We start from the raw sequence: 144179 nt of genomic DNA on the forward strand, positions 1-144179 counted from the left end.
ATTATGTTAGACATTGGGAAAGTTTCCTCCACAGGTATAGTTGGAGGAAGATAAGAGTAATTGAACATCTTCCTAAGGATGTTATAAGTTTCTCCTTGGAAGAGTTAACATGCTAATCTATTTTGGTAAATCATACCCTCAATCAAAATGATTTGACTCTTGCTAAAAAAAAAAAAAAAGAGGTGGACAGGTTTGCATTTCAATTTTTTTTGTTGTTATTTTAAGTTTGTAAATTTGTGCACTCAGCTTTAGTTTAGAACAGGATCCCTTCTGAATGACTTCCGAGGAATCACCAGTCAGAATTTATTGTGCAAGAAGAATGGTTAAGGTGATGGGCTAAAGCTGTTTGGGATAAGAGAAATGTGAAGAAGCATCCTTATCTTGGCTTTCCAGAAGCTTACACTCCTGCTGAGGTGATCAGGCTGAAAAATAATGTAACGTAAGATAGGCTGTAATGTAGTCAAGCATGAGTTGCCGAGAAATGTCTCTGTGGCAGGAGGACATGTCAAGCTAGACTGATTGGGGAACACTGCAGAGAAGAAGTGGGATCTGACTGGTTGTGGGCTGGGGACAGAAGCACCTCTCCCATGAGAGGGCTCTGTGCAAAGCTGGGAGGGGATGAGGCGCCCGTGACGTGTGGGCAACCAGGTTCATTCTTGTGAAAATGTTCACACTTGGGGACCTGCTGGCTGGGTTGGGAGGAATTGGGAGAGGCTGTTTGGCAATCGGCCCAAAGCCACTGGGGGCTGTGAGGAGCAGGTTCCGTGGTCAAACGGGGTTGGGTGTTCTGAGGGGGATGTGAGGAGAATTTGGAACAGAGAGAGTGGGTAGTGGGTCCCCAGACTTGCCCGATCTAGTGCACCAGGAAGGAAGGGCACGCATGGAGGCGGGTGCGGGAGGTATGAGTCACTGCAGGTGAGGGGCAGAGCTGGGAGACAGAAGGATGGCAGAGCTGCAGGCTGATACGTCAGCAGATCTTGATGGAATGAAAACATCGACACTGTCTTGCTTGAGTCTGGGTACTCTGAGTGGAAGCAGTGACTAGAGAATTCACTTGGACCCGCTGTTCATGAGATGGTCTATACACCGCTGTGGAGAACACCAGGGTTCCCAAATACCCCCTAGGGTTGATGGAGAAGGGTCCCACAGGGCAGGGCTTGGAACCCTGTCTGGAAACCATGTGGGAGGTTTCACAGTTGAGGTGGACGTCCCACCGTCCAGCATCATTCCATCCTATTCTCTGTAATAGTCCTCTTCAAATCTGTCCCTTCTCAACACAGGTCCTGGGGACCAGGGACCAAATTCCATCCTTGCCCCAGGAGGCGGCCAACAACCAGGGACACAACCCACATAGTATTTCTGGGCAAGTAAGTGGTTCGGGAATGAGCACCGACCTCTGGTTTGGGATATTTTTTTGAGCCACTGGGGCAACAGTCCCCTTTCTTGGCTCTTTCCCACTAGGGTTGCAGCTGAGAGGGTCTAGCGATGGAGGAATCACAGGCATCTAGTCATCACAGGTGCCTGTGAAACAGGTCAAACGCAGCCAGGACAGTACAGGTGGCCTCTTAATAATTTAAAAACATTTTGGGATGAAGAGAGCATTGCACAAGTGTAGATAAGCTATGCACATCCCAGGGCTGACTAGCTGGCATTTGAAATGCCTCATTGGAAAGCCACACTTCACAGCGAGTTGTTTAAACCCTTTATAAAATTAATCAGTGACATGAGCAATGTGGGAGACAAATGGGCATCTACAGACTATGCTCTCCTCTCTCCCCTTCACATAAACTGAGTACAGAAATCCCACCAGCCTCCTGGTCTGGTCTTTGAAGCCAGCCCTCATGGCCTGGGCGCCTCAGGCCTTGTGTGCCCCTTTTCCAGAAAATGACATTGTGGGCTCCCCTCAGAGTGAATCTTTCAAGCAAAGTGCTTGTTGTAGAACCTGAAGACAGAGTGGGGGGCATGGGATAGGTTCTGCAGGGGAGGAAAGATAATTTCCCTCTACTCTTCTGAGTTCTTGGTTGAGATTCTGGTAATAAAAGATTAACAAGAGGAAGACAATCAGAAATGTATTAACAATGTATCTGCCACGTATACGTAGAGATATAGCCAAGGAATAATGAGTAACTCCCAGAGGTGGCTCAGAATTCAGGACTAGAGAACACCTTCCCTGGGAAGGTGGAGGCGGTGGGAGGACTCTTAGGGGAGAGTAAATGACTTCGAGGAAAGATAAACTGGCCCTTAGAAGAATAGCTGGGAAGCATAATGCTTTGTGACCACCTTTATCTGGGTGTTGTGGTCATTTTTGTCCTCTCTCCTATGACAGAAGTCCATCCTTCCTGGTTGATGCAACTCCCAGGGAAGGTTTTTATGGCCACTGAGTCCTTTTCTTTCTTTCTTTTCTTTTCTCCTTTCTTTCTCTTTCTTTCTTTCTTTCTTTCTTTCTTTCTTTCTTTCTTTTTCTTTCTTTTCTTTCTTTCTTTCTTCTTTCTTTCTTTTTTTTAACATTTTTTTAAAATTTGAAGTCAGTTGATTAAAATATTAATAATAAAATTAAGTATTACTGATTTCAAAGGTACAGGTCTGTGATTCATCAGTCTTCTCTAACACCCACTGCTCATTAAATCACATGCCCTCCTTACTGTCCATCACCCAGTTACCCCATCCCTCCACCTCTCTCCCCTCCAGGAACCCCTGTTTGTTTACTATGATTAAGAGTCTCTTATGCTTTGTCTCCCTCTCTGGTTTCGTCTTGTTTTTTTTTTTTCCCTCTTCTTCCACTATGATCCTCTGCTTTGTTTCTTAAATTCCACATGTCAGTGAGATCGAATGCTAATTGTCTTTCTCTGATTGGTTTATTTTGCTCAGCATAATATGGCCAGTGAGTCTTTTTGGAGAACTGGTCATCAGGCAGTTGAGGACAGTTCACAGAAAGCCTTTCCCTCCAACTGCTGCTCTTCAAGTGCCTACAGCTCAAAGCCGTCAATATACCAAAGTGGCCTATTTTGGGTGGCACGTGCTTAACTAGTCATATTTTGGGGAGGCATATTCTGCTACCCTTCAGTTCCATGATTTTCAAGTGCATGTGTGTGTGTGTGCTAAGCACATTTTCACGCATTTGTCAAGCTTTGTTACAAGATTTGCTTTCACGGTTACATACTCCCTGACAGTGATGGGGCATGCTCAGTCCCATTTACCTCTTGCAGCTGGTGGTGCTGGTATTTGGTATTACAACCCCACAAGTGTGACACCAAATTGCCCCCAGGGCTTAATTGACAGAAATGGAAGAAAACCAAGTTCTGATGAATTCACTGAGGCCTGAATTCAACTGTGGACCCTAGACTTTTCCAGTTAAGGAAGCAGGGTATTCCCTTTTTGTGTGGGCATTTGTCTTTTTTTTTAAAACATCTGTGGAAGATTCCTAACTGATGAGCTCTTCCTTGATGCTACATACCGGAAGGCTGGAACAAGGTGGGAAAACACAGTAGCACTCAGTCATTCCGGTAGAACCAGAAACAGGATACGTGGGCAAACTTGATCTGATTCATTCCACTTTATTCTGGATGTAAATTACAGGTAACACAACTCGTAAACATACTAGTGGACATTGAAAACTAAGGCCATTCTGTGAGTTATTTTTAAAACTTGTTTCGTACATAATCTTTTAAAAAATAAATTACCAAAACCAAGATTCTCTTCTGAAATAAAAGCTTAAGGTTGGTAGGAGACAACTTCTGGCCATCTCCAATCTGAAGTTCATTGCGTGACAAGACCGTGTTTGCTTGCTACAGCATAAATAATAGCTCTAAGGCAAAGGCTACCTCGGCATCAAGCTCTCCTCTCCAGATGTCCCCACAAAATAGTGTTTACCACAGTGACCAGTGTTTACAAACCATTTTCCTCCCAGTGAGTAGCAAAAAGAGACTTTTACCTAAGAAACACATTGTAGAATTCTTGGAACAAGAAAAGAAAGGGACCCATAACTAAGGCACTGAAAGCACGTTATTTATATAAAGAAATGTAAACAATTTAATACCAACAGGCTCCCTCCCATTAGAGTCTCTATTACAAAAGTGCACAGGGGCATCGCGGTCAGGCCGAGAGCCTGCAGCCCGGGTGCAATGGGCACATCACCCCTTCTGCAGAATTCGCAGAATTCTGGCCACCAAAGTCCAGCTCCCAGTGTGGTGCTGAGAAGTAACTAATGTCAAAGTGACACAAGCGGAAGCTGGTATTTCTCCCTAATGTGTGTGTTAGTAGTGTTACAAATAAGGAAGGGTTTTAATAGGAGTTTGAAATTACGGGCTGTTTAACGTTTTCTTCTGGTCTTTTACCACATTCGCCCACTGGTTTGTATAGTGACTCTGGCCGCTTATCAGAGCTTTCTGGTGGTAAAACCTGGGACCCCATCAGCGCCCTTCCTCGTAGTTTACTATTTTAAGTATAATGGTTCACGTCCCATACAAAGCACATTTGCTTTGTTTAAAACGTTTCAGAATGGTAAAGAGCGAACAGTTGGACAGACGGTACTGTAAACGTTTCACAACCCGCTTCTAAGCTGATCCTCAAAGGACCGAAAGAGCGTTCAGTGGGAAGAGAGTGGCTAGACTCAGAAGGACTGACAGCTGCTCTGAGTCCAGAGTGATGAGATGGGAAGGGGTGGAGGGCTCATTCCTGAGGCTGATCGTAACACTGAAAGTTAAATTAATTTTTACTTGACATTCTTAAACCAATTTACAAAGCTTTAAGTTCCAAATCATTCACTATTTCTTTAAATTCTTTCTCTTAAAAAAGCCAAACATGTAGGAACAAAGAATTACAACTTTATAAGAAGCCTTACTGCGAAAACACAAGACCCCGGAAAACAAAACAGAAAGAAGCAACTTCTTTCTCTTTGAAGTTATCATTTCTGATTCAGAGAGCAGGTACGATGTCTGCACTCCCCAGTTTGGGTGCGTATGAATTTTGGGTAGTAAAACAAAGTTTGCATTATCTTAAACATGTCTTTTATAATCCAAAGAAAACATTTTCTTAAAGAGGAAAGGAAAGAGCTTTCCTCTTGTACAGGTCTCACGCCATCCTCTAAAGGTTACACCACAAACAAGGAGCCGGGGAGCTGGAGGGCAGGCGGCTGGGTGGGCTACAGTACAAACACGTGTGGGGTAGAAGACGCAGCTCTTCTCTTGCCCAGGACAAATGCAAGGCTAATTGTAAAACTGTGTTTCCAAATATAATCAAGAGGAGGTCTAAGAGAAAACTAAATTAGAAACTTCTTTTATTAGGACCAAAAAAAAAAAAAAGGTTAAAAAAGAAAAACACCTTAAAAACCACGGGATTAAACAGTTGGGTCTGGAGCAGATGTGCACAGTAATTAGCGGCTCCAGGCAGGAAGGAAAAGGGCCTGGGGGGTGTGGTTAAATATAGGCCTGTGCGTGCGCACACACTCCTCGGTCCCCCTCCAGTAAAAGTGGTGTCAACGGTGTTCTGCAAGCAACTCGGCCCTTTTCCTCAGTAAGTTCGGCTAACAATGTGCTTACCTTTCATGGCAGTGCATGTTTCCATTGTTGGATTCAAGTCACTGCTGAGCAAAAATGGGCTGTAGTTACGGAGAAGGCGTTCATGCCAAAAGGGTACATAGAGCAGTAGCGTTTGAGGCCGGTGGGAGGCAGGAGGAAAGCGGGCAGGTCTGCGAGCAGCTCGAGATTTCTCACTGCCTCACGTTTTCTGCTGCTCTGACCAGCGTCCCTATCCTATGACAAAAACAGTCGGGCCAGCTCCAGCAGGGTGGAGACAAGGACCACGCATCCCTTCTGCCTCAGGAGGAGACTGGTGCTGTTGGTTTGCTGGAATTCCCGTGGACTCCAAGCACCAGGAATATTTAGGCAAACGACTGGTCAAAAGTGGATTTAAATTTTAGTACTCAAACAGACAGCCTGGGACTAAAAAATGAGAGCGAGAGCCCTCATTATCATTAAAAAGGGGTTCATTTTCCTGTTATCAAAAATCCGTCAGGGCTGCGAGGGAGGAACTGAGGCTGAGCCATGACCGCCCGGGCTGCACACGCTGTTGCTTTAACGCAGATGCCAGATACCCATGCACGTACAGAAAATACAGTATCCTTCCTTTTTGGGGCAGGTTTAAAGAACTATTTCAACAGACACAACTTCAAGAGTTTCTGACCGCAGTGACAGACCCTTCCATGCATTCCTTTAGAAAGGTAAGTGACTCGATGTCACGCAGAAAAAGCTACCCCTGCCGATGAGCGTCAAGGAAACCAGCTCGGAGCACGCAAGAGTAAGTAGAAGGGAACAACTGAACGGTCTTCGTTCCTATCTGTACAAATCCAAACTAAGGTTTCTAAGCGGAGAGCCTGTGGTTGCTCCCTGAGAAATGTCCAGGTCTTACTATCCATAGGAAGAAAGGGCACAGGCGGTCTTCTGATGTCTAGGTAAGTGCGAGGCTAAATGTCAAGGTTTTATGAATAATGAAGGGCTTCCCAGCAAAATGGTTGGTTGGTTGAAGGACGTGGGATTTCTGTTTTCTGGCCTTAGGAAAGGATGCAATGGTTTGACTGGCATAGAAATGAGCCAGGGGGACAGTGCTGGGGGAGGGAACCCAGAGGAAGGGCTCTCACCTCCAGTGTCAAGTGCCAGCCCTTGCTCTGAGCCCCGCATCTGCCTCTTGTCTCTGGAGTTTGTTACGAAATAGGATTGGGCCTGTAAGAAAATTTTGTGTGTCCCTTGTCTGCTAACAGCCTGGTGGCTGCTTTAGGGACACTCTGGCCCGAGTTATTTTATAGCGATCGCTCCCTGCTAGGCGTATTGAAATTACATTCAGAGAGTTTAAAAAAAAAAAAAAAGTGTGTAGCAATATTTTCCCACAAAACTGAGTGCAAAGTATCTTTAACAAATAAGGATGGTAGTAGAAATATTTGACATAGTCATGCAAAACCGCATCTCCGTGTACAAAGGCTCGACACATTTCCAAAATATCCCCTTGGCCATTAAAACTGTGAACCTTATGATCTCACTCCTGTTTCTTTACATTTAAATGTGGCTGTTTGTGAAAAAACCGGTAACATCCAAGTTCAACCATCTCCAGTCCGCCAAATATTCTCTCTAGCAGCACAAAGAGAACCATGGTGATTATAAAGTACCACCGAACAGGACTGTACAGATATATGAGGAGGCACATTGCAGGGCTGAACAGGGTCCAGTAAAGTATGGAGAGCAATTTGAGCACAAGGACCCTGAGCTCAGACTTGCAAGGTGGAATTACAGTCTGTCCCATAAACTGAAAATTCTTCTGCCCTTGATAGAAGGCACGAAGCCTCTCTTCCTTTTCCTCCCAGCGCCGGTGGCACCAGAGCTGCAGGTCCTCCCTGGACACGGGGAGGGCGTCTACCGGGTAGCGGTGCACATGGAAGTGAATCTCCTTGGGGAAGTCCCCAAGGACGAGATGCTTCTCTGTCTGAGGAATGTTGTGAGGGTACGCCACCGTGATGTCGTGGACTGCATCGAGGTTCTTACCTAGGTTTTGGAAAAGATAAAAAATACAGACTGAGTAATGATCAATGCAGGGCAGTAAGGCTGATTCAAACGACAAGGCAGAACCAAAACCAGGGAAAGAATCACGACAGAGTGAGCCACGGTAAACAAACAAGGGCTATATAGACTGGCGTTCCTAGATTTTTGGGTCAGATTTACCAGTCATTTTTAGTTTTTTTATTTGCTGCTAATCACCACAAAGACCTTCAGAAAGAAATTATCTTCACTCATGGAGACAGTAACCTGTAAACAGTAAACAGGTTTGAGATAGAAATAATTTTTTTCATTTAAATTCACTTTAATCAACATGGTTTCAGAAGTAGAATTTACATTTGTCAGTTGCATGCAATAGCTGGTACTCTTTCCACCAAGCGCCCTCCTTAATGCCCATCACTCACCTCCCCACCAGCAACCCTCAGTTTGCTTCCTAGAGTCAAGAGTCTCTTATGGTTTGCATCCCTCTCTGTTTCTATTTTTTCTTTCCCATTCTTAATTCCATATATTAGTGGAATCATATGATATTGGTCTTTCTCTGACTTATTTCACTTAGCATAATACCCTCTAGTTCCAGCCACGTTGTTGCAAATGGCAAGATTTCGTTCTTTTTGATGAGTAATATTTCATTGTATGTATACACCACCACATCTTCTTTATCCATTCGTCTGTCGATGGACATCTGGGCTCCTTCCATAGTTTGGCTGCTGTGGACACTGCTGCTATAAACACTGGAGTGTATATGCTTCTTCGAATCACCAGGCATCCTTTAGATAAGTCCCTAGTAGTGCATCTGCTGGGGCGTAGGGTAGTTCTATTTTTAACTTTCTGGGGAACCTCCATACTGTTTTCTAGAGTAGCTGTACCAGTTTGCATTCCCACCAAAAGCACAAGAGGGTTCCCCTTTCTCTGCATCCTCGCCAATGTCTGTTGTATTCTGAGTTAATTTTAGCCATTCTGACTGGTGTGAGGTGGCATCTCATTGTGGTTTTGATTTGTATTTCCCTGATGCTGAGTGATGTTGAACATTTTTTTTTTTTAATGAGTCTGGTGGTCATTTGTATGTCTTCTTTGGAGAAATGTGTGTTCATGCCTTCTATTTCTTGCTGGATTTTTTTTGGTTTTGGGTGTTGAGTTTGGTAAGTTCTTTAAAGATTTTGGATGCTAACCTTTTACCTGATAAGACATTTGCAAATATCTTCTTCCATTCTGTTGGTTATCTCTTAGTTTTGTCGACTATTTCCTTTGCTGTACAAAAGCTTTTTATCTTGATGAAGTCCCAATAGTTCATTTTTTTGTTTCCCTTGTCTTTAAAGATGTGTTTACTAAGAGGTTGCTGTGGCCGAAGTCACAGAGATTGTTGCCTGTGTTTTTCCCTAGGATTCTGATGGATTTCTGTCTCATATTTAGGTCTTTCACCCACTTTGGGTTTATTTTTGTGTGTGGTGTAAGGAAAGGGTCCAGTTTCATTTTTCTGCATGTGGCAGTCCAATTTTCCCAACACCATTTGTTGAAGAGATGGTCTTTTTTTCCATTGGACATTCTTTCCTGCTTTGTCAAAGATTAGTTGACCATAGAGTTGAGGGTCCATTTCTGGAGACTCTTCTCAGTCCCATTGATCTATCTATCTGTTTTTGTGCCAGTACCATGCTGTCCTGATGATTACAGTTTTGTCATAGAGCTTGAAGTCCAAAATTGTGACACCACCAGCTTTGGTTTTCTTTTTCAACGTTCCTTTGGCTTTTCTGGTTCCATGCACATTTTAGGACTATTTTTTCTTGCTCTATGAAAAATGTTGGTGGTATTTTTTTTTTAAAGATTTTATTTATTTGACAGAGAGAGATCACAAGTAAGACAGAGAGAGAGAGAGGAGGAAGCAGGCTCCCTGCCTAGCAGAGAGTCTGATGTGGGACTCGATCCCAGGACCCTGAGATCATGACCTGAGCTGAAGGCAGAGGCTTAACCCACTGAGCAACCCAAGCAGCCCTGTTGATGGTATTTTGATAGCGATTATATCGAATGTGTAGATTGCTCTGGGTAGCATAGACGCTTTCACAATATTTGTTTTTCCAATCCATGACCATGGAATTTTTTTTTTTTTTAAGATTTTATCCATTTGACAGAGATCACAAGCAGGCAGAGAGAGAGAGAGGAAGGGAAGCAGACTCCCCGCTGAGCAGAGAGCCCGATGCGGGGCTCGATCCCAGGACCCTGAGAGCATGACCTGAGCTGAAGGCAGAGGCTTTAACCCACTGAGCCACCCGGGCGCCCCAAGCATGGAATATTTTTCCATTTCTTTGTGTCTTCCTCAATTTCTTTCATGAGTGTTCTACCGTTTTCAGAGAACAGATCCTCTGCCTCTTTGGTTAGGTGGGTTGTGTTCCTTTTTTAATGTTCTTTAAGTCTTCTGTAAATGTCCACTGTCTGTCTCCTTTACTCTGTGATTTACTTCAGTCCAAGTTCCAATCTGGTTTCATAACTATCTTACAATATATTAAATATAATCAGCCCTTGGCAAGGACTGTAGTCTGAGAAATGAAAATACCTGTGTCAACAAGGCTAAGATTCAGAATTGAAGGGACAGTCTCATTGGGAAGCTGAGCATTGTATACGAGAGCGGAAGTGGATGAAAGATCCGTGAGGGACGGCTGTGGTGGAGGTGGATCTGAAGATCTTGAGGAAAGGAGAGGCTAGACCTCTTTGATTTCAGCAGGGAGTCCACTTTGTCTCACAGTGGAGGAAATGTCACTTCCTGTCACTTGTCATGCCTCTTTACCTCCTAGAACTGAGTGCTCGTTCCACTTACTTTTAAAACTCCCCTGCAAGCAACATTTTTGTTTCATGTTCTGCCCAGACCCCTCTCTGAAAGGACTGCTGGTCTCATCAGACTCACTGGTCCACAGCCTGGGATGAAGCCCTTCCTCAGGCAGCTCTCACCACCCTCCTCCTTGGTCACCCTACCTGTGCACAGCTCCCCCTCAGCAGCTGCTTGTGTGATCCAGCCTTCTTCCACAGGTGCTGCTCAGTGCTCACCAAATGCTATCAAAAAGGATAGAGCTAGGGCACCTGTGTGGCTCAGTGGGTTAAGCCTCTGCCTTCAGCTCAGGTCATGATCTCAGGGTCCTGGAATCGAGTCCTACATCAGGCTCTTGCTTGGCAGGAAGCCTGCTTCCTCCTCTCTCTCTCTGCCTGACTCTCTGCCTACTTGTGATCTCACTCTGTCGAATAAATGAATAGAATCTTTAAAAAAAAAAAAAAAAAAGGCTACAGCTATACTAGGAAGAAACTAAACTTTCACTTTCTACTTTCTTCTGGACAACCCATAAGGAAGGGTGTGTGTGCAAATGCATGTCTGTTGAGGATATAAATGGCAATGTTTGAGACCAGGTCCATATCACTTACAGAAATGTTCCTAAGTGAAAAATTCCAGAAACACTGCTGTGTGGAGCACGGAGGGCTGTGGAAGCAGAATGTCCAAATTCAAATTCTAGGTCCTGGGGCGCCTGGGTGGCTCAGTGGGTTAAAGCATCTGCCTTCGGCTTAGGTCATGATCCCCGGGTCTTGGATAGAGGCTCTCTGCTCAGCAGGGAGTCTGCTTCCTCCCCTCTCTCTCTCTGCCTGCCTCTCTGCCTACTTGTGATCTCTGTCTGTCAAATAAATAAATCTTAAAAAAAAAAAAGAAAAAAAAATCCTAGGTCCTGCCTCTTACTGACTGACTGGTCTCTGTCGCTTGCTTGGTTCCTGTATCTATAAACTACCTCACAGAGGTGTTGGGGCATTAAATGAGAAAATACACATAAAAACACGTAAAATAGGGTCTGAGACATAGTAAGTACTCAATAAATGTTGGCTGCTAACATAGCTTACTGAATCGTAACACCAGCATTGTTGGGTTCTAACCTGTCCCTCTGACTTTAGCTCCTGTGAGCCCGCCGGTGCCAGCACAGTGTGGGGACTGCACTCACATTCCCTCTCTATACTACCGTCCAGGGTATTATCAGCCTGAGCCCCGATGACGCCAATGAGGGACCTCATGCCTTCTACACAAGACAACTACTCAAATTGCTATTTCAATTGCCAAGAATATTCTCTTTGTCTCAAATATACAGCCTGTTTCCCTGAAATCTTTTCTCTCCACTCTCTTCAAAGTCTATCTCCAGAGTCAAGGAGACTGCATTCTAAGAAGAGCTTTCTTCAAGCATCCAGGCCCAGAGTGGTCTTGCCCCCTGGCATGTTCAGGACATAAGTTCTGTGTGCTTGTTTGGGTACTCCTCTGCCATCCTGTCCTCAATTACTGGAAGCTCATGGAAACCCAGTCTCCCAGGGCATCATAAGTACCAGAAGGGAAAGGACCATGTTTCTGCTTTAGATCTTTAGTACCTAGCACAATGCCCTGCGCTTAAAACAGGTTCCAGAAATGCTTGCTTGACCAAAATTTTTGCGGTCTGATATCCTCTCACATAAAAATACAGGAGGGAATTATAATGCCTTCTACATGAGGTTGTCATAACAACGCAGTGAATTAATATACATAAAGCCCTTTGCATAGTGCTGGGCAAAAAGAAAGTTCTTAATGTTAGCATGACTACAACTTCTATATACCATTAGTAAGACCTAACTACTGCATGGAAATTTTTTTTTTTAACTTGTGTGCTACAGATTCTTGGTTCTGAAAGAATTACAACAATCTTGGGTAATGGGGTGTCACCTTAAAAAAGGCAATATTCCAAAAGATTTCCAATAAATTGCTTTTTTGGAATTTAGAACTTTGGAATGACAGAACTCAGCATAACTAAAATACTACTTATATTACAAACAAGAGCAACAGTATAATGTGAGAAGCTAAAGGAAATGAAGTGAGAAAGGAAGAAGTGGGGAGGGGGAAGAAGAGACAGCTTGTTGCTCATCGCCCTGAGCTGTACTGGATCCTTAAGTATTAGAGGGACTAAGAAATGCATTCAGGCCAGAGCAAGAGAGGAGGAAAGGGACAAAATCCTGGTTTGCCCACAGCTTTTATGCCCTGAGGTATCGTGATACTTGTAAACTTTATATTAAGTTTCTTGTTTCCAGACAACCCAAAGCCACACAGAACTCTTTATTGCTAATAAAGGAGCTCACTTTTCACATCATCCTCTGAAGACCTCTTGGCCCCATGGCCTCTAGCCTAGAGGAGCCGTTCCTACCAGAAAGTCAGTTTGCTCTCAGAAGGGAAGAGGTAAAGGTGAGCAGGGCTTGCTTCGTTCCCAAGTGACAGTACTGAAATGGATACTCAGAAGTTGAAATGTGCCTTTATTTCATTAACTAGCTTGTTAGAGGGCTAAAATAATGTAATAACAGAATAAGAAAAGAGAAGTTCCTTCAAGGACACAGGAGTTACAGCCTTGACATCTTTCGGTATAAAAACAACATCCTTTTAAATATGCAAATTAAGATGGCTGCCATCATGAAAAGCCTTTTTTAAAAGATCTCCTTTTTACACAGTTGAGATTACAAATCTTGATGTTATCTAGCCACCTGTCATCTGCCTCTATGATGCTTAGAAAATGATCTGCTCCTGATTCTCTGTCTTCTGGAAAGTTTCAAACTTTATTATTATGTTAAACTACCACTTTGTTAGAACAACCACACTCATGTGGGCCCACAGAGATTTCTTTTCTTCCCTTGTTCTTCCAGGGGTCTCATTTGAAACATTTGTATGTTTCAAAGGAAAGAACTGGGTGAAGAAATCCTGGTTTGCCCACAGCTGCTAAAGAGCACACAACCAATTATATAGTTCAGTGTCAGAATAACCAAAAACTTTTTCTTTTTCACCCACAGTAGTCTTAAATTTCCATTTTCAACTCTATTTTCTTTCCCCATTCTACAATAAAATATACACGAAATGCACAAAAATATAATTTATTTTGGATTTCAACTTTAATACCTTAAAAAGTTAAAAATACACAAAGGCCTATTTTCTATTAGCCAGATCTAAATCCGTCAGTCTAACTACATACACTGGAGGGTTTTAAATAAAGTAGTTTGTCATCTAAGATGCATTTTTGTTAAAATGCTGAGGCTGCTGGATTTGTGCAGGGTTTTTCAGATTAAAAAAAAAAAATTACACCAAGATGATAAAAGTTGGATTTAGTAACTCAACAGTCACTCACTGTGTCACTTTAACACTGACCTATACTAGAACCTGGCTAATACTAAGCACGACAAATTGGCACTGGTCAGTACACTTTGAAGAATGGTTCAGAATGGACAAATACAGGTATTTTTTTTCCCTAAATATATCTAAAAGAAAGCCCTCTTTCTGCTTCAAAATAAAAGGGCATTCATGAACCACTTAAAATCAGCTGGTATTAGGACTCAGAACCATTTTCATAGGGAAAGAAACTGCTTCCTACTGAGAATATTATTCATCTGTCTTTGCGTATAAGTTGAGTACGTACTTAAGAAATGGAAAGTAGAGACCACTGCTGGTTCTGCCCCGCATCAGCTCTCTGACCTTAACATTTTCACCACAAGCCTCATCTGTATATGCAGACAATAACACTACCTACCCTCCCAGGATTTTGTGAGGATCAACTAGGGAAAGGGCTGTAAAATGCTCAGAGAAGTGCCTGGTGTATGGTGTGTGCTCTGATTCTTGCTATTAATCCTCCAGGCGGGGGATCCCCTATAGTGCCTGTAGGGAGTTGAGGTTTACGCCACTACTCTTGACCTTCCTTCTGTCTCTGGACTTCCTCTTTCTCTGGGGGAGACTGTCTGCTGTGGCACACCTTGTGGTGTATTCTCTGACTGCACTCACGCTTCTCCCATAGCACGGAAGCAAAGCATTGAGGAGACCGGCCTTGCCTCTAGGGGTAGGCCCTAATTCATGACTCGATACGCATTTCTCTCCACCCCTACCAATTCATCCTTAGACATTTTCAGCTAAGTGTAGATATTAATCCTTGGATGGCATTCAGAATTGGAAGGTGATGATCTGTGCTCTAGGGCTGTTGGTCTCCTGCCCCATCTTGCTTTTATTTTTTTTAAAAAGTCAGAATTAGTACTTCTGCTTTTTCTAAGAAGGAATCATCCTGCGCTTAAAACTCAACTTTTTGTTTGTGAACAGTCTAGCTTATCCACCCTGAATTTGGTTCTTACAGGTAATTTCAGGGACCTATATTTTCACATTCCTATCCTAAATCTGTTGAACTTTTGGTGTTTTGTATGAATGCAGATATCTTTTCAGTTCTGAAAATCTCTCTTCCGAGGGGCACCGATTCTCTGAGTCTTCAAAATAAGCTTCTAGATAAAATGAAAACATGTTCACATTTTCTGCAATTTGCAATATGGGTGTATTAATAGATCAAAGGCAAGATCAGAATAGTATATACTTGTTGAGGCCACATATACGTGTATGTATATACACACACATATATATAAAACATGTCTTGAAAAAGAGATCCATAAACTTTTAACAAATTGGACCATGTTATACATACTCTTTTATAACTTGTTTTTTTATGCATCTTTCCATAAATGCCATTAAAGATTTTCTAAAATGTCACTTTATGGATGCCTAATGTTTGCTTATATAGAACTCTTAAAAATTCCTTTGTTATTTAAGTTGTTTCCACACAAACAGCATTTAAATTGATCTATTTGTAACTAATGATGGTGATTTTTCTAGGATAAATTCCAATAAACTGAATTGCTGGATCTGAAGATATGAGCACCATAACAGACTTTTGACTACACAAAGGAAAGTGCCCCCTGGGCTGAAATTTAAACACAAAAAATGAATGACACGGCTTTCTTTTCAGACTTACTAATGCTTGGTGTTGTAATTTTTTGTATCGTTGCCAAAGCATACCATTTTTGTTTTAATCTGTAGGACTTTGATTAGCTAAATAAGCCTACTTAGAAGTATATATTGGTTAGATTGCCTACTCTGTTTTTGAAAATTCAGTTTTTTTCATCTTACGGTTGGTAAGAACTCTACCCTCTGCCATATGTTCTGTATCTTCTGCAGTGATTTTATCCGCTGGTCACTAGTGTTTCCCTGGCCACAGTGAACGGATTTTGTTGGTGCTGCTCTGAAAGGAAAGCAGCTTCCTTTCTTCTATCCAGTCCCCATATGCTGTTCTTCTCTTTTTAGTCAGTTTGCAAAGCTCCTTTATCATGAATTATTAATCCTTTATATTTTTTGTCGTAAATGTTCACAAATCCATGACCTATATTGCCTTTATTTATGGCATCTTGTCCAACACTTGCGTGCGTGTGTCTATGTGTCTATACAAGTTCATTTCTTTTGCTATTATAGCCTTTAGATGCCTATTTTTATCGCTCCCTGCCTCTAGATTATATTTTTTATTTTTCTGCAAGATGGAGAACATCTTCCTATTTAACTTCATAAGTTAATTTTCTTTGTGTAGATGTCAGTTTTTCTAGCATCCTTTATTACATGACTCCTTTTTTCTCCATAGTTCTGAAATACCAACTCGGTCATACATTAAATTCTCAAATACAGAAACATCCAGTTTCCCTTCTGCTCCACTTAACTGGTGTTGATTCCTGCTCCAAGGCCATACTGATGTCCTAAATGACTTACACCTGGTAAAGCAAATCTGCCTGTTTCCTTTTTCATACTATAGTTGACTCCTGCTGGCAACGATGTTTTCAAGACAAACTTAAGAGCATTAATTCAATTCTAAAATAACCACTCTCCAACTTATTCTGAAATTGCATTTGCATTATATTTACGTTACAACTTTGAAAGATCGGACACTGTTCTGTTGTCTTTTCCTCTAAGAAAAAAGTATGCTTTTCCATTTATTCAAACCTTATTTTATGTCTTTCAATAAGATTTCAGTTTTCTTCACACAGCTTCTGTGACTTCTTTTTAAAATTTATTCCTAAATAATTTAAGAATTTTTGCCATTATTGTGAATGGAACATTTATTCCTCCTCCTGCTTTTAAGCAATCACTGCTTTGGTAAAGAAAAATCTGTTTGCTGAATATTTGTATGTAGTCATCTAAACACACTTTCTTACTAAATTTGGTTGTTTCTTTTTTACTACATTCTCTTTGACTTTTTAGATTTTCTATCAGCAGCAAAAAAATTTTATATTTAACTTTCTCCTCTTTAAGATAGTCTTTTCTTAGTGCTTTCACTAGCATTTACTTTTACAAAAAAGGACAGTGGGTTTAGGTCTTGAATAGGAGAACCTTCCTGTTGAGTTTTTGTAAGACAGTAGTCTCTTTTATTAATTTCTATTAGGAATGGCTCATTAGGAATGGCTCAGTTTATCAAATATCTTTTCAGCATCTACGGATAAGGTCAAACAAAAATTTGTTAAAGCGAAAACTGGTCAAACATCTTTATGAGCCAAAGTCATAAATGTAAAAGGAAAAACAGAAATGCAAAGAGAATTTAAAAAAGTTAGAGTGTAGGCTTTTGTGCCTTTTATAATAGGTCACCAGTAATAATCAATTACATAAAAGAATTGAATAACTACTGATAAATGTGATTTTAAAAGGTTATATAGATCTATAAGTCTTTCAAAAATATGTCAGATGGGGTAGTATCCATGGAACACTGATAAATACTTGATTATTGGTGACAATATTTAGACATATTTTGTAAAAGTTGAGATATTATAATCCACATTCTCACATCAAAATCACATATATATATGTATCTCCCACTTTAGCAGAACACTTTTAGATAACCCTTGATGAAAGGTGAAATCAATAAGAAAATTATGAACTACTTTTAAAAGAATGAAAAATGGAATCAATGGGACAGAGTGAAGGCTATACTCAAATAATAAATGCTTCCTTATGAAAGAGGAAAAATGAAAAAGAAAAAGAAATTACTAATCTTGGAAATGGTGGGGGATGGGGAGAATCCAAAGGGAAATAGAAGGGAAAAAAATACAGATAAAAAGCAATAATTAATGGAACAAAACTAAGAAATGGTGAAAATAAATAAGTACAAAAGCTAGTTATTTGATGAGATCAATAAAATACTAAACTCTACGAATGTGACTAAGGGAGAAAGAGCATGTATATTTAAGATGACAGCAAGGGAAACAAATACAGAAGAGATTAAAAGAACGATGTGAATCAACACATGATAAAACTGCATAGATTTGCATACTGTAGACACACAAACTAGAGTATGCATGTGCAAATGTACTATGCTTGATAGTATAATACAGTGATAAAATTTTGTGTTCAATTAAAAAGATGATCAAATAGCATTATCAAGTAGACTTTCACCAGAAATGCAAACTATAACATCATTACTGTGTAAGCGGGACAAAGGGCACAGGTGCTAGTTTTATAGGCAGGCCAACCTAGCAGCTGGCCTCACGTGCCATGCCTCCTTAATCACAGGGATTTTAGTGCAGAGATTACAAAGCAAAAACAGCAAGGAACAAAACAAAACAATGTGCTATGAAGTAAAGTGACACGAATCCTAGTTACAAATTCATTCCAGAACCTATTAAGCATGACTGTCACTTATACTTGCGCATCCGTAGATTGTGTTATTGATGACATGAACTTATTTTGCCTAATCTCTGAAAAATCCATACTCTGTTCATTATTCTTCAAAAGAAAAACATGTGCTAAAATGATGAGAGAAGACATTCAAAATGCAATGGGAAAAACAAGAGCAATAACAAAATACAATTTGTCACTGCTGAACTCAACAAATTTGTTTAGATGTTCCAAAACTGCGGGACATGAATCAGTAACAGATTAAAAGATCCAAGGTGTCAGCACATGCACATCTACTAATTTGCTGGTCTTCGAATTAAATGAGATCAGAGATCACACATTATTAGTCTCTACACTCTGATACTAGGATTGAAGAGGACTGATAATGCACGTGGACGTTACTGTTTACTGAGTGCCTACTAAGTGCCAAGCATGTTTAATTCAACGAGTTCTCTTTTGAGCACATACTCTCTATACCAGACACAGCTGTAGGCTTTGGGGTTACAGTAGTGAAGGAAAAGAAGATCTCTGCCCTGGTAGAGCTTATCAGGATATAGTCACTTTACTATAATCTTTACAACCCTTGTGATATTATCCCTCTTTTGTAAAGAGCTGTGGAGACTGAGGCACAGAGAAGTTAAGTCACTTGCTGAAGATCACAGTTAATCAGCAATCAGTTGTGTTTAACTCAAAGACTTTCCGCTACCCTACTCTACCTTCTAAGGACTGCATATTAAAAACAGGAACTACAGAGTCAGCCTGACCTGGTTTTATACCTAGGCACAGCAACTTATTAACCAAATCCCTTAACCTCCGTGGGCCTCAGGTTCCTTAGCTTCAGTCTGGGAATAAGGCTTCCCTTGGAGAGTTAGTGGAAACAGGAGGAGATGTGTTGGTCAGAAGTTTATAAAGGGAGTCTACTGTACTCAGTAATGAAACCAATACTAAGCAAATGAAAGATCTTCAAGTTTTTATTCAAGTTTCTTTTAATATTGCACTACTTTCATCTTTTAAGCACACCCTACACATGTTCTGATTAAGAGTTTTATTATGGTTTTATTCAAAGTATAAAAGACTAGATCTTCTGTGAAATTGTTATGCACTCCTGATGGCCCTACTCACAAGCCAGGCCCTACCAGCCGCTCTGCAGCAGCTCTCGTAACTACAACAGAGTATCTAAGTGACAATCCTGTAAATCTTTAAAAATTATGCAAATGACAATACAGCTCATCTTGGGAGAAAAAAATAAAGATGCCTACAAAGCCAAGGACAGTGTTACTCCTCTCCATCTTTATTGTGTAGGTGACTTTGCCCAGAACAGAGTCTTCTCCACAATTTCATCCTTTTCTCCTCTGAGAGACAAAGTCTGGCTGAGGACAGAGTATTGTTAACGGGGTGAGGGCAAGCTGCTGTGTGCAAGAGCGAGACAAACTGTAGAAGGTGACGGTCTCTGGTTGCAGCAGAGTTCTGTCCTTTCCCCGCCCTGGGCTCTGCATCAGGAGCCACACGGGCCCGTCAGAAGTGGCTGCGAAACCACCTTAGGCTCGTGCCACTCTCCTCAGGTGATCCAAGAACGAAATTACCTCATTTTTAACCCCTTAGGAATCCGAATTCCCATTCAGTGAGCCTGACTTCAGTCTAAGGTTTAGGGATCTGAATAAAACAAGGATTACCGGATCAACCAGGAGTGATCCAACTGCAGCTGTACGCACACCATAGCAGGGGCTTATTAAACTGTAAAACCCCCCCGGGTGATGGAAGGCATTTCTGAGCACAGGGCTATGCCCGTGCCCACTTCATTCCACCACCTGCTCCTACTGTGTTTTCCCAAATTACCCGATTAAGTATTCCACTAAGGAATATATTTTAGGGCCCCGTGCTTTTTAGTACAAATAATCATAATGTGTTCTTTCTTGTCCTTGTAATTTAACAAGTCCTGTAAGCTAAAGTATAAAGGAGGGCGGTGGTGCTGTTGGTGAAGAAAACGGGTCTATATGGGGAACACTTGGGGTGTCTGGGTGGCTTAATTGATGAACCATCTGACTGGGTTTCAGCTCAGGTCATGAACACAGGGTTGTGAGATCGAGCCCTGTGTCGGGCTCTGTGCTGGGCGTGGAGCCTACTTACGATTCTCAATCTTTCTCTCTCTGCCTCTCCCTCCCCTCAAAAAAATATGAGATATACTCAAAATTTCAAAAGCTGAATTCTCAAACACAGGCCTTCTGTATGCCCAGTTCCTCACTTGTGCAAAGGGTGCCACTACTGGGATGTAGGGATTAGCTTACAGGACTGTATACCAAGAGGATAAAGAATCCGGCTGTGTGTAGCTCAACCAAAGAACAGAAGTCTCCGGTTCTTCCAAGATGGCAGAAGAACAGTAGGCTCTATTCTTACACAGTATATGGAGTATCTTCTGAAGTTTAAAAGAAAATAGCAAAAAGTAAATAGATTTTATGTAGTTCAGAAGGCTGTCTTTCAAAGAAGGCTGAAATACTGATAACACTGTCTACCATTTTGATACTTCTGGCCGAAAGAGGTGAATTTTTTTTTTTCCTTTTGGCACACGTTGTCTTCCTTTTTGTACTTTCTTTTTTAATTGTATGTGGATAAAGCTCAAAGACAGATGGTAACATTACACAGAACTGGACGCTAACCCAAGTACTCTATGCCTTTTTAAATGATCAGAATACTGCATCAGTGGCATTTACATCTGTAGACTTACATTCTTGGTCTTGAGTAACTGCAGCCTGCTGCGTGCTCTGCCAGGCAGAAAACTCATTTGCTTGCATCCTATGGAGTCTACTAGAATCAAGTACTGATTGGGAAAGGGAATATTCCATGTAACAATGTTCTTTCTCTGTATTTTATGCCTTAGATGAGAGAGATGAAAGATTCTTCTAAATATTCTCCAAATTTCAACCAGAACTTCCTTAGTCTTGACCAAATTCTCAAAACCATACTCTACTCTCCAAAGCATCAATGAGTACTGGGGGCAGGGAAGAGATATTAAGAAATCTTAAGATATTAAGCAGTGAATTTATTTGCTAGTAAGCTTTGTGGAGCTTCCTCTGAAAGCAGAGATCAGGGAAGATAATCAAGCCCAGTTGTTTAGTAAATAAATATCACATTTGAGCTGCAAAGGGGTGGAATCAGGACTGGGCACCAATAAGATAAATCCAGTATTTAAGCAGATGCTTTCTTTGGAAACAGTCATCAGAAGACAGGAAGTAGAGGGAAGGAGAAAATGGTTTCCACCTAAGGATCAATTCCTATGAATCAGCACAAAAACAGTCACTGGAACTATAACTGGACTTTCTGTTTAAATTCTGTTACAAACACTCATCACCAGGGAAATGCAAGTCAAAACTATAATGAGATTTTACCTCACACAGGTGGAAATGGCTAAAATCAAAAACAGAAGCAACAAGTACTAGCGAAGATGTAGAAAAAAAGGAACTCTCACGCTCTGACGGTGGGAACATAAATTGGTGCAGCCACTGTGGAAAACAGTATGAAGGCTCCTCAAAAAATCAAAAATATAAACACCGTATGATCCAGTAATTCCACTACTGGATATTTACCCAGAGAAAGTGAAAACACTAATTTAGAATGTAATATGCACCTCTGTTTATTGCAGTATTATATACAAGGGCCAAGATATGGGAGCAACCAAAGTGTCCATCAGTAGATGAATGAATAAAGATGTAGTGTATTTATATACACAAGGGAATATTATTCAGCCATAAAAATGAGATCTTGCCATTTATGATAACATGGATGGACCCGGAGTGTATTATGTTAAGTGAAATAAAGAAAAACATATGACTTCACTTTTATGTGGACTCTAAAAAAACAAAAACAAATGAATAAAGAAACAAACAAACAAAAAAGAAACATACCCATAAACACAGAACTATTGATTACCAGAGGGAACAGGAGTAGAGGATGGCAAAATGGGTGAAGGCAATTGGACGAAAGACTTCCAGGTATGAAATGAATCAAGTCATGGGAATAAAAGGTGCCACCCGGGGAATATCGTCAGTGGTACCATAAGAGAATTGTAGGGTGATGGGCTGTAGCTACATTTGTGAGCACAGCATAAGGCAGAGCTGTCAGATCACTGCTTGTACACCTGAAACTGACCTAACATTATGTGTCGACTATACTTCAATAAAAATAAAGTTTATAAGGAGAGTCAACATCTGGATAAACATCTACCAATTCTGAAATTTAAACTGGGAGAATAACAATATATGAGGGAAGCAAATAAATATATGTAGTGGGATGAACAGTGTCATCCTGAAAACTCAGATCCAGCAGAACTCCAAGCATAACCTCACTTAGAAATAGGGTCATGGCATCTTGGCAGACGTAATTAAGGACTGAGATGAGATCATACTGGATTCAGACAAGACTTAAGCCCAATGGGAATGCCCTTAGAGACAGAAAAGGAGATATGGAGAAGATTTTCATGCGAAGATGAGGAGGCAGAGATGGAATTATGTAACCACAGGCCAAGGAGCACCAGGCGGCACAAAGAAAGATTTCTCCTGCAGAGCTCTGGGTGAGGAGTGACCCTGCCAGTACTTGATTCTGGGTTTTAGGCTTCCAGAACTGTGAGACAATAAGTTTCAGGTTTATTTAAGCCATGGCGTTTGTGTGATTTTATTAATGGTGGCCTAGGAAACTAATATATAGTATACATTAAGAAATATCAAATGTCAAGGATTATTTTTTCTTTTAAAATTTTATTTTTATTTAAGTAATCTCTATAGCCAAAGACCCCCAGATCAAGAGTCACATGCTCCTCTGACTGAGCCAGGTGCCCTTGTTTTTTCTTTTCTTTTTGGGAAAGAAAAAACTTTTCTCTTTAGTTTCATTCAAGTTCTGAGTTAGGAAGTAGCATTTTGAGAACAAAAAGCAAGGTCACCTGTTAGAAACAGCTTCATGGAAAAGGAAGACTTTAGTTTGTCTGAATAGGTTGACTGCAGGCTCCAAATAGAGAACACAGAGTTAAAATTGTATGGCACTTCTCTTACAAACTGCAGAGATGCGTTCCTTAGTCAAGGAAGAGAGGCTATGGCAGTGGTTCTCTGCCTCTAGTGGTCTAAGAATCACGTGGGGAACTAGGTGAAAATGAAGAGTCCTAGGCTTCATTCCCAAAGATCATCATTTAGCGTGTATGGGTGAGATCAAGAAATCCACATTTTAACAGGCACCCCAGGAGAGTCTGATCTGATGGAGAGGCTTGGAGGACCACACTCAGGAAAACACAGGGTTATAGGGATGATTCTAAGCAGAGGAAGCCATGGGAATTGTGTTTAAGACCCGGGTTCTAGAATCAGGTAAGACGGTGGGCTCTTTGCCTAATTACACTGCTTGTTAAACATGTGGTCTTGGAAACATACCCTACCTCTGGGAGAATTATTTGAAGTTATCCTTAGTAAGTGATTAGTGAATGTTGTCTATTACAGTTATTTTTAAATTAAGGTGAAATAGTTTGCTCTAATTCACATTACACAGTGACTTACTTATAACAGTAACTGCCTTGTGTCCCTATAGAAGGAGATTTGATTAGGGTATTGAAAAGAGTTTATTCCTCCTTTGGGGTACTGAAGAAAGATCTTGCTGGTTGATTTTAGATAATTAGCGGACAGCGAGAGGGCACAAAATGACTGGGATTGGGCAGAAAAAAATTTTAAAGCAAAGGAAGAGAGGAAGAAAGCAAAGACCATCTCTGCCAATACTGCAACTTTGCCTGAAAACTCTAGTGGCTCCTAAGTTTACCAAAGAAAATCCTTTCTCAATGCATCTGACCCAATGAGGCTGGTGGGACTGAAGAGAAGGGCCTGCCTGACCTCTAATTCAGCCTGGTTTCTCAGTTAATCCCGATACCTTTACATATCAGGAAAAAAAAAAAAAAGGAATTTTTTAAAAGCTACTCACACATCTTTGGTTAGTAGGGAAATACAAACTAAAACCACAATAAAATACCACAGTGCATTTAATAGAATGGCCAGAATTAAAAAGGCTTTTTGGGTAAGGTTTTGGTGAGGGTGCCAAACAACGAGCTCTCCGGTACTACTGATGGGAATGGAGGAGAGTATGGCCACTTGGGAAGAGAGTCTGGCGGGGCCCTAACCATCACACTCCTTCTAACCAGGGAAACATAAGCCCACACAAATTTTTTTTTTTAAGATTTTTTTTTTAATTTGACAGAGAGACAGAGAGAGAGGGAGAGAGAGCATGTGCACAAGCAGGGAGAGCTGCGGAGAGAGGGAGAAGGAGAAGCAGGTTCCTTACTGAGCAGGAAGCCCAATGAAGGGCTCGATTCCAGGACCTCAGGATTGTGACCTGAGCCAAAGGCAGACACTTAAATGACTGTGCCACCCAGGTGCCCCTGCCCACACAAATTCTTATACACAAATGTTCATAGCAATTTTACACATAATATTCTAAAACTGGGGAAAAAACCCAAATGTCTGTCAGTCCATGAATGGGTAAACAGACTGTGGTATATTCCATACAGCCGAATACCACTCAGCCGTAAAAAGGGATAAATTGATAAATGCCAAGTGAAAGAAGCCAGACACAGGAGACTACATACTACTTAATTCCACTTATATAAAAATCTAGAAAAGGCAAAACCAGTGACAGAAATCAGATAAGCAGTTTCCAGCAACTAGGGTTCAGGGGAGATGTCTGACTGTAAAGGGGGGAGGGCATATGAAAGAATTTTGGGGGTATTGGAATGTTCTAAAATTTGACTATAATGTTAGTTATATGACTTTGCATTTATCTAATGCATCTAATTGTATGCTTAAAGTGTGCTTGCATTTTATAGCAAGTAAACTGTACCTCTAAAAGCTGTTATTTTTTAAAGCTTCTCAAATATGTGCCCTAAAAAATACTTAAAAGTGATAATGTCATAAATTTGTAATATCTGCTAAAGTCTAAATAGAGCTTTATTTAGGCTAGTTGGATTCTAACCAAAGTGTTAGAAAACAAAGTATTTAAAGTTTGAAACACATCCAAAATTTACTCTCATGCACTAACTTTTAATGGGTTTTTTTTTGGGGGGGGGTATTAGCATTTTGTTGGAAGCAGGACATTTTCCTATTCATTCAAATGAACATTAACATATCCATATGCTTTGCATTATTGTTTTGTACCACTTTTTCCTTTCCTGGCTAATACAAGATCTAATTTCTTAATGAAAAGATTACTTTAAGTGCAACCTGACATTTTAAAATTCCTGCCACCCTAGTTTCTTTCAGGTCCACAAATAATACCTAATGTGTTTTCTTGCTGCTATCCAGAAAGGAAAAAGACCAAATCAACATGCCTCTGAAAAAATCACAAATAATTCAATTAGGATTGACAAAGAAAAGAATAAAGATAAAACGAATGGAAGACAATGTGTCTTGAGAGCAATATTTTAGAAGCAGATATCTCTAATTCATTAGATTACCACAACAACAAGTTTACCAGATGAAACACACACACACACACACACACACACACACACACACCCATCCTTGTACCTTTCAATATTATAGTAACAGTATAGCATCTAATCTGCTTAATAGCTCAGATTTTGGAGGATATACTTCTGCTTTTAACACTATGACACAAACTTATAAAACACTTGGGAACTAGTTTAACATATCCCCTGTAACCTCCCCCCACCCCACATACTCCCTTCTCCACCATCCAAAACAACAGTCCCTTCAATCCCACAGCAACTCAATAGCAGTGTTCTCTCTTGGCTGTGCACATGGTGTGACACCTGTGTCAAAATGACCTTGCATAGCTTCGAGAACTCTCGCACACAGTGGCTATGAATAAGGCTGGGCCTGGGCGGGCTGTGAGGAAGGTTCCTACTCTGTAACTAGTGCCCTTCCCTCCTCCAAGACACAGGGAAGGTCTCTCTGTTCAGTCCTTTCCACAATGATCAATGACTGATTATATTTTGTTGTGAGTAGATTTCAAGTCTTAATCATTGAATTAGTCTTCAGACCTAGCCAGAAAGCAATCTGATTTTGTCCCCCTGATATTTAATTCACTACTATTTCACTGGTAAATATTCTCCATTGTATCACCCCAAAGCAAAAAATGAAACGGAACTGGGATGCTCTGTTTCTAAAGTTTTATCTCCTTTCACTTCACCCATTTCTGTAACCCCTCTGGCTGCAAAGGTTTTTAGTCTGCTGCCTCCTGCTTCACCCAGAAATTCACTTGAGCCTATTAGCTCCATGTTTCGGTGGGTTCATTTGGTGGGTTCATTTGATTTGATTTTTGGCTGGGAACAGAGACTAGTGGAAGTCTTTGGTAGATGACTGATTGGCCAGAACTGGGCCCCCAGTACTGCTTGGCAATCCTATGTGTTTCCATAGATCGCTCTTGTGTTCTGCCTGCCCAGATTTGAGTATTTAATGCCTTTGCTTTTCTCTCAAACTTCTATTACTTCCTCACCCTCTCTCATTCTCATCCTATTTCTCTGAAAACAAGTAAGAAACTTCCACAGGCTCTTACCACTCTATCTACCCACCTACTTGCACATAAACCCATGTACTTACTTTGCCTTCTTTTGTTTGTATGGATGATGACACTTGTGTTAAGGGCCAATCCCTTCCCCTATATGCTTGATCTTATCTTCTCTTGTCTACTCGATGATACTGTTCCAGCAAACTCCCCTCTCTTCTACATCAGTCATTCCTTCCTTACTTATTAGGAAACTCATAATTTCTCCCATCATTCACTCCATGCACATCTCCTCCCAGCTACCGCTCATTTCTCTGCTCGCCTACACAGCTAAGTTTCTTTTTGTCTATACTCACGGTCTTCAACCCTCCTCTCTCATTCCTCTCTTAAACCCAAGCCAGTTCAGCTTCTGCTCTCACCACTCCACCAAATCCGTTCTCATCAAGGTCATTGGTGGCCTTCATAGAACCAAATCTAAAGAGTTCCTCCCTCCTTGAAAGACCTCTTTACTTGGCTTCCTGCCCAAATTACTCTTGGCACCTTTCCAGCCTCCCTGGCCACTCTCTAGTCTCCTGTGCAGGCTGATCTCTAAATACATGAGTGCCTCAGGGCTTGGGTTTTACTTTTTTCTCCACACTCATTCCCTAGGTGACTTACAGCTTTAAATTCCATATGTGTATGATGCCTCCCGAATCTGTGTCTCTGGTCTGTCTCCCTCCCTTGCACTCACATCTTGGACTACTAACTTCACATCTCTTCTTGAGTATCTAATTAGTAGCTCAAATCTATTGGGGCCTAAACCGAACTGCTTCCTGGTCTTTCCCCCAAACTGGTGCCTCCCAAAGTCTTTGCCTCAAGGGCAAAGCTGTCCTTCCTCCAGTTGAGGCCAACAACCCTGCAGTCATCCTTGTTTCCTCCCTTAAGCTCCACACCCAATGCGTCAGAAAGTCCTGTTGGTTCTACCTTAGAGCATACCCAGGACCCGGCCAATTCCTATCACCTTACCAACTTTACCTCAAGCCACCACCTCCCTCACGCGGCTTACTGCAATTGGTTTCTAATTGGTTTCTGTTTGCCCACTCTCCCTCCTACAGACTTTTTCAACATAATGGTAGAAAACAGAGTAATCCTTTTATAATGTTAGTCCCTGCATTCTAACCCCCTTCGTCCCCTTGCCCCAAAGGCTGACCACCTCACCCAGAGAGAACATCTAAGTCCTTACCATGCTCCATGCTCCACAAAGCTGTACACTCCCTGGTCACCTGTTACTTTTCTTGCGCTCCTTCTCTATGACAATGTACCTGCCTCCCTCTGCTCCAGCCACACTGAGTTTTGTGTCCTTCTTTGAACACACCAGACACACTCCCATCTCAAGACCTATGCTGTTCTTGTACCTGAGATATTCTTCTGTTAAATTCACCTTTTCAGGGAGAACCACATACCCCACTGAAAATGGCAGTCTTTCAGGGCGCCCGGGTGGCTCAGTTGGTTAAGTGGCCAAATCTTGATTTTGGCTCAGGTCATGATCTCAGGGTTCTAGAATGGAGCCCTGCATTGGGCTCCATGCTCAGTAGGGAGTCTGCTTGAAATTTTCTCTCCCTCTCTGGCAGATTTCTGCTTCGAAGAGGCCTGAGACTAAAACCTTTGCTCACAAGTACAGGAGAGGGGCACTGAGGGGCCATGGCTGGAGAGTATTGTGACCTCCAGACCTCAGGCGAGCAGGCATACGGGAATCTGCTTCTGTTCTGCAAATGCCAGACATTATTAGGCCTCATACACTCTGTGTTCCAGCCATCCTCTACCTCTGTGCAACCACTATCTTATTGTTAAAGCACTGATGTTCCTGAGTTCATCATGAGTTATTGGGCAGATCTCATTATCATGAGATAATGAAAGGTTTCAAGTGATATATTGGGAAGTCAAGGTCATGAGTGTGGTAACAATAGGTCAAGGGAGAAAAGTGACCAACAGCAGGACTCGTACAAGATGCCACAAGGATAGGAACCTAGGGAGTCTATGCAGTGTGGACAGGTGCCGACTGCACATTTGAAGAGCTGAGGGAGTTTGATACACTCCTTCTCCCACCACCTTCAAACCCCCAGATAAATATTTTCTAGCTGATGGCATATTTGACCACGTTAAATACTGTTTTTAAACTGAAATTCTTACCCGAAATTTGGAATGCAGTGCTGAGTGCTTTCTGTATCATTTCTCTCTTTAACAAAAGACCCTTCGTTAAGCATGCTGGAACGCGGACTCTTCATTAAATGAGGTAGAAGCATTTGTTTCCTAGTCAATTCTCAAAATAGGTCTTGAAATAGAAGCACCAACCTCCTCAAGGCCATGTAATTCTCAACTATTATTCTTCTCTGTCCGTGAGAAACATGGGGTTCCCACGAGCTTGAGAACTCCAAGAGCCGGCAATTCCCTCGGTGCTGATGTTCTCCTGAACTAGTACTTGCTGCCTTACTTAGAGGGCGCTCTGTTTCCACTTTGACCGTTTCCGGGGGTGGGGTGGGGCGGTGTACTTTGCAAATGACCAGAGTATTTCAGCAGTTACTGTTTATCATTCCATTGGCTCACGTGGTCTGCTGAACGCTGCATCAACCGTCTCCCTCCGCTGACTCAGATGAGCGGACCCCTTTGGGCTGCTGCGCGGCTCGGAGCTGTTCAAACCATACCCAGACTCTGTGAAGATTCTTAGCGAGACTTGGTCTGAGACCCCGCAGCTTCTAGTCCTGACTCCAAAACACCTCCCATCATCCTTCTCCCTACAGATTTGGGTTCCTCCTTGCCACTATTTATAAATGGGGGAAAGCTCAGTGGGGCAGAGTGAGGGGAGGGGGAGGGGAGGAATCAGCCACTCTGTCAGGATACTGAGGGCTGAAGGGACAGGCTGGAAAGGGACCTCAGAAAGCTCAGGGTGTGGAATGTCTGTCTTTCCTCTCATGGCACTCCCTCTCCCCCTCCAATGACACTGGGTATACACACATTCTCTTTCATTCTCTGCTACCCCAGCCCAGGATTTCCAAAAACTGGAATGAAATTGTGATCAGAACAAATCATTTAGTTTGGGGGCACCTGGGTGGCTCAGTGGTTAAGCGTCTGCCTTTGGCTCAGGGAGTGATCCCTGGGTCCTGGGATAAAGTCCTACATCAGGCTCCCTGCTGAGCTGGGAGCCTGCTTTTCCCTCTCCCACTCGCCCTGCTTGTGTTCCCTCTCTCACTTTGTCTCTGTCAAAAAAAAAAATCACTTAGTTTGCCTCATAATGGACTTTCTTGATAACATCAAAAGAGACATTTTCAGGATTTTTTTTTTTTTTTGATGGCAATGAATTAGATTCTATGCTTTGGCTTCCTCTGATTAGTTCCTATATCTGTAATCCTATTCACATGCAGACAACAGTGCAGACTTTTTCCTGCTCACATACCAGGGAAGGAGGAAGAAGTAAAATAACACAAATAAAGGTAAGTTAGACAAAGGGATCAGAAAAAAAGGTTAAAAGTGTAAGAGTGAGTGGTGAGGTTTGACTTGAATAAAGTATGGGGGAATGTTGGAGGAAAATCGTTAAGAAGAAAAACCCCAAACAAAACTAAATTCAAAATTAATATCTATTAAATATCCTTCATTGAAAACTAGAGGAAAAGCTGAAGAAAGGTAAAAGGTGAGGAAGCAGTAAGAAGACCAAGTAGATAAAACAAGTTGCATTCAAGGCCATGTCCACCTTCATTAAGGGTATGTATCAATGGTCTGCCTGTTTCTAATTAGTTACCCTGAAGTTCTGGTAAAACAGAAAAGGTACATTTGATATGTTGAACCAGCTACTTGGCATGAAAATTGATTCCCAAACCTAAGTAACACAACAGTGTCCTAAGTCTAAACTCAATATTTTAATGCAAAATAGAATCAGTGTACTATTTTTAGTGGTCGCCCATTACCGCACTTGTGACACACAAAAATTTATTAGCAGGGACATCAGACCTAGGTGGACAGAACAAACCAAACAGCAAGGCCTTAAATACTTTGAAAGATCTGTGAACATCAAGATGATCTTAATATTCCTAATCCTCTCATGTTAAAAACAATTTCCACCAGACCCCGATACACAAGTGGATAAATCACATTAAATTAAATCAGTCTGTACTGGGGAAGCTATCTTAATTAGAAAGAGATTTAATGAAAAGCCTTAGCTTAGATGAATACTCTAATTATTACAGGCTAATATTTGCCCACAAAGAAGAATTTGTTTCAGGATTAGTCAGAGACCAGGAGAAGCCAGAGACACCAATTCAATAATGGAATGCCTAATTCAATGATAATGGAATCCTAATTATAATGTATTGTTTTCCCTTGCACATGATTTATTTACCACAACTGCTTTTCGCTTGGTTCATTAAGGAAAACTAAATAAAATGCAATTACTAAAAATAAAGGGGAAGAAAAAAGAATTGGTAAATTAAAACTTTTTTAATATGGAGAAACTGAGATGTAACAAAAAGTATAATGGTGGAAAAATCCTGCCACAGCAGATATGGCTATATTCAGTCAGTGCGTGTTGACAATGTATATTCGTGCTCTGTCCTTCGTCAGTCAGTCCCTGCCTGTATATGCTTATGGTTCTTTTAAGGAGACACACACCCGTCAAATCAAAAGTACTTATGTAAAGTCCAGTGGTTACAGATTCTATGCTAGCTACAACTATGATAGGCGCAAAAATGTGTAAGCTATCCTTGCCTTTTGCAAGTTTATAATCTAAATGGAATATGTCAAAGCACGTGAAAAGTTAAGTAACAACACAGGAAATAAAAGTTAATAAAAGGGGGTGAGAGGGTGGGTCAGTCAGTTAAGCGGCTGCCTTTGACCCAGGTCATGATCTTGGGGTCCTGGGATCCAGAACCACCTTGGGCTCCCTGCTTGGCAGGAGTCTCCCCCCCCCCCCACCTGCAAGCAAGCCACGTGCAAGCTCTCTCTCCCCCAAATAACATTTTTTATATTAAAAGTTGGGGCGCCTGGGTGGCTCAGTGGGTTAAAGCCTCTGCCTTCGGCTCAGGTCATGATCCCAGGGTCCTGGGATGGAGCCCCACATTGGGCTCTCTGCTCAGCAGGGAGCCTGCTTCCCCCTCTCTCTCTGCCTGCCTCTCTGCCTACCTGTGATCTCTGTCTGTCAAATAAATAAATAAAATCTTAAAAAAAAAAAGTTAATGTAAAATTTTAACAGGAGTGAAGTGAGGGTAACAGAAAAGGAGCACTGCGAATTCAGAGGACAAGATCACTGTGGGCTGAAATGCCTAAACAGTGAAAGCAAGGAGGTTATTCTGGTTTAATACACACATAAACTAGTTCCTTGAGAAGAAACAGGGCCTTTAATATGGAAAATACTTTCTAAAAGAATCAATTAGTTAGAAAAAAAAAAAACCACCAGATATCTCCTTAAAAAGGACAAAACTTATGCAACAGAATAGAGTTCAAAGCCACTCTGATGGATGTGTGGGATCTTACACGCCAAAGGTAACATCACAAAGCAATGGGGAAAAGACCCACTGCTTCATGCATGGTGCTGAAGAAAAACAGAACTGGGTCCTCACCACCAACAATGGAAGTTTCAAGATGGATGAAAACTAAATGTAAAAGGTAGTTCTGTAATGAACAGAACAGAGCCTGTTTTTATCAGAAATATAAAAGGCAGTTTTATAATTAATAGACTAGAGACTGTTTTTCTGATAAGTAGTGATGAAGGTTTTCTTAAACTTCAAGAGCATAACTTATAAGGTAAAAATTATGATTTTGATTACATTAAGAATTTCTGTCCAATGAATATGTAACTGGAGAACATATTTGCAGTGTCTTAACTGAACACGGGATTAATATCTAGAACATAAGAATTAGGTACAAATCAGTAAATCACTATGGTAATCTAAAAACAGGAGTTATAAACCTAGAAGAGGAAACCCAGAAACATAATAGGCACATGAAAATCCTCGGTAATCCAATAAAAGCAAATCAAACAACAGGATACCCGCTTTACACATATTCGACCGTCAAAAAAGAGAAAGCTGAGTAAAACCAAATGTCTGCAGGACTCAGAGCAGACCGGCACGCTCACAGAGCTGGCCAGAGGGAGTTCAGAGGGCAGGAACCCATTAAATTGGAGAGCAATCTGGAGCTAGCCGAATTAAAGTCTCAAAGTCCTAGGACTCAGCCAATTCCACTCCTAGGCATCTGTTCCTAAAGAAATCCCCACAGGGGCATCTAAGAGAGAGCCTTTGTAAGATACTGCAGTGCTCTTGTATGGTGAGAACCGGGGGCTTCCTGGGGGCACGTCTTTGGGATTCTCGGAAATGAGATGTGCAAAGGGCATGCCATGGAGGAGGCGGCCAAGGATTAGACACACACATAGTAACATGCATGTGTTTTAAAAGCAAAATGCTAAGTGAAAAAAATAAGAAACAGAATGAAATTTACAAGTAACCTTAAAAATGTAGGAACAAAGTTACAGGAACATTTAGAAGCAAAAGGTACAAATTAAATATACCAGGATGATTGCCTATGGAGTGAATGAAGAAGAAATGGGAGTAGGGTACAGGGATAAAGTGGAATAAATTACAACAAAAGAGAAGCTTTGCCCAAGACCAATATTATCCTCATAAACGGAGTATGAGTCATCTGAACCTGAGGTCTTCATTAAGTAATACAAATCTTAAACAGTTAACAAATACTAGAAAATACAAATCTGGCCCTTTAAAATAACACCACCCCCAAATCTTTAAACCAGCTACTCTATCCAATTAAATAATAGCAAAACATTTTTGAAGTAGAATTTAAAAGGTCAAGCCTCACTGCCATGGAATGCTCTAATTTTAATACACATCATGGGATGGGGAGGAGGGGATGGTTTGTCTTGGCTGGTAAAACCTGAACTGGAATACTACAAATTCTGAGAACAAGATTATTCAGATCTCTTTGGTTTTTATGTGTATCATTTTATTTTCTGGTTGTGGGTCAAATGAAACCTGTCAAAAAATTTTTTTTTACTTTAGGAACAGCTTTGCTGTGACTGCTCAGCTTCTCTTAATCCTCCTGTATAAATCTAAAACAGATCTTTACTTGAGCTATGTGAATCTGCAAAGGATTTATACTACAAGGTTCCATTATCTTGCTTTTCTTTTTTTTTTATTTTGAAGTAATTTCAAGCTTATAAAAGATATTGTGAAATACTAAAAAGACTTCCAGTGAACCTGACCTTATACACCTTCTATATGTTAACATCTTCTACAACCATAATACAATTAAGCAAAATTTTGAGACTTTACCATTAGGTAATCTAGAGGTCAAAATTTATTCAAGTTTTGCCCACTGTTCCACTATTGTTCTTCTGCCTGAGGATCCAATTCTGGAACCAATGTTGGTAGTTATTCTGTGGACTATGGCTCAGTTTGGTTTGTCTGATGTTTCCTTGCGACTAAATCGAAGGTATGCTTTTCAGCATGAATACTTCAGAAGTGATGATGTGCTCTTCTCAGTGGATCATGTCAGGATCTATTATCTTTTCAATAAAGCCGTTACAACTCAGGATAGGCAACATCCACCTCTTACACAACATCCACCTCTTACACACTGCCATGGTCTGTGTTAAGAATCACAACATTCAAAGACCTTGCTTCATTTCCCCACATCCTCTCATCTCTGGGATTTCATGATATTGTATATATTATATTGTCCTCTTTCTCTAAACCCCACAGCGCTTTCTTTATGAGGCCGTCTCTCACCGCCACTAAGCATTCTTCTAGTTTATACTAAGGGTTTATTCAAAACCAGAGGTCTCAGATCAGGCAATCTACTCCATAAGGTCAGGCTGAATGTCTTTCTCATCTTTGTATTCTCCACATTGCTTTGAACATACTCTTCATTCAAATACCTGTGAGAAAAACGGTTCCTCTGTATTACAAAGACTTTAAAACAAAAAACAAAAACCCTACTGAATGCCAAGTGGTATGCTGGGTACTTTCCCGTATTATTCAACAGTCATAATAACGCCATGAAGTGGGTCTTGAGACTCAGGTTACCCAAGTAATTTGTCCAAGGTTACAAAGCCAGTAAGGAACAAGATGATGGTTCTAACCTAGGTCAGTCTGATTCTAAAGCCCCGGGGTTGGGGTTAAGAGTCTGATATTGGGAGATAGCTGAGAATTTCTCATTGTCAGTTTGGTAAACAGAAGATGTGAGAGATTAAGTTAACTTTCAAAAAGGCTTAGAGTTGGCTGAATAAAAGAACTAAATTTAGGGGCGCCTGGATGGCTCAGTTGGTTAAGCATCTGCTTTCAGCTCAGGTCCTGATCCCAGGGTTGTAGGACTGAGTTCTGTGTTGGGCTCCCTGCTCAGAGGGGAATCTGCTTCTCCCTTTTCCTCTGCCCCCACCCCCACTCATGTTCTCGCTCGATGTCTCTCTCAAATAAACAAAAAACTTAAAAAATTACATCTAGAAGCTAGGTTTCCTGCCTCCCAGCTGTAATTAGAGCTTTCCATTGCATAAAAGGACCAGAGTGAAGGCCCCCAAATTGTATTTTGGTATTCTCAATAAGCACAGGTTTTAAAATCTGAAGGAATACAATTGGTCTTTACATTATCTTTTAAAAAGTCTCTTAAAATGTTAAGTTTGGCAGCAAAAGTCCTTGTCCTTTAAACAAACTTAAATATCTTAATTTTATTACATAGCAAATATAACTGAAATTCTTTCCATTTCTGAAACCTATTACAAACAAAACATCAATTAAGCAACATTTACCCACAGCAGAAAAAACACACTGTTCTAATTGAGAATGTGTCTAATGGAAAAGGACAGGGCTATGGTAATGCTTTCTTGCATGCAGTACTGAAATGGCCAAGTTTTCCATTACTCTTCTAGGTATGATTATGAATACCTAATTCAACTTAAAAGAATAATGGGCTCACATGTAAGTTTTTAAATGCTTCCTTCACGGACCTGTAATAAAGTGAGAAATGGTACGGTCTATCACATTCCTAGGGTGAACCAGAGTTAGCTTTTATTTCAGTGAATTTACTTTGCTTGGAGTAAATTTGTTACTTACTTTACTAAAAGGAGGTTTATTCATATTATCTTTTCCCTCCAGCCTGACAAAGAAAGCTACAAGTTTATAAGTGAGGAGGGTGACTATATAAATGAATATTCTCTTGTGGTTCATTTTCCCAGTCTACAGTTTTATCTTTATGGTGCTATTACCATCCATCTTTCTCATGAATATCCGTGACTCTTGGGCCAACATTTTCTTTTCTCTCTGCAGACCTAGCAACAGCACTACTTTCCTGTAGTTCTGTGACAGCTGGCTCAGCTAGTGTCACAGTATGACTTCAGGTCTCTCTGACCTGACTCACTCCAAGACCCTCCCAGATGTAGCCTCCACACCTTTCTATACCTTTCAGATGTGTAGGCACAAAACTGTTGCCCACCCTGTGAAAGTTAGGCAAACCAACTGGAGAGCAGAAGTACGGTCAGTAAGAGTCGCTCAGAAGCACTAGCTTGCACATTTAAAATGAAGGCTAAACTTGGGCTCTGGTATATCTGTCAGTCGAGAAAAACAGTTCAGTCATTGTAAGGCTATTTGCCTCATACAGTGCTGTGTAAGGCTATTTGCCTCATACAGTGCCTCTAAAAGCTCACCGTGTGTGTCGGGGGGTGGGGGAGTCCTGCCCTAAGTTGCAAGGCCAAAGTTCATTTCAAAGTCAAACTAAGCTGTCCCTGTTCTAGGGCGGGGAGGGGCTAAGAAAACATCATTCCTGATGCTATTAGTGTTTAGAATGGCTTAAGGGCGCCTGGGTGGCTCAGTGGGTTAAGCCTCTGCCTTCAGCTTGGGTTGTGATCTCAAGGTCCTGGGATTGAGTTCTGCATCGGGCTCTCTGCTCAGCGGGGAGCCTGCTTCCTCCTCCTCTCTCTCTCTCTGCCTGCCTCTCTGCCTACTTGTGATCTCTGTCAAATAAATAAATAAAATCTTAAAAAAAAAAAAAGTAGCCCTTCAATAGATGACTGGCTAAAGAAATGTGGCATATATACACAATGGAATATTCCTCAGCCATCAGAAGGGATGAATACCCACCATTTGCATTAACAACTGGAGGGGATTATGCTAGGTGAAATAAGTCAAGCAGAGAAAGACAATTATCGTATGGTTTCACTCATATGTGGAACATAAGGAATAGCGCAGAGGACCATAGGGGAAGGGAGCAAAAACTGACTGGAAGAAATCAGGGACGGAGACAAACCATGAGAGACTCTGGACTTGGAACCAAACTGAGGGTTGGAGAAGCAAGGGAGGTGAAGGGGTGGGGTGACCAGGTGATGGGTATTAAGGACACATGTGGTGATGAGCCTTGGTTGTTATATATAACTAATGAATCGTTGAACACTACATCAAAAATTACTGATGTACTACTATATGCTGGCTAACTGAACAAAATAAAAATAAATGCCAACTTGCCAAATGGCATATACATGTAAAAAAACTGAAAAAATCTTAAGGAAAAAAAAAAAGGTAGCCCTCCAATCAGCTCTCCACCACTATAAATACACCTAAGTGAGAATTAACACAGGAGACTTCCAAAATTGTCACAGAGCATAGGAATTCATCACTGGGTCATAAAGAAGCAGGAAACATTTAATCTCATAGTTTTTTTTTTTTTTTTTTAACTTACCAACTAGTCAGAAATTCCTCAAGAGTAATGTCTGCATATTTGAATGCCTTTAGATGTCAGATATCACTTAGTGCAATGTTATCTCATTACAGACATTCAATAAATATTTGTTGAATGAGTGGATAACTGTTATAATTGGCTTAAAATACTGTCTCAGTCTTAACTTCATTTTCACTGAAGTACAAAATGAAAGAAGTTAAATTATTTCTTAAAATAGTGGCTTTAAATTCATGACCTGGATGTCCCAGTCATCTGGGATAATCACTGATAATGACAGCAGATGGACCAAAAAACTGAGTATACTCACTTTTCTTACTGCATCTGAATTATAAACCCAGTTGTATTTGATCCTTAGTCATGTACCTGAGAAAAGAGTTGCATGAGCCACTCATCCAAGAAACACAGAGGGGAATGTCACTTGCTAAACTCCTATTTTATAAAGTAACTAGGGGAGATCTGTTTATAGCCAGTAAGTAGCCAACAGCTCTGGACTGATGACTGGGGTCACCCTTCATCCTACAATGCTTGAGGACAGTGTGATTTCAGGACCCTCCAAGAATTTGGGCCATTTTAAGTAAAACTTGAAGTAATTTGGAAACTCTTGATCAAAATAAATCCCTATCCTCCATGCCTAATGACAAGCACCATGTCTGCATGGTGGCCATGGTGGAAGTTGAGGACACCTGAGGGCTAACTATAATCTCACTGGGTCATTATTAATGGAACAGATGATCATAGGTATGGTTGGGCTAAGAAGGACTTAATTCCATTCAACTGGCCTTCAACAAGACACATTTTTGGCATTCATCAAAAAGAGAAGATGAACTAGTCTTTGGTGTTCTACATTAAATCTTTGTGGGCCACCTCCTAGAACACTCCTAGCTTGAGAGGCTATAAGAATGGTGGCACTGCTGACAGAAATGAAGATAGGACGAAAGTAAGGAGTTTGGCATTAGATATAGTTGAGGTGATAGCGACATATCTAAATAAAAATTATCCAATCCACTTACTGGAGACACAGGGAATTCAGACCCAGGAGACCGTTTAGCCAGAGGTGTAAATTTGGAAATAGTTAGCAGACAGATAATGGTGGCAGTCACAAGCATGGAGGTATATTCTATGGGAGATACTATAATGAGAGAAGAGCTGAAGCGGACATAACTTCAGGGGATGGTTTTTCCACTGGAGACCAGAAAAGGAAAACAAAAAAGCAAAAGAGGCCTAAAAGGATAAAACTGTTAGGAGGAAAATCAGCAAGATGTAAAGGTATTGGCAGGTAGGTGAAAGAAAGGTCCAACATACTCTGAAGGTCTAGGCTGTAACTGGTTTAGGGGCACTGATTGGGAGATCCTTAGTTTGTGTCAGAGCAGCAGTGGATTCTAGGTTTTCTTTCTTTTTCTTTCCTTAAGATTTTCTAAAAAATTTATTCATTCAAGAGAGCGAGAGCAAGTGCACAAATGAAGAGGGGAGAGGCAAAAAGAGAGGGAGAAGCAGACGGTTTGCTGAGCAGGGAGCCTGATGAGGGGCTCAATCCCAGGACCCCGGAATCACAACCTGACCTGAAGGCAGATACCCAGCTGACTGAGTCAGCCAGGTGCCCCTAGGTTATCTCCTTTGACTAATCTCCTTTGGTATGAAATCATTTAGAATTCAAGATTCTGACCAAATGTGAACATGGTATTTAAATTGGCACTTTCAAAACATAAAAAATAATTTAGAGAACTTCACATGACATAAAAGATTTTGTTCATTAATTTCAGAAACTATCTAGATTCATTCTCATCATTCACTAAAACCACTACTGTACTAAAACCACTACTGTACCTTTTCTCTCTAAAGGTGAAGCTTTGGGGCACCTGGCTGGCAGTCTGTAAACCAAGTGACTTCTGGTTTTGGCTCAGGTTGTGAACTTGGGTCAGGCTCTGTGCTCAGCGTGGAGTCTGTTTGGGACTCTCTCTCCCTCTCCCTCTGCTCCTACCCCACCCCAAATAAATAAATCTTTAAAAAAAGTAAAGGTGGAGCTTCAGAACTATCGGGGAAAAATGGATGTATATTTCACTCATAAAAGTAGGAATTATGTCACTGATAAAACAGCTTTCAGAATTATTTTAAAATAAATTTTGCTAGGCTGAAATGGTCTTAAACATCTAAATATTGTAGATATTTGAACACTTTTTAGAAGCCAAAGCAATTCCTAAGAATAGCAATACACTGAGAAATCTGGAGAAATAAATATACTAAAATGCGACATGTAAATTGGTCTACTTTAGAATAAATCTGCATATAGAGTCCTGCAGTGGTACATTTTACAAAGGGAATTAAAGCCATGAAATTAACATTTTAATGAAGCAGACAGACTACTGACGTCAAGACTACTCACTGATTGCAGCTTCCAGGTGGTCTAATGAGATGAAAATGAAGTTTATACCTTCCGCTAGTCTAGGCTAGAGCTGTTTGGAGATTATGATTGAATTTAAATTAGAAAATACTGCTGTGTGCAAACATGTTTAGGCTAGCAAGTAGTCTCTGCAAACCTTGGCACCACAAGTGCTTAATTTAAAATACTTAAGAACACACACATACACACACACACACACACACAGACATAACTTTTTCTAAGAACTGTCCTCAAACCCATGGGAAGTGACTATACTTTGGAAAACATTAAAACAGTTTTATCAGAATGATTCCTCTAAATTGTGTTATAGGGCTACAAAATCCAAGAATGAAAAGGAAGCTGAGCAGTCCTCTAATGCAACCTCCCACCTCTGTATGAACATTTCAAGCACAGAGACACCCCGAGGCAGGCTTTTTCACTGCAGGCAGCTCTAATTTGTAGAAATGCTCTCATTATGCGGGGAAATTTGAGGCTGAAACTGATGCCCCTGGGACTCCCACTCTTTAGTTTCGGTTTTGTCCTATGAAAAACAACAGTTGCGATACTGTTAGACTTCGTGCATAATAATCCTTTGAATATTTAAAGTGAGCCAGCCAATTCCACCTATTTGTGTAGCCTGTAGGTTAGTAAGAATGGTTTTCCCCATTTTTAAATGGCCGAAAAAAAAACAAAAACACTATATTTTATGGCACATGAAAGCTATATAAAATTCAAATTTCAGTGTCCATAAATAAAAGTTTTACTGAAACACACACCCAACTTCTTCATTTGCACTGCAATGAATTCATATTTACTATCTGGCCCTCTATGGAAAAGTCTGCCAAATCTTCTCTTAGTCTTCTCTAAGAAGTCATAGTTATAAAAAACATAGGAAAGATTTCCGGACTACTGGATATATTCCAGTCTGTCCTCATCCCCTCCAGGTTGCTGGGGCCTAGGAAGAAGGAGCTGAAGGGTCATGCTGTCACAGTGCTCTGTCTAGGCCAGGGCTGGTCATATAGCCCTGACTAGCCAGAGGGTGCTCAGACATCTATATGCTTCCATTTGCCCAAGAAGAGAGAAGACCGCCCTGATGAGTATTAGTTATGTCTGCTGTGGCTTCTAATCAACACAGGAAGCAATCACCTGCCTGATGCCTCTAATATGTAATGTCACTCTCCAAAGATAGGCATTTCCAACATTTTAAGCTTTTCTTCGTCAGGTTTACCTTCATATGGCTAAATGCCTACAATGGCATTTTTTCTTTCCGTCTTCCTGTTATCAACTTCTTACTAGGAAAATAGGAATTTTGCTATCATAGCATTTTCTCCCCATAACTCCCTCCATGGCCCCAATATAGTTAATCATCATTTTTGGTAAGGTTAGTATTTAGTCTTTATATAATGAGACAGAGATTCAGTGTAGTTGTTAGTGGCCATTACGTTTCTTTCTTGCACTACTAATCATTTTCCCTGGAGTTTAATAATGTCTTCATTTTTCTCTTTGCTTACTCTTCTAGAAACCTGCCACTAGTTTATTCCCAAACTCAGCTAGAAGCACAAATCTCTTCCCAGAACATTCATACACATCAGACTATCTAGCAGTTTCATCTTACTGGAGATGTTCTTCCTGGTACCTTCCATGTGGACCCTGCTCTGATCAGGAGAACAGCCCACAAGGCCTGTTGCACAGCCTTCATCCAGGAGAACCCCTTCCTATACTATTTGCCTGGTTTCCAGAACCCACTATCTTCATCTTTTTTCCTTTACTTGTTGGAACACCTCCTTCAGTAGCCCCCCAAAAAAGGTGCATGAGAGGTAAATTTTGAGATCTTGAATGTTCAAAAATGATCCTTCCGTTTTCACACTTGGTTGAGGATTTAGATATATCAGAATTCTTAGTTGGAAACCATTTTTCTTCAATAAAAAATTGAAGGACTTCCTCCACTTTTTCCACCAGTGTTGCTTTGGACAACATGATGCCATCCTGATTTCTCTCCTTTGGAAGCTTATAGGATCTTTGTTTTATTGCAAGTGTTCTGAAATTTAATACTATGATTATGTTTTGTGGTAGGTCTTTTTCTTTTCATTGTATTGTGTACTCACTGGGCTCTCTCCATCTAGACTGTCACGTTTAAAAAATTCGGGATCAATATTCAAATAATTTCTTTGATAATTTCCTGTGGCAAAGACTGCAACATTCAGGAAACAATTTTTGGAGTGATTAGTCTGTGCCAAGTACTATTTCTTACGCACTTTGTTTCTTCTGTATTTTGCATGATATATTAACGTTAAGCTTCTTAAATATATTTTATTTTATTGAGGCAGCAGAGTAAATGTTAGGTAAAGCTTTATTATCCTCATTTACCAATGAAATGTTAAGTAAATCACCAGAGTCACACGGCTAGGAAGATATGAAATTGCAATTTTCACCCAATTCTTTCCTTACTGAAATGCTCTCAATTATTATGTTTGACTGTCTCTGAAAGAAAGGAGGACAGTCTCTACTTCTAGAAACCTCATCTTTCTCTAAATTTTGTGATCAATCTAAAGACAAGAGATGGGAAACCAGGGCTGACCTTACTCTGAGTGAGTACGGCTGGAAGAGCACCACTCAAGTATCAACAGGTGTCAAAGTTCCCGAGTCGACGGCCATGATGCTTAAACTTTGCACCACTCTTATTTCAGAGCATTAAAATAAAAGAGCCCTCTGTTACTGAAAGCGTATAATAATACATAGGACCAAAAAGACAGGCTTTTAGAAGGAATAGGTGGTTAGATGAACTGGTCTGAAAAAACTTTTGAAGAGACAGAACTGATTCTTTTGGACAAGTCCAGAGGGCAGAACGAGCCACGGTACATGTGCCCAGGTAGAAGCCTCAGATGGCCGAAGGGATGACAGGATCTCCGTCAAGGATGTGGAGTGCAGAAACAGCAGGCGATGCCCTCTGAGTCAAATCTCAGCTCTTTATTTTACCAAAGGCTGGCTTTATGACGTAACTTCTCAAGGCTCTCCTTAACTGTCGGAGTTGAAATGTTTCAGACCTGGCTGCCTGCAGAAGGAGTGAACTCTAGACTCTTCTGAAGGGAATTTTCCAAGCTGCTGGTAAGGTCCAGTAAGATCTACGGTACCAGAAAGTGTCCAGGGTCTCCCAGGCTCAGCAGTCTGCTCTGCTGCACTATTAACACAGCTGCAAGGATGATCTCTCTAGAGCATACTTATCAGCCCATTACTTCCTGGCCAAAGCCCTACAGGTCATCCACTTATCTGTTTGATGAACTCTAACTACCACAGCCTAGCACGGGAAATCCTTTTGAGAAAGAAGCTGGGTGGATGACAACCAAGCAGTCCCCTTGACCTAAAGAGAGGCCTGACAGGTGCCTCCTGTCCCCATCACTTCTAGTCACCCTAACAGGCCACTGCTGGTGTAGGCCCAAATTTGTCTTGTTCTCAGCCTCATGCTATTGCTTTTTCCTGCATTTAAAAGAATTTATATAGTTAAATGATCACTTTAAACATCAACTGAATTGTACTATTTACGAAGCACTTACACGTAACATTTGTAACATGTTGTTGGTATGTCTCTGCCACTGCATTAAAAAAAAAAAAACCCAAATAACAAATGCTTCATTAAAATGTATTATATATATAAAATTTTATTTATATAAAATATTAAAATTCTGCATCGGCTAACTTTGGGATATGCTTGCACCACTGATCATGATTAATAGGTCTGTGCTAGACTAGTCCTATTCACGTGAATACTGAAACGTATTTGCTTGTGGGAATTAACTAGCCTACATGGGATTAAACCCACAATCTTGGTCTTATTGGTCTTTAGCCCAAAGAAATACTGAAGCAAAGCTGGTGTTCCTCTTTGCTTGTTTTACCACTTCAACAATTATCTTCACTCACAGAGCAATTAAGTGTTGAAAAGTCATCCAGAAACATTATAACAGCTCTTGGCACATAGTAAAAATATTTGAAAAGTGATAGCATACCATATTTAAACTCAGAATCCGAGAATTCAGGTTCTCTTCTGGAAAATTAGGCAGACCTATGTGAAACCTCTGGTATAACTATCACCTTGATGTAAATAAATGAGCCTTTCTAACCTATTATTTTTAAATGTACCTCTTAAGGTCAGCGAAAGCTCAAACTAGCTAGGTCCTTGTGGATGCTGATGAAGAATGAAATGGGGTAGATGGTATCAGAATGGCACTGCAAACAAGGGCAAATGTTCTGGGTGGGAAAGGACATAGTATGTTCAGGACACACTGAGAATCCAAGCTGAGCAGAGCAGGGAGATAGGGTGGCGGCATCTTTGTGGCTCAAGATAGTCCTGGTACATAATTACTCAATATATTCATGATTTGAAGGAATGGCTGAAGCTTGAGAGAAGAAACCTTCTGGGTTTATTATAAAAACCAGAAATAAGGTAGGCCTGAGAGAAAGAAAAGGAATGGGAAAGCTGACAAGAAGGGGAAAGGTCAGAGGGCTGTTATACACCAGTAATAAAGTATCACACAGAACAGTGTCTAGAAAGGAAGTAGGTAAAAGATCGAAGAAATTCTGGGATAACAAATGGGTGTATACTAGACAACACAAAGAAAACTGATTCTCTAAGTTTCAAAGAATAAAAGGAACATAGTAAACCTCTTATTTTTTAAAAAAGGCAATGAATAAAACTGAAGAAACAAAAAAGGACAAAAGATCAAAGGCAAACCAATAAAATCTATAGGCAGTCAATTCTGAAAACTAGCATAATCAAGATGACAGCCTTTAGGTTCATGATTTATGGAGGAAATATAGATTATTATAATGTTTTTTTTATGCTTGATTAAAATATTTGAGGATTATATAATAAGATTCCTATATAGTATAAACTTTGTAGGCAAATTTTAAAATATCCAGTAAAATTTGCTTCATTGCTTTTTTCTCCCAAGGGAAGCATTAATTATATACTGTTTCATTTTAATTAAAATAAAATTCCTGAGCCAAGAGTAGAAAGAAAAGGAGAGATCACAGTTTTATATACTGTGCTGAGAAGCAAGAGACCTTCCCACGTGATGGTTGATCCAGGAGAAATAATTGGCCACTTTGCTGGGAACTCTGGCGAATGTGTGCATTCACCCACACATACACACACAATCAAAGGAAATTAGTAAATAAGGCTAAATGAAACAGCAGTGCAGCCTGATCAAATCAAGGAAAAAAGTCAGTCAAAAAAAGGAATTCACAAAAGAGCACTGATCAGCGATTACACTCAACTAACCAAGTGTCTATAAGATTATCTAACGCATGTGACCAAGCAGAGGGAGGTGTTTGGGGCAGCGTCTTGATGGCGCCATACAGATGTTCACTGTAAACTTTTCTGGAATTGTGCATGTTCAAAATCCATCATAATAAAATGTTGGAGCAAAACCAACAAAGTGAATCTGCAGGACTATCTGAATACAGAGGGGAAAAAAGTATATTCTGGCAAGAACAAGATTATGAAAGTTTTGATTATTTTCCCTTAATGTTTATTAGAATAACACATATACATAGATTAAAATATCAAATAGTACAGTAAGGTTTATAATGAAAAGCATTAGGCCTCTTCTGTACTCCTGAATTCCAAGTCCTAAAGACACCAGTGTGAAACTATAAAAATTTCATCAAAATATAAAACCTGTATTACATTTCTTATGTAAGTTGTTTTGAAAATGAGTACGTGCGGTGAATAAAATGGAGAGTCACAGAATTATAAAAACTTTAGAATTAAAATTTTACACATTCTGATGAAACTCATGGGAAGTTGTCTTCTAAAAGGTCAGAGAAATGTCTTCAGCATATAACTGGAGGGAGTGAAAAAAAACAAAGAACCTACTATGGCAGGAGTTTCTTAGTGGGGCTTATTCCTTAGGCAAGAGAAAGAAGAAAACTAAGTTGATTAAGAAGCCATAGAATGACTTCAAAATTGAGACCTGAACATTTACATCATTGCCCAGCCTACTGATTAAAAGACCAGCCTGAGTGAAATACTACAGGAGAGGAATGGACTGGTATATTTCCTTGAAATTAGATTCAAGCAAAATTTCCCACTCTCTAACTAGATAGATGCCAGGATCAATCCCAGGTAAATATAAGGTCGATACACCATTTTGCCAGATTTTGAAAAAATTTTCACATGGACTCTGCAGACTTAATACTAAGATTTAAGTAGAATGCCCAATTCCTTATTAGCTAGTCAGGGTCACTCTTTTTAAAAAGTGAGGTTAAGTTCTAATTCATTTATTCTGCCAATAATTAAAATGAACAATTTACCAAGCACAGAAATATTTTCTTGAATGTGACTAATTCACTGAAATTTCAGTATAATATTCTCTTGATAGTTTTTAAGCTTTAGACTTACTGCATTTTGCCTTAAGTAATTTTAAACAACTGGAAATAGCAATGGATCTCTTGGCTATTATAGGAGCTGAAAGAGTTCAAGAAGATAGCAAAGTGGATGGGCAGGCAGAGAGACTAATCGCAGTTAAATAACATCAACAGAAGCCCAGGAGATCCAAAATAGATTCCAGCTTTATTGATTTTTTTCTTAGTCTAGTCCAACTCTGCCATATTAAAACACACATCATTTTAGTATTAAGTGTCAAATAACCATAATTTTCAAATAACAAATATAGCCGACCAGGAAAAATTTCCCAGAGACTTGAACATTACCTTAAAATATTTTGGACTGGTATATTTTTAGAATCATAGAAAGGGCAACATTAAAACAAAAATGAGCGTTAAGTAGTAAATGTAATTCTTTCTGCTTAAAGGAATCGTAGGGTTAGCTTATCATCTAGTTGCATCTCCCAAAAAGTGGACTTTCAAGTGTTGAGAATGATTTTTGAATAGTAACAGTTTAATGATATATATCTACTAAAATCCTTATAGATTGAGCATTCATTGGTGGTTAATTTCATTGTAAATACTGAATATTGATGGAATATACAGAATTAATGATCCAAATGTCAGAATATACGGATCTACTGGATTTGACTTTAAATTATGAAAGTCCTTCAACTAAGCATTTATTCTATAACCACTCAACACCAAGGATAAGAGTTCAAAATCTCTTTATTTTGGATTAGCTGGGAAGATAAGGAACTATTTTCTGGTTCAGACTTCTTCAAAAATGGCATTTTTTGTTGCTTCAAGTGTATTTTGTTAAAGGAAACTGCAAGTATCAGGCTGGCATATGATAGTTTCTATTGGATGTACTTAAACAAAGAGGCAACTCTTTTATTATCATTGTAATCAATGCAGTAACTGAATATAATCAAATGAGTACTATTAAAATGTCTGAAATGGATTAAACAATCATCCAGTAGTTTTATTCACACTGTTCTCTGCTTGGCAACCTCCTCCATCATACATGAAATAAGTGATTTATTTCAGACCTGTTCTATAAACAACATAATTCATTCTGAATTGAGAAAGTCACATTGATAGGGCTTCACCATATATGAATACAACTATTAAGCTAGGAAAGAAAAATGTTCTTATCAGTCAACTTCATTATTTAATATTCCTTTCTACGAATGGGTTTTGGTTCATTTTTTTGATGTTCCATCAAGGTGCATGGTGGAATATGGGAGAGGGATTGGAAGAGAGGAAGAAGAGTAGACCGTTTCCATTCATCCACATTTATGGAGTGCTTGACAGATGCTAAGCGTTGTGCTAGGAGCTGGGATCACGGAGATAAATGATAACTCTCATGATAACAGTCCAGTAAAAGAGATAGGCATGGAAATAAACAAATTACCATCCTACTGATGTAAGAACATATGAGCTACAGAGACATTCGAAGAAAGGAATGAGTAACTATGGTGGAGTGGGTATAGCAGGGAAATTTCTAAGAAGGGCAGCAGCCAAGCCCCATTTTCATGGTGTATAGGTATTAACCTCTAGACTACAGGGAGTATTTCAGGCCAAAAAAAGGTGAAATGGTATACAGTATTATTAGTTGCTCACATGTTTGTTTCCCTTAATAGCCTGTAGGCTTTAAGCTATTAGGGAAAACAAGTCTACATTTTACTATTATAGTTTCAGGGCCTGGTTATAGCAGGTGCTTAATGAAATTTTTGTAGGATTATTTCTTCTATCAGTTACCATAACATTCCAAGCAAAACACATGAATTATAAAACATTTGTTTTCAACATTTGTAGACAATGATAACCTAAATTTAAAAACTGAAGGAATATATTATTTAACTTCATGTGGTAAAAACAGTTCCACAAGGACTTCCATTTGTTGACCTTAGAGGATGCAACACAAATATTCTACTTCTTAACTTCAATGCTAAACTCAAAGCTCAGCAGCTGAAATCTGTACTTGAATGGGTAATTAGTAATAATTATGATGATGTATTTATGGAACACCAAGCATGGTCCAGGTACTGAGAAAAGCTTTTCACATAGATTATGACATTTATTCCTGATAATAAGCCCAAAAGGCAGGTATCCTTATTTTACAGATGTGATGGGGAAGTTTGGCCAATTAATTGATCATCACACTCTAGTTTGGAAAGTAACATGTTTTTCTCCTGTGGTTGTAATCAATACATTTCAGTTATACAAACTGTTTTTACAATGCCCTAAATTCTCAGTAGCATGCTTTCATGTGCTGATTGACAAATGCCAAGTAAACTGTGTATCAACTATCCAATTTTACCTCTAAGTTAAAGGACTGAAAAGGGGGCAAAATTTTAGCACATTAAACCTCTAACATCACAGCATGCTTTGATGTTACAAATCATACTGTGTATTCCACTGCTGAGGGCTAGACAAGTAATGGACGGCACTTTAATTAGCCTTGGGGAGGCATATCCTTGCTGGTTTATTAGTACTATTTTTTTTCTTGTTTCAATATATTATTTGGCATCTTCGAATCTTGTTTTATTTGTGTAAAAATAAATTGACCTGGCCCTTTTGCATGCTTGAGTATCTGAGTTTTCTATGTATATTTATTTCCTTGTCACTACCTGCTGCTATATAATTAGTTCCTGGAACTCTTACTGAATTCCAAATAGTAAAACCCAAGATGATCTGTTTTAATGTCAAGTTTCCGTTACAAAGAAAATTTGTAATTTGCTTATTAATTTCCCTCCTCTGTGTAGGAGTCATGCCTTATCACTCCCAGAATATAAATGAGGCCCACCCTGACATAAGAGTAGGTAAAAACAAAACAAAACAAAAACAAAAACAAAAAAACACAACAGAACCAGGTTTATTGCCTCTTGGTAGGGCAAATCAAATCTCTCCTTCTTTCTAATGCATTCTTCACTTCTTTTTAGAGACCAAGTGATTTCCTTGCCACCTATAAAGTTGCTTCATCTAAACTAAGCAACTATCTTTTTTCCTCTTTGAAAAGCAATCTCTCAAAAGCCCTAATTATAGTATTATAAGGTCAATAATGGAGTTTAAAGAGCCACAAAAAGCTATTTTTAAGTGATATTTTAAGGCACATCTTCACTTCCAAAAGTTCTAGAATCCCTAGGAGTTATATGGACTTAGGCCTTCCCTATACAGAAGGATCCAGAATTCTTACAGACACAGCAGGTTCCAAAAATCTTCTCTAAAGTCTAAGAGTAGAACAATTATGTAAGTGAAATCAAATGCACCAGAAGGGCAGCACTGAAGGCAGATGTCTTTGAACTCTTGCTCATGAGGAAACATAATTATCACCTCTGTTTCAAAACAAACAATTCAATAAAATAAAATTGAAAACACCATACAGAAGGTAGAAAACTTAGTTTGAATTGCCTCTCAGATGCTGAGTTTTATTACAAGGGACCCTTTTCAAACGCTGAAGGAACACAAAGAATCCTGTCCCTACTAAATATTTGCCAAAGATAACAAAAGGGACATGAAAGCTTGGAAGAGCAGCAGCAGACCCAAAGGGAACTACAAAATTACTGGGTGAAAGGTCATCCCTCACCATTGGATGCTTTAATAAGGTTGCAATTAAAAAAACAAAACAAAACAAAACCCACAAACGTGTGTAGATATGTATCTATCTAAAATAGCTTTTTGTTTACAGTTGTATCTACATATGAATATACATAGTTGTGTTTTGTTTTATCACTTTGTGGGGTTTTTTGGGGCGGGCAGTGTTAATATACAAATTTGATTTGCTCTAATACTAGCTTAAAGAATAGACATTGGTAGTTATATAATTTAGGAATTAGGTGAACAGGAGGAAAATACATTCTTACTCAATTGTAAGCCAAATTTAAATCCTTAGTAGATGGTAATACACTGTGCCTTTTCTCTACTTTTTCTCCTTCACCTGGTACCCCTCCTTTACTCTTCCAACTCAGGATGAACACACATTCCAACTATCACCCTTTCCTCAGTTTGACCAATTAAAAATAAGTGAAAACGAGCCCAGCCTCCAGTTGTGCTGCAGAGTAGCCTAACTCCGTACCCTGAAGAACTACTATAACTGGGTTGCAAACACTGATTATAAACCCCAGAGAGATGACAACATTTTGTTCTCAATAAAACCAAATGTGGAACAACATATCAATTGGAAGACATTGCATACTATGTCATGAAAGAGATATGGCAGTAGGAAGTCCCAAGTGAACTTGAGATTTAATATCTGATGCACTGCAAAGCAGGCCACTTTGCTAAGGATCAATTTGCCAAATAACCAACCTGCAGTATTTACAAAACGTACTGTTCACCAAAATCTTGTTTAACTACCAAGTTTGTAGTAATTCATACTGGAAAGTTAAGATTATTTGACTAGACTGCTCAGGGTGCTGCATTAATTTGCTACAGCTGGACAAAATAGGGATTGGGGGATTGAAAGGTTAGGGGAGAGTCTGAAGTCTCAGAACCCTGAGTTGTCAGGTTCCCAGGAGCTCTAGCAAAGTCTCCAATAGGACTTGCCCTCCACTCCCCTGCCCCTTGCACCTCCGTTTATGAGCAGGGCAGTGCCAAGAGGACTCTGCAGGGATGCTTAGGGCCCAGCTTCAGGGGCAGAAACTGCTAAAGATGGTGCAGAAAGGGAGGGCAAGGTGTCTTCCCCCAAGGATTAGATAGGAGTCCTACGGCAAGAGAAGATGCTAACTAAAAGCTGAGGGAACTCTTTCCAGAAGGGCCTTCAGTCAGATCTGAGGGAGCACAGGGACATGTGGCCCTTGCTGAGCGGTCAGGTTCGAGAGCTCAAGGCACAGAAGCTGTATCCACGGCTCTTGTCAGCCATGAGATGACCTGGTCAAGCAACTTCCAGACTTCCAGAAGAAACATTTGGAATTATTGTTGAGAAACACCTGGAGAGAAATGCTGGGGTTCAGCAGCTGGTGGGAGGGGCTACAGGACAGGATGTTGGTATTTAGTAATAGGCTCTCATCTGCATCCTTAGGGTAAAAAGACTCTGACGTATTTAGAAGGACTACAATGCCATAGAGATTACCCAGTTATCTTTTAAGCCCTACTCTTGGGTAAAAATCAAATTGCTCCATTTCTAATAGAGTCCAACGGTTTGTCTAAAGGGAGAGTGGTTTAAAAAAAAAAAAGTTTATAACAAACAATGCAGTTCTTCATACTATGTTCTTAGGAAGAGAGGAAATTCTAAACTATTCAAGTTTTGCTGAACTCTTTTATCACACTTAGTTTCCATTTTCTCTTACATTCTCATTTGATCCTCTTCGAAAAATTAAATTAGGCTATAAACTTATTTTCATAGATATAAAAACCTTATAATATTACAAGAGGACTTTTCGGACTTCAGAACTTCAAGAGATAACTTAATACATCAAAGTCTCTATCTTCAGATCTTAGAATTTTTAAATTCAGTTCAGTTAGCTTCTATTTAAAGTTTCTCTAGTGTGTTTTCCATTTCTGAGAAACTTTACAACAACAAATACAGTTACTAAAAATAATCTCTTTGAAATTACAGTAACCGCAGGAGAGGGATGTTGCATTCTGTAGTCTCTACTTTTTTTTTTTTAAACACTACCATGTTTAAATAACTATAAACTAACTAGAAGTTCTATAAACAAAGAGAACTGAAGACTCCTAAAATCTCAGAAATCATCAAATCTTAGAATCGGAAGAGATCTCAGAAGTCTTGTAGTTGTAGCTATGAATGGGGGAAGAAAATAACGGCATTAAGTGAAAGGGGATCTTAATGAGAACAGCTATGGGGGCAGTAACTTACAGATGGTTGTAATATAACAACTTGTGGCCAGAAAATGAAGTGGGGTTTTAAAAATTTTTAATTTAAATTCAATTTAGCTAAATTATGGTATATTGTTAGTTTCAGGGGTAGAATTAACACCCAGTGCTTATTCCATCAAGTGGACTTCCTTAATGCCCATCACCCAGTTACCTCCACCCAACACCCCTCCCCTCCAGCAACCCTCAGTTTGTTTCCTGTAGTTCAGTGTCTCTTATAGAGGTTTGCCTCCCTCTCTATTTTCATCTTATTTTTTCCTTCCCTTCCCCTATGTTCATGTTTTGTTTCTTAAATTCCACATGGGTGAAATCATATATTTGTCTTTCTCTGACTGACTTATTGTGCTTAGCATAATACCCCCTAGTTCCATCCACATCATTGCAAATGGCAAGATTTCAATGGAAATCTTGAATATTACCCCTGTGTGTGTGTGTGTGTGTGTCTGTCTGTCTGTTTGTCTACCACATCTTCTTTATCCATTCAACTGTGGTTGAACATCTGGGATCTTTCCATAGACTGGCTATTGTGGACATTGCTGCTATAAACACTGGGGTGCAGGTGCCCCTTCTAATCACTATGTTTGTATCCTCTGGAAAAATACCCACTAGTACAACTGCTGGGTCATAGGGTAGTTCTACTTTTAACTTTTTGAGGAACCTCCATACTGTTTTGCAGAGTGGCTACACCAGTCTGCATTCCTACCAACAGTGTAGGAGGGTTCCCCTTTCTCTGTGTCCTCACCAACATCTGTTGTTTTCTCAGAAAATGAGGTGTGTAGTGTTTCACAGATGGAGCAGCTCCAAAAGAGAAAATCCAAAGTATGAACTACTGTGGATAACGGGGAGATCAGGACACTGAGCTCAATGTGCCCGTGTGGGTGGGGAAGCCACTGGAGAGGGAGGCTGGCCCAGGGGTGGGAAGGAAGGCTGAGCCCGGTGTTAAGTCTCTTCCCTCCAGTGAACTGAGGCCTGAGGCCGGGGATGAAAGGGCGGAAGGCTGACTAATATCTGAGAAGAATAAAATTGCTGTATTCAAAATAGAATTTTTTTAAAACTCCACGATGCACAAGTCAGAGGTGAAGAAAACATCTAAGGTAGACAAGGAACAGCTTTTACTTGAGAGGGCTCCAGGACAGAGCATGAGGTCAGGAGATGGCTGTGTTTTAATGAAGGCAGTGAGGCAGACAGAATGAGGAACACAAAGACGGTTTTCCAAAACATGGTCCAACCCCCTGACGACTGAGATTCTTATTTCCCCCGTATTTCTTTTACAGGTTGTAACTTGATGATTACGAAGTCATTCTGATGTCTGAAACTTGACTGTTACTCCTGTCCGGTCAGGAAGCCTGGAGATTCCGAAGCGCAGCAATGTCAGCTCCATAACCGGACAGCAGTTGGTTCGGCCCTTCCCAACCCCCCGTTCATGGACACCAAGTAAGAACCAAAGGATATCACAGATGTCTCCAGGGTTTTTTTGTTTTGTTTTTTTTTTTGTTTGTTTTTTTAAGATGTATTTATCTTAGAGAGAGTGCTCAGGAGCGGGTGGGGAGGGTCAAGAATCTCAGGCAGAGCCCCGGCTGAGCGGAGAGCTTGACACGGGACTCTATCCCACAACCATGAGATCATGACCTGAGCCAAGATCAAGAGTTAGATGTTTAACTGGCTGAGCCACTCAGGGGCCCCACGAGATCTTTCTTTCTTTTTGTAAAGATTTTATTTATTTGAGAGAAACATGAGCAGAGGAGAGAGGGAGCAGCAGGGAGCCTGAGCCCAACATGGGGCTTGATCTCAGGACTCTTGGATCATGACCTGAGCTGAAGACAGATGCTTAACCAACTGAGTCACTCAGGTGCCCCCCACAAAAATCTTTTTCTTATAGTCTAGTAAAACAGAAAAAAATCAGACTAATTGTCGTGCAAAGGTTTTTTTTTTTTTTTTTAAGATTTTGTTTTATTTATTTGAGAGAGCAAGAAAGAGCACAAGTGGGGTGAAGGGTAGAGAGAGAAGCAGACTCCCACTGAGCAGGGAGCCCAATGTGGGGCTTGATCCCAGGACTCCAGGATCCTACCTGAGATGAAGGCAGACACTTAACCAGCTGAGCCACCAAGGTGCCCCAGAAAGGTTTTTTCCTAAGCTGCATCAGCAACCACTGCTACTTGGGAAAAGAACACTGTCCAAATAAAGACAATGAACTAGAAAATTAAAACAAATCCAAAGAACCTTCCAGAATACTGTCAGTATGGTCATATGCCACCAATCTCTATATTATACTATACAAAGTAGTGATCTCCTGTGGCATCTGTACCTACAAAACAGTTTATCCTCATTCTAGATATGAATTGGCTAACCAGAATAATTAACAACAAAACAACATGGCTATTGTTGGCTGTATGAATTGAAGGCTAGAGAAAAGGAAGCAAGCACAGGGTGACTGCTGGGCTAGTAGCACAGAAAAGAGAGGTTTATGTATACAAGTATGTTATAAACTCAAGTGTCTTAACAGAAGTAGAGTTAAAATGCTATAGGAATTGAGGAAAGGTAAAAAACTATTTCTGGGGTGCCTGGGTGGCTCAGTGGGTTAGGGCCTCTGCTTTTGGCTCGGGTCGTGATCCCGGGGTCCTGGGATCGAGCCCCACATCAGGTTCTCTGTTTAGCGGGGAGCCTGCTCCCCCCCACCCCCCCGCTCGCCTGCCTCTCTGACTACTTGTGATCTCTGTCTGTCAAATAAATAAATAAAATCTTTAAAAAAACTATTTCCAGCTGAAGTGTTGGGAAGTTTCATGGAAGAGGTGGCCATGACTTAGTAATGACCCTTTTGCTTTCATCTTCAGATATCCCTATAGAAGAATTCCAGCAGGAAGAAAACCAAAACTAAAATCCTGAGCAATTTTCCAAACAAAGCACTACGAATGATCTATATTTATATACCAGTATGTAGCAGCCTAAAAAATATCATGAGTGGAAATTTAACAGTATAGGCAGAAACTGCCACAAAAATGATGGCACTTAGCTTGGCAAGATTTCTTTTCCTCTTTTTTCTGTATTTTCTTTTCTTCGCGTGATGACACATTGGCCCACCCTGGACAATTCCAGCTGACAGATGTAGAACTGGAGGGTTTTATCTGTTTTGGCCACCCTCCCCTGAGGTAAGACTATAATGTTTTAGCAGAATCTTGCCAGAAGCCGCATAGGAGGTTGAGATGGATATAAGTGGGTGGACCAGGATCATAAAATAAGGAAAAATTCAAGTGCATGCTTTCCTGGCCTTGGGGAGGGGCAAGAGCAGTCAGAGGAAGATGCTGCTGATTGTACCGGTGATGTCCAATACTGCTATCATTCCACCTCAATTAAACAATGAAGCCCACAATCTTAGAATTTACAGAAACGAAATCTGAGTTATGACTGCTATCTGAAACTCAAAATCCCAAATGGCAAAAGAGGCATTAGAAGTATCTGAGAAGCTTTTGTTGGTTTCACTCCTCAAATAAATAATGCCAAATATAGCTCTGTAATGCAAATTAAGATCTAAATACAGTGGACTCTTGAACAATGCACGTTTGAACTGAGCAAGTCCATTTACGCATGGATTTTTTTTTTTTTTTGGATACAGTACTATAAATGTATTTTCTGTATGGTTTTCTTAAACATTTGCTTTTCTCTAGCTTACTTTATTCTAAGAATATAGTATATATGTGGCATACAAAACATATTAATTGACTGTGTACGTTATTAGTAAGGCTTCCAGTGACAATTAGATAGTTAAGTTTTTCAGAAGTCAAAGTTATATATGGTTTTTTTTTTTTTTTTTTTTTTTAGTATGCAAGGGGAGTGGGGGCAGGCTGGGGGGACAGTGGCACCCTAACCCCTGTGCTGTTCAAGGGTCAACTATACTGAGCTTTATTCTAACAGGCCACAATAATGTCCTTCTAGTTAATATGCAAAAATTGTGGATTATATCCGTTGACTAACTTAGTTATATTTTAAATTTGTATGGGCCGACACTTTAGATAAAAACACCAAATAGTTAATAAAAGCATAAAATAAAATGAACTGGTTTATAGGACAGGAAAAATGGTTAGCAGAATACAAAGATCTGAATTATTAAAATTTCTGAAGTAATATAAAAGAGGATGACCTTTATGTAATAATAACAATGTGCTTCAATTTATGAAAATGTTATGAGTGCCCACCACTGGGAACCAAGGTTTCATAAAAGCAGGAATTCTCAGACATGCTCCATCATCCTTTGCTCTAACGTTGCCATTTTCTGTAATTGCTGCCTCTTTATTGTTTTTAGGGTGATTGTCCCTCTCCTAGCCAAACCCTGTAAAATGCTCAAGTTGGTACACCAAGTTCCTTCAGCATAGTACAGTAAATCACTGAGTGAGAAACTAAAAAGGAATTTAAAAAAGGAAGCCTAATCTTTGGATGGATGGTATATTATGGCATTAGCATCCTTACCAATAGAAAAGGCAAGGTAAAAGCTACATAATGATCAGTGGTGGACACATTAGAGATAATACAGGAGAATAAAAATAAACACTAAATAACCTGAGTCGCCACATTAGAGCGATCACCTACAAATACAACACACTTCGCTGTTAGTGTGAGAGGGAAATTAACTATCTCGAGAAAATAGCATTCTCCAAGTTGATTAGCCTGGTAAAGAATTCCGACAAACTACCTTTCTATAGAAGGCCACCATTCTCTTATACAATTTGGCTGTAGTGGATCTGCCTTAATTTAGTCATTGGGTATTTACTGAACAGTACAGTAGCACTGGAAGGGAGAGAAAGAGAAAGGGTGACAGAGATGGGGAGGGAAGGAGGCACACACGGGAGGCTGACAAACCCATGACTCTTATTCCAAAGAACGTAAGATATATATTTGCAAATTACGTGATTCTTAAGTGTGGTTCAAATGTTGTAGAAGCCTGGAGGGACTGGTCTTCCAGCTGAAGAGATCCAGAAATGGTCTATCTGGGCTGGATTTTAACAGGTAGGTCTGATCAGAGGCAGAAAAGACAGAAGTGTTGCAGGCAGTTGGGAGGCGTCAGGCCAGGGCAGACAACTGTGAGTCATGGCTTCAGATGGAGCTTAAGGCTGTGATGGGAAGCCAGATGGGGCCTGTAGCCTGAGGTCAGAGAGCTCAGCACCACTTTCAGTTGTTTTTATCAGCTTCCTTTTCTCATTTTCCACAGCAACTATTCCAGACTCTGATTAATCACTTCTGTGTCTTACACACCCGATCATCCCCCTCAAATTCCCTAAACTCTCATCTGACAAGAGCATGGCTCCCTGTCTTGCCACCTATTCCCTAAACCAAAATAAGCCTCTCCTGCCTTAGCAGATGAGGAATCCCCTTTCCTTTGCTTGTAGTGGTGATGTCCAGTGCTATGGTCTTATGATTTCCAATACTACTGTCACTACTACTTGTGATTTCTGAGAAAATCTACTCCATGATGAATCCATTTCATGTTCCGCTTTTCCTCTACTGAATTTTCCCCACCTCTGAAAATATTTCCCTGGTCATCCTTGATACAGCTTTCCCCTTCTTGTGACGACTCCTGCTCTGCCCTTTCCTTTACCATTGAACTCCTGGTAGGAGTCACCTACCTACTGGAAACTTGCTGTCTCCACTTATATCCATCTTCACTCCACTCAAATCTGGCTTCTGGAACCCCCATTACTGAGAAACTACTCTCACCAAAGTCAACACACACCACCTAGTTGTTGCACCCAAAGGTTCTTCACAGAGTCTGCAAATAAAGAGTCTATCAGCACCTCGAATTTCAGAGAAGTTGCAGATGTCTCAGAGAATGACTCAAAGTCCATGAGCATCTGACCTTACTAAAAAGGCCAATTAATGCTGAAAAAGTCTTATTTAGATAAATCAGTATTTGGAAATATAAAATTATGTCCATTTACCACTACATACAGAAAGGCCAAGATGTTTCTTAAAGTCTCAAAACCATTTGTAAAGACAAAAATAAGACATTTGTCCAATGATTCCTAGGAAACAGCTTTGTAATTAGGATGAGTCATACTTTTTTCCTACTATATGCCATCATACAGCCTGTAAATACCTCACTCGTGGATCAAAAGAGATGGGGAAAAAAAAACATGAGATGCAATTACTTTTACTGAGTCTTCCTTTAAACTGCACATAATTAATGCAGAAAGCTCAAAATAGGACTTTTTGGGATGACTATGACGATGACAATGCCAACAGATCTTACTTTACTGAGAACAAGGAACAAACTGCTTTCTAAGATAATCAATTCTTTTAGAATACTGAGAAGAGAACCATTTACTCTCCAGCTCCCAAGTATTTATAAAGTCATAAATACTACTTTACTCCCACTAGTTCTGATTCCATTTAGCTTCTATTCTGTTAAAAGTGAGGCTTCATGACAACTAAGACAACCTTTCTAACATCAGATGAACTTAGATGAACTCTGGCCTCCAGTCAGACCAGTCTCCACTGCTGGATCTCCCAACATTGACTGTTCTCTCAATTTCTTTACCAAATCAAATCCTACTATTCCTCAAGATCTAATTCAAGGTCCAGTTCCCTAAACTCTCCCCCTTATTATGCCTGCTCACTACAACCCTTCTCTACTCTATGCTCATAAATTGCTTCTGTGGTACTTGAACATACACTGACTTTCCAAATGTGAGCATAGGGATATGCTCATAATTTTTTACTCTGATGCTATCACCAGCATGCCTGATCACATAGTATTAAATATAAAACACAGGCCTTACCTAAGATTCAGGTTACATACACTTATCAAAAAAGGATGCTTTGTTTAGAATATTTAAATACAAACACCTTTAGTTAAATTTTAATAACAGTACATTACAGGACAAACTTTTTATAATGTTTCTCTTTGCCTGAACTCTATTAGTCTGTCAAGTCTAAACAAAAACCAGTCCATTCCTAATCTATTAAAATAGAAGCCTTCGTCATGACTGATTCAGTAACATAAGTGGTGGCTACAGTCTACCTGAATTACTAGGGAAACTAATATTGAGATCAACATATTAATTACATTTTTACTGATAAGAAAGTTTATTAATAATTTCTTTAACAAAAATTAATTGGTAAACTATTTGGAAACCTCATCTGGATCTATGATGAACCTAGTGTACTTATTAAAATTATGTCCTCGAAGAAAGCAAGCAAGTCTTAGGACACAGAAAAGAACGTGCAAAATAACTTCCATGTACTCCCACCAACACTGTGAAGTTCCACTCCCGAGAAGAAGCACAGCATGGCCAAGTCGTAGACCTTCTATAACAAGGACATCTAAGAGCAGTCTGCAAAAATAGGGTAGCTGGTTGTCCAGCTTTGAGGAGTGCTCTTTATCTGGTTGAGGAACTCAGATCTGCTACCCAGGAGCAATGATAACTATGGCTAAAACAGGCACTGTCTAACACTTCTACTACAAATTAATTCATGACCATTGTAATCAGCAAGAACTTCACCCCCAATGAGTAAGGTGTGGGAAGGCCCCTTGTGCCTTGACCTCTAAGAAGGTCACTGCTAAAGTTCATGTTTGGCTAGAGCACACTTTCTGTTTGGGTAATAACATGCCTTCCCTTCAAGGCCTATGCACACATATCCCCTAATACTTGACCTTGGCAGTGGAGGCTGTGTTTTACTTATCTGATCTTCTGCTAAAGGCCATTTTCAAGCTGTGAGGAAATGGGAAATACAAACCATAAACTATGAATACAGGATTTCAAAAAAAAATTTCCCACTTGAAACCCCAAACTACTTTCAGACTACATTTATACAGTGCAGAATTAATCCAAAGAATGAATAGTTTTGGGTGATATAATCTATCACTTCAAAGAAAGCAGCTATTAACCCACAAATAAAACAACCCTCAACACAAATACCCTATGTTATTATCTGAGAAACTGTAAAACACCCTCACAGTATCAAAGGTGAGGTGTTTAGAATAAATAAGGACTCAGAGACAGATGTTTACTTAACAGTACTGAAATATTTGCTGGAGAAGCATTTTAGTCCCTACAAGAGGCCTTTAACACAAACGAGAGAACAATGACGACAAAAAAGTGCACTAACAGGACGCTTGCAGTCCAAAGATTTAAGACAGCTTTCTATTTCCCCATGAAAATATTAGCATGAAAAGAATCTAGCATATCATGGATTACTGCTAGTTTATTACATTCAGATAAGACTGTAACTGGAAGAGCTACTTTATTAAAAAAAAACAAAACGAGAAATAAATGTTAAGTCAGTGGATACTCTAGTTTCTCTTTCAATTATCATTTCCTATGAAAAAGATGACTAAGCCATGATGGAAAGTATTTGCATGAAGTTATTATCACAAAATAAGCACACTAAAATGGGCACGTGGAGTGTACGTGCATGCTCTAACAGATTCTCTACGTCAATAATCTTACCAAGTAGGAGAATACTTGGAATTTCCATTATGTGGTCACGTGTCTTATGCAGAAGGAATGAAAGCCATTGAGGACACACACGCTTTCCTCTCCTACATAACTGTGTTAGGAGAAAGCAACTTAATTTTAGAAAGTTCCTAATGTACTTTCATCTCCCCCTTCCTGCGGTGCAGAAGAGCCACCTCATGATAACTGCACCAGGAGTGGGCACCTGGGTGGCTCCATGGGTCCAGCATCTGCCTTTGGCTCAGATCATGACCCCACTGTCCTGGGAGGGAGCCAGGTAGTAGCATCAGCCCCCTCCTCAGAGGAGGAGCCTGCTTCTCCTTCTCCTCCCTGCTTGTGCTCTCTGTTGCTATCTCTGTGTGTCGCTCTCAAATAAAGAGAGAAAATCTTAAAAAAAAAAATTTTTTTTTAACTGCACCAGGACTTGTTTTGCTCAGTCCAGATTTTATGGCAAAGTGAATTTGGGTGTTTGGAGCAAATGGATGATAAGTACAGGGTGTCTATATTATGAAATATATATGATGACATTATACATAAGTAAAATTTATATCACATATAAAAATATTGTATGCAGAAGAGAGAAAATGATTCATTCAGAAAGCTGTCCAGATATTTTTCAACATTACTACATAAACAATTTCTGTATTTAGGTTCCATGTTCCTATGGGGCTGATTTTTTATCAGAATCTATTTTTTAAAAGGTGATGGTGCATGAACTTGGTCTGCAAGTACACAGCACACACACACACTGTTGTTTTAACAATACCTTTGTGTTTCTCTAAATCAATCGGAGAAAGACAACTATCATATGATCTCCCTGATATGAGGAAGTGGAGAGGCAATGGGGGGGGGGTTTGGGGGTAGGAAAAGAGTAAATGAAACAAGGTGAGATCGGGAGGGAGACAAAGCACAAGAGACTCAATCTCACAAAACAAACTGAGGGTTGCTGGGGGGAGGGGGGTCAGAAGAGGGTGGTGGGGTTATGGACATTGGGGAGGGTATGTACTATGGTGAGTGCTGTGAAGTGTATAAACCTGGTGATTCACAGACCTGTACCCCTGGGGCTAATAATACATTATATGTTTATAAAAAAATAAAAAATTTAAAAAATTAAAAATAGAGCTTCCCTATGACCCTGCAGTTGCACTACTGGGTATTTACCCCAAAGATACAGATGTAGTGAAAAGAAGGGCCATCTGTACCCCGATGTTCATAGCAGCAATGGCCACGGTCGCTAAACTGTGGAAAGAACCAAGATGCCCTTCAACAGACGAATGGATAAGGAAGATGTGGTCCATATACATTATGGAGTATTATGCCTCCATCAGAAAGGATGAATACCCAACTTTTATATCAACATGGACGGGACTGGAAGAGATTATGCTGAGTGAAATAAGTCAAGCAGAGAGAGTCAATTATCATATGGTTTCACTTATTGTGGAGCATAAGAGATAACACAGAGGATATGGGGAGATGGAGAGGAGAAGGGAGTTGGGGGAAATTAGAGGGGGAGATGAACCATGAGAGACTATGGACTCTGAAAAACAATCTGAGGGTTTTGAAGGGGCGGGGGTAGGAGGTTGGTTGAGCCTGGTGGTGGGTATGATGGAGGGCACGTATTGCATGGAGCACTGGGTGTGGTACATAAACAATAAATTCTGGTACACTGAAAAGAATTTAAAAAATTAAAAAAAAACAATACCTTTGCATTTCTCAAACATCAAAGTATTTTAAAAAAAATAAGAAAAGGTCCTAGCAAATGGAAAAAGCCACAGAAAATATATATATTTTTAAGATTTTATTCATTTATTTGACAGAAACACAGAGAGAGGGAACACAAGCAGGTGGAGTGGGAGTGGGAGAAGCAGACTTCCCGCCAAGCAGGGAGGCCAATGTGGGGTTCAGTCCCAGGACCCCCGGATCATGACCTGAGCCGAAGGCAGATGCTTAAAGAATGAGCCACCCAGGCACCCCAGAAAATACTTTCAATAAGGAAGAAAAAAAATCTATAAAGCTAAAAGAGAAAAGGTACAACCTTTTATAAATAATGCAATGGACACATGCCCAGAATAAAGGAAAAACAAGGTAAAGCTTTTTTGGACAAACCCAAAAAAGAAAGATAACACATCCACAAAGAAATTACATACTACATAAAACCAAAAGGCAGTCGTAAGTGCCTGTTAAAATGAATTTCTGGATTCAAGGATCCAGAGTGTTTAGATTCAGGCTGACAACTGAACTTCTAGGAGAATAAATCTGATTTTCACACGAACAGGAAACTAAAGCATATTGTTACATACATATTGCATTTGCACCACAATTCTTCTCACTTGCTTTAGTTCAACATGATAAGGACATGACAATGTAGTGTGTAATGCCACCCGGTGATGGACGGAACTACTACTGTGTCCTCACTTCTGCCTTCAGAGGGAAAATCGACAGAACGTCTTAATGTATGTAACAATATTTTTTGCAATCAGGGTACAGTATGCAGAAAGTTCTCACTCAAAGGCAAGTCCACAAATTTTACTTACACGGCATCTTCCACCATGGTGAATTTTAAAATAAACATATTTTGTAAGTGTCACAGTTACCAGCATTTTTCAGCATGTTACTCTTAAGAAAACAATATAAACATTGTAACAGAGCATCAATACTTAGGTAAAGACAAACCTTTCAAATGAGTAAAATACACCATGTATATCATTTTCACTTACCTAAGAAAATGATAATCTAATCAATACTGGAGTATGTATTTCAAGAATATTAATGGTGCCATTACACATGCACTCATTATCATCCTGGCCTACCTTCACTAGCAGGAATTCATCACACCTGACTGGTGTTAGAGAAATAACAGATAGCCCCAAAGCAAGATTTTCCTCCTACTTAAAAGTGAAGCAGTACACAAGGCCCTAGGCTGCAGTGACTGTCTTCCTTAGCACCATCTCAGAATCTGAAACTCACGGAGGAGAGAAATACTAACAAACTAGGGAAAACCCTCCTTAAGAACCCAATTCCATATTGATTCTTACACGATCAAATGTCAAGACCTTGTTCAGTTAAAAATAACATGTTCCTGTTATGCCCCTTATAAAAGCATAGATTATCTAAAAAGAACAATAACAATTAACAACCAAGAAATCAGCCTTACTTTTGTTCTTTGGTAATTAAAAAAAGAAAACCGTCTTAAGACAGCATTTATTATCGACTGTACACCTGCCTACACACCCTCTAGAACTGTCATGAATCTCTCCTCTGTTGCAATGAAAGGGTCCATATGACTCAGGATCTGCTGAGTGATCACTAGACTGAAGGTGGGAGGGGCAGTACTAATCAGATGTGCACAGATAAGCATATGCAATGCACAGTACATGTACGAGGCTGAAAACAGGTCATCTACAAAAATTTGTACAAACCATAAATATACGGAGTAACTGTAATAGTCATGACAGCAAACTAGGTGCTCAAACAGAAAAATAAATGAGACTGCTATCTACCCTAAAGGAGCTCAGTGTCCAAGGGAGAGAAAGACTGACAAAACACCTGATTATAGAAGAGAATGAAAGAAGTGATTAAGACAAATGCATAAATGACAGTAAGAAGAGGGAACCCCAAGAACCTGGAGAAGTCAGGGGACTGTGAAGCTGACAAGTCATTTCAACCATTCTGAAGGATCAACAGGAGATACCCAGGTGACTGGGACAGTTTAGGAAAAGGAATAGCATGAGAAAAGTATACTCCACATGGCGGGACAGAAGAGAGGGCAAGGAGTCACACAGCAAGAAACAAGTCCAGAAAGGCCAGACAGGCGGGGGACTTAGCTTTGGGCAATAGTTTTGTTACACACTGCAGAGGACACAAATACACAAAAATCCTAACTGTCTTGTAAGAAACACACTGGCCCGCCTCAGTTCAGAGGTGAGGTTGCCTTCACGTCTCATGGGAGGCTTCACTCGATAAATTCCTCAATGTCCCTAAGAGAATTCTACTAGTGAAAGTCCCTGGCCCCACAGGTCAACTCGAACTACAAGTTACCTGTAGAACAGAGGCTTTAGGAAGAGCTCTCAAACCCCGTGTGAACTAACTCTCCCCTGAACGTCAGTGAGTGAAATCCCATTAACGGAGAATGGGTAGGAGACGTGCAGTCTCTCCCAACATTTAGCATCGAGACACTCTAAATCCTACGCAGCATGATGCTCTGGCCTCTTTGGAGACTGCCTTCACTGAAGTGCTCTTTCTCATTCTCCTCTCAGCCATGTGGATGGACGCCCTGAGGCTACGTGGGACACTTAGCATAAAGATGCTGTAAGGGCACTGGTCACAACAGGGCACAATGTCCTCTGTGAGGAACCCCAGGAGATCCTTCACCCAAGTCTTTTGGAAATGGTCATACTTTTTATGAGCATGTGATTTGCTCTAACCTTATGGATCTTGTCAATGATACCGTTTAGTTTCCCTCTAGAGAAGATGTCAGAAAGCTCAGAGCCAATTTATGGACCCTTATTTTATAGGAACATAGAATCTTGTGTATTTTGTATATTAACCTTAGAACACTATATTTTGTATACCAACCTCACATCACACCCTTATTTACCCTTTAATTCTCTACTATTGTGGTGCTGCTGTCATTGTAGCATACTTACTTACATTGTACACTTTCATTCTTCATGGGAACATAGGAGGGTATAAAAGTACATCAGCCAGTTAGCTAATGGGTTCAAAAATCTTAAAGAGGATTATATGCTAGGCCTATGCTGAAGCCTGGGGATCAAAATGGCAAATGAGACAGACTGAATTCTAAAGGTCAGGAAACTGAAAGTTAACAGATGAAAGAGACAAACAAGAATAAGACAGTAGTAAAAACATTTATGCAGGGCAAGTATAGGAGGGAAAGCACTCATCTGGGGGAACACAAATGTCTAAGACAGCTGGGAAGGCTTCCTGAATGAACTGCTAACCTATGCTGAGACCTACAGGCTAGTAGGAAGGGCTGTGCCCTCATAGGGAAGGTTCTGGAGTACTGTGCACTCTGGGAGTGGGAAGCAGTTCAGGAAGGCAAGGACAAAAAGGAGGACAAAGGAGATGAGAGAGAGGCCAGAAGGGGTAAGCAAGGGCCAGGTCATGAAGGTCTGGTAAACCCCGTTAAAAGAAAGTAAGTTTAACCCTGCAGCATTGTTAAACCCCAGACAAGTTTCAGCCAGAAGCTGACACAATGAAATCTGCACTGAAACATTTACTGAGTGCCTCCTCTTTCCTGGGTACTATGCTAAGTGCTTTATACACTGCACTGAATCCTTATAAGAGTCCTGTAAAGTAAACACTGTTGTTCGATTTTACAGAGGATGAAACTAAGGCTCACTGAGGGACACACTGCTCATTCGGGTGATGCCAGGATTCTAACCCAGGTCTTTGGACTCCAGAGCCAGAGCAACTCACTTAGCGTGCCGCCTCCCTCACTCAGAAAAAGGCCTGAAGTTCCAGTTCAATGTGGAGAAAGGCCTGTTTAAGGCAAGCCCAGAACAGGAAGCCCTGCTGAGCCACTGTATGAGAACTCAGGGGAGATATGATGGCAGTGAGAAGGAAAAGAGTGAACGTGAGAGACAAAGAAGAGACAGAACCCAAAGGCACTGGTTGGGATTTCACTGTCTGCTAGAAAAAGGGGCTGGTCCAAGAATGACACCCAGACTGTAACTGGAGTAAGTGAGTCAATGACGCATACTGGTGAAGGCAAAGGCTCCCCAGCTCTGCCATTTCAAAGGTGGAAACCCTGGACTGTTACTGAACTTCTCTTATGTGGGCTTCCTTATGCATGAAACGAAGATGATAATAAAACCTCCTCTAAAAATTAAATGACTGAGTTCACGTGAAGCACTCAGAATACTCCCGGTATGTAAGTACTCCATCTTAGCCATTATTACCATTATCTTCATAACACCACCAGCATTATGTGCTGTGGGGCGTACAGGAGGAAAAGCTGTTTAGGGGAAAATGACAAGTTCAATTTTCAACACTGAAGATGAAGGGGCTATAGCACCTCCAAAGTGACAAAGGTCACACATATGGCTCTGCATGAAGGAAGGGCTTTATGAACAGAAGACTCAGAAGCCATGAGCATATGGTTAATCATTTAAGCCACCAACCTGAGTGACATGGCCTGGGAGAATGTATGCAATGAGAGAACAAAGGAACCCAAGCGAGCCTTATGAAGAACACAGATATTGAATGGACACAGAAGTAGGAGGAACCTGCAGGAGAGTCTTGAGAAGTGGCCAGAGATGCAGGAGAAAAAAATGAGAAGCCCAGAGGGGAAGAGTATTTCAACAAGAATCAACAGTATAAGCTGTCACTAAGAGGAGACGTAAGATAGAGATAGAAAGGTATTCGGTAGATTTAGAAATAAAATCTTTGCCCTAATGGTCTAGGTGACATGACCACTGCTGTCCTTTTAACAAATTAGAAGTAAAATGTATTAGAGCAGCTGTTAGTAAAAGGTCCTTTATGTTGAGCCCTATTAGAGAGGAAAAAGAAAGATACTCAGTTCAGACTGACTGACAACTGGGGAAAATAGGAATGGACTCTTAGAAGAAGATCATTAAAGGAAGAACAGTATTCAGCGGTTAAAGAAAAGAGCAAAGCACTACAGGTTTTAGCCTGGACAGACTTAACCAGAGGCAAAATTCAGAAGGCATAAGGCACAGTCCAGAATAGTCCATTAATTCAAATAGGCTGGCTCACATGGCATGAAGGGGGGTCTGAGTGGTAAATTTAAAAAGTAGATTGGAACCATATTATAGAAAGTTCCGACCAAGGAATATGGAAGTGCTGCAAATATTTAAATGACTTTCCTCCCTGGAAAATGCCAATTATTCTTTAATTCTCAGCTCATATGCCACCTCTTCAGTGTCCCTTTAGGTAAAGACGAACTAACCTTTCTATATGTCCTCAAGATGCTTTGTATTCATATCTCTTATGACACTGCATTATGATTGTTTTCTAAACCTTATGATACTCACAGGAATGGGCTGTGTCTTCGTATCTCAGCAGGCCAAACAACATATGTACCCAAAAAACCATTTACTGAACAAATAAACACATACACAGTTTCGTTAGAGTGGTACATTATGAACACTGACTGAGAGCTGAATGCAGTATGACTTAGCAAAGAAGAAACCAGAGGCCAACCAGTCAGAAAGCCAGAAAGTACAAAGGAGAAGTAGTGGGAGCCCATCCATTCAGGCCACTGTGAAAACACAGGAAGGGGGGGATGTCTCTCTAATGACCATTGCCATGTCTCTCTAATGACCAACATTAATAGAATTTGGTGGCCGAATGAAATAGGACAGAATAGGAATACAATTTTTAAAACCTTAAAAAAAATGTATACTCTTTGACTCAGTAATTAGACTTGGAAATATATCCCAAGGGAAGAATTACAGAGATTTATGCATACTTTGGTATTATTTATAAGGGTGGTAAATTGGAAGCAGTTTTAACTTTGAACAACAGAGGACTAGTTTAATAAATAGTGGTCCTTCTATCTGATACATGCATATATTAACATATAAAAATTATTCAAGGATAATGAGAAAACATTAACATAAGTTAAAAAATTTCTGAAACAAAATATATGATGATTTAATTTTGTTTGCTATATATGAATACATGTGGAAAAACACAAGAAGAGTTTCTATCAAAAAGTATGCAGCAGTATTTCTGAGAAGTAACTGACCAGACTACGGGTACCTTTTTCTGCTTTATAATTAATTTCCCAATTTTTAATTAAAAATATATTGTTTTTATGATAAATATCCCATTTTTATAGGAAGTGAGCTAGTACTGAGAAAAATCAGGTTATTAGGCAATTTTTTTTTTTTTTTTTTTGGAGACTTGGTGCAAGAAAGAAAAGAACAGAACCACAATTTTAAAGGACAGATAGTATGAATGTTATGTTTCTTTGTTTTGCTTTAAGGATTACAGAAATGGAGGGGGAGCCAGTAAATACAGGAGCCAGAAAAATAAAGGACGTGCTTTACTTTAAAAAGGAAACCCTTGATATATTTTTCCGTTTAAACAACATGCACAGTATAAGCCAAGGATACCAGAGAGAAGTCTTGGAAAGGGAAAAGAAAAAAAAAAAAACAAACCATAAAGATTACATTTTTGAAGCACTTGGCATAGAAAAACTGTTAACTTACTACACGGTGGGAAGAACATGGGCTTTGGCATCAAATAGAGCGGAGCTGAAACCATGCAGCACTCAGCAGCCATGTGACCCTGGGCAAGTTGCTAAAATGTGTCCGTCTCCTCAAGGCTGGCATGGCGCAAAGCGTTGCCTACTGCAGTCATAAAAATGAAGGGGTCTGTAGGACAGTGACTAGTGGGGTGGCTAAGAGCTCAGGACCCTACTTTCAGACTTTGATTCACGAAGCAGGTCTCAGCCCAGACCTGAGCATCTGTGTTCTAAACAGCTCCCTGAGTGTTAGCACTGCATGGGCAGGGTAGAGAAGCACATGAATGACACAGTGTCTGGCATGTGAGAGGTACTGTTAGATGGTGGTTTTTATGTACAGAGGATAGGGCTTCCATCACTTCTCATTAAAGCTACCAAGACTTTTTTTCATTAACACAATGCCAAGATCTATCCTAAATGAGCAGCTTGGATTTTTTCCTATGAAAGAACTAAAATGAATAAAGAAAACAAAAGAAATTCAATTAAAGATCTAAAGGCATATCACGACATTCAGAGATTCGACCGGAGAGGCTCCAAAGGTCTTTGACATGAAGTCACATATAATTTTGCTGAGGCAAACTTAAATCCTTTCTGCTTCGTGATGTGTGGGACCAAGTCCCTTAGTTGATCCACATGCTTTCCTACTGATCAGTATAATTTAGGTTTGTTGTGTTCTATTCATCACCGTAAATAGATAAAAGCTTTGTTCTCTGTAAAACAATCTCAAAAGAGGGTCAACTGCTCTGCTACAGAGATATTTGCAAATTTGGGGAAACGGAAAAGGTTTCAGAAAACATTCTAGCAAATGTCAGAGAGCTACTTTATAATTACATTTTTTTTTTAACATAAGGGAAAGGTCTTATCCTTTTTCATAGTTTTCAGCAATAAAAAGTCACATGAAAAAGTCAGAGTGCATGGCATTTAATGCACCCAATATTTCAATAGTCTGTCTGTCTGCCTTTCTTCCTAGCCTCCTAAAATATGCCAGTTGTTAGGAAGGTCACTGAAATGAAGTCCTGGGGGAGGCTCATCAACGAGGATAAAGGCAGTGTCAGCCACAGAGAGTGGCAGCTTGTGCTGGCCATCTTTGGTCCCTCACTAGAACATTTCCTACAGGCAAGTCATGCTTACTCATGCACTAAGCAAAAAGTCCAAGAAATTAAAACAGTCCGAAAACACTGAAGACTGAGCTATCTACGGTATACTGCTTTTACTTTCTAGGCAATTGCCAACTTTCTTGGAGAAAATGAGAACTATTGTAGACCAAAATGAGAGAGCCAAACACAGGACTACCAGATACTATAGGTAATCCGGGGGTCCAGTGAACAATTCTCTCTCCCTGAATACAGACTGAAGAGTTTGGTCAGATACGCTGATCAAAACTACCTAGTGGGAGTTTATTTTTTCCTTAGCGACTAGCCCTGTATCCCCTAGATTAGTAGAAAGAAAGCATCTTTTATATTCAGACTTTGGGCATATGAGCTAAACACAGATTAAAATATGGATTATTTTAGGGGTGCCTAGGTGGTTCAGTCAGTTAAGCATCTGCTTTTGGCTCAGGTCATGATCTCAGGATCCTGGAATCAAGCCCCACAACGGGCTCCCTGCTCAGCAGGGAGTCTGCTTCTCTCTCTCTCCCCCGCTCCTCCCCCCACTCATGTTTTCTCTCTCTCTCTCTCTAATAAGTAAGTAAAATAGTTTAAAAAGAAGTTAACATATGGATTATTTTACTTGGAATTAAAAATCCCAAAACTTAAGTATATCAATATGATGTTTCAGAGCCTTAACATATGAGATAATTTGCCTGAAATGACATCAGCTAGAAATGTATGACTAAAAAGATGATTATTTGGGGGTAGAAGGTGTTTTTCAACAATGGCTCCAAAGAGCCTTCTTAACTATTGTCTGTTATTCTACAGTACAAGTCTTCAGCTTGATCGCATTCATTGTGCCTGTTTACTGCTCAGCCTCCTACTGCCCCAAAGTTCATGCCCTCTCTTGTACTCTTCCTACCCTGCCCTCAGCCATCATTGTTTCTGCCTATCCAAATCACACATAGTCTTTAAGGTCCAAGGGAGATGGAGCTTCTTAAAGAAGTGAAGTGTTTCAACACTGTATGATATCTCTTTAGTGAATACTCCTATAATTATTCAGCAAAGCATTTATATATAAAATTTAGCATGTAATTGTATTGTACAGTCCCATTTTGTTTTGGATTTTTCCATGTGTATTCTTATCTACCCATGAAGACTATAAACTTCTTGTAGGCAAGCTCATATTTTAAACAAGACATACCCTCAAACAAATATGAAGTGTTTTATTCTCACCCCTAACCACTTCAACCTAACTTCGTTGTTTCAAATGTACACATCTGTGCCGCCTAATGGTGAAAGTAATTATTGCATGGTTACAGCTCAGTGATTGCTTATAAAACATTTAACAAAATCAAGCAATGGTGGGACCAAATCTTTATTTAAAACCAAATAAGAGTAAAGCTATCATTAAAAATGATGAAGAACCAGAGATGATGATGACATAACTAATTTTTGGTGAGAATTAATTACAAAAGCTTAAAATTATGTGATAAATTTATTATAGCTGTCAATTAAAAAAAAAAACTTTCATATAAAAGCCTTTTTTCCTCTAAGTTAGAAAATTCCTTTTGTGGGGCACCTGGGTGGCTCAGTGGTTAAGCATCTGCTCAGGTCATGATGCCAGGGTCCTGGGATCAAGCCCTATACCGGATCCCAGCTCAGCAGGGAGTCTGCTTCTTCCATCTGCCTCTCCCCTTGCCTTGTGTTGTCTCTATCACTCACTCTGTCACTCAAATAAATAAAATCTTTAAAAAAAAAGGAAAAAATTCCTTTTGGGTTTGGGCTAATCTAGTACTGAAAAGCCTTACATAATCATACTGAAAAGTTAGAAGCACACCTGAAATCATCCGTGACCTTGATCTATCAGTGTAATATACACTAAGGGGAACAGGCTAGGATACTGTGCTTGTCTTATTTTTTCAGATAAAAGAAAATATTTAATTCAACTCATACTGATTGGGTCACTATGTGTAGAACATTCCATACCCTTACGAAGGTTATAATCTAATACAAGTACAAAGCAAGTACATTAATGGTGAAATTTAAGGTACTCGGGATAAATTTCTTGCAGTTACTACTACAGGAACAACACATCTGTATAATATATAACGGGTGCTCTGTTTCAGGATAAGTGTGGGTTTTCTAAATGTTCTTAATCTCAGGGAAATATATTCTGAACGGAGGCACAGAAGCTATTTTCATTTTGCATTTTCATTTACTTGGTCCTTCCTGGTAAGACTTCATCCTTAGCTCCTCGATGTCCTAAACTTCTCATGAGCCCATTAGTGCTGACTGGCAAACAGATGTTGGAAACGCTGAATTTAGTTATATGCATGAGCAGTGAAGTTGTTACTTTATGATAAATCATTTTAATATATGGTCTTTAGGATTCCACTGGAATAATTTATTTACAAGGGTCATTTGTTTTAACAGAGCTTCTTTTTCCTATAACTTGAGTATCTAAAGCAGATCTCAGGGACCTAAAGGTCAGAAAGTTGGGTTTGGTCCTTTCTGAGGCTTCAGTTTCTTTTCTAGAAATGGTACTCTGGACGGAATGGTTTCTAAGGTCCTCTTCACCTCTGATCCTTGATGACACCTTTTATGTTCATTTGACATGAGCCCCCGCTCCCAGGGAGTGGAGCTGACCTTGACTCTCCACCTGATGCCTCCTTAGGTGTGTCTGATACCCTAATCTTAGGCAGAACCGTAACCTCCTCCTTTGGGACCACCATCCCTCCACGATCTGGACCCTTAGTTCCTTTTTTTTTTTCTTTTTTCCTTTTTAAAGCTCTTTTTTGAGGAAAACCAACCAGTTTACTATTGTTACAAAAGTGCTTTATGATTTGGAGATTGTTAACTAAAATCATACTACAAATACAAGAGGCACCAAGTTAGAGTAGAAAGAGAGGGGATATTCAGTCAGAGGAACCAGAGTCCAGTAACTCTGACAAGCTTCCTCACCTCAGTTTCTGCTTCAGTTTTGCCCTACAAGTTCATTATTAGTAACAGTAACTTCCATGCATGGTTCTTGTCAGGATTAATTGACCTTATGCATATAAAATACTTAGCACAATGTCCGGTACTTAGTAAAGGCTCAGTAAATGTTAGCTGTTACTACTATTATAATCATAATAATCCTATTTCTTTACTATAGTGTATAATATATTCTACTTTTCTAACTGAAGTAAATAGAATCATCTAACTGTGTTTCTCTTTTTTTACTGATATGTGGGGGGTGGAATCAGTGGGGTGGGGGTGGAAAGAGCTGCCAGTTCTAGCAGGAAAAAGTACACACTGTGGTTGTTGACTAGTATTTTGAGTGATGATGACTAAGTAACACACATTCCCCGAAGTTATAAATCAACTTGCTTCTAAAATATCTTCCAGATTTTAGAACAGAGAGGTCTATAGATACATCCTTATCCACGATAAGATAATCTAGTATCCTGCCTGCATTTAGGAAGATCTTTATTAGTAAAAGATGTGTTCCAATAGCATGCTTGTGTTTACAGAGAAATCTAGTAGATGAATGTGTTCCATGATGTCAGAAATACCTTTAAAGAAATCATTAAATACTATAAGCTATCAGATTAGTGAGAAAATAGAAAACATATTGTTGAACAAGAAGGGTGAGCCTAAGCTGGATGCCACAGTTAAGCGGTACCACATTAAAAAAAAACAAAACAACAACAACAAAAAACATCCCTTCAATGTCTCAGTGCCTCCCTGACCCATCCCACAGGCAGGAAGAACTATGTTCTTCAGGGGCTTCACTGGGTAGATGGACACTCAGTATTCACGGGCAATAAGACCATCAAGCCCACATGTCCATTTCATACCAGTTATGACCACAGAATTTCAAGAGCAAGCCAAACTCATAGGGATAACGTTTTCCGTTTACTCTAGCAATGCAATTTTGGATTGACTATACATTTTTTGTAAATCATGGGTACTTAGTTGTAAAGGTGTTTCAGCCTGGCTGTACTTTGTATCTTAAAGTTTATTAAACCCTAAAGGAACAACACTGATGCTACTTAGAGAAAGACCCAAGAAATTTACAGCTTTTCTTACATAAGGAAGTGCAACTTTTTTTATGACAATGTAGCAGTTATCAGAGGAGGGTGACAATTTGTCATAGATGTCATCATCATACAGTATGGCTTGGTAGAAATCAGAGTGGAGAGCACAAACATGCAAAAAAAAAAAAAAGATTTTTCTTGCACTAGGTGACTCTGAGCTTTAAATCATTCTTATAAAATCAGTAACACTTCAGCATGTTTCTGGATAGTTCCTTTTCCATATATATTCATATATGTTTTTTGTCTCAACATATGTATGGAGCAATATATAAACATACAAATAAGATGTATATTGTTTTACCTAAAAAATATGAAAATGTACATGTTTAAATGGATGTGATACCATCAATAGCATCACCTCATCCTGACATGCCTGTCAACAGACACTGCTCTTGAGAAGTGTGAGTAGTAGTATGAGCTACAAACTGGGAGCAGAAGAATGCCATTCTCTCCCTCAGCTACAGAAATTTACTAACCTCCCTGGATGTCAGTTCTGCTTAACTAGAAAACAGAGGTAGTATTTGCCTTCCTACTAACCAGAATCATTTGTTGGAGTAAGTGGAATAAAAATTCATAAACACTTTTTAAGCTATACAGAACAACAGCATAGTATTAAGATACTTTCGAGAAAGTTTTGGTGCTTTGAGAAAAATTTAAAAATGGAATGTCTATTCTGAGAGGAGGAAAATTTTTTAAGGATATCTCTGATATTTCTAAAGAATACATAATAAGACATTTTAGCTCATGGGATCAACTTCGTGTAAGAACAAAGTATCTTCTATCTTGAGAAAAAAGCCATACTTTGTAAAATATTGAAGGGCTACATACAAAGTTTAACAATTATTGCCACTTAACATAAAAACAGCCTTCTGAGATGGGTGCTTACCTTCTCTTAGACGTTCTACCACAAAAGTAAAGCCTGTAGTTCTTGGGTGTAAGACGTACTCGTATTTCGGAAGTCCATTCTTTTCAGCAAACTCATTACTTCGAGCCTTGCTGTTTTCTAAACAAAACAAAAGACTATGAGAAGCCATAAAAGAAGAGAATGTAAGTGAGATAAGAAAATAGTGGAAAATTTTTTTGATAAAATGGCAGTTAATTCATCTGTAATTACTGAATATAGCATATATGAGTTGACTGAGAAGATATAAACACTTTGGTTCCTAACAAAGATCACAGAGTTTTTGGAATTTTGAAATTTTTATAATAAAGCATTAATAGGACTTTTTATAACTGTTTCCTGAAATTCATATTGAAATTTTTTAAATTATTTAAGGGATTTCATAGAGTAGTCAATGTACAACAAAAACTGAAATACAAATCAAATGTGAATAAACTAAAATTTTCATAAAATAGTCTTCGCATAATAAAAAATGAAATACTGAAAGATGCTAATAAAACTAAGATACTAATAAAATGTAAGGACCAGGACAACCAGAAAAAATAAATAGCCAATATATCAAATATATCAACTCAACAATTTTTTTTAACCCAGTAATTTAGGGCTTCAATGCAAAGTGAAATGTCTGCCTTGCTCAGGCATACAGCATGCTAATATTACTAACCAAAACCACTCCCCAACAGAATGGGCACATGATTAGCACAGCATGTACAAACATCTGAACATGGTTTGGCTGAATATAGTTACAGAGTCAAGTATATGTTCCAATTGCTGGCAAAAACTTCTTTTTCCACTCCATGAGGTAACTTTATAACTTCCAAGAAGAACCAAACCCATTATTCAGCAAATATATTTGGAAAAAGTAGTGTTCAGAAATTTGGCCTCAACTGCTGAGAGAGATCATGAAATACCTTCTGATGACAGCAGATGTTAGAATCTGCAACTCTCAGCTGCATCCTGAAATTTATAGCCTATTCCAAGTCACAAGAAAAAAAACTTTCTCTATATAAACCCAACCTTCTTAGGAATAAATTTAAGATCACGGAGTCCTCAAACCTCAAAAAACCATATATGGATGCCACAACACTAAAATATTCAAAGAACATGCCTCTAAAAGGTGTCATACTATTTTTTAATTGAAGAACTGAGAATTAAAGAACTAAATATTCACAGTCCCCGGCAAAAGTACAGGCTGTAAACATGAAAAAAGGAACAGCTCCTCTCATGTTCATTTGAGGAGAATATCCTGGACATGGGACTCCAAAACAGCATTTGATAGACAGCTAGAAGGTCCTTCCACGGAATGAGGAATCCTAGGGACACGACAAAGATAAGCAGTTAACTACTCTTCAGTTTCCTCTTCCAGTTCATCACAGACTTTAGGGATCTGAAGACAAAACTGAACGCTGCTGTAGAATGGGCGCACAAGTACTAAAAACATACAGTCACAATGTGGGGAGGTAGAGATAATAATGACAAACACAGAGATACAGATTTTTCCTCCTATCCCCACTTCATCTACCCATCCCCAGACTCTGATTATTAGACTGCACTAGCCTCCCTCTTTCTGACCACAGCCTCCTGTCTTGTCAGCTCACTACTGGTAACACTCCAATGCCAGCACTCCCATCTGCTCTGAAGACAGTACTGGCCAATCTGTGTTCTCCAATCAGCTAGGCATGTTTTCACTTTAGGGTCTGTGCAGATGTTCTTTCCCCTACCCAGAATGCCCTGTACCCAGACACCTGCAACATTTTCTGCTTTGTTCAATTAGTCTCTACTTACACAGAAATTTAAGGGGCTTCTTTTAACCACCTTATATAAAAGAGTACTCTGTGCTCTATCAACTCCTCTCCCTGTCCTTATTTTGCTTTATTTCTCTGCACAGCATTTATGAATATATGACCCATTTTTGTTAACTGACTGGTGTTTTTACTCTCCTCATAGAATGTAAGCTTCATGAAAGTAGGGGCTTTGTTTTATATATAAAGCTTCAGGGCACTCATTTATTACATTTATTAAATGAAGTTTTATGTACAAGAGTGTTTAATTACATGTAGCATTACAATTGTTAAAACCCAGAAAAGCTTTCCTTTCCCAATCACAGAAACAGAACTCAAAATTACAGTATACCAATTGTTACGATCAAGTTTATGTATCAAACTGGCATAGCCAGAGTACCCAGATAGTTGGGTCAAACATTAGTCTAGATGTTCTGTGAAGGTATTTTCCAATGAGATTATTTAAATCAGAAGACTTTATATAAACAGATTACTCTCCATAATGTGAGTGAGCCATATCTGATCACCTGAAGGCTTAAACAGAAAAAGACTAAGCTTCTCCGGCAAGAAAGAATTCTGTACCAGACTGCCCCCTGACTGAAACTGTTACTCTTCCCTGGGTCCCCAGCCTGCTAACTTAACCTGCAGATTTTTGACTTGCCACGCCTCCACAATCATGTGAACCAACCCCTTAAAATAAATCCTCAACTCCCGTCTCAATTTCTCTCAATCTCAAACTCTCCACAAACACAAGTACATACACATACATATATGCACACACATCTCGTTGGTTCTGTTTTTTCTAGACAACCATACCCAATAAACCAATATAATCTAGAACTGCCCAGCCTTCGAAACACATGTTTTGTAAGAATAAATAATGGTAGGAAAGATAATATAACATTAAGTGCAAAGAAATGTATAATTCTTTTTTACAACTGTTTAAAACTGTATGTGTGTGCTTATGCACATGTGTGTGTGCACACATGCATGCATTTGTGACCAAATGATCAAAAAGCAATGGGCCAAATTTGTAATAGTGTTTATTTACGGGCAGTGGAATTACAGCAATTTTTGTGCTCTTTTCTATGTTTCTAAATTTCCCAAGTTCACATATATGACTTCCATAGCCCCCCCCAAAAAATTAAACCAACAATAGCATATAAAGATAAAATATATGTAAAGTTATATTTAAACACCCTACTTTGAAAATGTGCAAGCAAGTTGGACTCAGAATTTAAAAGAGGGTTACAGAACATTCCCCTTGGGCTTAAAAATCCCAAGTTTCAAGTTAACTGTGGTAAAATTAAAACACCCTTGAATTAACAAAGATAATCATTTACCCCGGATTACAACTACCTGTATAATCCTGTTTAAAACAAAAACAAAAACGAAACCTTTTGAAAGCTTCAGGATCTGTTTTCTCTATTTGGCAAACAATCTAGCTTTTGAAAGTTGGCTTTAAAATGTAAATACCATTTTAACTTAAAAAATATCCAACTACATCATGTAATGGTGAGTACTCTGGACCCTGAAAATATGCCACTAGAGGTTAAGTTCATCACGTAAAAAAGACACTTGAGGAAAAAATAGACCGAAAAAAGTTTTAAATATAAATTTTAGAGGCTTTGAAGAGCTAATATATAAACATTTTAACACTCATATGCCAAAAAGTAGCAGTAATCCAGAGCTTTTTTTCCATTAGCTCTTAATTACTAAATAACATCCAAAGGTGTCATTCTTTAGTGTCCGCTTTGGCATTCACAAATATCAATCCATATATCATCTCAGTAAATTACTTTCTATAATACAGCTGGTATTTCAACAGCCAAATTTAAGTATTATATATTCTTTAGTAATAAAAGATTTAAATACAGCTGTCTGTCCATCAGAACTTCCTAGTGATATTTGAGCTCTAGGAATCAATTAATTTACAACCTATATTTTCAAGCTTAAACAATATGCAGCCAATATTATCCTCAGTATTATCCTCTGTGATCCAAGTACTTTTAGAATCCTCACTATAAAAATCAAACCTATATAGTAAGCATATATTTTAGTACATCATATTATTCAACAAAAATTGCCATGATTCATTTAGTTCAGTTCCACGTGTAACGGTTAAGTCAAAGAGTTCTTCCTTGTATCAATGGTAAATGTAAGGGCCCGTTTAGCCGGAGCCGCTCCACCTCGGTTGAACAGCCATTTTGTTGTTTATACAGTAAAACTTAAACTGACCCTGCCCACCGCCCCCCCAGGGGGCTTACTTAAAAACAAGTCTGGGAAACCAGTAAAATATGGTCAACTAGTCCCTGATAACAGAGCCCAAATACAAGGGCAGGTCAGGTCAGGTGGAGATAACAGCCCTAAGGCAGGGATGAGTCGGGCCAGGTGGAGACATCCAATCAATGGGGCGCGCATACTGACTCCCTAGCTACCAAGGAGTGTGGGCCCCACCTTTTGGGTGCCAATTCTGACCAAGGTGATAGGCTAGTTCAAACAGCTACTATGGGGTGAACTGTAATTCAATTGTACACCTGTGTGGGACCTAGCCTAACTGTGCAGCTTTCTCTGTGTGTTACAATCTCACTGGCCACCTGTGTGTGGCGAGGCTCAACCACATCGCCTTTGCTCTATAAAAGTTAGTCTGTAAGGCAGGGAGGGGTCGCCCTCTCTGTAAGAGGTGGCCCCAAACAGTCGTCAGTTTGATTCTTGATGCCTGGCGAGAAAAAAAGCTTTGCTTCACGAACTTCGCTTTGTATCAGTCTCATTCCTTTGACCATGGACCTAACAGTAAATGTTTCCCAAAATACCTGAATTTTCCTCAGTAGCAGAGTATGGCTTAGTTACCCATTCACTTAAATAGTTGTGTAGTTTGTATTTTTCATCTTGAACTCTTTGTAGGTACTGGGTTCCATAAATTATTATGTACACAGAGAACTGGTATGTTCTCCCCTCTGAAGCTCTAAGGGTTGTCCTTCTCAGTAGCTCTCATTTGCCTCCATCTGGTATCAAGGATTTGGAAGACAGGTTCATATTCTAGCCCTCCATACTACTGTGATTTTTTTTAAAGATTTTATTTATTTTTTTGACAGAAAGAGACATAGCAGGGGAGGGAACACAAGCAATGTGAATGGGAGGGGGAGAACAGGCCAAGCAGGGAGCCTAGTGGGGGGCTTAATCCTAGGATCCTGGGATCGTGACATGAGCTAAAGGCAGTTAACTGCTTAATGACTGAGCCACCCAGGCACCCCTATTTGCAATTTTTAGACTTCAGTTCTACCCTGCTTCAGTCTGTCTTCTCTTGTACAGCAGAACTTTATCTACCAGATCCTTCTCAAATTCTGCTGTATCTTTCTTGAAGTAACCAGGGAATTAACAGTTTTAGAATTTTGATCTTTTGAGTTGGATTCCACAGAACTGCTTCCTGTCCAAGCTTATCCCACCCTGCCAATATTCAACCACAACACTTCTTCAATCTGTCTTAAATTCCAGACTGCAATAGGCAGTTTCATCCACAAAAACGACCCGTGTTTTAAAAAAAAGTGTGAGAACCACCGATTAAGGATAAAAGACTGTATTTCCTTTTTATTTTTAAAGAATTCCTTGAGATCCAGTGGCATCTTGGCCTATATATATATATATATAGTTTAATATCTAGGAAAGTAGAAAAGTCTTAAATATGTCCTCCTGTGTCCTCTCCACAACTCAGTGGAGGCTGAATTTTCTTGAAGACAGGACAAAGCCTTTCCTGCTTAATTAGAGATAAGGCTTTAAAATACCCAGAGAAAGGCAACATATTAACTTAAAACAACAATAAATGAAACTGGTTACTATTATACCCTTTTCTTTTCTTTTTTTTTTTTTAAAGATTTTATCTATTTATTTGTCAGAGAGATCACAAGTAGGCAGAGAGGCAGGCAGAGAGAGAGGAGGAAGCAGGCTCCCTGCAGAGCATAGAGCCCTATGCGGGCCTCGATCCCAGGATCCTGAGATCATGACCTGAGCCTAAGGCAGAGGCTTAACCCACTGAGCCACCCAGGTGCCCAGGAAGGGAATTTTAAAATGACGTTTTGTTCTTCGTAAGATTTCACTGGCTATTTGGGGGTTTAATTTTGTGGTTCCATAAAAATTGTAAGAAATTATATAAAAGTAAAAGGCTGACACTTATATAATGTGACTTAAAATACAAAGCTCTAGGATGGCAAGTGTAAATAATATTAACCTCTTGGAGTTGCCCATCATAAAGTCTATGGTCTGGAAACCAGGAATTCTAGGCTCTGGTGTGCTACTGATTCAGAGTGAATAACCTTAGTGGTAGACCCTTAATCTTACTGGTTTCACTGATTTCATCTGAAGAACAGAAGTTTAGACTAAGTGATTTCTAAGTTCCTTCATGTTTTAAAATTCTGTGAATCAATCCCAGGCTACCTACCTGTGAAATCAGTCCCTTCTGGGAATAGGAGGAGTTGCAGTGGTTCACGGATATCACAAAAATAATCAATTATGTCTTCAAAATGGCTCTGGTCATCCTTCCATTTCCTATGAATGAAGATATAGGCAGCAGCCTGCATGGCCCAACCTAGAATCAATTTAACAAATAGTTACGTATAATTTTATTGTTAATATCCACATATTATTGAATTTTTCAATTTTTTATCATGAATTATCTATTATCCTAATAAGGATCTCATGATATACCTTAAGTTCAGCACTGATCTTGGGTTAAGTAATACATACACCAGAAAATATTCTTGTTAAATTCATGGGTTTGTAAAATTCTCAAAAACCTCTTTTCAAGTCAAACCCAGCTATTAAAATAACCAGGAAAAAAAACTTCCCTAATATTTGTCAGTAACTCCTCCAGTTTTAATGATCCTAACCAGACATTTTAAACAAGATATCTACAAGAGATATACAACATGTTATCAGGCTTACCAAACAGTAAGCAAGAGATTGTTCTAATGTCAAGTATTTCCCCTTCTGTACTACTCAACCTATAAATGCAATTGCTATTTTCAAAGTTAGCCACTTCTTTAGATTTTATTTAAAAGGGAAAAGGTGTAATGGGTACTAAACACATTAACCAGAATATATACTGTGAACACGTTTCCTTTATATTTAGGGCAAATCAACCTTGCTACTGAACACTGAAGGAGGTCGTTTTAGATGAGCCATGTTTCACCTAACCAGCCATCCCTCCCTGGCCAGAAATGACTTGAACTACTGGTAAAGTTGACTCAGCCAACCTATAGTCTGTTCTGTAGTCTATAAAGCATGAGACACTTGGCCCAAACACAATAACTATGATGGCCAATCAAATGATCTGTCAGAAATTTTACCTGGGACCATGGAGAAAATACACTGGCAATATGAAAGTAAACAGATGGACAAGATGGCAGATAATATGCCAGCAGCAGTTGAGGGAAGATAAAAACAGCACATTGCAGGAAAGATCTAAAATCTTGCTGCTGAGATGCCTATAGCTGATTTTAATCTGGAACAGAAGACATTTTTAGTCTCCACAAATGCTGGCCGGTCTATGGATCCATCTCTTGGATACCCATAGGAGTCCGTCTCCCTTACGGCCATGCGTATCTTTACAATATACTTCCACTGTTTCAACTAGAGGGAGTAAGTGATAGCTCCTTGCAAACAAAGAACACAACTAAAACAGTAACCATCATCATTTGGTAAATACAATGGCACCCTGGGAATATATAAAATAATCATAAAATCATTCGTTAATCACTTAAAAAATTGTAAGACGATTTGATTTGAATAAGTCCAAACTAGAATCCTGTAGTCTACAAATATAAATGAAGGTACACTCGACAATCCACTTTAGTATAGGTCTTGTGCTTATATAACCAATTACTACTCACCCACTGTACTGTCAGTCATATCCATCAGTGTTAGACTTGATCCCCACACTTGGCCTTCCTACTCGTCTCTCTCGCTTCACCTGAGGACACCTAGGCCCACAGTGTTTGTAAGCAGCGTAGCTCTGGAGTGAGACTGCCTGGGTTAGAATCATAGCTCTGCCACAAAACAGCTGTTCAGTCTTTGTCCCTCACTGACCCCAAATGTAAAAATTAGCACAATGCGGAGGTAGTATTTACCCGATAGGGATTGTTGTAAGAAGTAAGACTGCTTAGCACAAAGTGTCAGTAAATAATAACTATTACCGTTATTGAGATTAAGAAGTTATAATAATACTATTACATCAAGGAACATAAATATGTAACCAAAAAGTTCCCAGTCACAGTAGTAAAACAAAAATGTACAAAAATAAAAATAACCTGTAGGCATCACATGAAGACAACTGGGAGGAAATGGTGAGAAACACAACGTTTCTGAACTTTGACCCAAATACCAATCATCTCCAAATTTTTAAATTATTAGTTTCATATAATTACAATCAAAATTCCAATGGCATGAGGGTGTATGAGAATTTGGCTATTTGAGTCTAAAAATTATCTATAATAATAAAGAAGTGAAAATATCCAAGATAATTTTGAAACAAAAGAATGAGTAGGAGAGACTCACACCATTAACTATTAAATGTATTATAAAGCAACCATGAGTAAGCCAGAACAATGCATCTACAGAAACAGACAAATGGAAAAGAATGTAAGACCTAGGAAAAAAAGCCCCTGAGTATGTTAAAAATTTGGCAAAGGATAATGACACAATTTCATAACAGAAGGTAAAACCTGAGTTGGGGTTTTCTTTTTTAAATCATTTTTTTAAAAGACTTATTTATTTGAGAGAGAGAAGAAGAGAGAATCCCAAGCAGACTACCCATTGACTGTGAAGCTTGGTGTGGAGCTCAATTCCACAACCCTGAGATCATGACCTGAGCCAAAATCAAGACTTGGACACTTAACCGACTGAGACGCCCATTTTTACTGAGGTGTAAGCTAAAGTGTGCGGATATTAAGTATGTAGGTGTAGAACTTAATAACATGTGGCCACCATCCAGATAAAGGTGCTGAACATTTCCAGCATCCCAGAATATTCCCATTTGCCCCCCTGCCAGTGAGTTACCGCCTCTGTCCCCCGCTTCCCAAGGAAACCATTATTTTGACTTCTTTCATCATAAAGCATACAAATGAATTCACATGGTAGGTATTCTTTCATCTTTGGCTCCTTTTGCTCAATTTCAGTCAATGAGATTCATCCGTGTAATTATAGGTAGCAGTATTTTCTATGCATTGCTGTGTAACAGTCAATTAGATGAATATACCCCAGCTTATTTGTACTGCTGATGGAGAGATTTCTTGGTTATTAGGAATAAAGTTAGCATGGCTGTTCTTGTATCTTTTGTTGAGCAAAAACACCTACTTTTCTTAAGTGAATACTCAGGAATGAAGCAGCTACAGCACAGGATTTATATATGCCCAGACTTAGTACACAGCCTTTTTTTTTTTTTTTTCTCAAAGTGATTATACCAACTGACACACCCACCACCAACAGGTGAGTTCCTAACTATCTATCTATGCCTTGCCAACACTAGATCTTATGGGATCTTTTAATTTTAGCTATTCTTTTTTTTTTTTTTTTAAGATTTTACTTACTCATTTGACAGAGAGAGCACAAGCAGGGGGAGCAGCAGGCAGACCCAGGAGGAGAAGCAGACTCTTTGCTGGACAGGGAGCCTGACTTGGGGCTCAATCCTGGGACCCTGGGATCACGACCTATGCTTAAGGCAGATACTTAACTGGATGAGGCACCCGGGCACCCCAATTTTAGCCATTCTAATCCACGGATAATAGTGTGAGTTTGCATTTCTCTTATGATTAATGATGTTGACTGAGAGCCTTTTCATATGCAAAACAGCCACTGATTTTTTTTTTGTGAAGTGCCTCTCCAAACTTTCTGCACACACAGACACAGAAAATATATATATAATTCTAGGTTTCAAAGACCTAATATGCCAAAGATCGTCTCTCAGTCTGAGGCTTAGTAGTGTCTTGTTATGAACCTAACATCTAATACTAATGAAGCCCAATTTACAAGTTGTGTCCTTGTGACTCATGCTTTTTGTGTCTTGTTTAAGAAATTTTTGCCTAGGGAACCTCTGGGTGGTTCAAGATGGGTAAACATCTACCTTTGCTCAGGTCATGATCCTGGAGTCCTGGAATATGTCTGCATCAGGCTCCCTGCTTGGTGGGGAACCTGCTTCTTCCTCTGCCTGCAGCGCCCCCCTGGTTGTGCGCGATCTCTCTGACAAACTTTTTTTTTTTTTAAAGAAATTTTTGCCTACTCCAATTTCTGAAGACGTTATTCCATGTATTCTTCTAGAAGCTTTAGTGCTTTAACTTTCACATTTTGTTTCATAATCCATCTAAAAATAATTTTTGTATATCGTGTGAGGCAGAGGCTAAGATCCTTGTTTTCCATATGGATATTCAATTGCCAAGTATTGAAAGGACCATGAGATCGTTCGTTTAAATAATCAAATGTTTAAGAACCATTCCACAATAAATGAAAACATACTGCTTTAAAAAAAAGTAAAAAAAAAGTCGAACAATACAAAAGTATGTAGATTCAAACAAGAAAATACTCCATGTCCTTCAAGCCCAATCATCATTTCTCTTTAGTTGAACCACAGTTAGCAGTTTGATATGAATTGTTCTGCATTTTTAAAAATTCATTACATATACAATTGGTGCTTAAAAAAAAACACTTAAAATCGTATCTTATATACTGTTCTGTGATTTGTTTTCATTTATCATATACACATATGGATCTACTTCATTTGACATCATATTCTCTACTATTGCTTCTCAAAGCAGTTTTAATCTCTAAACCATTACTGACTAACAGTTTTGTAAAATGCAATAAAATGAATTACTAGAACAATGATCACACACTTGGAAGTTGTTAACAATATCACAACACTATAAAAGTTTCCAAGTACTCTTCTTTCCTGCTCCCTTCTCTCAAGATGGTTGGGTCACAGTTTGCTAACTGGCACTGTTATGGGAATGATACTTCAGGTAGCCCTGTTCTGTTATACCATGACCTATTATCATTTAGAAAGCACCCAATCTGAGAATCTGTCTTTAATGGAAAAGTTTATTCCATTCACATTATTAGGGGAACTGCTGTTTCTTTTACTAACATCATTAATGTTTCATGTTTGTTAGACTTCATGATTTCTGCCCATCTTTTTCCCCTTTTCTGTCTTTAGCTGAAATTATTAAGTTTTCTCCACCCCCTTTCTTTGTTCTCTAATGCAGGGGTCAACAAACTATGGACCAAACCGAGCCCACTGTCTCTGAATAGACCACAAGTCAAGAAGAGTACTTTGTAATCTAAGAAAATTATATGAAATTCAAATTTTATGTTTATAAACAAAGTTTGATTAGAGCTCAGCCACACCTACATGTTACAGAGACTGTCTATGGCTGCTTCTGAGCCGCAGCCACAGAGCGGCACAGGTGTGGCAGAGAGATGGTATTGCCCACAAAGCCTAAAGTATTTAGTACCTAGCCCTTTATGGAGCAGTTTGCTAACTCCTACTCTAGTGGTTTGGAAATTATACACCCCATTTTGTTCTTTTAATGGACATCCTTGAAATTTTTTCCAACTTTTCATTTTTGACAAACATTTAAACTTCTATCAACATTGAGTTAAACAATGATCCTCTCCCCAAAAACCTATGCTTTCCTCTTGTGCTTTTCCAAATTTGCATAAATCATCCAATAGTTCCCCCAAAGTTGTTATTATTATTACTCACACATTCCTTATGCTTCACAGAAATAATTTTAATTGCCTGGACTTGACTGGCTTCCTTATCACTGTTTCTTTTATCTTATGGTCTTCTGTTAGTCCTCCTGAAGGAATTCCTTTCAAAACATGTTTGAATCTTTGCATTCCTAAAATGTATTTATTTGTTCTCAAGTTTTTGGAGGCCAGTTTGGCTAAAAACAAAATTTGAAATTCCAAATCATTTTCCCTTGAGAATTTCAAAGCTATTTTTCCACGGTCTTCCATCATCTGATAGGGCTGCTAAGACATCTGACATCAATCTGATCTGTGTAGATAACCTAATCTTTTCCCCTCTCTGGAAGCTTGCATGATTTTCTCTTTACTCTTGGTTTCATGGAATGTTCCCCGTGTGAGTCTAGGCATGGGATTTTTTCATTAATTCTGCTCAGCAGGGGTGCTTGGATGGCTCAGTGGGTTAAGCCTCTGCCTTCAGCTCAGGTCATGATCCCACGGTTCTGGGATTGAGCCCCACATCAGGCTCTCTGCTCAGCAGGGAGCCTGCTCTGCCCCCCCACCCCCGGCCATCTCCTGCCTGCCTCTCTGCCTACTTGTGATCTCTGTCAAATAAATAAATAAAATCTTTAAAAAAAAAAATTCTGCTCAGCAGTTGTTGCATTCTTCTAATATGAGTCTTTCTTTTAACACTGGGGATATTTCTTCCATTAGTTAAGAAAATACATTACTGTCCTCTTTATTCTCTCTGTCTATCTGGAACTTAGGTTAACTAGCTAGCTGTTAACTTCTGGCCTGTCCTCTCATACTTTTCATCTCTTTCAAATGACACTGTGCTCAAGGAAAATCCACTGGTTTGATCATTCGCCTCACTAATTTGATTCTCAGTCTGGTCTACTAACAGTTTATTTCAGCAAGTGTTTCCTTAATTTTTAGGATTTCAATTTTTTTTAAAGATTTATTTCAGAGAGAGCATCTCATGCAGACTCCCTGCTGAATGCAGAGCCCAATGCGGGGCTCCATCTCAGGACCCTGAGATCATAACCTGAGCCAAATTAAGAGTCAGACTCTTAACCGACTGACCCATGCAGGCATCCCCAATTGGTTCTTTTTATAGCAGCCAACTGTTAGAACAAACAACAAAAAATATAAGTTATGACAAATATGAAGAGTTAACAAATTTTTTTTAAAGATTTTATTTGTTTATTTGACAAACAGAGATCACAAGTAGGCAGGGAGGCAGGCAGAGCGAGAGGGTGAAGCAGGCTCCCCGCTGAGCAGAAAGCCCGATGCGGGGCTCGATCCCAAGACCCTAAGATCATGACCTGAGCTGAAGGCAGAGGCTTTAACCCACTGAGCCACCCAGGCACCCCAAAGGGTTAACAATTTTAATAAAAATGCTTATTGAAAATACATTATATGTTTATAAAAAAAATAGAATTTTTTTTAAAATTTTTTTAAAAATTTTTTTTAAAAAATTATTGAATGGTTGCTATGTGCCTGATACTATTCAAGGCATTTTTCATTAATTCAATGAATTCACGAGACAACCTTATGAATTAGGTAAACTGTCCTATTTTATGGATGAGGAAACTGAGGCACACTGCAACTCAAAGAGCAAATAAGTGATAAAGCCCAGTTTCAGACACAAGCAGTTTGGCTCCAAAGTAACCAGTCACCAAACAGTCTCTCGGCAATATGTACTTGAATCTCTCTAAAATTAGTAGGTAAACATAGTTTAAGTTCTCCTAGGGGAATTATGTATTCCTCAGAGATTAAACTTCCCATTTTTTAATATTAGACTCCCCTTAAAATGGTACATTTTCCACAAATGTTAAGTCTAAATTGTCTTCCTATGTATAAAGAATGTTCTAGACTGAGCAATACTGAGAGGTAGAAGGTATGTGTCCATTCCAAGTGAGACCATCTGTTGCTTCCCTGGGGGAAGGGAGCTACAGTAGCAAGACCTCTGGGGTTGTGCCATGAAACTTTTCTGAATAGTCTGTGTGTTTCAGAAATCACAGAAAGGGAAGTAAAATGGCTGCATTAGTCTAGCTCTTGAATCTCTCCTCTGAAGATGATTCTTCCCCTCTGTGCCTCTGTCTTCTCATATCCATTTATACATCACTTATGCTTTTGAATCTTTTCTACTCCCTTGAGCTTAAACATTTTTCTCCCTTTCATAAAAATCATTAGAACAAATTCAGAGTGAATTTCTTTGTCCATGTCATTGCCATCAATGGATACTTTGTGTTTAAAGCAACACCCAGAGTTTTCTTAACATTGTGGAGATCCTCAAACATATATTTTTGTGATATCTATTTCATACATCTATGGCTGGAAAAATAACTGGGCAACTGATCCTGTCCTCTGAAACTCATCTGTATTACTTGGTGTTTTGTTTTTTTTCCCCCCAAACTTTTCCACTGGAAGACAGTCCATCTATCACCTGAATTTCTCAAACAAGGGCTGGGAGTCTGGCAGGTTTATAAAGACAGATTCTGTGGATGCTGGCATGACTCTGTTACCACTGTTTTCTTTCTAAAACCTCATTGAAGTTATCAACATTGCCTTCTCTTCAAAGCAGACAGGAGTAATCCCTGAGTGTACTCTATTGCTGAAAACTATTGCATAACTTTAGAACCTGGTTTTCCTTGGCTTAAATTCTCTTTTATCAAGTTTTTGAGTTCTCAAAACAACAACAAAATAACAACAACAAAAACCCTGATTATTTTTGACATTATGCATTCTTTCTAATTAAAAAAAGTAAGCTCTGGGGTGCCTGGGTGGCTCAGGTGCATAACTGTCTGCCTTTGGCTCAGGTCATGATTCCAGGGTCCTGAGATTAAGCCCCATGCTACTCCTTCACCCACTGCCACTCTCCCTGCTTGTGCTCCCTTGCTCTGCCAAATAAATAAATAAAATCTTTTTTTTAAAAAAGTAAGCTCTTGGAGCTCCTGGGTGGTGTCGTCAGTTAAGCGTCTGACTCTTGGTTTAGGCTCAGGTCTGCTCTCAGGGTTGTGAGATCAAGCCCTGTGGTGGGCTCTGTGTTCAGCAAGGAGTCTACTTGGGTTTCTCTCTCCCTCCCCTCCTGCCCCCTCCCCCCAACAAATAAGTAAAATCTTTAAAAAAAAAAAAAAAAACTCTTTATACATTTTTTTCTTTTTTCATTTTAGCGTAAATGGATATAGTTAAGGGAATCGTAAAAATATCTGCACTGCTCACCTAGTGCTCTAAAAACTGGATTTAAAGATAACTTGATCTGATGTCTCCCTGTTGTCCATGTAGTCATTAATTCATATAGTATCTACTATGGCACTATACACGTGACACCAGAAACCAAATGCAATGTGGAACAGAAAAACTGTTCTCTTTACTTCATTTTCAATGCTGAATAGAGGGTATGAATGCAATCAAGGAAATGCTATCCATAGGCCTCTATTAAATGAGAATGAGTGATATAAACAGATGCACATTTTTGTATAAACTTAAATCACAGCAATCATGAACAAATACTGTATTTACTGAGGGTGTAGTTATGCATAACAATTATTTACATATAAATCCAGAACAAGTAGTTATTCCTTAAAATTTCAACCCAGGTCAGGGTGCTAAACACTACACAAAGTTGGGGAAACCCTAAGCCCTATCTTCTTTGAATTCAACATTTTATATTATATAATGCTGTCTATATCCCTCTTCTAAGTTGATTAACTTCCAAGATAAAAACAACCCTCATTGCAAATTTCATAGACTCCACAAAGAGATTATCATACCTACCTGCGGAGAGTAGAAAGTGTTGCTTGGCACTGAAGAAATACCTAGTTACTGACATCTTTTGTTAGCAAGATCAGTCTCCTTGGTTGTAATTTTTTAGTTCACCCTATTGTGGGACTAAAACCTGTCTTTCATACTGTACAAGATTTGCCATTTATTCAATTTTCTAGATGAACTGCCATCTAAGAAATCCATCCCTATGGAAAATGAATTCCTCAGTAAGTACATTACTAGCTCTGCACACTGACAGGGTCGGTAACAACTAGCATGTGGTGGGCAGAATAACAAGCCCCACAAAAGACGTCTACATCCTAATTCCCAAAACTGTGAATATGTGACATGGCAAAAAAGAATCAGCTGAAATTAAGATAGAAGATTATCCTAGATTAGTCTACAGGGCCCAGTGTAATCATAGGGGTCCTTAAAAGAGGAAAAGGGAAGCAGGAAAAGACTCATGTTAAAGAGAGAGGGACTCAGCTGGTCCTTGCTCACTTTAAAGGTGGAGAAAGGATTTACTGTATTTACTGTATTTACTGAGCATCCAACTGAAGCCAGAAAAGTCAAGGAAAGAATCTATACAGAATGTACAGAAAGAAACCAGTCCTGCTAGTGCCTTGATTTTAATCCAGTGGATGCCACTCAGACTTGTGACCTCCAGAACTGCAAATGATAAATGTGTACTTTTTTTGTTAAGATTTTATTTATTTGACAGAGAGAGAGATCACAAGTAGGCAGAGAGGCAGGCAGAGAGAGGGGGAAGCAGGCTCCCTACTGAGCGGAGAGCCCAATGAGGGGCTCGATTCCAGGACCCTGAGATCATGACTTGAGCCGAAGGCAGAGGCTTAACCCACTGAACCACCCAGGCGCCCCAGATAAATGTGTACTGTTTAAGCCACTCCATTCATGGTACAAACACTAATAGGAAACTACTACAGAGCACGGTCAGTGCCGAAATCTTGGTTTCTAACAGCATTCTTGAAAAAAATAGAACTAGGATTCCTTAGAGAAATACTGAGTCCAGAGCTGCGGTAGGGAAAATACAAGAATCTTGTACCGCTAGAAAGTTAAAAGGAAAAAAAAAAAAAGATGGAAGCCCAAAAGGACACAAGAGACAACCTGCAAGGTACCCTACCGGCCAAAGTCACACAATGTCAACAACAAAAATAAATAATACTGAATTATAACCCAAAGAAAAAAGTATCAACAAGTTCATACTGGCATAATTGAGTAAATAAATGAGAAGGGACAAATCTTCTTTACAGAATTATAAATAAATTATGTACATACATCTCACTCTAGGAAGTAAAGCTTAGTGCCCCCTCCCCAGACATTGTATGTGGGCTGTTGTTAGTGAATAAAAAAATAGATAAAAAGAAAAAACAGCAACTTTATAGTGGAGAAACGTGGCAGGAAACACCTTAAACCAAATGATTACAGTTAGCATTATCAGTGATAAGCCATGTTGATATCATGGACCTCCCTGATGAGAAGAGAATTTCGTTTCTGTGGTGCTTTTCCCTAAAACCCATAACCCCCATCAAATCACGAGAAAATATACAAACTCAAATTGAAGAACATTCTATGAAATATCTAACCAGTACTCTTCAAAAACATCAAAATAAGGAGACTTTCACAGAATGAAAGAGTAAGGAAACATGGTGACTAAAAGAAATTACAGGATCCTCAACTGGATCCTAGAACAGAAAAAGGGCATCTGAAATCTGAGAGAGGTCTGTGGTCAATAGTACTATACCCATGTTAATCTCTTACTTTGATACATGTCCCAAGGAATCTGGATGAAGAAAATAAAAAAATGTTTGTACTATCTTTGCAAATTTTCTATAAATCTAAAATTATTCCATATAAAAAGGTATTTAAGAATCAACTATTTGTTGATCCAAACTTTTGCTTCATTTAAAATACATACATACACAAACACAATAATGACCACTTTGCATTCTAAATTCAAAGACATTAATATTCTTATCTGAGATTCACTTACTATACCATAAATAGTTAAAGATTATCAGCAACAACATTTCTAAGATACAGTTTTGGCATTATTTTTATTGTGGAAGAACATTTCTAATTCTTGGCTACATCATATGTCCGTGCCTGGTGTTCATTACACAATAGTATAACAACTCAGAAATATCTGACTTCAAGCACAAGGAAAATATTTTCTATATGACTTATGATAAGGAATAAACAAGAGAAAAAAGTTTTTTTTAACTCCCTTAATGATGACATATATAATAAATCTAATAGCCAATTCATTTTTTTCCTCAGCACAGCAATGTTGCCTTTGTCTGTTTAAAAAAAAAAAAAAAAAAGACAAACATTTTCAATTGAGGGATACCTCATTTAGCCACAGTGAAAGGACAACCAAAAGCACTGGAGTCAAATTACCTACTGACATTAAGTTTACAAAACAAACTACGAAGTACACTGGGTCCATCTCTCCTATCTTTTTACCATTATTATAAAGTACCCTTTACAAAGTTGGCTCAAACTGATCACTGAAAGATTTATTTTGTTTGTGCTTCTCCACTAAATGCAAAACAGACACAAAACCCTAAAGCTCCCCCCAAATTCTTTTCCTGCTCTCTCCTAAAAAATCACTGTCATAAAGGCATTCTTTTTAGATAATTTTTGAAGCCTAAGCAAAGGAATTCCTCATTTTCAGTAGATGCAGGGGGTACTAAAAGGTCTAGAATCAAAATATGCTTCATAGCTTACATCTGGGATGCCAAGCATCCTGAAGCAATGCAAATCTGACTAGAGTGTTAGAGACAGTGCACATCAATGGGACATCCAATTTAGGTAACCGCTTGGATTACAACTTCAATAAGTGATTCACTGAATGACCTTAAAGCCCAGAGTAATTTCTCCCACCCAAAGAAACTGTAAACTTCCAGACAGAACAGGGCTTGAGTTTTGCTAAGAAGTCAGCTAACAAATTCGAAACAAAAGCTTCATTTAAATTACTTGGGTCTCAAGGCAATCCTAAAAAATTACTTAGTTCTCAATGTAATCCTAGAAAGAAGTATAATCCTAGTATACTGCCTGGCACATGATTTAACTGAATTGAACCTTTGTTCCCAATAGATTTCTCTTCCTCCCCAACAACAACAAAAAAAGCATCAAAACTCATCTCAGCTGATCAAGTTTGGCAACTGAAACTATAAAATCAACAATTACAAGAACTTATTTTGCAAATAGCAAAACTGCTAAGATGAAACTGATCTTCGCTTTGTATCTGAAAATACACAGATATGAATGTGATATCTAACCACAGAACTAAAATACATTTAACATACTCTGTTTCATTTGATGGTTTTCATAAAGATCTTGATTCATGATAAGCATTTAATAAAATTTACCGAATGAGTACATCAATCATTGGATACTTTTCTTTAAGAGCTTGGTGAAATGAAGAAAGCAAGTTTTCGGCTATAAATAACAGAATACTAATCTGGAAGCCATATAAACAATCTGGATTTATGTTTCTCACATAAAATAAAGCTGGCCTCAAGGCTGGTTCAGAGGCCAGGCTCTCACATTCTACTCCGCCATCCTCTTGGACACAAGACAGTTGCAGCAGCTCCAAGTATGATGTGCTCTAACAGTAACGTCCCAAGCAGGAAAGGGGCAGTTCCATCCTCCCTTCATCAAATCTTGCCCTTTGGTGGAAGGAGGCAATTTTCCCCAGAGCCTCCTGAAAGACTCTCTCTCTTTGGTCTCGAGACTGGTTATTAGGAGGCAGAGAAAGCTAGTATCAGGTACTTTTATCCTGTCATGATGTGTAGATTAATGATTCACTGTCAAAATTAGTGAAACATCATCTCTGGGCTTTAGGTGTTTAGTAATAAATGCAACCACACCGGGAAGAAGGTTACTGCTATGAAATCTTTTATCATTTAGATATAACAGGAAGCCAGACACTGATCAATTTCTTGTGGCTTAGCCACAAGAAAGTTTGCTGTGAGAGTAACAGCTACAGTATAGTTATTAAGTAGTTAGGAATCCTTGACTAGAATCCCCCTTTGAAGAAAGGATCACAGAGGGAGCTTCAAATATGCTCATTGAAGAGATATGTTCCAGGAAGGGCCAACAAGTTGTTAGCTTGAATGATGAGCACACTTACCAGATATAGGTAATAAAACTGACGACTTGGTTTACCAAAGAACCTAGTGGGACTGGAGTGTTAGGGATATCAAGTCTTGTGAGAGACTTCTCCAATTAGAAATTTATTCCCCTTCTGAGTCATGAAGCAACATTAATAATTTTGTTAAGTACAGCTGACATACATTGTTACAGGAGTTTCACAGTGATTTGACAATTCTCTATGTTATGCTGTGCTCACACAACTATAGCTACCGTCTGTCACCACACAGTGCTGTTACAATGCAACTGACTATTTGACCTATATGCTGTATTCTTCATCCCTATGACTTATTCATTCCATAACTAGAAACCTATACCCCCGACTCCTTTTACCTGTTTTACCCAACTTCCACCCTTCTCATCTCTGGCAACCACCAGTCCTATTTATGGGTCTGTTTGTGCTTGGTCCATTTGTTTTTTAGATCTCACATACAAATACAATCATATGGTGTTTGTCTTTCTCTGTCTGACCTATTTCACTTAGCAATATACTCTCTAAATCCATCCATGTTGTCATGAATGGCAAGATTCCATTTTTATTGGGTGAGTAATATTCCACTGTATATGGGCAAGTGGCTTGCCTTCCTATCTTGGCTGATGTAAATAATGCTTCCATGAACACAGGGTTGCATATATTGTTTCACATTAGTGGTTTTGGTTTCTTTGGGTTAATACCCAGTACTGCAATTACTGGATCACACTTTTTTTTAATTTGGGGGGGAAGCCCCATATTTTTTTCCCCAGTGGCTATACCAATTTGCATTCCCACCAAGAGGGTATGAGGGTTCTTTTTTTTCCCATGCCCTTGCCAACACTTGCCATTTCTTCTCTCTTTGATAGTAGCCATCCTGACTAATAGAAGGTGGTATCTGTGGTTTTGATTTGTATTTCCCTCGTGATAGTGACCTTGAGCATCTTTTATGTGTCTGTTGGCCATCTGTATGTCTTCTTTGGAAAAATGTCTGTTCATGTCTTCTGCCCAATTTTTAACTAGTTTGTTTGTTCAGTTACATAAGCTCTTTATATATTTTGGATATGAACCCCTTATCAGTTAAATCACTTACAAGTATCTTCTGATGTTCCTTAGTTAGCTTTTTTGTTTCGTTGATAGTTTCCTTCACCGTACAAGAGCTTTTTATTTTGGTATAGTCCTAACAGTTTCTTTTGCTTTTGTTTACCTTGCCTGAAGAGACATATGTAGAAAAGTATTACAAAGGCCATGTCAAAGAGAGTCCTATCTGTGTTTTTTTTCTAGAAGTTTTATGGTTTCAGGTCTCACAATTATCTATTTTGAGTTTATGTTTTGTGTATGGTTTACGAAGGTGATCTTGTTTTCCCAGCACATTTATCTGTCTTTTCCCTATTGTATACTCTTGCCTCCTCTGTCATAGATTAGTTGACTATACACCTGGGTTTATTTCCGGGCTCACTCATCTGTCCCATTAATCTATGTGACTGTTTTTGTGTCAGTACCATACTGTTTTACTACAGCTGAGTAACATATCTTGAAATCTGGGATTATGATACCTCCAGCTTTGTTTTTCTTAAGTTGTTCTTTTTGGGTTTTTGTTGTTGTTGTTTGTTTTTTGTTTGTTGGCTATTTGGAATCTTTTTGTGGTTCCATACAAATTTTAGGATTTAGTGACCTTGAGCTAGTAAGGCACGCTATAATTACTGTTGCCCTAGCACACTGGCAAGGGGTATAACAGATTTTAACTGACTATTCTTATTCAGGATCTTTAAAAACAGAAATGCTTATATAACACCAAAGGCATTTAAAATAAAACTGCAGTAAAAAAATAACTAAAATTAAACTGCAGTTATTTCTGTAAATCAAATTGAGCAAAAAATATTTAATACTTTGGCAATAGATTAATACTCTGGGAGAACAAACTTCTGAGTACCCTCCTACCCAATTTCAATTATTCTGCTAAAGCAGACCACCACAGGAGCTTCTGGACATACACTCAGAGTCTCTGCCAGCCTTTAACAAACAACGCAGAGAAGCAGTCATCAGAGGCCAACTTGTCACTTCCACTTCTCCCTGATCTCATTCTGAACAATCATTATTTCACAATTTCACATATTTCCTATAAGTTTATGTCACAATTTGTGATTTTCCTAGTCTTCACCATTCTATTCTATAATTTTATAATTACCGAATTACATGACAATTTCCTGTGAAACTTATGTCAGGAAGATTTTATTTTTTTTTTAAAGACTATTTATTTATTTGACAGACAGAGATCACAAACAGGCAGAGAGGCAGGCAGAGAGAGAGGGGGAAGCAGGCTCCCTGTTGAGCAGAGAGCCTGATGCGGGGCTCAATCCCAGAACCCTGGGATCATGACTTGAGCCCAAGGCAGAGGCTTTAACCCACTGAGCCACCCAGGTGCCCCAAGTTAGAAGATTTTAAACTTAATACACAACATGGCCACTTTTTAAATCAAAGTCTCTTTAATATTTATTCCTCTTTATACTTTGGGAAATCCTCAAACTCTTCTGCCACTCAAGTATAATTAATAACCCAGGAAAATCAAGCAGCCATGAGTTGTGTGGGCACAAATGGAACAGAAAGTCCATTTGCCTGGTAATTCTGTACCAGGCAAAGGACTTTTTATGGCATCTTCTGGTTAATATTTCATTAATTGTTACTAAGTAGTTACAAAGTTGGCTAAAAATAAAAATCTATGTGTATACCACCATTAGAAACAGCTAAAATCTAACTATAGGACATTTTTTTAAATTAAAATTTAATTTCTTCACAAACTCTAAACTCTTTAACTTTACCAAAATTTTTTATAACCTGATCTGGAATTTAAACACTGTTACTGATTTCTTTCCTAGCAAGTTACATTAGTCTATTACTTTTATACTCTAGGAAAAGAACTTCCAAATTCCAAACTTTCATTCATTCTCCAACCTGGCACTACAGATATAAAAAATATCAGTTTTTCTTTAGTCATCTGCAAATGAGTTAAATAGACCAGAAAACTCCATTCTAAACATCTGGTAAGCAAACACTTATTTTAGAAATAATTATAAAGAGCAATATTAAATACTCCCTAAAGTCATGTCCAACTGTTAACAAGCTAAGTCTAGCATATAGCATAGTCTGAAGCAAGAGATGGATGACCACTAAGATGTTTCCATTCTTTTCCCTTTCTTTCATTTCTTCCTGCAAACTCCAGCTTTAATGGAGCTTTAATGCAAACTCTCATCTGCAAACTGCTCTGCTGGGGGTTTGGTTTGTGTTTTGTGTTTTGATTTGGTTTCTTGCTGCCTACATTTTTGCCTTACTTAATTTTCTTTGCATTTCTTTACAGGTTCTAAAATCTTTTTCTCTAATCCAAAATCAGTTCTCATTAAATTTTGCATTTTCATGAAATTTACATGAAATCTACATTTTCATGAAATCTACAAGTCTACAAATTTTTAAGACATAACAACGTGGAAGACCCTCTCTATAAGGAGCTTATAACTCATGTGGGGGGAAAATGTACAAATGGAAAAGCTAAGAATGAAATACTTTAATAGGAACTCATGACAAGAGAAAAGAAAGTTTTGTGATGATAAAAATGACTATACCAGTGTACAGAAGGAAGAGTAAAGATTAGGTGGTGAGAGAAATTGAAAGTTCAGGTCTCTGAGATACTGGAAAAATTAGAGGTCTAATATGGACCTTTATAAGGCAAGAGGTGGAAGGGCAGATGTTCTCATTGGAACTAGAGATGTAACAAACAGCAGCAAATAACACTCTACTGGAACTTAATCCTCACAACTACCCAATAAAGCAGTATTACTTTTTACAAGTGAAATGTAACGGATACATAATATTAGTTTCAGGTATAAAACAAACTGATTCCATATGATACATATCAGGGAAAGGATCACTACAATATGTCTAGTTAATATCATTACAAATAGATACAAATGTTTTCCTGATGAGAACTTTAAGTATCTACTGTCTCAGCAACTCTTACATGTTCAATACTGTATTATTAACTATCGTCACCATGCTGTACATTTCATCCCCATAATTTATTTATTGTATGACTAGAAGTTTGTGCCTTTTAACCACCTTCACGTTATTTTGCTCAATCTCCAAAGCCCAGGCTCTGCCAACTCTAAGGGCCTAATTGGCCAGAGGGAGCCATTTTGTTGCAGTAAACTTAGATTGACCCTATGCAGTGAACTTAGATTGACCCTGCCCCTCCCAGAGGAACTTATTTGCAAAGCCTAGATACAAGGGCGGGTCAGGCCAGGTGAAGACATCGAATCAGTGGGGTGCGAATATATTTACTGAGGTGAGTTTAAATCCCATTGGCCACCTGTGTGTGGGCCAGGCTCAATCACCCCTATAAAGGTTAGTTTGCAAGGCTGGGGAGTAAGAGGAGTAGGAGAGCCGTCAGAGCCCTCAGAGCCATCAGAGCTCTCAGAGCTGTCAGAACCGTCAGAACCATGAGAGCCGTCAGAGCCGCGGCCAACGGCCTAGCCGCCAGCAGCCTCGCCACCACCGAACCGCAGCCCCGCCGTGAAGGGCCTCGCCACCCCGAGCCGTGAGCGGCCTTGTTGCCCCGAGCCGCAGCCCCACCGTGAGGGGCCTCGCCAGAGCGGGGTCATTCCAGGGAGCAGCCTCATTGGCGTGCGGCCTCGCCGTCGAACCGCTTTATCTGGAACAGCCTCATCGGGAGTGGCCTCGTCTGGGGAGCGGCCTCGTTGGCGAGCAGCCACGTCCGGAGTGGTGGCCTCCTCTGGGGAGCAGCCTTGTCAGAGTGGCTTCATGGGGAGCAGAGTCTGTGTCATCGGGGTTGTCCTCCTTGTCATCGTCGCTGTCGTCGTCGCCTCTTCGTCGTCGGGAGCGGCCTCATCCGGGGAGTGGCCTCGTCCAGAGTGGCCTCTTCTTGGGAGCAGCCCTGACCAAGGAGCGGCCTCGCCGGAGCAGCTCCTGTGTGACCTCGTCAGCAGTGGTCTCGTCCTGGGAGCGGCCTCGTCCAGAGTGGCCTCTTCTTGGGAGTGGCTCCAACCGGGGAGTGGCCTCATCTGCAGAGCGGCCTCGTCTGGAGTGGTCTTGTCTGCGGAGCATCCTTGTCCAGAGCGGCCTCATCCAGAGCAGCCTCATCCGGAGCGGCCTTCTTGGGAGTGACCTTGTCGGGGTCATCGTCGTCGTCTCTTCGTAAGAGATGGCCCCTACCAGTTAGTTTGATTTTTGATGCTTGGCGCAAAATAAAGCTTTGTTTGATTTTCGCTTTGTGTCAGTCTCGTTCCTTTGATCACGGATCCTAACACCAACCACCAATGTCTTCTCTGTATCTGAGGTTCAGTTTTGGCTAGGGGTTTTTGTTGTTGTTGTTGTTGTTGTATTTTGTTTTTAGATTCCACATATAAGTGAGAGCATCTGATATTTGTCTTCCTCTGATTTATTTCACTTAGCATAATACCCTCAAGGTCCAGCCATGTTGTCTCAAAGGCAAGGTTTACTTTATTTATGACTAAATAATACTCCTCTGTGTGTGTGTGTAATTCACACCATTTGTTTTTGTTTTATTCTTATTTTCTTTTAAATCCACTGTTACACACAGTATTATCTTCATTTCAGGTATACAATATAGTGATTCAATAATTCCATATATTAATCAGTGCTCATCATGGTTAAGTGTACTCTTAATCCCCTTCACCTGTTTCACCTGTCCACACAAACCCCCCTCTGGTAACCATCTGTTCTCTATAGTTACAAGTCTGTTCCTTGGTTTGTCTCTTTTTTTTTTTTTCCTTTGTTCATTTGGGTTTTTTTTTAATAAATTCAACATATGAGTGAAATCATATGGTATCTGTCCTTCTCTGACTGACTTATTTCACTTAGCATTATACTCTCTAGAATCCATCCATATTTGTTGCAAATGGCAAGATTTCATTTTTTATGGCTGAATATTTAATGATATACTACATACACACACACAGACACACACACACACACACACACACAAATGGATTACTCAGCATTAAATAGTAGTATATGGAATCGTTGAACAGACTGATTTTGTATCATGTGACTTTACTGAGTTCATTTATCAGTTCTAGCAGTTTTTTGGTGGAATCTTTTGGGCTCCCTATACACAGAATAAATAAAAGTGGTGAGAGTGGACACACTTGTTTTGTTCCTGACCTTAGTGGGAAAGCTCTCAGTTTTTCCCAGTCTACACATTTTCATACTATTTCCTTAGAGTCCTTTGTATTTTTTTTTTAAGATTTTATTTTTTTATTTGACAGACAGAGATCACAAGGAGGCAGAGAGGCAGGCAGAGAGAGAGGAGGAAGCACACTCCCCACTGAGCAGAGAGCCCGATGTGGGGCTGGATCCCAGGACCCTGGGATCATGACCTGAGCCGAAGGTAGAGGCTCAACCCACTGAGCCACCCAGGCGCCCCAGTCGTTTGTATTTTTGTGATATTGGTTGTTATTTCTCCACTTGCATGTCTGATTTTATTTGAATCCTCTCTTTTATTTATTTATTTATTTTTTTGATGGTCTGTCTAAAGATTAACCAGTTTTGTTGATCTTTTCAAAGAACCAACTCCTGGTATCATTGCTTTGTTCTATTGTTCATTTCTACTCTAATCTTTTATTATTTTTTAATTTTATTTTTATTTTCTTTGCTTCTACTGGTTTTAGGCTTTGTTCTTTTTCTAGTTCCTTTAGGTGTCAGGATTTATAGGTGTTTTTTTCCTTTTTTCCAGATTTTTCTTGCTTCTTGAGGGGATCGAGAAACATTTGTCATGCCAGTGGATATGAAAAGAAAGTTGGGGTAGCAATACTTACATCAGACAAAATGTCTGATATGAGGTAGGCCCATACTGCTATAAATTTCCCTCTTAGAGCCACTTTTGCTATGTCCCAAAGATTTTGGACTGCTATGTTTTCCTTTTCATTTGTCTCCATGTATTCTTTGATTTCTTGGTTGACCCATTCATTATTCAATAGCTTCCAGATATTTTCTTGTGGCTGATTTCTAGTTTCACAGTATTGTGGCCAGAAAAGATGCATGGTATGATTTCAATTTTTTTGAATTTGTTGGGATTTGGTTTGTGGTCTAATATGTGATCTGTTCTGGAGAATGTTCCATGTGCACTTGAAAAGAATGTGCAGGGGTATCTGGGGAGCTCAGTCAGTTAAGTATCTGCCTTCAGCTCAAGTCATCCCAGGGTCCTGGGATCAAGCCCTGCATTTGGGCTCCCTGTTCAGCAGAGAGCCTGCATCTCTCTCTCCCTCTGCTGTTCCACCTGTTTTCTCACTTGCTCTGTCACTCTCTCTCTGTCAAATAAATAAAATCTTAAAAAAAAAAAAAAAAAAAAAAAAAGGATGTGAAGTCCACTGTTTTAGGAATGGAATGTTCTGAATACGTATGTTAAATTACCTGGTCCAAGGTATCATTCAAAGCCACTATTTCCTTCTTGATACTCTGTTTGGATGATCTGTCCATTGATGTAAGTGGGGTTTTAAAGTCCCCTACTATCATTGTATTACTATCAATTAGGCTCCTTTCTGTACTGTTTCATGTATTTGGGTGTTCCCATGTTGGATACACAAAAATTTACAACTGTTGTATCTTCCTGGATTGTCCTCTTGATGATTTTATAGTGTCTTTGTCCTTTGTCTATTGTTACACTCTTTGTTTTAAAGTCTCTTTTGTATGATATAAGTATTGCCACCCCAACTTTCTTTTCATATCCACTGGCATGACAAATGTTTCTCGATCGATCCCCTCACTTTCAATCTGTATGTGTCTTTAGGTCTGAAATGAGTTTCTTGCAGGCAGCATATAGATGGGTATTGTTTTTTTAACCAATCCATCACCCTGTGTCTTTTGACTGGAGCATTAAGTCCATTTACATTCAAAACAATATGTATTATATCATTCTGTTATTTGTTTTATGGTTATTTCTTTATAGTTCTTCTCTGGTCCTTTCTTCCCTTCCTCTTTTCTCTCATAAGTTGGCTTTCTTTGGTGATACACGTGGATTCCTTTCTCTTTATTTTTTGTATATCTATTACTGGTTTTTGATTTGTGATTACCACAATTTGTAGATAACATCTTCTGCATATAGCAGTTTATGTTAATAGACCCTTAAATCTGAACCTATTCTTTACCCCTCTCCACCCTACATTTTAGGTATATAGTGTCATACTTTACCTTTTTTATTTTGTGAGTCACTTGACTGATTTCTTCAGGTATACTTGTTTTTACTGCCTTTGTGCTTTCTACTTTTATTACTCTTATTTATGGTCTTTATTTTCTACTCTGAGAGTCCTGTATAACAATTCTGGTATGGCTGGTTTAGTGGTGATGAATTCATTTAGTTTTTGTTTGTATGGAAAACTCTCTCTCTCTCCTTGTATTCTGAATGATAGTCTGGCTGGACAGAGTATTCTCAGTTGCATATTTTTTTCCTTTCAGCACCATAAATATATTATGCCACTTTCTTCTAACCTGCAAAGTTTTTGCTGAAAAATCCACTGATAGCCTTGAAGTTTCCCTTGCATATAACTGTTTTCTTTTTTCTTGCTGCTTTTAAAATTCTTTCTTTATCACAGCTTTTTGCCATTTTAATTTCTGTGTGTCTTGGTGTGGACTTCCTTTGGTTGACTCTGCTGGGGGATCTCTGTACCTCCTGCATCTGAATTTCTGTTTCCTACCCCAGATTCAGTAAGTTTTCAGCTGTTATTTCTTCAAATAAATCTTCTGCCCTCTTTTCTCTTCTCCTTCTGGGATCCCTATCATGCAAATGTTACTACGCTTGATGGAGTCAATGAGTTCCCTAGGTCTATCCTCTATTTGCATAAATGTTTTTCGTTCACCTGTCCATCTTAATTACTTTCCATTACTGCCCTCCAAGTCACAGATTCATCTGTTTCCTCCAACACGCTATTTATTCCATCTAATGTATTTTTAATTTCATTTACTGTGTTCTTCACCTCTGTTAACTTTTTTTTTTTTAATCTTTGCTACAGGTCTCACAGATGTCCTCTACTCTTCTCTCAAGTCCAATAAATATCTTTACGACTATTACTTTAAATTCTGTCAGGTATATTACTTATCTCCATTCCACTTAGGTCTCTTGCTGTGGTTCTATCCTGCCCTTTCATTTGGGACATATTCCTCTATCTCCTCATTTTGTTACCTCTCTGTGTCTGTTTCTATGTGTTAGAAAAGTCAGTTATGTCTCGTGCTCTTGAAAGTAGTGGCCTTATGAAGAAGAGGTCCTATAGTGTCCTACAGTACAGTGTCCCTGTTCACTGGAAACTGGTGGCTCGGGGTGGCTCCTATATGCAGTATGTGTGTTTTGGATGAGCTGCTTTTTCCTTCGGTTCAGTCATCTGCAATGGCTCTCTGCTTGTTTGGTCCCTATGGTGTTGGTGGGCCAGTGCGAGGCCTCCTTGGGCTTGAGTTGAGTCAGACTAGGTGTTTATCAGAGATGCAGTGGCACCAAACTACAAGGTGCTAACCCTATATTGTCCCGAGAAGCTTTCGTCAGTGGGTAGAACCAGCAATCAGACCAGCTGTCGGCCCCCAGCTCACTGCTGGGGCCGCAATCTAAGTGGTGTCAGGGAGGGCAAGAGTCACTTTGGACCGGTAGTGGCCCCTGTTGTGGCTGCTTGCACACTGCCAGGCCTGTGGCCCTGGTATGAATGGGCTCCAGCCAAGAGTATAGTGGATGGGGCAGATCTGTAATATGCTGGGGGTGGGGCATGCGGTTTTAACAAGGTTTATACAACGGTCCTCCATGAGAGGGAACCTACTTCTGCTGTGGGTACCAAGGCCCTACAAACTCTGGGACCAGGAGATGAGGTATTGGCAAGGTTTGTGCTGTGTTTTCAGGGAAGGAACCAGCAGCAGACCTGGGTCTGAGACAAATCTGGCTGGATTGGGGGGATCTGCTAAGCAGTAGGTGGAGCTAAGCAAGGTGGATAGTCAATTTCTGCACTGCAGGTGGTCATGTGTTTATACGGGGACACAGTGAAATAACTCCTGTCCACTACTTTGTTTCTGGAGGAGTCTCCCAGTGATCTCTGTCCTGAATACTTCTCTATTCCATACACCCAAGGCATTTTTCAAACTGTGGCTTCTATGCTGTCTCTCCCCAGGCTGTTTGTTATGCAGTCTCTTTAAGGGCATGGGCTCTGTTTTCTCTCACCTTCTGCCCTCCAAGTTTTCCAAGAGCTGACCCACTGATTTTTAAAATTCCAGGCTTTAAGCCATGCTGGTTTTAAGAACTCACAAAATTAGGCCCCTCTGGTTTTCAAAGCCAAGTGTTATGGGAATTCATCTTCCCTGTGAGGGCTTCCTGGTGTGACAGTCTGTTTCTCTCCCTTCTCCGTGCCCACAGGGCCCTCCCTCTCTCAGACAGTTCTGTGGTTTCCCTCCCCACTGTGTCTCTGCCCTTCCTACCCTCTTCAATGTAACCTCTTCTCTACATTTAGTTATGGAGTATATTCTGTCAGTCTTTGGGTAATTTTCTGGGTTATTTACCCTGATGTGAGTGTTATCCAGTTGTATTAATGGAACAAAGTAAGCTTAGGGTTCTTCTACTCCCCCATTTTCCCAGCGATCTCCTATCTCACATCTTTATCCATTCATCCACTGATGGGGATGGTAGGTTGTTTCCATATCTTGGCTATTGTAAATGATACTGCAATGAACATAGGGGTGGCAAATATTTTTTCAAGTTAGTGTTTTCCTTTCCCTCAGAATACTGTTTTTAATTTTTTGAGGACTCTCCATATGGCTTTGCATAGTGGCTGAACAAATTTTAATTTCCCTTTCTTCCACAGTCTCACCAACACTATTTTTCATCTTTTTGACAGTATTTATTCTAACAGGTGTGTAATTATATTGATGTGTCATTATGGTTTTGATTTACATTTCCCTGATGATTAGTGATGTTGACCACCTTTTCACGTACCAGTCAGCCATCTGTATGTCTTCTTTCAAAAAATATACTCAGATCCTCCGTCCATTTTTAAAAATTAGATTTGCTAGGGGGTTTTGGTGTGTTTTTTGTTTGTTTTTATTTTGCTATTGAGTTATAGGAGTTCTTCACATATTTTATATACTAACCCACTGTCAGATATATGATTTACAAATATTTTCTCTCATTTGGTAGACTAGCTTTTCATTTTTTGATGGCTTCCATCATCTGTATAGAAGATTTTCAGTTTAATGTCATCCCTCTTTTTGCTTTTGTTGGCAAATCCATAAAATCATCACCATGACCAATGTTCAGGAACTTACCACCTATGTTTTCTTCTAGAAGTTTTATGGTATCAGGTCCTATATTCGTCTTTAATCCACTTTGAGTTATCTTTGTGAATGCTGTAAGATAGTGATCCAGCTTCACTCTTTTGCATATGGCTGTCCAGTTTTCCCAACACCATTTATTCTTCAGTAATGTGTATTTTGTATTATATTCTGGGCTCCTCTGTCATAAATTAATTGACCATATTTGCGTAGATTTAGTTCTAGGTTCTCCATTCTGTTCCACTTATCTGTGTCTGTTTTTATGCCAAGTCTGGTAACTACAGACTTGTAATATACTTTGAAAGCAGGAAGTGTAATGCATCCAAGTTTGTTTCTTCTTTTGCTTTGGCTATTTGGGAATCCCTTTTTGGCTCCATTCAAATTTTAGGACTATTTATTTCTGTGAGAAATACCACTGAAATTGTGATAAAGATTGCACTGAATCTGTACATTGCTTTGGGTAATATGAACATTTTAACAATATTAGTTATTCCAATCCATGAGGACCAATTATCTTCCCATTTGTTTCTTTTCAATTTCTTTCACTAGTATCTTACAGTTTCAGTGTACAGGCTATCTCACTCCCTTAGTTAAATTTATCCCAAAGTGTTTTATTCTCTTTAATACAGTTATAAATGAGATTATTTTCTTAATATCTGATAGTTTATTATATAGAAATGCAACAGATATTTATATATTGATTTTGTACCCTATACTTTTACTAAATTCAAGGTTTTCTACGTATAACATCATGCAATCAGCAAATAGTGACAGTTCTCTTCTTCCTCTAATTTGGATGCCATCCATGCATCCAACCATCCTATGTCTAGGACTTCCAATAGTACACTGAATAAAGGTGGTAAAAGTAGGCATTCATGTCTTATTTCTGATTTTAGAGAAAAAGTCTCAAGCTTCCAGCTTTTAGTATGATGTGAGGTATGGGCTTATCATATACGGCCTTTATGATATTGAGATACATTTCCTCAATACCCACTTTGCCGAGAACTTTTATCATAAATAGATGCTAAATTCTGTCAAATGCCTTTTGGCATCTATTGAGATGACCTTATGATCTGTATCCCTCATTTTGTTAATGGGTATATCACAATGGTTGATTTGCAGGTGGCGTATCATCCCTGCATCCCCCAGAATAAATCCTACTTGATCATGGTATATGAGTTCTTTAATTTTTTTTTAATTCTCAGACTGTGGCAATTATTGAGAACAAAACTCTCATACAAAGGTAAAATGATAACCAAAGGAATCTCTTTTATAAGCATGACTCTTAATGAAAGTCTAGCGAATACAGAAGAGAAGAATATTTTGCTTTGAGAAACAGCAGTGCATTAAAGCAGCCTGAGGGCAAATGCTACTTCCTTCATGTCATGTATTCTTTTACTTTATTCTTAAGTTCAGTTTGCTCATATTTTGTTGAGAATTTTTCACATCTGTGTTCATCAGGTATACTGGCATGTTGTTTTATTGAGGCATCTTTAACTGGTTTTGGTATGAGCATAATGCTGGCCTTGTAAAATGACTTTGGAAGTGTTTCCTCCCATCCTATTGTTTGGAAGAGACTGAAAAGAATTGGTATTAATTCTTTAAATGTTTGGTAGAATTCCCCAGTGAAGCCACCTGTTCCTGAACTTTTGTTTATTGGGAGGTTTTGGATTACCGATGAAATCTTACTAGTCTGTTCAGATTTTCTATTTCTTCATGACTCAGTCTTGCTAGGTTTTACACTTCTAGGAATTTACCTATTTCTTCTAAGTTGTCCAATTTGTTGACATATAACTATTCATAGCAGTCTTTTATGATCCTTTGTATTTCTGTGGTACCAGTTTTTAAATCTCTTCTTTCATTTCTAATTTTATTTGTGATCTCTTTTTCTTGAGTGATTCTAGCTAAAGGTTTGTAGGGTTTGATTACATTTTCCAAAATTTGATTGTTTCCAAATTGTCTTTTTACTCAGTTTTATTATTTGCACCTGATCCTTGTTATTTTCTTCCTGTACTAACTTCAGGCTTCATTTGTTCCTCTTTTTCAGGTTCCTTGAGGTGTAAAGTTATTTGACATCTTTCTTGTTTCTTGATGTAGGCCTTTATCACTATGAACTTCCCCCTCTTAGAACTGCTCTTGCCACAGAGCCCAGAAGTTTTTTATTTTTTGGTATGTTGCATTTCCATTCGCCTCAAGGTATTTTTCTTTTGATTTCTTCTTTAAACAACATACTCCTGAGAAACCAGTTTTTCAATGTCCACAAATTTGTGAGTTCTCCAGATTTCTTCTTATAATGGCTTTTAGTTTCGTATTACTGGGATCAGAAAAGATGCTTAATATTATGTCAATCTTCTTAAATTTATTGAGATGCAAACCAAACAAGACTCTGAACTATAGAGAACAAACTGGTTACCAGGTGGAATGTAGGTTGAGGGGATGGGTGAAATAGGAGATGGGGATTAAGGAGTGCACTTGTGATGAGCACTGGGTATTGTATGGAAGTGCTGAATCACTATAAAACTAATATTACACTGTGTTAACTACCCAGAATTTAAAAAAAAGAAAAAAGACTTGTTTTCTGGCCTAACAATTGACATATACCCTGCAGAATGTTTCCATGTGTTACCTGAAAAGAATGTGTATTCTGTTGAATTTGAATGAAATGTTCTGTTATATGTCTGCAAAGTTCATCTGGTCTAACATGTCATTTAAGGCCAATGTTTCCTTACTGATTTTTCTGGATGGATGATCTATCCATTGATAAAAGTGGGTTTTAAAGTCCTGCACTATTGGGCGCCTGGGAGGCTCAGTTGGTTAAGCAACTGCCTTCGGCTCAGGTCATGATCTTGGAGTCCCGGGATCAAGTCCCGAATCAGGCTTCCTGCTCAGTGGGGAGTCTGCTTCTCCCCCTGACCCTCTTCCCTCTCATGCTATCTCACACTCTCTCTCTCAAGTAAATACATTAAAAAAAAAAAAAAATCTTGTAAAAAAATAATAAAGTCCTGCACTATTACTGTACTGCTATCTTATTAGATTGACCTCTTTATCATTATATAATGACCTTGTCTCTTAATTAGTCTATTTAGCTTTCTTTAGGTTTCCCTGCGCATGGATTATCTTTTCCATCCCTTCACTTTCAGTCTGTGTGTATTCTTACATCTGAGGTGAGTTTCTTTAGGCAGCATATAGATGGGTCACGTCAGCCACAATGTCTTTTAATTGGAGAACTGAGTCCATGCACATCTAAAGTAAATATTGATAAGCATGCACTTACTGCCATTGTGTTCATTGTTTTCTACCTATTTTACAGGTCTCTGGTTCTCTCTTCTTCTCTGGTTCCCTTCCTTTATGATTTGATGATTTTCTGCACTGGTATGCTCAAATTCCTTTCTCTCTTTTGTGTTTCTAACTACAACGTTTTGCTTTGTAATTACCAAGAGACTTACATAGACTGTTACAAATATAAGTAGTTTTAAGTTAGTAGCAACTTAAGTTAGAACACATTCTAAAGCTCTACATTTTTACTCTTCCCCTCTTTGCTGTAGCATGACCCACACATGCTCATCATGTTCATTTTTTATTTATATAGTTTAATATATGTTCTTAAATAAATTAAACATGGACCAGCCAAACAAGTTAAAATAGTATATACGACATTAAGAGAAAATTTAATGGTTCCTAAAGCCTGCCTAAGCATGTTTAGCTCTAATGTTAATTCCATAGTAAGAGATAAATATTCTGTATTTAGGTTCGAGTCAGAGTAATACCTCACTGGAGAATGGAGTTTTTAAATATATTACTTATTATATTAAACAGAAATAAAACTTTGGCATTAAGTGATAATGCAGCTGTTTTTCTTGTACTTCAAATTCATTGTTCCTTCATATACAGATATAAAATTTTTATTTTACCAGCAACTTCTAGCTTAATTTGCTTTCTTGAAAACCACAGAACCCAGTCATTGTTAATCAATATGAAGTTATTCGAGTGAAGACAGTAAGGACTTGTGGAAGAAAGCCATCTAATGAGAAGCCAGAGAGGGAAGGAGGCATGTTTTTTCAATTGTACCAGTCTGGAATGGAGTTTCTGTCTGACTGACAGTAGAAGGAAAAGAAAATGTGTTGTTTCAAATACCACAGATTCTCATTGTTCTTAACAAATCTTGGTAAACTTTCTTGAATAAATGTTCATTTGCTCTATGTCCTTGGGACCATCTCGAGAGACTTCATTGTTTTAGAATTTTCACCATCTCACTGGGCAGTCGGGTCTGTGGAGCCACTCATGCTGTCATCCTGGAAGCCCCTCTCATGTCATTTATGCCCAGAATGTTTTCTTGGGTTATACTTTTGAGTGTCTTTTTTAAGGGCTCTAATTACATACATCCTTTGACTAACTTCCATTTCAACTACTTTTTGACAATTTTTTTCCCTCACTTTTCATTCTCTTTGTTTTCCTATACATTTCTGATAGGATTTTGCCTTATTGTTCTTTTTTTTTTTTTTTAACTTCAATCGATCCCCCTTACATTTTTCTTGTTTTCTTGACCATTATTGTTCTTTGTATTTCTCAAAGTGGTTTATTCCTCCCGTACTCTCAAATGTTTATTTGATGACATTTCTTTCAGTTGACAGTATTGTGTTATAGTGTAGCTTTTGGATTTTTCAGTTCCACCCTCCACCTAAGAGATTTCTTTTATAGATATAAAATGAATACATATTTAGTCTGCTCCCTACCCCATTTCATATTAAGTGGAAGAAGGAGATTAAGTTGTAACATGCCATGCTGAAATATCCCTACTTCTCTACCATACAACATGCTGTACTGCTATATATTAATATAATAATAATTTAATAATATAATAATTTAATATTCAGAAAATCCCAGCAACTAGTATACTGCTAAGAATCAATCGGTAGGCAATTAATATTTGTTAGATGAATTTGAATGAGTCAGTTCATTTTTTTCTGGCCTAAATTACCACAAGCATGACATGCAATAAAAAGTTACTGAACAATTAATTCATATCCTTCCAAGTGTTGGTCTCTCTGGGATCATATCTACTTCCTTGAAAAGAGCTTCTTTTCTCAACATTAAATATTTCAAAAAAGAGATTAAAACAGTCTGTTGTGACTGATGTTTTTAGGCTAGTAAGAAAAAAAATGGGAATAATTTTAATACTTAAGTGGAGTCTAACAAGTTATTCTGTAGTTTTAGGGCAGGGGTCAGGAAGTAACATATTAAATGAATGACCAACTTAAAATAATTTGTGATAACCTACCAAATCCAGGAACACTTTTGAGACTAGCTTTGAGGCAAATTTTCTCCAATCTGAGGTAGCTATATCTCATCAGACAGTTCCACAGGAATAGCCAGTCCATTCTCGTTCGATGATTCATGATAATGACACTTCTTTCCCCAGGAACAAATGCATCACCTGTTATAATCACCTTCACACCAAACACGGTCTCCAACAATGCCTAAGGAATAAACAATATAGACATGTAACAATTTAAAGTTATGATTTCCCACAGATAAATTATATCATGTCCTGTAAATAAATCTGATTTCTAATAAGTCAAAGGCATAGTGTTTCTCAAGATTATTGCTTCTAGGGGCACCTGGGTGGCTCAGTGGGTTAAGCCACTGCCTTCAGCTCAGGTCATGGTCTCAGATCCTGGGATCGAGCCCCACATTGGGCTCTCCGCTCAGCAGGGAGCCTGCTCCTCCTTCTCTCTCTGCCTGACTCTCTGCCTACTTGTGATCTCTCTCTCTGTCAAATAAAATTTTTTTAAAAAAAGATTATTGCTTCTATAATAATCTGGAAAAAGAAGTTAATCTCAAACAATGAGAATACAAAGGCACTGTTTATATTTTTAGTGTTATTAATTTAGGTTTCTGACAGTTTCTTAATTAAAATAATGCTAACTTTCACTGAAATCTCCAGGATATATTTTTTACCTTAAAAATTAAAAAGTATAAAAAAAGAAAGAAAAAAAAAGTGTAAAAGACATGAAAGAAGATTCCACTGTGTAATTTCTTTTTTTTTTTTTTAAGATTTTATTTATTTATTTGACAGATCACAAGTAGGCAGAGAGGCAGGCAGAGAGAGAGAGGAGGAAGCGGGCTCTCTGCTCAGCAGATGCGGGGCTCGATCCCAAGTCCCTGGGATCATGACCTGAGCCGAAGGCAGAGGCTTTAACCCACTGAGCCACCCAGGCGTCCCCTCCACTGTGTAATTTCTTAAGGCTATAGATACATTATTACTCTCTAGAAAGGATAATCAGGAAACTTAACACCGAGTATAGGGCTGAGGGAACAGAAAGTCAAAATTTTCATTTTATACCTTTCTGTATTATGATCTTTTTAAACATATACACATATCTGTTTAACAATATAAAGGATAAAATAACTATATGTTTATAAACTTCTGCAGCCCCAGTACCCGGTACCTAGAAGATGCTCAAGTATTTACTGAATTTGGAACTTTTCTGATAAGCAGGCATATAAATATTTAGAAGAAAATATATTACAGACTGGTTTTGTGGAGGAAAAAAAAACAGAAAATAAGAAAACTTGATTATTAATTTCAATCCCTTACTTAAATTTTCTAGTAATTTTTAGGTAAAAAATTTACTAGATAAAATATGACTTCACTATTAATGGAAAAAAGGGATTGAAAACCTTTGTGGAAGTATAAAGCGCATAAACTGCAGTACAACATATAACAGAATATGGAGCAACAATGCAAGTAAACGAACTACAGGTATCTACAACAACACAGATGGCTCACTAGCATAATGCTGAGAGAAGCAAAACAAACAAAAAGTGCCATATATAAAACTTCCTAAAACAGACCGCAACTAAGATATTTTAGGAATAAATATATAGCCAATAAAATTATAAAGAACAGCAAGGGAACGACTATCTTATAGGTCAGGTTAGTGGCTGCTTCTATTAAGGAGGAAATGATTGTTACTTCTCAGCCCTCCGGCAAACCACCTACCTTCCAATACTCTAATTCTTGAACTGGTTGATAGCTACACTTTAATAGATCATTTTAAAGTGTGCATTTATGTTTTACAAACATTGGCTATGTTTGTTACATTTCACAAAAACAGGACTTCAAAATAAACACAGGACCAAGAAAAAAAAGGTTAAAAGGAGTATTAGCTAAGGAAAAGTCAGAAGTGTTTTATGTCCAAAGAATTATGCAATCAGAGTGTCAATATCTTAACAGAGTAAAATGATATCCCACAGATCCCATCAAGTTACCTTCCCAGAGCTGAGATTTACTTTAGGGCCTGGGTGTTTAACCTGACATCAAGTCCTAGAAGTATGGCCTTCAGGGAGTAAATAAAAACGAACACCTCCTGAAAATGTATACACAGGTACTCTGCTCAATGCCTGTAGTTTTCATCTGATTTTCAAAAGGGTCACTCAAATAATTATAACCCCCACTCCAAAGTCTTGGGAAGTCAAGTCCTAGGTAGACTTCTCGATAGAGAGCCATGGCAGAGTCCTCTAGGCTTGGACCCGCAGCAGGAACTGTCTCTTTCTAAGTACACAGGACCATCAACTCCCAAAATGAATCACTGAATTACATGTCTCAGCCCAGAAGACATGTGTGAAGTCACCATCTATGGCTTATTAATTGGGTCCAGCTCCACTCCACTTTCCAAATGATACTTTACAGTTTTTACAAAGAACTAAAATGCAGGATGCCCTTCCCTTAACTGGTAGAAAGATGAAGTTGACTGTTAATTGTGTATTGTGCCACATAAAAGAGTTAAAAAATCTTAAAGCCTATAAATCCCAAACCTCAACCCTCACCTTTTAAGTGCAATTTCTAATACATGTATCCCGTGGATCCCAAATGTCAAAATAAATCCAGACTGTTTGTCCAGGAGCATATCATACAGCACTCTCTCCCTTGCCATCCAGCACTTCATCAGAATATGCCTGAAAGTTATATATAACCTTTTGGACAGCCTAGATCTCAAACTCACATTAATCATTTGTAATACCAGACAAGACCTATCTAGTCAAGTTATTTACAGCTCCTGCAAAGGCAGAACTACAAATATTTACTACACAGAGATAAGGTTATAACGTGGCTAAACTGCAGAATTCAAATAATTGGATTAAAACTGATTAATCAGATTAAGAACTGTTCTAGAAAAAAATGTGAGAATACTGTCTTTTTTCCTAGTCCAGAATAGAAACTAGTATAGAAGAAAAACTAATCTTATAAAATTTAATAATGGTTTATGGAAGTAATTTCTGAGGATCTTTTATAGACCACTAATCACTACCTCAAAGTGTTCTACAGTGTCTGAAAACACAAAGATGAGAGGTTCCCCTTCATGATCACAGAGAATCAGTTTTGCCATCACGCCCCAAGCTCTCATTTATCCTTCCGATGAATCTTTATTTAGTCTGAGGTAAAAACAACTCTGTGGCGCTCCCCTTCTCCTAGTCTGCCTGGGCTTTTCAGACTTCACTTAGGCCCAGCTCTTCAAATCCTTAGCTATTTAAAATCTTGCAATCCCAAGCCATTCATCAAACACAGTACCCCTTCTCTTAATGGCAGTCTAGGTAGAAACTATACCCTGTATCTGTTGAACACCTGTTTTATTCTAGGATTGGACTGTAATCAGCAGGCTGTGGAAGAGACTTGTGTCCTACGTGGGGAGTTATCAAATGATCTCTAAACTCCTAAGTCATGACTAGGGTGAAAGGACAGAACTCCAAATAATTTACATAATCCCAGATTATTAGCTACAATTGGACCATTGGAAAGACTCCCAACTTTGAGAAGCAAAAAGTGTTCTGGGCACATGCAAAGTCTGATCTTGACAATAGTGATTATACTGAACGAACTGTCCAAAAATGAAATGAATTAAGACCTACACTCCCCGCTGTAGGTACGTACCAAGAGAGAATGGTCACTCTGCAGACTGTTCTGGAAGGAATTCTTACACAGTTTAGACGAGGTGACCTCTAAGTCTCGCCTAACACTAAGATTCTAGAAGATTTTACTGGGGAACCTCATTTAAAACGCAAAATGCTCCTTAAAAATGGTAAGAGAAGAAAAATCTTGCCAATGAAATCATTTTAATGCATAAGAGATGCTTACAAAAAAGATCGCCTTATGATTATTTCGGTGAAGCAGTAATTTGTTTAAATCCATTTACCTAATCTATTATTAGTGAACATTTTTTTTTAATTGTTTGGGACTGCTTAAAGTAAAGTACATGTATAGCTGAGAAAAGACTAAATTCCCTCTGGGTAAAAAAAAAAAAAATCTATTTGCTTCGAAATAAAAACTTCTTTAGGACCTTGTAGAAGTATGAAATAAAAGATCATAAAAGACACTGACAATTTTTTGTGACTTAGCTGTAAGGCATTCAACTATAAATTTCTTAGCTGAAAGACTCTGCTTGATATGCCCTTACTCATAAACAAGGCAGTGAGTTAAACAGGTAATAGAAATTTTTTCAAATATATACTAATTTAAAACTACAGTGATGGTTGTTGAATTCTGCCTGTGTGTTAAGTTCTCAGAGCAAAAGTCAGGAATAGCTGAAACTGACCACTGAAAATCTCACAGAAATGTACCTCACAGGAGACCAGTACATATCAATAAATTCAGCTCAGTTTTTTCCTAAAGAATGCTAGAACAGCTTTTTCCACCTGACCATCAGATGAAGTGATTGATCTACATGCTATTTAAAACACAAGAATGACACTCAATATAGCACCACTCACATTTCCTCTCACTTTCAACAGGGGTGAGGGTAACCCTAGATTAAAAAAAAAAAGAAACACACACACACATATTATCTTTCCACTCTTCGCTCATCCCCCCTACTGCATGCAACTGGAGTTGTAATAAAGACTTGTACCATAGTGTATGGTGTACTGCTGTGTGACAGTACCAGCGCTAAGAGTGACAGCAGAAGCAGCTATGGCAGAATTTGTTTAGTGAAGTCCAGCATTTCTTCCAGAGTAACAGATTTTAGTTATGTACCTAGCTGCCCAGAGGAAAGACGGTATTTCCCGGATGTTATTATAGCCATCAGCCATTCCCTCCAATGGGGTGAGCAAGAGAAATAGGTGCTCTTTGTAATTCACTGATTTAAAGGAAACCCTTGCTCTGGATTTCCTCCCAGACCCACTTCCTGCAGAGTGGGGCAAAAAAGTGGTAGTGACCAGTCCTGACCATATTATTATGCCAGGCTGGATGGAAGGAATCTGAGTCCCTGAATGACATGGGAGCAGAGCTACCCTGCCCACGTGGTCCTGCGGATGAATAAAGTTCTACCTTACTCAAGCCACTGTATTCTGAAAAAGCTATCTTCACTACCTCATTCGCTCATCAGAATAACTGCCTGAGGGAAGCAGGCAGTATTAGAACCCCTGTTTTTCAAATGAAAAGAGAAGTTTAGGGAGGCTAAGTAGTTCCGCCAAGTTCAAATGACTAGAAAGTGGTAAGGTCAGTACTGAAATCAAATGTCTGTACCAATAAGCACTCCACTTATATTGGCTCTCCGAGGAAATTGATTGGACACTAAAGCATGTCAACTGCAATGACTCCTACCAACATAGTAACTGCAAGAAAATTTTCAAAACCCTTCAGGTTTTGGTAGAAAGGTGTAGCCAAAAATGTGATTCATATTCAAAAGATTATACACTGGAAAATTTAAGACTTTAAATAAAATGTAAAGCAATGTATGATCATTACCAAAAAATCGTTTACCTCTAAACATTTTAGAATCAGATACACAGTGCTGAATCAGCAATGGCTCTCAAAAGATCATCTACTCGTTTCTTTATTTTACAGATGAAAAAATAAAAATCTTTAAAAAGTTATATAATTGACTTGAAAAAAGTTGAAAGTTTTCAAAATGAAATGTCTCTGGTTTATAGTGACTATAAACGGAATTAGTTAACATTCAGGTAGCTCGTAGAGGACTTCTTAGAAATATGTACTTATGACAGTTAAGCTTATGTGAGCTGGGCATTATGTGCTTATTTTACTTAATATAAATATGATATTTGATGGAGAAATACTCATTTTGTAAATAAGTACTACTAGTGGGTAAGCAACACCATAAAAACGAGTATTCCATATTAAATGGTCTGTTTGAAAGCCGCAATGAAACAACAGACATCATTTTAAAGCTAATTTAAAAATCTACCTCTAAAAAATTCATGGCCTGAGAAGTCACCTTCTGTTGTCTAGCAAAGGAGGCAGTCTCTCAGGCGAATGAAAGACAAACTAGTCAAGCTGTGTGTATCTACAACTAGGCAAGATGGCTCAGGTAGAACACTATTACCTTCACGAGGTCAGAGGTCCTGTCTGTCCTGCTCATCATCACCTTCTAGCAATAGGCTTGGCGCACAGTGGACACTTAACAAATAGTTGCTGGATCAATGTCCAGGATCCTGCTGATCACTTCTGACATAAACAACAGTTAACAAAACTTACCAGAAAAGTCCTTCCTTCTACTATGAAAGGAAAAAGAATTTTTACATAAATGTATAAGGAGTATCCATACTGATAATGAAAGAATATTACAAATATTTGATGCAATGTACTTCCTAGAGGAGGAAAAAAAAAAAAATAGGGAAGGTGGCTGTTGCTTCCTGCCCTGAAAACTCACCACTCAGCTAAGTTACAGGAAAATAAGGTTATGATGAATTAAACAGATGAGAAAGCTCAGAATGTAATGAAGCCAACAAAGATCCCGATATAAATTCTAGAACTTGAAAGTATGGTATTTTAAATAGAGGCAGCAGAAGAAAGGGTCAATGAACCTGGTGACTTGTACAGCAACGTAAGCATCTACCACACCTGCAACTGCAGTCCCAGAAGGAGAGGGGAGAGGAATGGAGCAGGGAAAAAAAAAAAAAAAAAAAAAAAAGTGAGGGAACACGAGCCCCAAACATTCCAAAGTGGAAAAAACAAAGCTACAGATCTAAGAAGCCCAATGAAACACAGCAAAATAAACAAAGAAAACTAGACCTAGCATATCATCACCAAACTGCTGAAAACAAGCAAACAAAGAAAACACAACAGGGAAAGAAATCTTGAAAGCAGCCAGAGAAAAAGGGCTGCAACAATAGAGGATAGCTAACTTTTCATCAACAACAAGGAGACCACAAGACAGTAGAACTTTAAAGTATGGAAAGAAGAAAAACTGTCATCCCATAAATTTCACAGCCAGCAAACAGAACTTCAAGAACAAAGGCAAAATAAAGAAATTTTCACTAAAAGAAAACAGAATTAATCCACAGGAGCCCTCACTGCAAGACAAGCTAAAGGAAGTCCTTCAGGCTGAAAGGAAATGATACCAGACAGAAACTCTAATAAAGGATAAAGAATACTATAAATGGAAAATACTTAGATAAATACAAGACTATATTCTCTCATACTATTTCTTTGAAAGACACAGGACTAGTAAAAGGGAAAAGCTGTAACACTCACCCTAGAGTTTATTGTGCAAGTGGATGTGTTAGGCCAGCAGCAGCAGCACCAAGGAGGCGAGCATGAAAGCCCTACCCGATCCCGACTCTTCCATTTGACACAAGGTGGTAAATAGGAACCTCGGGTGGACTGTGACCGGCTCAGGGTACATTCTGTGGTCCCTAGGTTGTGACTCAATTGTGTTCACGACACACACATATCTCACATATATAAACATTTCCATACGTACATGTCATTTTCTTTCGAAACAGACGGGGAGAGAATACTGCACAACTCACTTCATGTACCTTATTCCGGGTACTTCATCAACCTCGGTCTTTGGCTTCTCGAAGGCTTTGTAGGACTATTTCTTACCAACCTTCCTCTTTCGCTGTGAGAAATCACCATGCCACTGAGACTGATTTTATTAGTAGTTAACAGTTTCTCAAATTTTTTTTTTTCCCTTGAGGCATGCCCTGGCTTGAAAGAACTCGAAACCTTCTTCTTTTGCAACAGTCAGGAGGTCCCAGTGAACTTCTTACCACTGGAAGGTCAAGTACCATGTGACCCTGACCAATCCTTCAAGGTTTTCCTATCACCTAAGGCTCTAATGGCAGCAAACTAGATTTAATCTCAGCTCTGCTTATGCATGTGACCTTCAGCAAATCATTTAAATTTGCAAAGCTTCTACCGCTTCCGTAAACTTGGGATAATAGTGGTGCCTGGAATGAAGGTGTCCTCAAGTATTTATTAATAGCACCGTATCTGCCACAGAAGTGCTTAACAGCTATGACCATCATTACCCTTCAACACAATCTTGCAATTCTTCTCCTTAATCTGGATTAAATATGCAACCATACCAGTTATAGTTATTTATCATCTACCAGTTATGCTGTGGTCCTTTCTTTGTGCTTGTAGATTAAGTGCAAATACAGAAAAGGAAGGGGGAAGAGGAGACGAAGGAGGGACAGGGAGAGATAGGGGACGCTACTTTTAGTCGAACACTATCATGTTTCATAAAACACATACCTGAATAATTTTTTAAAAAATTAACCTCTGACAAAGGACAAATGCAATTCTTAAAACTAGTTACCACAGGAATCCTTCTGAAAATATGAAAAGGGTGTACTGTAAACAGTTCCCCATCAACCTCCGCCTGAGAAGTCCACAGCTTTAGTGGACTTTCCTCTCCACAGATGTGACAAGGGCAGGCTGCCTGAGGGGAAACGCGCAACACAGTTCAAAAGACAAGGATGGAAAAAGATCCTTCAGCTACTGAAAGCAGAGGAGTCCCTCTTGGTATATCCTCATCACCCCCACCATGACTGTCCATAAACCCAGTAACATTAAGTTCTAGCTGTTGCTCAGGAAAAAGGAGCAGAACAGCCTCAGGAAACAGAGCCTATTCAAGATAAAGGCAATGCATGGTGTCACTCCACTTTTGGAGAAGGCACTATTGACTAGCAGCCACAGGGAAGGGCCGAAGCAGCTTCAATCCAGACGAGGGAGGAGGATGGACTGGAACCCTACAGGACGTTGCCAAGCTCAGAATCACAGAGATGAGCTCAGAGCTGTATGCACTGACCTTGCAGAAAATACCAGTCTATTCCAAGAATCTTACTATACATTTTGTGCGTTCTTTTACCTTACAGATGTTGTCACTCTAGCCCTCAGATGGGAAACCACTTTATTATTAAATTCTGTTTTAACTGAGAAGAATTAAATCAATCACATCAATATCAAAAGTTCAAAAAAATAGTGTATCTAATGTTAATTTTGCCATTATTTTGTAAAATAAATGGAAATACAAAACTAATGATGTAATAATTTTCGATGAAGGAAAATAAACTTCATGAGGAATATAAAAGAAGCTCTTAATTTTGGAATATGGTTCTTAGATATTTTACTTCAAGGACATGAATTATATTTAATTCTCTCTAGTTCCTGTATTTCCTCCAGAAAGGATTTATGTTTATTTTAACATCTGACTAAATCTAACTCTAACAAAATAAAAACTGGTCAGCTGGGCTACTTTGGGCCCATCTCCTTATCTGACGTGTGACTTACCACGGGCAGCGTGAGCCAGGTTGCCACAAGGCGGTTGTTGATCCAACGATACCAAGATGGGCTTACAAGCATCAAAGGTATAAAGGGGCCCAGCATGAAAATGCTTCCGAAAAAGCTTCCACAAAACAGAATGAGTATAAAGTAAATCCCTTTCCATGACACCATGATTCTGAAAGATACAAAAAAAAAAAAATGTATTTTTTTATTATACATATAACTGCCCAAATTGAAAACACATAAAATAATCTTTGAATACAGGGCTACAGAAAAGGCTCGAATAAAGAATATAAGAGCTCCAATACCATAAAGGTGACCCTCATACATGTCCTACAGATCTAACAAACTTCCAGGACATTAGAAATCAATATAATCAATATTATCAGAATAAACGTCTAACCTTTAAAAAAAAAAAAAAAAGGCTGTCTCACTTAAGCCACCTTTTTTTTTTTAAACTGGTTATTAGTATTAACAAAAACCTGTAGAAGTTACTCAATATAAACCTTAAAATATTCCAAAAATTTTTATATCCTACTATAAAAAGTAGACTTAATGGACCAAGAATTACAGAACAGCTTCCTAAGACTGACTTTGCCTAAAAGGGTTGGCAATTTTAGAGTACACTAATTTTTTTTAAAAACCTAGAAATATTAATCCTTCACATTAGAACCTAAAAGTAGTATCTTTAGGCAACTCATCTTAAACTGTTTTTTGTTTGTTTTTTTATAAGCTGAAAGATAAAGCAGAAGTCAGACTCCTCAATTTCCTAAACTATTTGCCAAAAGATTACTTTCAGGGTCTTCATAACCAGAAACAGTTAGTATTGACATTTTAAAATAAACTGTTGGAAACACAGTTTAAAATGAATAATCACACATTTGATTTTATAACCTAAACCACCATAGAGCAAAAATATAGTTTGCCTAGGTATAATAAAACTGTTAGAATCATTAAAATTATGAAAACAATAATGGCTTTAAAATTTTTATATTACAAAAGGTATTCCAGTGATCAAGACCTGTGATTCCTTTTAAATATTCAGAACATGGAACAAATAAAATTTCAAATGTCAAAGTGCTTTCATAAATGTCAGGCAAATAATAAAACAGGTCAAATCCCTTAACACAGACTCAAGTTTATCCGGGCATGTAGTAGTTTTTTAAACCTCTACCAGCACTTGACAGTATGCGTACAACATCCTTCCGAGTACAAAGAGAATGAATATCTGAGAACTGGATTTCTGCTAAACTCTCGATCTAAACTTCTGAGTGAGGGTGGAGAGAAAGACCGCTGAAGAGCAGGGGCCCAACACTTGACTCGCCCAGGTGCTACTCCGCACCCTCAGCCTCGCTTTCTGAGGCCCTTTGCATGGAAAGAAGACACTTGGGCAGCTTGTCCCCAGTCTTTACGGGAAAGCTTTTTTTAAACCAGGAAAAAAAAAAGACAATCCACAGTGCTGCTCCTCTACCTGAAACCCTCTAAGGACCTCTGTTGCTCTGTTTGTCTCTGCCCAAGCGCCCTTCACTAGCTCTCTGGACACTTACCCCTAATCTCCCTGAAAAGCTGGGCTCACACTCCCTCTGTACATATCCAACAAAGCCTCAGACATGCTTTTTCCTTGCTTATTAAACTATCTGTCATCTGATATGATTAAGCTCCTTTAACTATGTATATTGTATTTCCTTTAGATACTGATATCATCTAATAAAATCTTTTCATTTTATAGCGATAAAGCGGAGAACCAGAATCCCGATGACTTGCTTTCCTAACTCCCCCTAGCCAGCTAACAGATCAAGTCTTTGCTGCCTTCCACTCTCTACCAAGATACGATGCCACCTCCCTCCCACTGAGGGGCTGGGAATCAGAGACCTGAGTCAGCTTCTAAACACATCTGTAAACACAGACGCAGATATAAAAAGATGTGTCCCATGAACATACTGGGGTTACTCAGGCCAAGTCTAATCTAAAATTACTTTTCCATCCAGTTCCTGGTTTCCCTAGAGAGGTTTCCCTAACCTCTGGATCATTTGTTCAATGACTCAATAAACACACAAAGAGATTCCTACTGTGGGCACAAGGCTCTGTGCTCGTCACTTGGGGACAACACTATAGGTATGACAGACATGCTAAGCTCTCATAAACCTCGCAGTCTCTCAATCGCCTTCTCAGGAACTCTTCCCTGGCTCTGTATTTAAATCCAGCTCCATTCTGCCTACTTCCAACTCTCACAGGTTTCACAGACAACTACGGTTAACAATTAGGACGGCTACACTCTTACTCAGAATCGCTAAAATTGAAAAAGACAAAACAAAATAGAAAAGTTGGTGATACCAAGTGCTAATGAGGATGCCGCAGAGTAAGAGTTCACACAGACTGAGGGCGGCAGGCAACGTCCCATGCGCACTCATAGTACAACCCAGCAACCCCACTGAGTGTCCAGGACAGATGAAAATTTACGGCAACACGAAAACCTGTATACCTGTTCACAGCAGCTTATTCATTTCATAACTGCCAAAAACTGGAAGCACCCCAAACGGGGAGCAGGGTGGGAGTGAGAAGATGGGTTAACAAACCCATAGCCCAGATACCTCTAGTTTCTTACTCAGGAAGGAAACTTCCTTTCCTTCATAAAACGTCCTTATGTAATCACCTCACAGCTGAAACAGTAACTAGCCTTGCTCCCAGAGTCTAACAGGTAGACTAAGAAACAGCTGCAATTCCACCTGCTGTGCGCCACAACAGAGGATAGAGCGGAGCATGCGGGGTGTGGTAAGGCTAGAGCAAAGGAAGGCCGGAGGAACTCTATTAAAAGGGATTTAAAAAATGCACTGGGCTCTTGGAGGATGTGAGGTTGGGGAAGGTAAAGATTATTCCAGGTAGTAAAACAAAACATGCAGAGTCACGGAAATTTGAAACAGCACCGCTTAAGCAGGGGACTGTAACTCATCAGATATTCATGAGATACAATGTACACAGTGGGGAGCTCCAAGAGTCACCACAGCACAGGTCCTAGGGACAAAGTACACAAACCCAGGCCAGGAGAGCCAAGACCACCACCTTTGACATGTCACCAAGAAAAAACCTAAGGCCTAGGACTCCTATTTTGGAATAAGTGCTAATGGTGCATATAGGCATCCATGCAAGGAGTGAATGGACTGGTTTTGTTAAAAACCTTAAAGCAATCAGCTTCTTTTCTCTTTAAAACTGGCAGTACATGGAATTTGTTGACAAAAACCCTAGCATTGAAAGATGCCGGTAGCAGAGCGGTCTGTGAGCCAAGACCATCTGACCCAGCTCCCACAAAGCAAGAGTCTGATGATCACGACCACATCACTTAACCTGGATGCTTACAGATGGAGAGGCTGGAGAAAATTCTCGAAGGCCTACCTTTTGAGCACCTAATATTTGCCAGGCACTTTACAGAAGGCTCTTGGCAGTGACATATTCAATGCCTGCAGATTTAATTATTCATGAGCAACTAAAGGTCCTTAACATGTAAATACTCCAAAATTTACCTGAAACTCAAAATTTGATTACTCTAAGACTGGGTTAAAAAAAAAAAAAATCATTTAGGTAGTAATAATATCTGGTCAACGGTCCAGTATCCGAACCTCAGTGGCCCTTTATTCTGTTTTACTTACCTCATAAGCACATGGTGGGGCAAATTAGATGCATAGTGGAGTTGTAAATTCGTATTTTAAAAGGACCTCTCTACTTTGATCATGTCAAGTGTCTTAAAGTAGGCACTTTACGTTCTCATCTAATCCAAACAAGAGCCTCAAAAGTAAGGTATCAACAATATCAGTGGTATTTCCAGCTAAAGAGGTAAGGGACTTGGTTCCCTAACACTGTTCATACTGAGAGAGGTGAGGTAAAGAACCTCTAACCAGGGGCACTCCCAGAAAATGCAGTGGAGGAACTGGTACCAGAAAGATTTAAAGGCCAAAAAGTAAATGAGTGATGAAAGTGACAATGAGTTATTAAGCATACTGTTTAGGCCTTATCTTCTCTGAAGAAAGTAAAACTAGCCTTCTGGACTAGGGGATACACAGTGGGATTAAGTGACCACACACATAGAGAATCCTGAACCTGAGACCCAGCCTTTCCTCACTGGGCTTTCTGGGGGCTGGGAACAAGATTTCAGTCCTACTCCAGCACTCTCCCATAAAATTTCCTGCAGTGATGGAAATGTTCAGTAGCTGTGCTGTCCAGTATGATAGTCACACTCTATGTGGCTAATTCAGCCGAAGAACCACTCATTCAACGTGGTGAGTGGCTACTGGACCAAACAGCACAACTCTAGGCAGACTACTGGAGCACACTTCTCTGTGGAGCTGCCAGAACTGCGAAGAAAGAGGAAATACAGAAGCACTGTGGGCTCCTTAATAAATGGGCCACCTAAATCACCCTTCAGTGAGGCCCAGAGTTCATGGAAGCTTCACCTACATACAAACTCCTAATTGGCTTAAGTCCCCTATTTTTTATTGTGAGCAGATAATGAGCCATCTGAGAAAGGCCTTTACCATGACATTAAAGACTAAGAAGAAAGTATACATGAGGGAAAAAACTATTCAAGAAGAAGAAAAGTAACATTTCAGAAAGACATATACTGCTTCTAGTAAACAAAAACATGTTCTTCGTTAAATAAAACAAAGAAAGGAAACATTCAGAGAACAAAGGAGCTACTGGAAGTTAACAACATAGCGATGTTTAGGAAAAATTAAACACTCAAGAGTTGGAAAATAAAGCTGAGGAAATCCCCCCAAAAGTCAAGACAATAAAGAGCTGGGAAGTAAAGAGAGTATTAGAGGACCAAGACAAGACAGGAGGTCCCATATGCAAATCATGAGTGCTAAAAAGAGAGAAGCGAGGAATTGAAGAAATCAGCAATAAAATAATTCAAAAACTTCTCCCAAACTGGTGAATGTGACATTCCACATTATCAGGGCCTGATGATGATGAAAACAGATGCTCACCAAAGGACAGCACTGTCACTTTCAGGACGGGGAGACAAAAGGACACTCTACAAAACTTCTACAGAGGATATAAACAGGTGTAAAGGATCAAAAATTAGATTGGCTTTGGACTTCTCAATAGAGCCAGATCTCAACAGCAATACCAGAAGCAGGATGAAAACAGAAGAACAATGCCTACAAAATTCTCAAGAAAATTATTCCATCTAGCCAAATGTAGGGCTAGTAGAACAGTATCATCATACATGCAGAATCTCAAAATAACCTCCCATACAATCTTTTTTCAAGAAATTATTTGATGAGTTTCTTAAAACAAAGGAATAAACAAAGAGATGAAACATGGGAAATAAGAGATCTCACAAAGGTGAGAGATCAAGAGAACCTCCAAGATGAAGGAAGATCCTAAGATGATAATCATGCATAAGACAGAGAAGGTATCCAGTCCAAATAAGGGATGGCTGACTCAAAAGAAAGACCCTCTGAAAGCTGTTATCACCAAATTCCTTGCTCCTAAGCAGACTATCTTTTTGAACCAAGGACAGAATGCCCATATGAACCTTGACACAGATTCTAATCTACACTTGGCTTCTTGAACACATTCTGATAAAATTCCTACAGGCCAGCTGATGACGCTCATTTTATCTACTGTAAGTACTCTGCTTTGACCTACTCCTGAGAGACAGAGGGAGGGCATGGAGAATTAGGAACAGAAAATATATTCCTACCTAAGAGCCAGAACCTGCAGAGTCCAGCCAGATGTCACAACTGTGGTGAGCCATGGACTGTGATTTTTCAGGACTCATTTATGCATGAATTTGCCCACGACCTTCCCCAGAAATGGATCTGGTCAATGCTGTGGGACACTCAGATCAGGCTACTACCCAGAGATTCTGTACCTCTAGGAGCCTTCATCTAATGACAGATTATGCTTACTTCAAATGCATACACACACACATACACACATGTTGAAGAATATATACACAGGGGATGAAATTTTAAAGAAAAATAATGACTAACATAAAAGGATAATAGTTGTCATGGGGGAGCACAGGAGACTTCTAATACTGGCAATATTCTATTTCTTAAGCATTGTGCCTACTTATATGTTCACCAATAATGACAGAATAATGTTCTTTATCCACTACTCTTGCAAGCTAGATGAATACTTCACACCCAGACACAATCACATTGATTTAGTTCTTTCATAAACATAAGTGGAAATATGTTTGAGCTGATTAATTTTTTTTAAATCCAGCAAAATTTTTAAATCCCTGGATGCCTATTAATTTGCATGACCGGATTCTGATGAACATTTCTGCGTTTTTCAGAATTTAGTAACATACACACATCTGTCTTGCTTGATGAAATGGTTAGCTGCTTAATTCCCCAATGAGAATTGTATTTGTTCTTTTTCGAGTCTCATGGCTAAATTTAACATTCAATTCCAGAAGCAAAGATTTGTGTTATTATTATCTCTTTCTCCTCTTATAATCTTTTTATTCTTACTGGTATTATCATATATGTCTTTTATTCTTTTAGGAAGCAGACTACTAAATAAAAATAAATTTAAAAGACTGTCACCATTGGTAACCTTATTCACCTTTACTTATTTTACTTAAAAAAATTGGTGTCTACTATAGTGTTAAGAAATCACTAGATAACTTAAGAATTTATGTTCAAGATAAGCTGAAGATAAAAAGGTATACTTTTTTTTTTTAAGATTTTTCTTTATTTATTCGACAGAGATCACAAGCAGGCAGAGAGGCAGGGGGAAGCAGGCTCCCCGCAGTGCAGAGAGCCCGACACGGGACTCGATCCCAGGACCCTGAGATCATGACCCGAGCTGAAGGCAGAGGTTTAACCCACTGAGCCACCCAGGTGCCCCGAAAAAGGTATACTCTTTTAATAAGCAAATTACCAAAAGGCACAAATTAACAAAAATAAGCCAAAGAGAGAGAACATAAAACACCTTTCCGTATCATCTAAGCATTCATGAGGCAGGCAGAGGAAGCTGAAAGGATAACATACAAAGTTTGCTCTGGTACCTTTACCTGTTTGGGAAAAGGACACAGATGACAACAGGAAAGAGAAAAACTAGTTTCACTCTTCCTAAAACAGCTCAAGACAATTGATACTCTCCCAGATACTAGAAGAAGGTGCAAGGTAAGTAAGCATTCTGGTTAAGATCATCTAGTTAGATGAAATAAAACCACAGTTTACCAATTCTAATAAACACAACAGACAGTTCAAGAGAAGAACAGGGTCAAACCTCAGTTAGATCTACTCAAAATGAAGCAAGAATAACTTTCAACAATCAACTGGATTTCAGTAAACAAGTCTGCTAACTCCCTTTGGTGGGGAGAGGGTCCACTGAGAGTTCTTAGCACCGCACAAGGACATCTAGTTAAAATAATACAATTTTCTCTTGTTAAAGTTTAGTGAGAAGAAATTATCTGTGTAAATACTCAAACACAGTTCTCTAAATCCTGATGCCATTCATTTACTTAAAATGTATTTAAAAGTTAACACCTAGAAAGAAGCAGAGAGTACATACTGTATGATTCTATTTGTCTAAAGTTCAAAAAGAGAAAAAATAGTCTATAAGATTAGAAGTAACATTAATGGTTATCTGGGAGGTGCAGAGCAGTAGTGACTGGAAGGGGCACCAGAGGGCTTCAGGAATTTTAGTAATACTCTGTTTCTTGATTTGGGTGCTGGTTACATGTGATGTATTCACTTTATCAAATTCAGTGAGCTATACATTTGTAACATATGTACTTTTCTGTATGTATATTTTAATAATATTTACCAAGAAGTATTTACCAAAAACTGTTATATATGCAGTAATTTAGATACCTTGTAGGTAATTGTTCATATGTATGCAGTCCTCAGGAAGAAAATACAAATAGTCAATACACATAAAGAAATGCTCCGGGCCCCTGGGTGGCTTAGTCAGTTGCATGTCCAACTCTGGTTTCAGCTGGGATTGTGATCTCAGGGTTGTGGGATCACGTCCACGTGGGGCTCCGTGCTCAGCAGGGAGTCTGCTTGAGATTCTCTCTCTCCTCCCCTCCCCCAGCCTGTACGTGCACACATGGGATTGCGCGCTCTCTCTCTCTCTCTAAAATAAATAAATTTTTAAAAAAGAAATGCTCAACCTATTCTCAAGAAAATGCAAATTAAAACAAAATACCATTTTTTTCTCACCAGATTAGCAAAAATGTCTAAGTTTTGCCTTTGATATTCTAAAAATCATTTGTTGGTGTCTTTCCTCTTATCACTAGAAGAAGTATAAATTTCAGAGGACAAACTGATGACTTATAGTAACACATATAAGCTATAATAATTTTGAATATACCTGCCATCATGAATTCCTTCTCAGTATTTACCCCAGAGAAATACTAAACTGCATGTACAAAGATGCTTCACCACAGCATTGTCTGTAAGCAAAATATCAGAAACAGAAATGCCCACTGATGGGGGAAAGGCTAAACAGTGGTGCAGCCAACATTAGGAAACACCAGGCAGCAGGTAGAAAGAATGAGGTCAAGCTGTCTTTTCTAAATTGAACAGTTCTCCAAGATGTATTGCTAAGTGAAAAAGACTTGTGATACCATTTCTGAAAGGGAGGAGCCACACCCCTAGAAGAAAAAAACTCTAGGCTATATGGTTTATATAAATAAATGTAAATACACATAAGTGTGTCTGTAAGGACACACGTTTCCATGGCCATCTCCGTGAAGATGGTAGAGGCTGTGACTAAGGATGGTAGTCAAAGAGAAACAACCTTTCTGTAACGTTTTAAAAAGAGACTTTTCCATTTGATACTTACATACAAAAAAAGGAAAGAAGGGGGAAAGGGAAACAGAAGAGGAGGAAGGAAAAATGCAGCAATGTCAACGTCATGGTAGCCAAAGTCGGTCACCTTGTCAGCCATGTCAGTAATGCCTGTTGCTCCATGGTCCCGTAATCAAAGTTAAAATGATTAAATGCTGGGGTAGAAAAACCTCTTAGCATTACTGCTTGTCATACTTCAGACTCAAATTTTCACAAATTAAAAGCCACAATTAAAAACATACATTGAGATAGGAATGATAAAGTACCCCGGGTAAACTAGAAAGGCATGGGGATCCCCAAAAGTCACTCAAAACCACCATCTATTTCTTCTATAGCATTTATCTTTGTTAACTTGAAGTTTAAGCTCCTCTTCTGTTCTCTTCATGAGACACAGAGCTAACCAGTAAAATGTGCAAAGAACTTAGCGATGGAGGTCCACAGCTGTCAGAAAGCAAGCAAGGAGTTTCCTGAAACTCTTCATACACACAAAATACGAGTCCATGAATATATGTGTATAAAAATCTCATGAGGATGAAGTTCTAGCAGAAAGCAGCTATTTTAAAAGTTTCTAAAAACAGAATGTTCACTTCTGACTCTCCCCATGGCTACTTTAATCAAAAGCATACTCTTAAAAAGACAGAAAAAGGAAAAAATTAAAATAGCTGTCTAAATTTACCAAGTTATTTTGATCATTTAATTCTGATCATTTAAACAGGAATAAGTACCAATTAGAGTCATTCCACAGTCATTAAGAACTCATATAAAATAATATATGCGCTATTAAACACTAACCATCTTCAGGCAAGGTAGTAGTTCGAAGAATAGTGTCTTTACCCTCCTCGGCCCTATCATCTAGGTTGAGAGAGAGGACACATTTGAAAAGGAGGCAGTGAAGCAATACAAGGAAGTATATACTAAATGCCAAATTCATGAAAAATCAGTAAATTCGACAACCAGTTTGTAAAATCTTATAAGTCTAGAGCTAGACTTAAGATCACTGAGCTTTAAACATCTTTCAATTTCACAGATGATCCTCTTGCTAAACTAGTGAATAAAGTGGGGAGCAGAAAGGCCTGACTTGCTCTTATAGTGGCACAGCAGGTGGTGCTGGAGCTAGGCTAAGACCTTCCAACTCCAGTCACCAGCTCAGTGTTCTTTCCATTAGATGAGAATCATAGATGGCTAAGGAACCAACTAAAACATGAAGAAGGAATTAAGGTGCAAATGAGGGCTGGGCTTAGAGGAAGGATACCGGTCAGTTAAGCTAGGACAAAAAGAAAGGCAAATAGGCTACCTCTCAACAAAATTCTTCAGGGTGCACACGGTGCAGTGACTGGGTTAGTCATGAGAATGTTTTCGAAAGTCTCAGGATTTCTGTTGGGTTTTGTTTCTTCCAAATTGTTTCAAACAAAATGAATTATTAACAGCAAGCATTTTTTTTAAATGAAAATGCCACTAATTCTTCTTCTGTGTAAATGGCAAGCACACTTATCATATTTGAACAGTTTCCTGTTGTTATATAAGCTTTCCTTGTAAGACATAAAGTTAAAACCACATACACCCACGCTAAGTGGAACACTACTATATGAAACCATTTCAGAAAGACTGGTTAGTACAACTCTCTTATACCTCCTACCTGATATTCAGGAGACTATCTTCGGGTCAAGTTACTTATTATAGTCCTCAGAATGTTACAGTAGCACATAAGCACCAACTCCACTCCCAGATATATATACACCTACCTGCAATGAAAATACATGGCCACATAAAAACAGACGCATGACTGTTCACAGCAGTGCCATTCATAAGTCAAAAGTGGAAACAACCCAAATGTGTCCTTCATTTGATAAAGGGATAAACAAAAGGGGTTTAGCCATTAACAAGAAAAGAAATGAAGTACTGGATACATGCTACATCTACAGACAACTTTGAAAATCTTAATGCTCAGTGAAAGAAGCCAGTCACAAAAATCCACATATTGTATGACTTCATTTACATGAAATGTCCAGAAGAGGCAAATCTATTGAGATAAAAAGTAGATTAGTGGTTCCTAGGGCTGGAGGCAGGTGGAATGGGAGTGACTGCTAATGAGTATGAAGTTTGTCTGGGAGGGGGGGTAGAAGAAAGTTCTGAAATTAGACAGTGGTGATGGATGCACAACTGAACATTCTAAAACCACTGCCTTGGGGCGCCTGAGTGGCTCAGTTGTTAGCCTTCTGCCTTGGCCCAGGTCATGATCTCAGGGTCCTAGGATCCAGCCCCACACGGGGCTCCCTGCTCGGCGGGAGGCCTGCTTCTCCCCCTCACACTCCCACTCCCGCTGCTTGTGTTCTTTCTCTCGCTGTGTCTGTCAAATAAATAAATAAAGTCTTTTTTAAAAAATAAAATAAAAAAATTAAAAAGAAATAAAACCACTGCCTTGCATGCTACCCTTGAAATGGGAGACCTGTACAATATGTAGATTATTAAAAAAAAAAAAAAGTTATTAGCTGGGATATTACCAAGATTCGAGTAACTCTAACCATTTTATCCTAGCAGCCATGAATGTTGAAGGAAAAGAGAAATTATAAAAATAATTACCACCTCAGAAATTAGAAAAAAGAGCATATACAAGCAAAGCCAGAGTACAACAGGCAACCAAAATCTAGACAGACAGCACACAATCTCTGAACAGAAAAAAGCCTCGCAGACACAAGACAAAATGTTACCAGGGACTATCCTTGCATAGTGACACTGATTTTTCTTCCTAATTGTGCAGTCTTATTTTCACACTATAAAAAAAAATCCCAGTAACGTTTATTTCAAAAGTTAAAACGAGCCAAGGTTTCTTATACTAAGGGACTGGAGAGGTCCCATTAATAATAAACCACTGAAGATAGAGTCAGCCACTAAGAAGCAGCATCAAATGGGGATTTCATAATATTGAAACACTGGCCCAGTGCTTTTCATATGTAAAAGATGCTGACATTCTGACATCAGTAACTTGTCTTTTCTAATGTAAATTACTGGTATTCACTAGAAGGTATAAAATACCACTGTTCCAGGGCAGCATCTACCAAGTGTTTTGACTGGACAAGGATGAAGATGTTTTCCTTCCTGTTTCACACATTACAGTTCCTCAAAAAAACGCAAACCAATCACATTATTTTTAAAATATGTAGTTAATTATCTTTAATAAAAGATGTTTTACAAATTAATATAAACTCAATAAAAATACTACCATTTTGTCAAATAAAGTCAACTATCATTCACAGTAATTTTCTTTTGATACAAGCAAAATGAAAAAGAAGAAAATTAAATGTTTCCTTTCTTCAATTTACTCTTCACAAAACAAAGGGCAGTTTACCCAAAGATGGTTCATGGGATGTATTCAAAGGTTCATAAACCCCCTAAAATTGTATGCTAATTTACATAAGTGTGTTTTTCTAAAGAGACGCTCCCTAATTTGTATCAGAGGGGTTTGAAATTCAAAGAAAGTTAAGACACTACTGGTTTAGAGAAACAACTGAATAGCAGCCTAAAATGGTCTTCTATTGTAAAGGAATTCTGGAGACATTCTTAACTCTCCAGAAACTATACTGTGTAATTGTCATTTATGAAAACACATTTATCAAGTATCTAGGCAATGAGGCAGAACCAAGGATAAATCATATAACACTACTACTCTAGAAAAAACTAAGTTGTTAAGTCAAAAAATCCATAAAATACTGTAAGGAAAGGCAGAAATATTACATATTATAATATTATTTTATTTGTACTTATTTATGCCAGGCTTTATTTTTAAAATATTTGAGATACCTTTATTCTTTAATATGAATGGAATCAAATAATCTTGATTGAAGGTATTTCAGACTGAATTTCATAAACATGGCTGTTATTCATATATCATGGAATTCTGAGTGAATGTTACAAACGTATAATACATTTTTTTCTAACTTCTTCCGAAAGAAAATGAGATTTGGTTCATGTGTAAAAGTCTATTTTGTACAAATAACAACAGGGTTAATATCTGGAACATCTGTTTTGCTATTAAAACATTACTTCTGTGACCTTTTTTTCCCTAGACTTGCAAAAATCAAAATAAATAACAGATGGAGAATGATCCTGGAAATCTCTCCATGTATTTTAAAGTATTTCATGTAGCATGTTCTTGCCATTAATAAAAACACAGGTGGAGAAATTAATATGAATGCCAATAAAAATATTTGATAACAGAAGCTCATGAAGACTTAAGATCGGCAATTAATATTTATAGGATTTTTAAAACTGTTTGTAGAACTACTCTATCTGATGAACAAGGAGTAGTTTTCAGAACAGTATAATGCATAAAATAATATTGAAAGGCATCTCTGAAAACCACACCGCCTATAAAATCACCTATCATGGAAAAGCATAGTTATGAGAGGCTTTAGAGATCATTTAGTATACTGGTTTAGAAATCTTTTTGGCTATAGGACCCTTCATTCAAAAATCTCACCAAAAAGTCTTATATAAAACACAGAACGGCCATGGGTCAGGATTGTCCTCACCCCCAAACCCATCCCTCACCTTCACCAGAACCTCTCTGTTCTAAAAGATATTAAAGAACATCATTTGGAACCAGTGGCCCAGGCAAACCTTTATCTTAGATGAGGCAACAGAGATCAGATCACTTTTCCTTAGCGCTAAGAGAACTTCCCTTCTATACTGCCTAGTGATTTGTTTTCTCTTCAGATGATCTTCAGTCAGTCACAAACTCACATGATCTTTGAGACAGAAGGGCCCTTGGGGCAGGCCAGGACTCCTGGCACCCAGCTGGCCTGTCCTCTATTCCATTCTGCCTTTTTTCAGAGACTGTTAAAAGACACAAGGAGAAAATACTCTATCAAATGCTTTACATACAATATTCCTAATCTCACAATTCTGAAAAGTAGGTAAAAGCATACCCTTTTCACAGTTGAAGAAAGTGAATCAGAAATATTCACACATGCCCAAATTTAACTGGCAGGTAGCAGAGCTAGGATTTAAACGTGCATCCATTTAACCCTAAAGTGTGTGCTCTTTCCAATTAACCATTTTACATTTGCACAAGACAAATGCCAGACTGTAAAACAAAGGAAAAAATCAACGGTCCAGGCAGAGAAAAACACCTATATCGTCTCCAGAACAGTGTCAAGGTAATAGATATCCACTAACACGAGCACCCTAAATTAGCAGCACTGAAGTGGGGTTGTGAAGAATATGGTCGACAAGGCTTTAAGAAAAAGGAAAAACTAAATAAGCATAAAAGCAACAAAACAAAGCCAGATTTAGATTAATGAGGCATAGCTGCTGAGTGTAAAGAAAGATTCAAGAACACATATTCAGGAAATCAACAATAAAAAATGAAATTGTTGCACTTAAACACAAGCATGGAGTCCAAAAAATAAAGAGAAAAAAATTACAAAGTCAGAAGGCTGCCAGAAAAGAGTAAGTTATACTCTACTTAAAACAAAAATATGCACAGAAGAGTAATATGCCTTTCAGATGCTTAGTAAAACTCTGCCAAAGTATTAGTTCTTAACGCAAAGCCTAACATGAAATAAACAAAATCTCAGTTTTTCCTCTGTAACATAATTACCCTTGATTACCCGGAATCTTGATGAAAAAAGAACTCAGTGTACAGTCTAAAGTCAAAAGCAGCAGTTGAGTTACTACAGAATTCCACATAAAACTTCAGAAGCAACATTCCAGAAGTTACGGGGGGACACTGCTCCCTCAAGGGGCACCTGGATGGTGCTGCTGGTTGAGCATCAAGAGCATCCAACTCTTGATTTCTGCTCAGGAGATCCAGTCCCGGGCTCGGCAGGGATTCTGCCTGAGATTCTCTGTCTCGCCCTCTCTCTCTGTCCCTACACCCCACCCCCATGCTCTCTCTCTAAAATAAATAAATAAAATCTAAAGGAAGTTAAGGGAGGGAGTTAGCGAGGGAGGGATGAGGGGAGGAAATGAAATGAAACTAGTTGGTGCTGGGACGGCTCCCCGTTGTGTTCTACTACAAGGCCCTCTAGAAACAACAGATGATTTTAAAGAGGGTTGAGACTGGAGGATAAAGACAACACATCTTCCCTGAGTGTCAATTTGACTATATTTTGGAAACATCACTTTTACCTACAACACAAGTATATAGGGTAGAATACAAAATTCTCATGGAACCCACAATCCAGCAGGGGAATCAATACTCAAAAAAGTAAGCAGTGATACTATAATAAATGTTATGAAACCTTTGGTTTTGGCCGTGGGGGTGTGTGTGTGTGTGTATACACACCAGGGGATGATCAGGTAGAGATGGGAGCTGGGGAGGGCACATGTGTGGCATTCCAGGTCTCACAGGCAGGGAGGTATTTGTTGGGTTCGAGAACTGAAATAAGATTCAGATCAGAGTATGAAAAAAGGACCATATTCTCTATAATCTTGGAGGGGGAGGATGCGAGACTTTTAGTTAGCATGGACCCACTGTATCTGCTATACAGTTTACCACCTCCCTTGACACCTCTTCATTTGGCCCTTGTGACAACCTGTGAGAAAGAAAAGGTAGGAATTTTACAGATGAAAAAACAGGTTTGTGCCTCAGGCCAAAAAGCCAGAAAATGGGAGCTCTGGCGGTATCTCTGAAACTACAGGATGTCCTCCCGGTATTAGACACAAGTCAACATGTCCATTACCTACATGCTGTCCAGAAGAAAGACCCAGAGAAGCTTCATGAAGGAGCAGCTGCTCCGTGCGGGGGCGGGGCCAGAGGTTAAAGGCACAGTGCGCGGTCACTCCACCACAGGGCTTCCCTTAGCCAACCGCTTAGTACCTCCACAGCAAGCAACAAGTCAAGAATAAAATGCAGTTAACTACCTCACTTAAAAATGAAAAATGTTTTCATACAAATTTTTAGAAAAACCACGAAGCAAAGTTTTTACCTAATAACTACATCACTGGGCTCCCTGTCCTCTTAGAAGTCAGGAGCAACAAAAGAGCAGCAAAGCAACTCACAAAACCTGGGATTCCTGTTCAAGCTCTGCAGGCAATCCCACTCTGCCATTCTGCAAAAGTGACACCAAGCTCAGGCCAACACTGCCCTCTGCCCCTTCATTCCGCCCCCGTCTTCTTCACCTGGGAATAAAAAAAGACCGGAGTCCGGATGGTGGTTCTCCTTGGGGCAGTGCATACCCTTAAGGCCATTTTAGAAATGCTTTTTTTCTGTGGTGTGTTCTGGTTTTGTCTTGTGAAATAATCATACCTCATATTATATTTTAAATTATTTTCCTTTTATTTTGCTTTATATTACAGTTAGGGAATTAAATTGATTTATTTTAATTATGTGACTAAAAATTTTCATTTACTATTATTTTTATCTCAAGACACTAAAGTGAGTATTACAAAACATTTATTATGAAAAAGGGAGCTTTGGGTTAGATAAAATTAGGAATTAATTGTCTAGAAGATCTCAAAGGTTCTTTCCAGTTCTATAATTTACTGATTCTATTAATATTTTGAACACTAATAAGGAGACAAAGAATAATGACAAAGACAGCATACATGAGAATTTGTAGGCAAGAACAGAAACTTCTAAATCTGCTTCTGCGCTTGATTAAATAATTAAATTTGTAGAAAAGCAATTATACCCTACTGCCTAGAATGTTATATATCAGAATACTATGTACTTCACTTTTAAGAAAAAGATTAAAACGTCTCCAAAAATCATTATTACATTAGAGGCTTAGAAATATGAGCTCTAAAGGAAGTACTGGGGTTAGCGAAGATTCAGTCCATATGTCCCAATCGTCAATTTCAAAAATCAAATTCTATGAAATGGGCATAATGTGAAAGGAGCCCTGAAATATTATGATAAAGTTAAACAGATTTGGGTACTTCTCCCTCCAAACCAAAGCAAAGAAATTGCTGACACATTTCCAAAAAACTTACCAGAAATTACTAAAACACAAAGATAATGCTTTGAGAATCAACCCTCCCACTCTAAAAGCTTTGGCTGAGGGGGTAGGAAGAACATCTAGATATCAAAAAGACACGATATTTCATTAACAAACTATTCTAAAAGTAACTGTGAACTATATTATTTATAAAACATAATCTTAAAATATTGACAGAGAAACCTACTATGGGCCAAGCCACAGACACAGATGCATGTCTATGTATTTATACTCAAATATATCATCACATTTTATTACTTTAACAACTCTTCAAGGTAGGTATTATTCACTTTTTCTCCAAGAAACAGGAGGTTAAAAGACATTAAAACAGAGATTTCCAGCAATCAGGATGCTATGGAACAAAGCCTAAAAGCCTAGTTTAGCAAGGAGAAAAAAAGCTATTAAAGATTACACAAAGTTGACTCGATAGAAGACACCAGTTAAGGCTCACCTGTTGACCTAATATTATGTATAAAGCGATTTTTTTTATTAAGTACCTGATGCCTCTATCTGCCAAGGACTTTCACATACACTATCTTACTTGATTTTTCTCATATTTTCTCTTAGTTGATATCATATTTGATAAGATATTTATCATGTGATAGCCTCCACTAATTCATCCATTAAGGAAGAAATGGAAAAGAGAGCAGCGGTTGCCAGGGGTGAGGGAAAGATGTGCCTATAAAGGGGTAGCACAATGGAGTGTTTTGGGGTGATGGAACTCTTCTGTTTTCCTGATTGTGATGGGGGTCACACAAATCCAGACATATATTAACACCCATATACATATACCAAAAGAAAAAAAGGCAACTTAAAGGGGCGCCTGGGTGCCTCAGTGTGTTGGGCCACTGCCTTTGGCTCGGGTCGTGGTCTCAGGGTCCTGGGACCGAGTCCTACATCCAGCTCTCTGCTCAGCAGGGAGCCTGCTTCCCCCTCTGTCTCTGCCTATCTCTCTGTCTAGTTGTGATCTCTGTCCAATAAATAAATAAAATCTTTAAAAAAAAAAAAAGGCTACTTAAAAAAAGTTTAACTGCATTTCTTTAACAGCATGATACAGAAAATGGCTATGATGAAGAATATTTCTCCTGACCTGCATTTCCTTTTTTTTTTTTTTTTTTAAAGTAGGTTCCACGCCCAGTGGGAGCCCGATTGTGGGCCTTAGAACTCATGACCCTGAGATCAAGACCTGGGCCGAGATCAGGAGTCAGACACTTAACTGACTGAGCCACCCAGGTGCAAGGTGCACACTTTGCTTTTTTTTTTTGTTTTTGTTTTTTGTTTTTTTTAATTCAAATTCCGATTACTTAACGTACAGTGTAATATTAGTTTCAGGTGTACAATGTAGTGATTCCACACTTCCGTACAACACCTAGTGCCACTCACAGCAAGTGACTTCTGAATCCCCATCACCTACTTCACCCAACCCTCCACCCATCTCCCCCCTGGTAACCATAAGTGGTTCTCCATAGCTGAGAGTCTGTTTCTTGGTTTGTGTCTCTCTCTTTTCCCTTAACTCATCTATCTGGTTTCTTAAATTGCCATTATGATTCACTCATATGTGGAATTGAAGATGCACTTCCTTTCAATGCCAAAGAGTATGCTTTTAGTTCATAAAATAACATTGTAGAAAAACCCCTTAGTCCTTTGATAGTTCAGGGTTTTATGGAGATTCTAACTAAACAACTACAAATTCACCTTTAATAAAACATTGGTAAGTTCTCTCGGTATATCAACATTTGAAAAATTCAAGTTATTATAACAAATAAAGTCAGATTTTAAAAAAAGTAAATGCCTTCCAGATTCTTTGAGTCCTGCTACACAAGTCTATATTTAAAGCACATACAGTAAGAAGTCTCTAGTCACAACCATTTCAAAATCAGGAAGGAGGGAGAGAAAATTTACTAAGTACATACATCCAATATGTCCAAACATTACTGCATTCTCTTTAACCTGTCTTATCTCACTGAACAATCTCTCCATCCCTGAGAGACAGAGATCTTCCCAAGTTTACAAAAAAGGAACATGGAGTCAGCAGCCCACACTTGCTGGGCTAATGAGATAATGGAGCCCAGACAAGCCTAAGCTTTAAAATGAAAGCACATTTTAGTGTGCCTGTAAATAAGGGTATAATTTCACAGCATGTGGAATTTATACAAAATACTGATTTGTCATCTCTAAAAAACAGACAACTGTCAAGTATTTGCTATGTGAAACATAATTCTTCCAACCAGGAAGTCTGAGATGATGCTAACAAGCCAATTTTATACAATGGATTTGACTAGTAACCAAGAAAGCAAGCTCTTCATTATTTCTCGGTACCAACAACTAAAAAAACCTAGCACGTTAAGTCAAGAATGTAACATTAGGGATGTCTATCACATAAGCAGTAATTTAAGGATAAATTATCACATAGCCGAAGCTTTCTGTCTCCCCTCAAAGTCTGAACTTTTTTTTTTAAGATTTTATTTATTTATTTATTTGACAGAGAGAGAAATCACAAGTAGGCAGAGAGGCAGGCACAGGGGGAGGGGGAAGCAGGCCCCCCGCTGAGCAGAGAGCCCAATTGGGGGGGTGGGGGCTCCATCCCAGGACCCCAAGATCATGACCTGAGCTGAAGGCAGAGGCTTAACCCACTGACCACCCAGGCACCCCAAAGTCTGAAATTCTTAAGAAATTCAAACTCTTCCACCTATATATAATTCAAGGTTTTTTTTCAATCAGTCCCAAATTAACTTTTCAAAATCTCCGAGTATTCAGCTTCCTAAACACTTACTTTAGCCGTGGCTGAACTCTTCCTGTTCCCCTAAGCCCAGTGTGTACCGCCTCATGTCCAAATTACACCTTCTTCACACCACGTAAGGAGACTCAACTCACCCTACAAGACCAGCTCAATTCTCTCTCTCATCCTCTATCAACCCTCTAGTTCAAAACAGTTTCTACCTTTCCTCAGAACTCCTATAAAATTTCTTTATCCACTCATGATATACCTAGTGTTATTTTGTTTGTTGTTTTTTTAAGATTTTATTTATTTACTTGAGAGACAGAGTGAGTAAGTATTGGGGGGAGGGACAGAGGGAGATGAGAAGGAAGAAGCAGACTCCCCACTGAGCAGGGCTCCACATGTGGGGCTTGATTCCAGGACCCTGGGATCATGACCTAAGCCCTGAGCTACCCAGGTGCCCCTGTGATGTTATTTTATTGCACTGGATTTACCTCTTTTTTGCACATGTGTCTTTTTTCCACAGGATAGACTTGTGCCATCTACGCAGTTATCATCCACCACATCTCACTCCTAGTTGATAGCCAAAAAGAAATATTTTTTTTTATTTTAGGTTACAAGCTAACTTAGGATGATACTTAAATGTATTTATGTGACATACATGATATAAATACCTAATGTATGTTTGGCCTAGAAACAGCATTACACGTTTCCCTTGAGAATAAAAACTTTTAAAACATGTTCTCTTTCCTAGGGCTAACATCTCAATGATAGTTTCTAAGCAGAGAAAACCCAAATTCCTGTACTTCCTTTTGCTACCACACATTTAAATTACTAAAAGCTTATTTTTTATTTTTAGGTTTTTTATTTATTTACTTCACGGAGAGGGAGCACAAGCAGGGGGAGTGGCAGCCAGAGGGAGAGGGAGAAGCAGGCCCCCTACTGAGCAGGGAGCCCGATGTGGGGCTTGATCCCAGGACCCTGGGATCATGACCTGAGCCAAAGGCAGATGCTTAACTGACTGAGCCACCCAGGCATCCAAAAGCTATGTTTCTCCCCTGAAAGCCTAGGCAGATCTTTCATAATATATAAAATTTATGAAGCACTACCACAAATGCAATTAAGAGGCTAAAATTAAGGTACAAACCAACCAACCTTGAAGTGGAAAATGTAAACAAAAATTATTCACTTTTAGGAAATTAAAAAACAAATCTACAAAATATAAATACAAGCTGACACTAAGGTCACCTACTGAGCTGGAAAAAAAATTCCAGTGGGTTATCCATGCACACACTACCACACTAAAGCGTAAGATTCAAAAATACAGCAAATCATAAAGCCTTATAGCTTAAAGAGGCAATACCTCCCATACCTGAAAGTACAACTCTCCTAGGAAACTTTTCATAAGCCAAAATGGCATAAAGCAAAGAAGTAATCACCATTACTTCATTATGAAAAAATTTTTGAGCATTCCCACAGCCAAAAAGTAACCTCTCTCAGGCTTTTCTGATACCTCAAGACACAAAATAAATCCAGAAAAAGCACAGATTTTCACAGACACACTTCCAAGCCCTGGCGGCGGGCAGCTGAAATGCTGAGTGTAGTTCCCCAGGACGGAGCTTGGGGGCGCCACACTCACTGCCTGGGGGTGCACGCCCTCTCTGTAGGGGTGCGCTGCCAAACAAATGCTGAAGGCTAATTCCACTTTCTCCACTTCTCTTTTGATTTCTTTCAGCTAGCAAAAACAGGTACTAGTGTAGGTCTTTGGTAAAAGTAAGGTGATAATGACACGAACTTTCCAAAAGCAGGGGACACCGTTGAACCACAGGGGTTAAGAGCAATCTCTGAAGTCAAGCTGTATGGACGAGCACTAACTTCTTATTCCCTATACCGTGTGTCCTTAAGCAGGGAGCTTAACCTCAGGGTGCCTCGAATCAGTAACAATAGTGCCCACCTGGCGGTGGTAGTCTCGGTACCGAGTTAACATAGACGTGCAGTGCTTAGAGGAGTGGCTGATATACTTAAAAGCTCAATGGATACGCCTGTATTATGCATGGTACAAACATATCTGTTCTTTCCATTCATTTACTTTATCAAACATGTTTAAGTCATTACAAGAAATATATATTCATCATCCATAGCTAAGTGGGGGACAATATACTTACCCAAGCACTTAGGTTTACCAGATATGCACTAGCACTCCCGTCTACCTCACTAAATTAGTTTCCTACCCAGAGTGACCAGACAGACCTACTTTCTCTCATTTAGGACTCTCTACAACAGTATTGTCTGATAGAAAAATAATGTGAGCCATGTATATAATTTGAAATTTTCTGGCAGCCACACTTAAAATGTAATGAAAAAGACAAAATTAATTTTAAAAGATTTAAATCTTTTAAATTTTTACGTAAATCTTTTTACGTAAGTTATCATTTCAATGTGATCTAAAGTAAAATTATTAAGATACACCGCAATCATTTTTTCACATGAAGTTTTAAAATCTGCTGTGTATCTTAAAACCTACAGCACATCTCCGTTCACACTTTGACACAAGTGTTCAACGCCATAGGTGCTGAGGGCACAGTGCAGCTTAGTACACTGCGATGTGCAGGGTGCTGAGGGCACAGTGCAGCTTAGTACACTGCGACATGCAGGAGCATGTGCGGCATACTGACGACTACAAGGTAAGATCCAATCTGTAATGAAATTTTCTTGCTGTATTAACATAGTGTTTATGTACTATACTTTGTGAGTTCAAAATCTTAAGACTTGTCCAACAGGTAGTGCTTCAAAGACCTTGTTTCTTGAAACTCTTCATTTCACAGATGTAGAAACCTAGGCAAGTGAAGTAACTTGGTGTTATCAGTAGGGGCTCCCTGAAAAAGCCCCTTTTTGAGTCCTAGGTCTCGTACAATAAAACTTACTCCTTTGCTGTATCAGGCTTGCCCCTAAGTTAACCCAAGCCTGTGGTAAGACAGGCTGTGGGTTTGAACCCCAGCTTTGCCACTTAATAATTGTGAAACTTTTAACCTGTCACTTCCACAATTGTAAAAATAGGGGTAACAGCAGTACCCACAGGTCAAAGGGATGTTGTTTAAAATCAGGTGAGTTACCACATGTAAAGTGCTTGCAACAGCAACCTGCACAGCACATATTTAGTAAACACTGGTTATCACTGTTGTTACTTAGAGCTGAGTGATGGTAGCCAGATTTGGATGCACCTGTAGGAATTTAGATACAAATGCTTCATCTGAAAGGTAAGTGTGTTACCACCTTTTTGTAATGTTTTATGAGCAACAGTGGGTTTCCCTGTGTATTAAGCAGCCAGAGCCTTGAATGGCTCTCTTCAGACCAGGCTGACTTTATACAGCACTCCCCACCCCTATTTACACAAACCCGCGGGGCAGAACTGCCCTTTCTCTATAGAGCCATAGGACACAAAATCGGGTTCTTTCCCCACTGCACCCTGCTGTATGGTAAAAAGCTGTGACGCTCTCTCCTTCCCCTTCCTCCCTTTCTCCACATTGGATCCAGGGAGGTGAAACACACATTTCATTTGTTTTCTTTCATTTTATTCACACCTTGTGAGTTCTATTCTCCATATAAAATCACTTCATTTGGTGGGGGCGGCGGGTGGGGGGGGGGATATGGGATGGGAAGTCCAGCTTACCAAATCTACCTCTGAAATACGAATTTTGTCATTGGTCAGATTAAGCTACTTGCCAAGGTCACAGAGCGAGTGAGTGGTAGAGCCTGGCCTAGAACTACATGGCAGGTCAACTGTTCTCAACTTGACAGCAAAGTGATTTGATAACTGAATCAGCACAAGGGAGAACTGGTCCTCTGGCAAAGAATAATTACAAACTGAGAAAAATTATTTGATGATTTATTTAATAAGATACAAACTTTAAGTCAATAATTTTAAACACTGTAACAGAATCTAAAGAATCTCCTTAGGGTCAAGACGAAGCTGCTTTATGTGTTATTTGTTAATTCCTCATGGAAATAGAGTCATGGTATTGGAAAAAGACCTCAAGGACAAAATTAAGGACTGGTAAGAATCTAATACAGGCTCTGCACTGACTATACTGTAACTCTGAACTTTCTAGCTCTAAGAGTCTAAGTATCTAAGAGGAAAGATCTAAGTCCATGCTGCCTAGGTGGGCGGAATCTAGGCAAACTTGTGATATAAAGGAAACAATATGCTAAGAATTATTTCCAGAGAAAAAAAATGAAAGATAGTATCTAAGAGCCAGGATCTGGAAAAGCAAAATCCAGGGAGACAGCCGGACTACAGTCAGGCTGTTCTGAATAAAAACCATCAAAAGCAGACAGAAGGCAAGCATGATTCTAAAGGCAGAACTCTCAGGCAACTGCCCCGCAGAGTCAGCACAATCTCCATCCCAAATCAGTCATTACTGAGCACAAAGCCAACATTACATTTCCCCCCAAGATATTATTAAAGGGACAATAATCAACTATTAATTTAGCAGCAAAGCATAAACTGCACATACATGACCAGTTTTAGTGTTCGGATTTTTTAAAACTTACAGCCAAAGTCCTCTGATACAAATTTACTAATATTCATAACGATTATTGTGCTTCACACAGTATCTGGGTCTGACTGAAACGTAATTTGTGTGATTTACTGTAGTAACTACTACTCTATAACCAAGCATTTCTAAAGAGAGCAGTAGGAGAAGGGTTTCCCCCTGGGTTGCTGCTCAAGACCTCTCAAGCTCTGATGTTTTCTTTTTAACACTGTACTGAGATGTAACTGACATACACAACATTCACGCATAGGGTGGTGCAACATCACACGGTCAATTTTAGACCAGTTTCTTCACTCACCCCAGGCTGAA

The 144179-nt window shown here is 39.0% G+C and overlaps 1 protein-coding gene across 1 annotated transcript; it reads right to left on the reverse strand.

The window, feature by feature from the left end:
• Positions 1-5588: 5588 nt before the first annotated feature.
• On the reverse strand, positions 5589-120020 carry LOC116862678 (lysocardiolipin acyltransferase 1). Its single transcript, XM_032850037.1, has 5 exons — positions 119852-120020; positions 110594-110792; positions 80779-80925; positions 74548-74664; positions 5589-7529 (listed from the first exon to the last, which is right to left on the reverse strand). Exons 1-5 carry the CDS (start codon positions 120014-120016, stop codon positions 7027-7029), a joined length of 1131 nt encoding a protein of 376 aa, XP_032705928.1. The 5' UTR covers positions 120017-120020; the 3' UTR covers positions 5589-7026.
• Between the last annotated feature and the right edge of the window lie 24159 nt (positions 120021-144179).

The sequence above is a fragment of the Lontra canadensis genome, unplaced genomic scaffold, assembly GCF_010015895.1.
Source record: "Lontra canadensis isolate GAN:19392208 unplaced genomic scaffold, GSC_riverotter_1.0 scaffold298, whole genome shotgun sequence".
In the NCBI taxonomy this organism is placed as follows: Eukaryota; Metazoa; Chordata; class Mammalia; order Carnivora; family Mustelidae; genus Lontra; species Lontra canadensis.

Coding starts and splice junctions, on each gene's coding strand:
- LOC116862678 (XM_032850037.1), bottom strand. CDS start 120,016: ATGGTGTCATGGAAAGGGATTTACTTTATACTCATTCTGTTTTGTGGA. Junction 110,793..119,851: donor CCTGGCTCACGCTGCCCGTG/GTAAGTCACACG, acceptor TTTATTCCTTAG/GCATTGTTGGAGACCGTGTT. Junction 74,665..80,778: donor AGAAGGGACTGATTTCACAG/GTAGGTAGCCTG, acceptor TGTTTTGTTTAG/AAAACAGCAAGGCTCGAAGT.